Genomic DNA, 125,820 nt, shown 5'->3' on the forward strand with positions numbered 1-125,820 from the left:
AATATTACAATTAAATTGTTGTTCAGACATCAGGAAATGCCTCAGTTTTAGGTTTATTGTGAAAATACCGACCGGTGTTGCTACGTGCTTGGTTTCGACAAAGTTCGCCTGTTTCTACGATGTGCGCTCAATATAATACATCCATGTGTGCTGTGTGCGCTCATGTTTCTAATCCGTGGATATTGGATTTATAATAGATCCATGTTCTAATCTCATCCATTTAAAAGTATTGAGCGGGAAATGCAAGTATTATTTCGGGGCTGATCGTTTGTGATTATATTTGACGCGTGAATTAATATGAGAAAATGGGAAAGTCAAAGTGGCAATAAATATTATAATAACTAATGACGCAACTTATAAACAAGGCGGCTTTTAATCATTCTTAAAGTTGATGATTATTGTAATAAATGCGCAACGACACTCTATGCACATCAACATTAATAGTCAATTTACTGAACTCAAGGAGTTTACACTGTACAATGTGCTATGACAGTTTTATTGTCCTTAAATGTGGCCACCAGGGGGCAGCATGTTAAGGCAGATAGACCTTTAGTCGGATTTTTTATTTTATTTCCTGTGAATTCCTTCAAAATAAAAGCTCTAGATAAAATAACTAGTATAGTTATAGAAATATACTTTTCTGCTTGGTATAGTGTCACAATAAAAGAAAAAATAAGAAGTTTTGCAATAAATCTCTCTCTTCTTTTTTTTTCTTCCAACTATAGGCCTACTTCCTACTGGTGACTCCAGCCACCTAAAACGGGGGTTGATTAAAAGTTTATCATATAATTAGCCTAAGTAATTGTGTTATATCTTCCACACAGACAAAAGGCCCTTTACAGCAAGACATTTGGTCAGGAGCAAATTGAATAGATTTGTGTGAGTATAAACACATTTTAGTGCCCATAGTCAGATCTTAAATGATCAGATTTTATTATGACAACAAAAAAAAACATCATGAATGCTCTTTATTCTATTTGTCTGCCATAGCATGATTGTTTCTGTATCTTCTAAGGTCAAGAATATATAGATATTTTAGTCAAAATAGCTGCAGCGTGAGTCCTACTGACCCTGCTCTCACACGAAAGAACTATGGGCAGACCTTAGCAAATTTATTATTGACTCTTTTACTATAGATTTTATTTTACTTTGGGAAAATGTTGTTTTTGGTTTCCATAAGTATCCCAAGAAAGAAGGAAAATGTTACTTTTTAATAAATCTGTTTTTATTTTTTGCAAAATTTCATATTCATAAAAGTAAATTCTCAAAGAAAACCCCTTGCTTTTATGTTTTTCAAAAAGAAATGGAACTTTATTTTAAGCTAATCACCAAATCAGCAAATGAAAAGGCTGTTAAAACCATAGACCTTTGTAATATGTATAACCTTGTTGTATAATGAACATCACCCCTGGCACATGTTCTTTGTATTTTCATTGTATACTGTTCCCTGTATACTATTTGTACCTGTCAACTTCTTTTAAATAAAGCTGTTGATTTAAAAAAAAAAAAAAAAAAAAGAAGAGTCCTACTGACCCATGAACGCAACATGGATTGTGCTTTGGCTTTTTCCACCTAAACATCCATGTGGACCGCCCTCTTTGCGTGCCTGAGGGGCGTGTGTGTGTGTGTGTGTGTGTGTGTGTGTGTGTGTGTGTGTGTGTGTGTGTGTGTGTGTGTGGGCGGGGTTGATGATGCATTCAGCAAAAACTTGGATCTTTTCGCCAGGCTGGTTTCTTCCTGAGCTCTGGGAGTGTCCTCCTCCTCCTCCTCCTGCCTGAACCTCTCTGTTTCTCTCTCTCTCAGTCCCTCGCTGCCTCAGTGTGTGTCGGTCTCTCTCCAGTCGCTGTCGGTGTCTCTTCTCTTCTTCAAAGCAGCGCAAGTCCCAGTAAGTAACATTAAAACATTCTCCTACTGGTGTTTTCACTGCCTGTTCAAAGTCTTCCTGCAGCTCTGAGGTATAATGACCTGTTGATCATTATCGTTGCTACGCAGTGAGCTTGCTTGTAATGTGTTGAAACTTGACACTGTGAAGATGAAGAGGTTTGCATAGCTATATTGTTCAGCCAAAAGTGTCCAAAAGTACAAATAACAAGTTCATAAAGTGGGCAATAGCTTTTTGGGCCTGTGATATGTTTCTTAAAAAGTAAAACGGAACATCTCAGAAGAACACACAGGTAGCCTACACTTCAATTATTCATGTGTTGAGGTGCTTCAGGTGACAGCTGTTATAGATCCATATACTGTTGAACGTTTAGATCCTTACACAACACAGTCAAGATAAGCAATGACTCAAAGTAAAAGCTCAATTTGTGAAATGGTTCCTGGTTGAAATGGATTAGACACTTAACTACATTTTGGATAAATGGATCAGCAGGCTGATGTTGCAATTACTCACCCTTCAAAATAAAAAATGTCTTTAAATCTTCAATTAAATTTATATTAATCAAGTAATTATTTGAGCTGTATATGTTTGCCAAACATTTATAAGTAGTAGAGATTTAACATTTTCATATTGTCTTGTTTCATCAAAAGCCTGAAACTCAAGTATAGTTCATATTACTATGATATAAAACAGAGGGAAGCAGTGATTCCTCACATTTCATAACATGGCAGAATGAAATGCTCAGTGTTTTTGCTCCAGTCACAATTTTTGTAATGAATTGATAATCAGAATAGTTGCTCTTTACTCTCTATTGGTCGACAAATTGTTTGCTCTGTGATATGATGACTAATCCTCATCACTTGTCCCAACAGCCCGTATGTATTTTATTTAAACTGCAGGCAGGCAGCCTGTCAGGAGCAGCCTGCCCTGCCCAAGAACAAAAAACAAACTCTGATACAGTATATGGAGTTGTTTCTCCCTTGGTTTTTTACTTTTTAGTACATTTAACATTTCTCTCTTTTTTTTCTGTATCACACAGGACAAAATGTTTCTGGCAAAGAATTTAATCGGTGGGATCATTAATATTGTGAGGTGAGTGCACACGGAGCTGATCTTTTTCTCTCTACTCATCACTGCTGCACTGGGTGATGATGTCTGACCTGTTTTGTTTGTTTTACCTCAGCAACATCGACCCTGCTCAGTTCGTTCCCTCAGACCCTGTAAGTACCACACTCTGCTCATGAAGCCTTATTTAGCATTTCTTAGGTCTTTTCAGACAGATATATTTCATATAACATGCCACAGATCATCCACTTTCCTCACAATCATTAAATTCACTTATTACAGTAAACCCCAACATTGATCGCTCTTAGTCGATACATACATAAATATACTGAATTTTCCCATAATCAAATCAAATTATCAATAGATTGTTCATAATTTGATGCTTTAACGCAGTGTTTTTCAACCTTGGGGTCGAGACCCCACGTGGGGTCGCCGGGAATTCAAATAAGGGTCGCCTGAAAAAAAAATTACTGATAAAGATGTTTTTTTTTTAAACTAATTATTATTATTTTTAAAGTTATGATTAAAAGCACCACACAATCTTAAACAACTGTATTCTATACTTTCACTTTCTCGAATAAATGCAGCATATAGAAGAAGTATCTGAGCTGGTGCATCTTGATTGACGGGTCGCCAGAAAGTTGTGATGTCTAAATTATATCAATAATATTTAGATAATTCCACAATATTTAACTAGTAGAGCTATAGAGGGGATTATGAAACTTACTGTCATTATCAGCTGTTACTAACCTCATGATAAAAAACCTGGTCTGACACAAGTAAATGTCAGACACACATTAACACTGAGTTCAGACTAACAACTTGCACTGTAAGTAATGAGTTTTTAAACATATTATTTACTATGTGCACCACAGAAAATGTAGGTTTTTAATAAATCATTGCCATTGTTTTTGCCCATTCATAGTGTAAGATGAGACAAAGTGTCAGTGCCATATGGGGGAAATCATTCCAGCACAGCATCCTATTTAGATAGATAGATAGATAGATAGATAGATAGATAGATAGATAGATAGATAGATAGATAGATAGATAGATAGATAGATAGATAGATAGATAGATAGATAGATAGATACTTTATTAATCCCGAAGGAAATTCATTATATCTGTATGGAGCCTGGGATGTGGCCTTGCTCTCATGTCTTTAACTGTGACAAAAACAAATAGATTGATCAGAGCAGATGATAATGAATTGAATTGATTGAATGAAACAGTTTAAGAAGAATATTTTAATCCTGAATGAACAATGGGGAAGATCTGAGTAGAGATATGATTTAGAGCCGTACTAGGTCATGATCATGAGAAATAATCATGATTGAATCAACACTATTTCTCCCAGTGGAAGATTTCATACACAAACGAACACAGTGTGCGTCTCAGTGCAGGCAGGCTGATGAATACATGCGAGTGTGAGGCCTCACAGTAACTCTCTGTCTGTCTATGTGTGTGTGTGTGTGTGTGTGTGTGTGTGTGTGTGTGTGTGTGTGCAGCCTCCCCCTCGCAGACCTCTGCACTTCGCTGAGTCTCATGAGAATGAAGAGGAGAAACAGTTTCGGAGAGTTTTCAAGCAGCTGGCCGGTGATGTAAGTTGATAATAATCATGTTGAATCCACTTTAATGCTCCTATCTGTGTTCACACTGACCCCCCCATATCTTTCTATATTATTCACAAATTATTAGCTTGCTCTGTGTAATGGACTGGCCATCTATATCCAATAATCAATGAGGTTTTGTTTGGTAGCATGTCAGGGAATGATGGCTTGAACTGTGTCAGTCAGTGTGAGGCTTTGAACCTGGACATCCAGTCTGTGTTTTAACCACCGACGCATCTGCTGCTGGTTTAAAGTCTGACGGTCACGTGACCACGGGGGCCTCACGGCAAACCTATTCTTGTCTGTAGTTACGTATAATTACAGTATAATGACTTGTTTACATCAGTCTCTACAGTACGACCCAGCATCTGCTCCAAGAACAGAGCTCTAATTAATGTGAGGTATTTCATATGTCATGATGGCATAGAATAAAACAAAGTAAAATAATGTTACAAGAATGAATTTAACAACCACAAACTCTTCACAAAGAGTTTTCTATTGTCCTTTTTCATCTTAATGATGATTTTAACTGAGAAATATTCTCTTAAACAAATGTCTTATGTTGCTGCTCAGATTAAATAATAAGAGTAGGAGGCTATATGGTACATACCTTGCAGTCAGTGGATTAAACATGCAGTGGGGAGCCTGACAGGTGTGCTGCAAGACATTCCTGTGTGACTGAATCATGACCATTCCTCTTCTTTAATGTTTGCATACATACCTCTCATGTCAGCTGTCAGATCAGACTGTCCACCCTAGCGAAAGAGTTTCCTGTTTTTCCACTATGGAAACGGGGGAGAGCGAAGATGAGATGAAGATGCGATTGCTTTGATAATTCAGCTTCAACAACAGAGCCTCATCAGGGGCAATTTTGCACCTACTATGTATTCTCTCCGTCGGTTTGCTATTTCACCTGATCCTTCATCGAGCGACCACACCTGTCTGCTGCATTCCAGTCCCAAAGCACCGACCCCTCCCTCCCTCTGTTGTCTCTCTCTTTGTCTGGTTCATCATCACACCGGTCAGGTTCTGTGGCTTCTACCGGTCTGATTGCCACCTGATCCCCATGCAGGATCAACCCTGAGGACGTTTAACATTGTCCTATAGTCCTGCAGCAGCCAGTCTCTTCTTATTAGGCACCGGTTTAAAGGTTAAAGCTACAACTTTTTCATCAAAATGATAAATTTTTCAAAAATCCACATAACGTCTAGAGCAGGGGTTCTCAACTAGTCTCACTCTGGGCTCCACATTTTCCCATGGTCATTCAGTCGCGACCCACTTTTATAGAATTCAAACCAAGATTTTTTTTTTAAGCCTTTAAAAACTCATTTTCCTTTTTATTGAGCAAAGTGCATTTCAGAGCACATGAATGAAACTGAGGAGGAGCATGACAACTATATGTACGGCCAACAAAATGATATATTTGACTTCTAATGCATCTCTGCATTCAGAGCATATTCACAAAAGTGAATAAATATCAAATTGCACAAAATAAAGACCCACAAAACAAAACAAGATTCACTGCATTCAGGCCACATTGATAAGAAACTGATATCTTTGCATTCAGAGCAAATAATCAGAAACTGAGGAGGAGCATTACAACTGCATGTGTTCACTTTCAAAATAAGTTATTTTTCAAAATAAAAGACATGTCCAACATCAGATGTGCATTAAATATTTACTTTTTTGACCAGTTGTTCGCGACCCATCCAGAACGGGTCCGCGACCGACTTTTGGGTCCCGACCCACCAGTTGAGAACCACTGGTCTAGAGGGGTGCAGAAGAATATTATAATATATAGATAATTGTTTTATACATTTTGACGGGTCCAAAATATATAAATATTCACATCTGGTTACGTTGGAAACGTCGGCATGAAATGATCTCTGCACCAACAGCGTTAGTATGTTTATGTCATGTGAGGTGGAGGCAGAGCTTGGGGGGGGGGGGCAGATCCTGATAGCTCTGTGGAGAAATGGCATTGTGCTAATGCTAATGCTAACTAACGGTCAACACCGGAGCTGCTGCTCGTTAAAGACGGTTTTAGCTTTAGCTACTAGCCACTCCCTATAGGCGTTACCTGGCAACCAGTACAATTGAAGGTTGGAGCGAGAACGGGCGAGTGTGAGTGTGACACCTACTGGCCGGGAGGAATTAAACTCATAGCTAACACCTTTAACTTTTACATCAGTAGCCTATATTTACATTGAACCCAGTCATGTTCAGAAAGCTGTCAAATGTCCACTGTTGAGGTTGTTTCTTGTGGTCAATATGGAGAGAAATTGTGCTTGTAGCAGCACTAGTGTGTGTCCAGTCTACAAACACACACAGAGAGAGAGAGAGGGAAACTGAATTGACATTACCTTATATCAACAGGAAGTTTTATAAATCCATCTTAGGCAGTAATGTGATTTCCAGGCCTGTAAGATCTAATCAGAGAGAAGCAGGGAAACCTCCTGAGTGGAAGCAGAGATCTGTCGTTACTTTATTCAAAATATTACCAATGCTAAAGAGGTGTTTATTGAGGCTCTAGATGTTTTTTTTTTAATAAATATTCAGTCATTTATATTCCTCATCCCACAAGTGTGGTTTTACAGGATAATACAGACATTGAGGGTGGAGCGGAGGAGAGTAAAACTCCCCAAACAGGCTCATTTGTATCTATCAGCTGCCTGCACGTCTTGTCCTTCCACAGATAAACATTGAATCAGTTTATTATGGAGTTGGCCTCAGGGTGTGTTTCACAGTGAGCCTGCTCTCTCTGTCTCTCTGCATTCCTGCCATTGTCTACAAGGGCGGCACTCAGGACTTACTGTATGGGCGTTGGAGTATATGTGTGTGTGTGTGTGTGAGTGAGGTTTTCTCTGACTCATCAAAGGGGTGTGTGCACCAGTTAGACCAGAACTCACCCGGTTGGTGGATTCTTCTTTTTAATTTTTTTCTTTAACTAACAGCAGTAATAAAGGCGACGATGAGGATGATGAAGAAGGTTACATACCTGCTCCTTGTGGGTGTGGTCATGTGACCATGTGTAAACTTACGGTTCCTTCCTACTTTTTTAAAGGTGCAGGCCGTGTATCTGTCAAGACAACACAGGGAGTTGCTGTAGTAGCCATTTGGTTAAACAGAATTCGTAGTTGCTGCACATAGATCAGTTATGGTTACATGTGTTGACTTGGAAATTTATTTTTGAGTTATGAAACATTAGCTGCAATTTATAATTCTTATGTGTAGCATCACACGATTTGGTCGCACCTCACTGGGAGGGGGGTGGTCATGTCTGAATGATGTCGGACATATGGAGGCTGTGGTGGGGAAAAAGTTTTTGACCATCACTATTGTTTAAAGGGGTCAGTTACAAGTCTAATTCCTCCCGGCCAGTAGGTGTTGCACTCACTCCCGCTCTCGCTCCAATTAACCTACAATTGTACAGGTTGCCAGGTAACGCCAAATACCGGCTAAAGCTAAGCTAACGCTAACCGTATTTACCGAGCAGCAGCTCCGGTGTTGACAGCGGACTGGAAACACATCTGAATCATTTCCACTAACTCACCTGCAGACAAACCCGACAAACCTGCAGCAGCATCACGCCTTCACCGGAAACGTTACAGTACCGGCTGACCGTTAGTTAGCATTAGCATTAGCACAATGCCATTTCTCCACAGAGCTATCAGGATCTGGCCCCCCCCTGAGCTCCGCCTCATGTGACATCAACGTATTAACGCTGTTGGCGGAGAGATCATTTCATGCCCACGTTGCCAATGTAACCAGATGTAAATATTTATATATTTTGGACCCATCAAAATTTATAAAACAATTATTTATATATTATAATATTCTGCACCCCTCTAGACGTTCTGTGGATTTTTGAAAATGTATTGTTTTGATGAAAAAGTTGTAGCTGTAACCTGTAAACTTTTATTCTGCACCCCTTTAGACGTTCTGTGGATCTATTATTTTTTGAAAAATTAATTGTTTAGATGAAAAAGCTGTAGCTATGACCACTAAGGACTTTGAGTTACTCATTTCGTAAATTTATTGGTTTTCGTTATTTTTGGAATTTATTGTTACGTAATATTGAACCAAGTTTTGACATCGTTTTTTTGACTGCTTTTGGAAATGAAACCTTTTTTAAAAGAAGTAGCTACACGGTTGCCCTTTTTGTCTTGGAGGTGCGTTCAAACGCCACCGGCTGCTCATTGTCCATGGAAATATTTAAAGACAAGACTTTATGATTCTTACAGCTTTACCGTTTCATCAAATAGAGACATACATGTACTGTGCAGCCTTTAAGAGTTGGGAGAAAAACTAGTGATGTTTTCATTTCGGGCAATCTAATGAGAACAAAGTTTGTTGTAGGCTACACATTGACCTTCTCCTGGTCATGTGGAAACAGATGATCATCTCTGGCCTTTTGATTTCACATGACTTCATCTTTGCTCACACAAGCGCAAAAGTTTCACCACAAAACTATTTCTGTTAAAATGTGTAATTCCTGAAGGGATTGCAACAAGTGAAGCCAGGGTCCAGAGATAGCACAGCGTTACGTCACAGTGTTATAGCAACATGGCGTTGTTTTGAGTCTGGACCACATTCACAATGTTTTTTTCAGCCGTGAGTCAGAAACTGGAAAAATATCAAAAGGAGTAAAAGGAAACAGCTGTAGTCCGGTTTGAGTCACACTCGGATCATGACTCACTTTGTTTGTGGGGCTTCCTCTGTGGAAAGAAACACCCATGTGTCTAATGTGTGTGTGTGTGTGTGTGTCTTCTTCAAACAGGACATGGAGGTGAGCCCCACTGAGCTGAAGAACATCCTCAACAAAATCATTTCCAAACGTAAGTCCAGTTTTGATTTTCAGAGCTCATCACAGTGACACTTTAACATGATCAGTTGCCTGTAAAAATGTCCACAGATTCTTGCTGATTATTAATGTTTCTGTATAATAATAAACTAATAGTTCTTATTCTCTTGTTTCAGATGGAAACCTGCAGACTGATGGTTTCAGCATCGAGTCCTGCAGGAGCATGGTGGCTGTCATGGACGTATCCTTTCACAAAATGATGCAATGCAGTGATGGACAGTGCTGCTGTGTATAATATAATAGTTTATCAGCATCAAGGGCAGTAGCAGTGGAAGGGCAGATGGAGAACCATCAGCAGGGGCAGTAGATGATCAGATAGAAGCTGCATTAGTCAAAGTATCAAACGTAGTAGCTGTATTTGTATGTACACTTATGTAAGTAACATTGCTCCTCTGTAAGAGTAATCCACAAGGCAGGTAATAGAGATCCCTCAAATAGATTTTTTATTTCTGCAGGTTTGTTGAAAATGGCTGATATAATAGAATTACAGACCCTAAAAATAATGTTTAAAGCAAAGAACAGATCATTACCAGAACATTTACAAAGCTTGTTTAAATTGGAGGAACGGGACAACAGACTGAAGCTTGATTTTAAACCTACATTTGCAAGGTTAAGCTCTGTTGCATGTGTAAAAGTTTGGCATTCACAAAGCAAGGAATTGAAAAGTGTGTCTCAGTTTAAGAAAATGTTTAAAAAGGAAAAGATAAGTATCTACAAAAAAGAAGAAGGAGAAAGAGAAAAAGAAGGGAAAAAAGAAAAAGATAGATAGACGAGTGGTGTCTACCGTTATTTTTTTATTTTTGTCATTACTATGTTTCATCATCTTCAATATTTTGAAACAGAGAATAATATTGGTGTTGAAGCCAATGTAATTGTAACAACAGAGAGGGGCAGGTACTATAAGTTTTCTTCATCCTGCTCCTTTTCATTCATGGTGAAAATGTGTACATTACGTATATGTGCAACAACTATGTGAGAGTGTACATACCATGAATTAAATAAATCGAAAATGAAATGGTAGAGAACAGTGGCAGTGATAACAGTGGTTCATTGGTTTTCAAGTTTGACCTTTGACCCTGCTCCCTTCAGAGTGACAGCACAGGGAAACTGGGCTTCCATGAGTTCAAATATCTGTGGAACAACATCAAGAGATGGCAGGTCAGTTCTTCTTTTTTAATTTTTTTTATTCTTCCACTCTTTAGTCTGTAGCCTTCATAAGATAAAATAAGGTAATCCTTTATTCGTCTCACAGTGGGGAAATTTACAAATGATTTGTAAAAGCGGAGACCAACAGTTATAAAGCCTGAGTCACTGTGATAAAACATTCAAATTCTGTTTCAAAGATTATTGGTAATCAAATCAAAATCAAATCAAATAAACTTTATTTGTCCCACAAGGGGAAATTTGTCTTGGGCAAGGGCTGCCATGTACATGTAAAACATCCATACACATTAAAACAGTAACAAAAAGTAGGCAAACATATCCAAGAGAAGAGAAAGAAAGAAAGTGCGGGGTGCAATAAATAGAATAAAATACTTATAATACAAGTTCAAATAAAAACATACTAAAAATTAAACAAATAAAATTTAAAAAATAACTGCAGTTGTGTCGTTTGCCTGTTGATCGTGTGTTTATTAGTTTGTGTGTTTGTGTGTTGGTTGTCTCCAGGGTATCTATCAGTCCCATGACAGGGATCGCTCCGGTGTGATTGGCTCTGACGAGCTGCCGGCCGCCTTCAAGGCTGCAGGTGAGACGCTGCTCAGCCTCAGTGACCTGTGCAGTCTCAACACGGCATGACGCTGCACACTCATTCTCTGTGTGTGTGTGTGTGTGTGTGTGTGTGTGTGTGTGTGTGTGTGTGTGTGTGTGTGTGTGTTTGCAGGTTTCCCTCTGAATGATGACCTCTTCAAGCTGATTATCCGCCGCTATAGTGATGAGCACGGTGACATGGACTTTGACAATTTCATTGGTTGCCTGGTGCGACTGGACGCCATGTGCAGTGAGTCTCTCCCTCTCTAGCCTCATCTTCCTCACCCAGCTCACAGAGCCTCACATGAACACCTCATTTTAAAGCGTCCCTATTAACTCTTTAAAGGGCACTCATTTAAATACTTTGAAATTCAAATTTTCAACACTGGACCCATTATTTTAGGACATTGAAAGAGTTGGGGGTTTTTTTTGGTCATTTTTAATTTTTGCAAAGCAAGGTCAATGAAGTGACCCAGTGGTTCTTCACCCTTTGAAAATAACATATTTTCCAAAATGTGTATATAAGGAAAATACTTAAAGGGACAATGAGGAGTTTTGGAAAAGCAAAGTGTTTTCACACTACATTTATGAGCCTCCGCACCGTGAAATTCTTCGACCGGCGCAAGACAGACTCATGTTTTCATTCATCAAGAATTAAAGTCAGAGGTTGGAAGACGATCACATACCGTCGTAGTTCCCACCATAAACGGAGATTCGGCGGCGTTATTCTCATGACTCGCCACGAAACCGAAAGTAAAGAAACGCTGGTCGGCTCGCCCAGCATTTCCACCACCACTAATAATAACAAAATAACCATAGAGACAAAACCATAGATTTATCGAAAATGGACCATTAACAAGTGGTAACGTAGATTCATCCACATTAATATGAGACTTTTTATAACCAAATAGAAACTCCTCGTTGTCCCTTTAAAAACAGGTTAAGTTAAGGGAAAGGAAAGGAATTTATTCATACATAGAAATGTAAACGTAAACGTATTCTACACTTATTTTATTTGTCGAAAATAACTTCACTTGCACTTAAATTGTTAATTAAATCCTCACATTAGACCATGATGTCATAAGGTTTCCTGTTCCTGCTGATTAGTGAGTTTATAGGTGCATCACTGCATTAAATGATGTTTTAGATGTGCCATGCATCATTTTCTGGACATTTTATACAAACTCCAGTCTGACATGTTGTACCTTAACCCTAACAATATGATTATGGAGTGTCGGTGTTGATGCTTTTGTGTAGATGAGATGAGACAGTGTTGGTCAGCTCTCTGTAGATCATCAGAGGTGTAATAAATGTCACAGCTCCTTCCCAGGCTCGAATATTCTGCAGAGAGAGAGTTAGTGTTTGCTTTGAGTCACTAAATGTGTGTGTGTGTGTGTGTGTGTGTGTGTGTTGTGCAGGAGCCTTCAAGACGCTGGACAAGGACAACAGCGGCTCCATCGACCTGGACGTCAAGGAGGTAAAACACACTTCACTCAGATGTTACACACTGAGGTTTCAGAGGTAGAGGAGGCACAAAAAAAATAAATGCACATTGCACATTATGCTTAATATCAATCTCCTTTATTAATACCTGACAAAGTTTGCAACAGACTTAACTACAAAGAGTACTGTGTTCAGCTAAAGTAGTTGAATGAGCAAATTAATTTATTTTGAATGTGTCAAAAATATATTTTAAAAAAACGAATAAAATAAAAAATGAAAAGTATCATTAAATCATAGTATGCACACAAGTTAGAAAATGGAGTAGGAAGAAGTACATATTTGAAAAATTTTCCTACCCCTTTTTAACTCATCACGGTTCATTCATTTTTATATTATTGCTAATAATATGTATGCACAAATATACATATAATATACTTTACATAAACATCCTTATAAATATATAGTAGCCTATACATAAATACTGCATACACATTAAGGGTTGTCATGATACCAGAATGTCAGTAGTCGATACCAATACCTGTGAATTTCCACGATTCTCGATACTAATTCGATACCACGATAAAAAAAATAAAAAAAACAGAACCCATGTACTTAAAATTCACTACTTAATTGAAAACTGTTTATAACTGTCAAGTATTTAACATAACCAGGCTTCAACATCTTTTTTTGCACAGAATTTAATAGGGCTGCCCCCAAATAGTCGACTAAGCAAAAAACATTTGGAGCCGTGTCTTGTCAAAATTAAGTCAAAATCAATATGACTGAACTGTATATGAATCCATAGAAATTAAGCAATATATCACAACAGGCCGTGATATAATGAGCATATACCACGGACTGGAGTGATATATTGCTTTTATAAAACGGTTACCAATAATGACAATATGAAAGAGGAATACGCATCAATTTCATGTAGTTTTATTCAACCAGAAATACATATTATCCAATAAAATAGCCTCACTGTGGAAAAAACTAGTCCCACCTCTCCGGACGTTAACTCCAAGTAGCTCTGCATCTGGTCTTCTCCTCTGTCACTGCTCAGTCCCCTCTACCATTGTTAACCCTCTGGAGGTGAAAGTTCACCTTCAACATGTCAATTCAACTACTTTAGTCCATTTTTTAACATCGTAAAAACATCAACTATCTGTTGCTACGGACTGCAACAGTCCATTGTCATGGATACATGACAACAACTTCCACTCATACCAGTCATACGTGCCTGAGGTGGAGTGATAGCCTACGCTGTGATAAGGCTTTAGAATAGTAGCCGTGGTATATGCTCATTATACCACGGTTAACAACCAATCAGATCGCCGGATTTCACCTTTCCGTTTTATAAATATAAAATATTAAAGATCTTGAATTCTAGCAGATTATTGGACAATATGAACTGTTAATGAAAACAAAGTTTAAATGACAAGGAGTCATTCTCTCAGTGTGAGAGGAACAAAAGCAGATCTGTTTCAGGTGTTTGACGCTGTGTTTCTGTCCTTCTGTCTGTTTCCCAGTGGCTGCAGCTGACCATGTACTCCTGAAGAGATGGAGGGAAGCTGCTGCTCCTCAACATCAACTCTCTTTCTCTTCTATCTCCCCTCCTCGCTTCCTATTCATTCCACTTCATTACATCTGTGCTGTGCGTGCCCGTGGATGTGTCTCACACCCCTCTGTCTCCGTGGCGATGGGACCAAAATGCCAAGGGAAAAATCCAACACGGACCAAAGTTAAGCTGCTGCTGTTGCTGTTGCACTACCCTACTGCTGCCAGGCAGAGGCGCTACAACTTCCCCATCTCATAGATTTCTAGATTTCAAGTCAAATTTTAAAAATGTTTTTTATTATTATTATTATTTGGCTGAAACTGTTTGTGGAATTGACTCTGAATGTTTAACAGAATAAAGTGACACAACTGACACAACCTGCATTCAGGTGTTGTTGTGGCTAGTTGTGGCTGTGGCACCTTTGTTGACTGGATTTTGTGCAAATTGTGTTTCTGTGCATGGGTTGTTTTTTTTTTCTTCCCCAAAGCAGTTGAGCAACGGTGGCTGTAAAAAGGGAAGGACACGTGATGGAGCCGGTTACTGACTGTCATGACAACAGAAAGTAGCTCCCAGACAGTGTAGTGAGGGGACGGAGCAAAGCTGTGAGAAACATCTGTATATGACACTGAGTGGTTTGTGGGGATATTCATACAGTGGTTTCTTTTTTATAGCATTGCAATACATCATCATGGACTTTCACTCCAAAGCTAACAGAACATTTGGTAAAGCGTTGATTCAAGTCATGAGAAAATGCCTCGGTTCGGTTAACATGATGACTATTCTTTTCAACAATAATAACCCTAACCCATTTTAGAATTAGGTAGGTGGTATATTATACCCCTGACCGAAACGTTGCTTAAAATAATAAAATAATTGAGAGTGAGACAGTGTGCGGGAGCTTCTTCAAAAAAAACTTTGCATTTTGGGTTATGCCCTCCTCCTACACACCTGCTTCTTCAGGTGTGCTGAGACCCTTTTCTCTTAGAATTATAGGTAACGTGAATTTCAGGTTGGATAAAATCTGTTTTCTGTCTTTTATATCTTCATCAACATTGGATTGCCACAAAGAGGATGTAAAATGTGCATCCAAATACTTGAGTAGGTATCTTACCAGAAAACAACTTAGGGAGAAGTTTAATCACCTTTTAGAATATTATATTAAGTGTCTGATATTTACTGTACATTGAAAGTAAATTTCCAACCTTAAATGTTTATAAGTAGCCTATTGGAAGAAAAATAAAAGGCAACAACCGGAATTGAATATCAACTTTATTGTACCTCCTTATAGCAAAGCATAACATTCCCTTCCAACACCTTCTTCAACATCACATTAATGGTGTTGGTGGTCAGATGTTAGCAGCAGAGTCTGCAGCTTTCACATACCATCTAGTTTAGTTCAGTTTATTTCAGTCTTTGGTTTGACACAGCAGCTCACTGTGCAATAGAAATTACAACTGGACATAAATACAGCAGCTAGACAGGGTCCAAGCACAGATGACAAAAGAGAAATAAGCAAATCAAAGTAAGTAAGTTTTGCCTACCCTAATATAAGGTTATGTTACACTATGGAATCTACTGTTTCAAGTCAATAAAGCTCTTCAGCATAGAAGCCACTACAATTCATAGTTCTAAATTATATAAGTTGATCGTCCTACTTTTAAATGTTTTTTTTAATGTAGTTATAACTACATGTTTTTAGGTAATTTTCCATAAATTAACAGTGGTTACAGCTGTACAACTTTGTTTTGTGTTAGTTCTGATTTGTGAATAGGCTATAGGCTACATAATAGCCTACATACCCCTCTGAAGTTGTAATGAATGTCTTTTTTTTTTTTTTTTTTTTTTTCATTTTCTTAATAGCAGACAGTTAAGGCACCATGTTGCTGCTAATTTTGATTCATAAATAATATGGGTCTGCTGTCTGCAGCAGGTGCTTCCGTGATACCTTCTCCAAACTTTAGGCCATAGTCGCCTATCGAGTAACCTATTTTCACATTTTATTTATAGATAGATAGATAGATAGATAGATAGATAGATAGATAGATAGATAGATAGATAATTTGTTAGTACAGACTCTGGGTCCAGTTAAAAATACAAGACAGGACAGGAGAAAAAAAAGAAAAACAATATAAAGTAACAACAATAATACAACAACAGACAAGTATAAAGTATAAAATGTAAAAAAAAAGTCAAGATAAGTCAACAAAGAAAAGAAGGGATTTGTCCCTCTAAGCCTTTGTGCTTGGTTACATTAGAGCACTGGAAAAGAGAGTAAGGACACCACCATTGACTCCCGTGGTAAGGGTTTAAGGGTTTAAGGGTTTTTCGCCCCTAGTGGCAGGATATGGGTATTGCAAAAGCGCCCAGAAAACCCATTCACTCCAATGTATGTGTGTTGCCCACTTGCTGGTAAATTGATGAAAACGGCTGTGTTTTTGTTTTTAGGTGTCTTGGTCATATCAAATTAAACTTATAATTGGTTTATTACAAAATGTAGATTGAAACATTAATGTAGACAACTATTTTGTTTTTTGTTTTTTTTTACTCACCTATGTGTTAATGTTTATCTGTAAAGGATCCTCAATGATGCTATTAACGTGGATGATCTATAAATGTCCTTTAATTAATGAAAATACCACACTTGCTCAGATTTGTCCCTCTAAGCCTTTGTTCTTAGTTACATTAAATAGCAGGTAGCAAACTGGGTGTGCTGTGTGTGTTTGGTGAAGGGGCGGGGCGGGGCCGCTGTAGGAGAGGGAGGGGCGGGGCAGAGGTGCTGAGGAGAGGAGAGGACTGGAGAGGAGGAGGGGTGAGAGGGAGGAGGAGAGGAGAGGAGGAGGAGGGGGAGGGGTGAGGGACGGTGGAGGCAACAGGTTGCTGCTGCCGCTGCCGCTGCTGCTGCTCCACACCGCTGATGCTCCACCGCTTCAAATCTGGACTATTACACAGCGACAAGCTGAAGAGGAACTGATGAAAGGTAGGAGAAGTCATTTCTGTTTGGTTTATCGATCATATGATAAGATTCATTCCTAAAAAAAAAAAAAAGAAGAAAATAAATTAAAAAACAAAGAAACAAAAGCGCTAAACCTTGAAGAAACCGTCGCGTTTCAGTTGACTTCAACTCAACAGAAGTTGATGACAACACCGAGCCTGCAGCTCAGATACAAGATACTTCAATGATTTAACACGAAGAGCAAACATTTTAACTAAGTAAAAGTTTATGTAGCAGTTGCATAGTTGGGGAGAAGATAGGAGTCTAATTAGCAAACGTGATAAAAATTAGCCTTTAAAATATGGTCTGAAAGCTGCGCGTGAGAGTGTGTTTCTCCTCAGTCTGGCCCTGATGATGACGACAGTGTAAAGATCAGTATCACCTGATCCCTCATCAAGTGGCATGTTATCTTTATTCAGCCTGCCAATGAATCCCCTCTGCATATGAATAGAAAATTATATAAAATGATGTAGCCTAGTTTAGTTTAGTTTATTTCATTCATTTATCAAGCATAAAAACAAAAAAATAAAACTTGTTTAAAAAATGACAATCCTGTAACTCTTGAATGAAAGGGAGCAGAAAGAAGCAAAGTCTACCCCTTGTTACAAAGAATTAATTCACAAATGAAATAATAGCCTATACATCCAAGCAAAGAAGAAAGGGAAGTAGAAGAAAAACATCAACAAACAACAACATCTAGAAGTGGCATAAAATAAGTTTAAAGCAGAAGTAAGCGATCCGGTCGTTTTGGCTAATGCTGCGTTCCAGGCAGGCTTTTGAAACCGTAAATTACAGCTTCAAGTCACGACTTACGACTTTGTAGCGTTCCAGGCAACCCACTCGTGTTTTTCCGACCTGTTTTACCTGTGAAAGTCACTATAACGGCCACTCGTAACTTCCGACCCGTGAACTCGTACCAGATCAAACTGGTACGACTTCACAGGTCGGAAAAACACGAGTTACGAGTTGCCTTGAACGCACCATAACGTCTCGTCAGCCGATGGAGTTAGCAGCCCCCGCCCTCGTCATGGATCTATTGGTCCTCGTCCCTACGTCACCACATTCAGGCGCATCCCGTGGCTGCACACACAGAGAGGACCGCCCCTTTATGCCGTTCTCTCTCCTCATTGGATAAAGGTTGTAGGATACGAGAAAAGTTTTCTCCTGGGCTCAGAGCAGAGCAGAGTGACTGACAGACCCGTGTTTCAGACCAAACACTCTATATAAGTGATTGCTGTCGGAAGATACAACTATTTAAGACTTATATTAACACAAAAATATTGCTTACTTCTGCTTTAAGTAACAGCTGCAGCCCAGCCATCTACTCATCGTCTTAGTAACGTTGTATTTGAACGTCTGCAGCACTTGTGATCATGTTGAAGCTTTGCACTTGACGTTGAGCAGCAGTAGTGCAGGTTTATGTCACCGTGTGCACCAGGTGGCAGGAAGCCTTCTCTGTTTACTATCTGCTTATTCACCAGACCTGAAGCCCGGTCTCACTGTTGTCTCTGCTGGACTGACTTTGTCATGTTTGGGAGCAAGATGAACTTTTGTATTTAAAGGGATAGTAGCATTTTTTTTAAAGTGGGGTTGTATGAGTGTTGTGAACAGACCCAAAGAAACGGCCTATTTTCGTGGCCTAAAAGAGGTTTTACCTGAAAAAAAAATACACAGTTCCATAGTTCGCTATAATAAAATTTTTTTCAGCCATTCAAAGTGCAGAAAAAACACAGTTTTTATTTGGACCTAACCAACTCACGTATCCCCCTGGAACTGTGTTTTTTTTTTTTCAGGTAAAACCTCTTTTAGGCCGTGAAAATAGGCCGTTTCTTTGGGTCTGTTCACAACACTGTATGTTGTAAATCTCTGGGCAGGGCTATTATGGGCTGGCGTTGCTAACGGGAGGAGTGCAGAGAGTCTTCTACTGCAATTAAAGTACTTAGGGGCTATTTGTAGATCATACAACCCCACTTTAAAAAAAATGCTACTATCCCTTTAAGTTTTTTTCTCACACAGTAGGCTACCTTTAATATGACATTTGTTACAAGACACTAGAACTTCAGTAGTTAATCACTTTGTCTTTGAGTGTGGGTTGACCAGTGTATTGTTTCATAACAGAAGGTGTGGAGTGGTGCTTTGAGATAGACTGAAGCCTGGCGGGACAAACGGCTCTCTCTTTTCTGATTGGCTGACAAGTCTTACATTCACTTCACAGGTGTTTTCACACATGTTTAGTGCAGCACCAAATGTTAAAATGATACATTGTTTCATTTTTCAGTTATTAGTGCGGTTGCTTTCACACCTGCTTTTTGTCACTTGGGACCAAACTTGGAGAGCGTCGTGTCTCCATGACTACCGGCTGAAATCTGGAAGCGCTGATTGATAAAACGTTCATGATGGAGACTCCAGTAGGGCCGGTTGTTAGTAGCTCTGGTCATTTATTTCTATATTGTTTGCATGTATAACTCTGTTTGCCGGTGCATATTCTCATTTGTCCAGGTCATAGTATTTCAAAGGAGGTTAAATCGAAAGCAACTGGACTTAGTTATTTGTCTAGGAAGACGTTTCACCTCTCATCCAAGAGGCTTCATCAGTTCATGTAGCATCTGACCAGGCTGGGACTGGTCCAACTATCTGGTGTGGAGACTCACTATTTAACCTCTTGTGTGGGCGTTCACAAGGGTGATGATGTCACTGGTTCCCTTTTGTGCTCCAAGTGCCAACGACAGTCGTTTAAGTGACTGTCGTTGGTGGGAAGTTGGTTTCGACTTCGTTAGTGCCCTATGTTGTTATAACGACAGTCGTTGGAGTCACTTGCCACTTGTGAACAGTGGTTGTTCTTTGAGGCTAGATGGTTGAGTCTCCTGGGAAGGGATGAAAGGGCAGCATTGTAAATAGGAGATAGGTGGTGTCTCAGACCTCCTCCCCTGTTGAGGGATGGTTTCTCTACTTTCACATAGATTCTTCTTTAACTCCTCTTTCAAACCATCTGTCCTCTCTGTCTAGCTGTCTACCAAACTCTGTTTGGTACTTCTGGCTGGTTTCCGGTTGCGTTCACCCAGCTCGGTCCCGTTAGTTCCCGGTTAAACATTAAACACGGCGGACCTCTGCTGCTCGGTAACCAGCTGCTCCGCGGACCCGAGGGACGGACGCCGACCTGTCCGGTGTCTAAGCGACTCAGCGGACACGCACCGACCGGCTGCTGCTGCTGCTTCGTCTGTAGGACCGGAGCACCGGGCGTCCCCCCGCTGCGTTAACCCATTGTCAGCGACTACGGGAGCCCTTTTAGCTCAAACCTGTTGAGTTTGCCTGGCAGTTGGGTCGCACCAGAGTTCAGCTGGAGCCGAACCGGGACGAGACCACCTCCTCAGGCCGCACTAGTTTTGGTGCATTAGAGTGCGATGTGCTTTCACACTGACCCAAACGGGACCAAATTTAGTGTGATCTAAATTTAGTGCGCACTACTGCAGGTGTGAAAACACCCATCGTTTCTGTAAGTTCAACTTTAAGGTGAAAGCCTCAGTCATTTTTTTGGTAAGACTTTAATTTACAGGCCGTTAATAGAAATAACGAAAGAAATAAGTCATTTCGTCATAATGTGTAGAAATAGATAGTTCAACATTTTGCCAAATTGGCCCATTGCCATAATCCCTATGTCCCTAGGTTCGTTACCTTTAATTGTCGGTGCAAGCTATTTTTAGAGCGGCGAGCTGCTTAGAGCTACGCTACGGAGGCTCATGGGATTTCTTGGTTTCCCTCATCAAACTAATCAAATACACAATACAACAACTCCAACACACTATGAGATAATAACAGAACGTTACGAGACAGAGTTGTTTTCGAGGTAAATACAGAGACTGCTTGCTGAAAAACTACTACTATTTATATATTATTTATGTGTCTAATTTGGTTTAGAAGATGCTATTTCACAGATTTGCATCCTCATACATTTTTGACTTTTTCTATCTGATAATTGAAATGCACTGAACAGTTCTATGGTATGAATAATTCATCATGTTATGGCAGATGACATGTATACCTGATAAAACCAAACCACTATCTGTATCTGTAGGTTGTATCTGTTAATGCCTGAAAGAACCTGTAGAACCTGGAGTCAGACCCTCCTGTTTAATTCTGGTTTGTTCTCTTTTCTTTTCTTCCGTCTCGCCCCTCATCTTCTTTCTTCTAGCAGGTGGTGATTAGTGGTATAAGGCCTAATTATGATGATCCAGCCTGATATAGCACTGTGTCTGAAAAGAAAAGCCAATGTGTAGGAGCGACAGTTGAGAGGAGAAGAAGTGTTTTTATGATGCTGTGAGGACCCAGCACCTGGTTGTCTGATCGTCTAATTAGAGAGGAGAGTGTCATTATAAAGAAGAGGAGAGATTGATCTTCTAAACAGTGTTGGTTGTGTAGTTTTGACAGCAGCCAACCGTGTCTCTATCATGCTGATGTTAATACGTCTTTGTTACAAAAAATGTTTAACAGATGTGGCCATGTCTGAATTACAACAGCTTTTTTTCCCTGCCCTGTCTAGGCAGCGCTGCTCTTCTGTCCAATATACACAGGAAGCTTCACTTTTCATTCAAACAAACTAATGCTACTGCCACAATTGTTAGATTTCATCAATGAGACCAACATTTATCTCCTAAAAATAATTTAACCAGCCGGTGGTAAACCTCTAAAAACCTGCGGGTAAGTTAATTAGCGATCGTTTTCTCCCCCGGGATGACGACGGAGGTTGGCCGGCCGAGCAGCTCTGCAGAGCTTCACTTCTCCGAAAAACATCGGAGCAGACTTCTAAACAGCCGTCATCTGGATAAACTGGCCGTATATTTGGGATCTTAACAGTTACTTTTTCACATGAAAAAATATCAGGGTTTCCCGCAGCGCTTTCCTGTTAACAAAGAGCTGCCGCCTAAACTAACGTCTTAAAAAAAAAAAAAAAAGTAGCGTTACTAAAAACTAAAGCGTAAAACTAAAAATACGGGGGTCTGATTCTCTCACAATCAGCGCTCCGAGTTGTTGTTTTTTACATTAGTGCATGTGCAATATTCACACACCTAGCCTAACTCTCCGCATCAAATACACACCACAAAATTAAATGTGAGCAACAGGCCAGTTTAGAGGAATATAATGTGATTCCTACAGAGCCATCCCATAATGATTGAGCAGTGATTTTATTTAATTTTAATCCCATGAACTCTAAGAATTGTCACAGTCAGTAATTCTCTGTAGCACTTTCTGCTCTTTGCTGTAGCGACTGTGTTTCTTTCATCTCTTCATGTTGCTGCAGAATTACTGTCTGCTCCTCGTTAGTGAAACTCTCCGCTCTGCTGCTGCTGCAGCTGCTGTCAGACCTGTCCATGTCTGTGATTGGTCAGATGCCGCTAACTCCGCCCGCTTCATGTGAACGCGCTCTGGGAAACCCTGGGTTGACTTACCGAGTTGATAACCACCGTCGTGTGACCGCTTAGCGCGATCGCGATTGTCCAGTTAAGTGAAGCCAGATAACTGAAAGATACCCTCAGTATGTTGAACCTGCTTCATAGTATAGGCCCCTGGTCACTTAAAGGACAATTCCAGGCGAATTCAACTCGGGGGTGTATGTTCCTATCATTTTAGGTCTAAAAGAATGAATCTGAAGATTTTCAGTTTAATTGCTCCTGTTTTGTGCTAGTTGTGTCTGTCCCCGCATCGCCACGGCAGCAATGAATGGGAGCGGATGTAAGTTCTGCTGCTTAGGCTGTTTACATCCCTCAAAGCCACAATTTTTTTCCACAGACAGCGTCAGATGGAGACTCAAACATGCACCCAGAAGTTTATTTACTTCAAGCAAGCCGACATGTTTGTAAAACTAGATCTAATTCAAAGTCTCCAGGAGTCTCGCGCGAGACCCAGTTGCCGTGCGCGGTGCATTCGGGCACAGTGGGAAAAGCTACCGTTTGTGTCATAAACACAGGAATATCAACTCTTGACTTGCTTCAAGTAAAAAAAACTTCTCGGCGCATGTTTGAGTCGCCACCTGATGCTGTCTGTGGAAAAAAATAAACACTTCAAGCAAGTCAAGAGTTGATATTCCTGTGTTTATGACACAAACGGTAGCTCCCACTGCACCTGAATGCACCGCGCACTGCAACTTCGGGCTCGCGCGAGACTCCGCGAGACTTTGAATTAAATCTAGTTTTACAAACATGTCGGCTTGCTTGAAGTAAATAAACTTCTGGGTGCATGTTTGAGTCGCCATCTGACGCTGTCTGTGGCTTTGAGGGATGTAAACAGCCTAAACAGCAGAACTTGCATCCACTCCCATTCATTGCTGCCGTGGCGATGCGGGGACAGACACAACTACCGCAAAACAGGAGCAATTAAACTGAAAATCTTCAGATTCCTTCTTTTAGACCTAAAATGATAGGAAAATACACCCCCGAGTTGAATTCGCCTGGAATTGTCCAGTTAAGTGAAGCCAGATAACTGAAAGATACCCTCAGTATGTTGAACCTGCTTCATAGCCCCTGGTCACTTAATGGTTACAACCATGAACTAACATGTGTCTGTCTGTCTCTGTGGTCAATCCTGTTGTCAGTCATCATATATAATCACGGTGTCCCTCTGCTCTCCACATGACAGAACCACCTGATGCTGTGAGCGTCACCTGGGACTGAACACACACACACAACTACACACACACACATACACACACACACACACACCGACTGTATACACACACAACATACAACATGGCATCAGACCCGCCCATCTTGACGGAGCAGGAGGAGCTGCAGCGGAGAGCCAATCAGGTCACTGATGAGGTAAGAGGGTTTTTCGAAACAGCTTCTTTTACAGTAGATCAATGTAGTAATTGTTGTGTTTATTGTTGTGATCATTGTAGTAGTGTTGTGTAAATAATCACTAGAGTAAAGTTACCACATGAGTTTAGTTTGGAAAATATTCTGAGGATGAGGCCATCTTGAATCAACTCTTAACCAATCAGAACACTCAAATCAAATCCACTTCTAAGTACAGTATTGGTGATTGTCCTCATCTGCCGCTAGTTTTCTGATTAGTTGTCTTCCTGTTGCCAGATGTTTCAGACCTCACTGAGCTGAGTCTGCTGCTGTGATTCTGGCTCAGTGTTACCAGATGACTGAGAGCGATGCCTTGTCTTTGCTCCCAGACAACCTCCTTATGTTTGACCAGTTGTTTAAATTCAGTTAACAAAGATTTAGAGTAAAACTGAAAAGTCTGATTTGCATTTTAACTCATTGAGTGCCAACCACGTAATTTCTCGTTATTCGTTCCCATGCGTTGAGTGCCAAAAACGAGATTTTTCGTTTTTTGCTTTTTTTTTAAATTATGAAAATAGACACTTTAATGCACATTATATGTAAATTTGGGGACTCTACGACGAGGAGAACTGAAATAGATGACGATCAAAGTCACATGACAGCTCATGATCTGGAAGTTTTTATCATAACTCGGCTTCTGCAAACGAGTTCTGCATGCAGATGCAGCAGCTGCTCTGCTCTCACCCGCGAGGCTGCAGCAGCTCGGAGCAGAAACAGGAAGCTCTCAGCCGACTGTCCCGCCCGGTCTTCACCTCGAGCAACACCGTGTCCTCCCCAACGTCCTCCCGCGGTAAAATCTGATGGTCTCTGGGCCAAAGCAGACCGGCATCACCGACCCGAACCACAGAAGGACCGCGACCACCGGCGGGACCGGTCTTCCCGAGCCGCGGTGGCCGACTGACCCTCACGCTCCGCGGGGAGAAGCTGTGACACGGCACGGTGCGTCTGTGTTATTGTTGTTTAGTGGCGCCCCCCCCGCCCCCGCTGGTGGTTTTGTGAATAGAACAACCAGTGTTGTATATATTTATCTTATACGAGCCCTTTGATCCAGAAATGCGAGTGTCAGAAGAGCGACAGACACAAACAGCGCACCTTTCATAAAAGACGCTCTATCTCCTTTTCTAGAAAAAAAGGAGGGATTTTGGTGAAACCCAGCCATGTTTAGCTTGACTTTTCTCAGGAACAGAGGCACGTAGAAACAAACGGTTTGTGGTCATTTGAAGCATAAAGTTAAACCTTTCAATTGAGCTACAGTATGTGTTGGTGGCAATAATATAGAATACACTATGGCTCTACATAAAAAGTCAAAAATGGTCTAAATTGCCGGTACACTTGACTAAAACTTTGGAAAGGAGCGCGGCACTCAATGAGTTAAATGGCTGAAATTCATATTAATCAAAACTGTGATTAATTCATTATCTGGGAATTTGATGGATGACTTTAGTATTAGTCTGGGTTGTATGTGTGGATTACAAAAAAAAAGAAGACAAACTTTTACGAAATCTTGTTAAGTGTTTACATTTCGGGCAAAGTACTTCCAATTCAGTTAGGCCCATTGGAATATAGCTATTTTTAGAGTGGCGGAGCAGAGCCGTGAGCTGCTCAGAGCTACACTACGGAGGCTAATGGGATTTCTTAGTTTCCCTCATCAAACTCATCGAATACACAATCCAACAACTCCACAACGCTCTGGTGGACAAGTTGTGACCTGCACATTCACCACGCTATGAGATAATAACACAATGTTACCAGACAGAGTTGTTTTAGAGGGAAATTCATACAACCGCCTTCAGGGACAGTTTTTCATCAAGCCGTCTCTTTATTTCCCTCTAAAACAACTCTGTCTGGTAACGTTGTGTTATTATCTCATAGTGTGGTGAATGTGCAGGTCACAACTTGTCCACCAGAGCGTTGTGGAGTTGTTGGATTGTGTATTTGAATGAGTTTGATGAGGGAAACCAAGAAATCCCATAATGAGCCTCCGTAGCGTAGCTCTGAGCAGCTCGCGGCTCTGCTCCACCGTTCTAAAAATAGCTTGCACCGACAATTAAAGGTAACGAACCTACTGCTATGACTATAGGGATTATTATGGCAATGGGCCAATTTGCCAAAATGTTGAACTATCCCTTTAACATGGTTCTTACTGCAGTGTGTCTGATTTCTGGTTGCTGGTGCTCACTGCCGCCGTTCACATATTTTTCAGACCTGCTGGGTTCTTAGCAGTTTCCATTGACCTCTCTCTCCTGCTCTTTGTACTCGGTGTGTTGGTGTGTGTTTTCCTCTTTCTCTCCCTGCCAACACAGCGCACACTACATTCTAACGTGTGGACCCTCTTCCAGCAGCACGCCTCTAGCCTCTAGCCTAACAACAAGACAAGACCATCACTACAATACAGTAGCTGCATGTCTCCTCAGGGAGGTTTACGGAGCACACACCATGTTTCCATCTCCACTTCCCCTGGAAACAGTGAAAGTGTGTGTGTGTGTGTGTGTGTGTGTGTGTGTGTGTGTGTGTGTGTGTGTGTGTGTGTGTGTGTGTGTGTGTGTGTGTGTGTGTGTGTGTGTGTGTGTGTGCAGCACAGAAAAACCTCAGGCAGAGCAGTGAGTGACAAATGTTTTGACCAAAAGAAAAGATTCCAGATAACCAAGCTGACACACACAGAGGCAGGATCAGTGTTACTGCGGTGCCACAGACAGCATCTGCCCCCAAGGGAGTGAGTGTCCCTTTAAGGGCACCTGTTCACCTGGTTGCCATAGGGACAACTGGTCTCCCAGGTGCAGTTGTCTGCAAGAGGAACATAAGGCATGGATGTGCCAGACACACACACACACACACACACACACACACTCCCAAGTGTTTAAAGGTTACTACAGGTCAAAGCAATTTGTGACCTCATCATCCTCAGTGGGGAAGTCCCTAGGAACTGATATGACATTTACATGGCACACACACACACACACACACACACACACACACACACACACACACACACACACACACACAAAGGTCATCATACCCGACTTTACGTTCAGGAAACGATTGGTTAAAGGCGCAATCTACATATTGACTATAAACTACCTTTTTGCACCGTTCACCTCCCTATGTCGGCCTAATTTGACCTCCACATTGACCTAAATGCATTTTCTTGAATTCTATTGGTCTCACAGGTATCACCAACAGAATGGGCACCCAAAAGTTAGTGGGAAATGACACCTTAAGTGTTTTTCTAAAGTGTTTGGTTCCAGCGATAGGCATTTTTGAATATTATTTGCGGCCATCTTGGATTTGACCTCTCCCGGGCCCCAGAGGTCAAATCTGACTTCCCTCCAGATCTGAAAATAAACCTCATGGTATAAACTAACTATGGTAGAAGTTTCATGTTTCTTTCAAAAAGTGCACAATTCCCCTTTTTTGAGGGCTTAACCGCTGTACTAATAAAGCTGTATATAATAACCAAGAGTTGTATGTCAAAACTGCATTAATATTTATGAACATGAATGATGTAAAAAAAAGTTTGTGAACAGTGTTTAATTTTTTGTCTATTTTGTATATTTCTGTCTATTCAATCATTTATTCATCATTACTTCAGTTCATCTGAAACAGTATTGTATTTTGCTCTTTGTGTTTTTCAGTCTCTGGATAGCACGAGGCGGATGATGCAGCTTGTTGAGGAGGTAGCTACTCACACACACACACATACACACACACCTGAAATGACCAAATAAAAACATGAACATTGTGAGAGTCAGAGAGAGCACAAAGTGAATCATGAAGTTGATTATCATGTTAGTGTCATCAGCTCTACATTATCCTCCTCCACTGATGTTCCCACCAGAGGAAATACCCAAACAGTCTCATTTAATGTGAATGTTAATGTGATTATGGCTGATGCTGGGATGTGATGAACTTAAAGTGAATTTGGGCTTGGACATGATGAGAACAATGTGTGTGAGAGCAGAGACAGAAGCAGCAGGAGGGGATGCACACCGTAAATCAACTTGCAAAGCAAATATTCACGTTTCCTTTTCATTCATGATCCTCACACACACTCTCACTTTTAATGACAGATTCTAGATTATTTGAGTCGCCCCTTACATGTTTGACCAGATAGTTCAACATTTTGGCAAATTGGCCCATTGCCATAGTCCCTATAGCTTTAGGAGTAGGTCTGTTACCTTTAATTGTGGGTGCAAGCTATTTTTAGAATGGCGGAGCAGAGCCGTGAGCTGCTCAGAGGCTCATGGGATTTCTTGGTTTCCCTCATCAAACTCATCAAATACACAATCCAACAACTCCAAAACGCTCTGGTGGACAAGTTGTGACCTGCACATTCACCACGCTATGAGATCATAATGGAAAGTTACGAGACAGAGTTGTTTTTGAGGGAAATACAGAGACTGCTTGCTGAAAAACTGCCCCCAACAGCAGTTTTGTATGAATTTCCCTCTAAAACAACTCTGTGTGGTAATGTTGTGTTATTATCTCATAGCGTGGTGAATGTGCAGGTCACAACTTGTCCACCAGAGCATTTTGGAGTTGTTGGATTGTGTATTTGATGAGTTTGATGAGGGAAACCAAGAACTCCCATTAGCCTCTGTAGCGTAGCTCTGAGCAGCTCACGGCTCTGCTCCACCGTTCTAAAAACAGCTTGCACCGACAATTAAAGATAACAAACCTACTGCTATGACTATGGATTATGGCAATTTGCCAAAATGTTGAACTATCCCTTTAAAAATAAAACAGCAAATTTACTGGTTGCACATGTGCAAGTAGATGAACATTTTACTTGCACTGTCTCAAATTCTGCAGGCATGAGCAGGAAGAGTTGTGTGGTGTTTTACTACATATGTATACGTGTGTTATCGACACTATCTGCAGCTTCTGTCTTCAAGATGCTTTGAAATGATGCATCATCATCATGGTCATAATGTGTTTCTGTATGCTCCATCCTCCAGAGTAAAGAGGCTGGGATCATATCTTTGGTTATGCTGGATGAACAAGGAGGTAATTAGTTCTACTCTATTTATCTTCTCATTTCTGTTCCTGTCCTCCAACAGTCAGGAGGTCAGACCAATACAAGCACCAATACAAAAAGACAACAAGTGTGGATTACAACATTAGGCTATATCATTATATTTTAGTTTGAAGTAAAATGTCTTTGCTTGGAGCAACATTATGTTACCTACAGGATTTTACATTACTACCTGACGGACTAGAGACACTGTCCCACTGGTCACAGAACAGCTAAGATCCACTAACAGGTATCAGGTTTTTTTGTTAGCTACCTAATTTGAGAATTTGTCAGTCAGTACGTTTACATGACACTTGAAAAAACGGATTATGGCCTTAAAAGACAATCCCGGGCAAAGTCAACTCAGGGCTGTATTTTCCTAACATTTCAGGAGCCATCTGACGCTATCTGTGGAAAAAAATTGCGGCTTTGAGGGATGGAAACAGCCTAAGCAGCGGAACTTGCATCCGCTCCCATTCATTGCTGCCGTGGCGATGCGGGGACAGACACAACTACCGCAAAACAGGAGCAATTAAACTGAAAATCTTCAGATTCCTTCTTTTAGACCTAAAATGTTAGGAAAATACAGCCCCAACAGTTGAATTTGCCCAGAATTGTCCTTTAATCCAACTATAACTGGACAACTGAAGTGCATGTAAACGCATTAGTCCGACTAATATCAGAATTCTCCAACTCCGATTAAGACACCCAGATAATGCGATTGGAAACCGGTTTTCCTCAGCATGTATTCGCCTTAATCTGACTGAAACTGGACAATGCATGTGTGCATGCTCCACAGCAGTACCTAAAGATGACACAAAGTGGAGCAGAGAAGCAGCCCGAACTAGGCCAAGGATGTGTTATATCTAAAAGAAAAAGAGAGAGAGAAGGAGAAGGGAAGCCCGTTGACCATCATTCAGAGATCAGTCAGAAAGGGAAGTGGGAGAGTGGAGAAGGGGCCAACTGCCTTTTATTATTGGGCATTTAAAAAACCTGCGTTTACTATTTTTCCAGTGGGCGGATTGTGTTCACAGCCCTGATGACTGATATGATGGGAGCCATTGTTTTAAACTATGAAGATGTGTTTGGACTCTCAGATTTAAAGGGATAGTAGCATTTTTTTTTAAAGTGGGGTTGTATGATCTACAAATAGCCCCTAAGTACTTTAGCCTATTTTCGCGGCCTAAAAGAGGTTTTACCTGAAAAAAAATACACAGTTCTATTGTTCGCTATAATATAATTTTTTCCAGCCCCTCAAAGTGCAGGAAAAACACAGTTTTTATTTGGACCTAACCAACTCACGTATCCCTCCGCCCAGGGTTAGCGCCCGCCGATCAGCAGTTGGTTAGGTCCAAATAAAAACTGTGTTTTTCCTGCTAAGGGGCTGGAAAAAATTATATTATAGCGAACAATGGAACTGTGTATTTTTTTTCAGGTAAAACCTCTTTTAGGCCGTGAAAATAGGCCGTTTCTTTGGGTCCATTCACAACACTGTATGTTGTAAATCTCTGGGCAGGGCTATTATGGGCTGGCGTTGCTAACGGGAGGAGTGCAGAGAGTCTTCTACTGCAATTAAAGTACTTAGGGGCTATTTGTAGATCAACCCAACTTTTAAAAAAATGCTACTATCCCTTTAAGCTTAGAGTTGGGTTGAGGTGTCATGGTAGTCAGGTGGCTCAGCTTAAACCACCTGTCTGTACACTGTTTCTTCTCTGCTACTGTTACACCATAAAACTCCTGTTCCTAACAGAGCAGTTGGAGCGTATTGAGGAAGGCATGGACATTATCAACAGGGACATGAGAGAGGCAGAGAAGAACCTGACCGACATGGCCCAGTGCTGTGGTCTGTGTGCCTGGCCTATCAGGAAGTAGGTCTGGTTCCCAGGGTCTCTGCACCGTCACCAAACTCACCTTGTGCCCACTTCCATTAAATTAGCCTAAAGTCTAAAGGCTTTTTACATGCAACAACACCAGCACACCTCCTCCTGCATCCCTTCATCCAACCATCAGTTGTCCATGCTAGCTTATCAACATGGAAGAGACTTGGAATTTCCACAAGACACGTTAAAGGGATAGTTCACCCAAAATTCAAATTTCACTCATTATCTACTCACCCTCATGTCGACTAAGAGCTGTGAGAATTTTCAGAGTCCTCCGTGGCTTCTCTGAGTTACGGGGGGGGGGGGGGGGGGGGGGGTCCGCGCAGCAGCATTTGTCCATATAATTGATTGAAATTATTTATTCAGTCGCATCACACAATAACCTTATCGACACAAAACATTATCGACAAAATAGTGACTGAAAAGGCACAGGCAGAAGCATGATGCTTATATTAATGCCTGTCCTACATACCAAATTAAGCTACCCAGCATTTTTACCATATAAAACATAAAACACAAACATAAAACAACAACTAACAAACAAACAAGCTAATGAACAAACTAAACTAAACCAGAGGAAAAAAACAAACAAACAAAAAAACCGAACCAATAAGGTTACCAGTATTTAAATATATTGTAGTAGATACATTTTTAAATAGCAGAGAAAAAAACAAACAAAAAACAAACAAACAAAACAAAACAAAACAAAATAAAGCTACCCAACATTGTTACAATATGAAAAACAAACAAACAAGCAAGAAAACAAACAAACATAAAAGCAAAACTAAACCAGAAAAGGTTACCAGTATTTAAATATACAGTGGTAAATCCATTTTTAAATATCAGAAAAAAAACAAAAAAAAAACAACAAAAACAAATAAACATTAACATTTGTAGCCTTCAAAAATTGCCCTGCATACCCTTTTTTTGTAAACCAAAAATGAACTGCACATTCGTAAGTCCAGGTTAGCATCATTCCATAATTTAACTTCCACAACAGATATACATCTCCTTTTAGTCTCCTTTCTAGCTTTTTGTACAACAAATTTACAAACATCACGCAAATTATATTTTGACTCATGTATTGAGAAAAACCTTTGTACAGACAGGGAGTAACTTTAATTTAGCTTTATACATTATTTGCATTATTTTATAATAAACCAAATCATTAAATTTCATAACATGGGATTTTATAAACAATGGATTTGTATGTTCATAGTAACCAACCTTATTTATAATACGTATGGCTCGTTTTTGTAGGAGGACTATAGCATTTACTGTTGTCTTATACGTCGAGCCCCACACTCCCACACAATATGATATATAAGGAAGTATAAGTGAACAATAAATTAAACGTAGTGCCTTATGATTTAATATATTTCTGGATTTATACAGGATTGCTATTGACTTTGCAATCTTTCCTTTTATATATCTAGTATGTTGTTTCCATGTTAATTTATGATCAATAACAACCCCTAAGAATTTTATATCAGATACTCTTTCAATTTCAGCATCACATATTTTTAATGTAATATCCCCATAAATTTCTTTTCGGTTTCCAAAAACCATAAATTTTGTTTTTTTAATGTTAAGTGACAATCTATTGACGTCAAACCAAGTTTTAAGAATTTTTAATTCCCTTTCAATAGAGGACAGAAGTTCCTTTAAATTTTTTCCAGAACAATACATATTTGTATCATCTGCAAAAATGACAAATTTTAACAGTTCAGTAACATTACAAATATCATTAATATAGAGTAAAAAAAGTTTTGGACCAATCACAGATCCCTGAGGTATGCCACAGGTGACCTTCCTGAATTGTGACGTAGTATTATTGATTTGTACACATTGCTGTCTATTTTCCAAGTAGCTCTTAAGCCAAGAATAAGCCACACCTCTAATCCCATACTTCTCCAGTTTTCTTAATAATATGCTATAATCTATAGTGTCAAATGCCTTCTGTAAATCAATATAAATACCAACTGAATATTCGTCATTTTCAATTGCCTTTGCTATTTCTTCTACCATCTCCACTACTGCATATTCTGTAGTTCTATTCTGCCTGAAACCATATTGATGTTCACTCAATATTTTATATTTGTCAATAAAAAAATCCATTTGTTTAGCAAATAATTTCTCTAATATTTTTGAAAATTGGGGAAGAAGGGACACTGGTCTATAGTTATCAATGCAATGCTTATCTCCATGTTTGAATACTGGTATAACCTTCGCTGTTTTCATATTATTTGGAAAAACACCCTTTTGGAAGGACAGATTGCATATATAGGTCAGAGGGCTTACAATTTGGCCAATGACTTCTTTAACAATTACCATGTCAATGGAATTTATATCAGTTGATGATTTATTTTTTAATTTTCTTACAATCTCAATTACATCAGTTTCATCGATTCCATGAAGGAACATAGTATTGTTGTTACCCTTAATGAGATTATCAAACATATTTTGTTTATCCTTAGACACAGTAATTTTACTGGCCAAGTTACAACCAACACCCACAAAGTAATTATTGAACTCTTCAGCAATGTTATTCGAACTATCCATTATATCACCTGAGCCATTCAGATAATAACTTGGGTATTCTGATTTGTTATGTCTATTTCGAATAATATGGTTAATTACTTTCCAAGTCTTTTGAATGTTGTTTTTACTGTCCTCTAATAATTTGTTGTAATATTCCATCTTCTGTCTTCTCATGACAGTAGTCAGTGTATTCTTATATAACTTGTACTTTTTCTCACTTTCAGTGGTTTTTAATTGTAAAAATTTCTTATATAAAGCATTTTTCTTTTTACACGCTTTTTGTAGGCTCTTAGTCATCCAGGGTTTCTCTTTATATTTTCCCTTCACCCAGCACTTTCTAATAGGACAATGTTTGTTGTATAACTCTGAGAATATAAACAAAAATGAATCATAGGCCTGAGTAGGATCCTCAACATACACCTCATTCCAATTGCAGTGTGTTAAGTCCATCTTTAAAGCCTCAATTCTTTCTCGGGTCCTTATTCTTACCAATTTACAAGTATGTTCACTCACACCAACAGAAGATCTAACCTTTAAACTGTGCAGAACCACAAATATGGGAAAATGATCACTAATATCACTTAAAATTATACCACTTTTTACTGGGCCATGCACATTTGTAAAAATATTATCAATGAGTGTAGCACTTTCTTTGGTTATCCGAGAAGGTTTGTTAATGAGTGGCCTTAAATCAAAACTAAACATTGTGTTACAAAAATCATTTGTTGGTTTATGTTCATTCCATTTCAAAAGATCAATATTAAAGTCTCCACAAACAAAAAAAGATTTTTTGTCACAAAATTTTCCAAAAATATCAACTATGGTATTCATAAACTGATCCATACAAGAACCAGGCGTTCTATATACACAACTCAAAAAAATACTCTTGAATTTAGCACTCTGTATTTCAATTGTCAAACTTTCCATGACTTCGTCAATAATTGTGGTATCAATTACCTTACATTGGAAATCTTTCTGTACAAAAAAAGCAACTCCACCACCGGTTTTATTTATCCGGTTTACACAGAAAATATCATAACCTTCTAACACAAAGTCAGCACCTTTTTCCTCTGTTATCCAAGTCTCGCTTATAGCAATCACATGAAATTTATGTTTAAGTGTTTCCAAATACTCTTTAATTTCTTCAAAATGTGCATACAGACTTCTGCTGTTAAAATGTATTACTGAGAAACCCTCCAAATTAACATTTTCAAACGGATTCTCTGAGTAATATTCAGAAGTTAAATTATAATCATCATAGAGATTTTCCTCAGGATCAATATTGTTCTCAAAACTAAATGGTTTATGTTCAGTTAGACTGAAAAAACTTAGCTCCTCATTTACATTTTTAACTTGGGAGTTTTCATTCCCAAGGAGAGCGCTACCCTCATCTTCCTCAACAGAAAAATGAGAATCTTCAGTTGTCATTCAACAAAAAAGTAATTGCAAATTAAAGCAAAGCCATGCTCCTCAAACAGCTTCCAAACATTTTGACAAACATGATCAACTATAATCATCAAGCTCTCTCAGATTTCGTATCACATGCACCTTGGCTTGTTCAGGTGGACCATTTAGCCTTACAAACACTTTTCCATTCCTTGACCATGTGGATTGGATTTTGTTCTGCTTCCTAAGGAGACGGCAATTTCTGCCAATAATGGTTGTCAATGGATACCAACTGTCTTCGTAACAAAAAGACACACCAAAAAACATCCAAATACCTCCATAGTGCTCGTCTATAATGTCCCTCTTGTATTGAAGCCCCGACATGAGAAATTGTTCCGCTGGTCAGTGCAAGACACAGGAAGAGCAGTGAACTGAGACACTGGGAGCTTCCGCTACAAACAAGCTTAAAATATAGATTTATTTAATTTTTTTTCGTTAGAATTTCTCATGTCGGGGCTTCAATACAAGAGGGACATTACAGACGAGCAGTATGGAGGTATTTGGATGTTTTTTGGTGTGTCTTTTTGGACGAAGGAAGTTGGTATCCATTGACAACCATTATATGGACAAATACTGCTACGCGGAGCCCCCCCCCGTAACTCAGAGAAGCCACGGAGGACTCTGAAACTTCTCACAGCTCTTAGTCGACATGAGGGTGTGTAGATAATGAGTGAAATTTGAATTTTGGGTGAACTATCCCTTTAACAAGGACAAAATTAGTCATTGTGGGTGGCAAACAGCTTAAAAAATGCTTCTTTCCTGCACAGTGTTTATTGGCGTCCCTGTCCTCCACACTGATCACTCCAAATCACATGTACATACAGTGCATACAGAAAGTATTCTGAGACTTCTGGAGCTTCCTCCCATCTCTGGAGCTCAGTCAGAGTGGCTCTCTCTGACGGCTGCAGCTCTAACAAGAGTCCTGGTTGACCCCAAGGCTTTTTACTAGTTTTGTCCAGATCTGTGCTTTGCTACAGTTCAGTTTGACCTCATGGATCTCATTTAGCATTTAGCATTTAGCTGAGATATGCAAATGAATTAACTTTATTGATCCCGAAGGAAATTCTCGGTGCCAGCAGCTCATGCATACATACTGTACATTCTAAACGACATAACAATAGATAGATAGAATACCAATAAATACACACAATAAATAAAAGTACATGCTAAGGCTGTGACACACCTGCCTAAGTAAGAGCAGTAAGGTCTTATTTAGACACGTCCAAACTATTTCATTCAACACAGCTGGACTCAAATGAAGGTGTAGAACCATCTCAAAGATGAGTAAAAGGAACTGACGGCGCCTGAACGACCTACATGAGTGTAACAGCAAAGGGTGTGAAACTATATTCACAAGATATTTCAGTTTTTCTTTTTTAATTAAAGCAGAAGTAAGCGATCCGGTGGTTTTGTCTAACTTCCTGTCAGCAGATGGAGTTAGCAGTCCCCGCCCTCGTCCCTACGTCACCACATTCAGGCGCATCCCTTGGCTGCACACACAGAGAGGACCGCCCCTTTATGCCGTTCTCTCTCCTCATTGGATAAAGGTTGTAGGATACAAGGAAAGTTTTCTCCTGGGCTCAGAGCAGAGCAGAGTGACTGACAGACCCGTGTTTCAGACCAAACACTCTATAGAAGTGATTGCTGTCGGAAGATACAACTATTTAAGACTTATATTAAAGCAGATATCAGTGGAATGTTTTTGTTAATATAAGTCCTAAATAGTCCTATTTTCCGTCAGCAATCACTTACATGAGGTATTTCAGCCTAAACACGAGTCTCTCCGTCACTCTGCTCTGCTGTAACCCGAGGAGAAAATTTTCCTTGTGGGATACAAGTGTTATCCAATGAGGAGAGAGAACGGCATGAAGGGCTGTGTGTGCAGCCAAGGGATGCGCGTGAATGTGGTGACGTAGCACGAGGACCAATTGATGCCTGACAAGGGCGGGGGCTGCTAACTCATGGTGCGTTCAAAGAAACTCGTACTTTGTGTTTTTCCTTCCTGTGAAGTCATACCAGTTCGATCTGGTACGAGTTCACGGGTCGGAAGTTACGAGTGGCCGTTATAGGGAACTTTCACAGACAACAGGATGGTAAAAACACGAGCTACGGGTTACCTGGAACGCTACCAAGTCGTAGTTGTGACTTGAAGCTGTAACTTACGGTTTCAAAAGCCTGCCTTGAACGCAGCATTAGCCGAAACGGCCGTGAAGCTGATATCTGCTTTAACACAAATATTCCGCTTACTTCTGCTTTAATTGACAAAAAAAATCTAAAATCTGGGTTTGTGCTGTCATTATGGGGTGGTGAGAGTAGATTGAAAATTAATTTAATTGATTTTAACATAAAGCTGCAACATAAAAAATGTTGAAAAATTAAAGGAGGGTCTGAATACTTTCCGTACACACTGTATGTAGGAAGTAAAACCAGCAATAAAGTGAGTGGAAAGTGATATTTATTGCTCAAGTGAAGTTACACATGAATACAATGAAGGATAAGAAGACATTTGAAGCCCATACATTGTTCTTCCTCAGGTCCAGAGTGGTTTCATACATTATAACCCTTACTCCAATTCACCCACAGACATAATGGAAGTGGGCATCAAGGCCAAAGCGCACATAGCCAGCACCGCACAGCACACCGCTTGGCACAAAGTAGCTCAGCTGGGATCAGTTTGCACCGGTTGATCACAGTTTGTTTAAAGTGAGGTCATTTCTAGTGTTTTGGTGGATCTCAGTTGCTGGTGGCTGGTTTTTCAGTTCAGCTCCAGTGGCTTGTAGGAGATAGTGATTTCATTTTTTGGTAACACTTTACAATAAGGGTCCCTTAATTAACATTAGTTAATACATTATTAAGCATTAATTAAGTGTTAACAAATATATTAACAATCATTATTATGTATTACTTAGGATTAGGAAACACATTAATTAATGTAGCCTATTAGTAAGCAGTTAATTAATGTTTACTACTCAAAGTTAGTTAATACATTTAAAAGTTGAATAATGTAATTAGTTATCATTATGTATGCATTACTCAGCATTAATTAACACATTAGTTTATATATGTATGCTTAATAATGTACTAACTAATGTTAATTAAGGGACCCTTATTGTAAAGTGTTACCCTTTTTTTTGTGATTTTGTTTTGACCTCCTCATCGACTTCCATTTGCCATCCTCTCTCTCCATTCTTTACCTCCTTTCCTTATGCATCCATCATTCCTTTATATCCTTCTTTCCCACCTCTTCTCTGCTTCCTGTCTTTCCCTTCATCTTTCTCCGTGTCAACCTTTGTACCCGTCTTCCTGCCTACTTCTCCATCCTCCTCCTCCTCCTCCTCCTCCTCCTCCTCCTCCTCCTCCTCCTCCCATAGAGCAGTTGGAGCGTATAGAGGAAGGCTTGGATCAGATCAACTCTGATATGAAGGAGGCTGAGAAAAACCTCACTGACCTGGGCAAGTGCTGTGGCCTCTGCTCCTGTGATAAGTAGGTGGTGGTTGTGTGTGTGTGTGCGTGTGTGTGTGTCTGTGTGTGTGTGAGGTAAGTACATGTATGAGCAGCTTGTTTTCTGTTGAAATAGGCACTTACAAGTATGAAAACGTACATCTAGCTAGAACTAATGCAGTCTAATGTGCCGGTCCTGCTATATTATATGCCTGTTATCTGGACTTATCTGGCTTCTGTTATTTTCATCTTCATCATCAACCTTTCTTATTTTCTTGGAGATACACTGAAGGTTGAGGTTAATTTAGAAAATAATGCAGAGATCACAATAGCAGACAGAAAACAAAGCAGTAAATCAGTTCGACTCATGGTTTCCCAGCAGCGGATAAAAAAAAATTAATAAATAAAACGACAAAGCACAAACCTATACTCATTAAAATTGGCATTCATCAGCCTAATAACTGCAAGGGATAAAATAATTTGAGTATTTTTATCATATTTATTTCCTGAATGAGGAAATGTATTTAAAAGGGTGCACACGTATACAGTAGTTACTGTATAGCTACTTGTTGTGAGAGCCAGTTTATACCAGTGTTTTTCAACCTTGGGGTCGGGACCCCACGTGGGGTCGCCTGGAATTTAAATGGGGTCGCCTGAAATGTCTCGTAATTGATAAAAAAAATTACTGATGAAAATATTTGTATTATTTTTATTAACTAATTAATCAACTTAACTATTTTTTTTTAATTATGATTAAAAACACCACACACAATCTTAAACAACTGTATCATATACTGTACTTTCACTTTCTTGAATATAAATCGAGTTCAAATAAAATGGCAAAGGCAATTTTCCACCATGGTGGACAATAATGATTTATTGTATTGTATTGTAAAATGCAGCATATTATTATTATTATTATTATTATTATTATTATTATTCATTCAATTTATATAGCGCTTTTCAATGACCCAAAGACGCTTTCATTCATACCACATTCACACCGGTATGAATATAAAAATATCTGAGCAAACTACATCCTCCAAAATGATCCTTCATTACTGTTCAGTTTGAAAACAAAGCCTGATGATAACCTTCATGAAGGAGGATTTGTTGCACAACTGTTGGATCGGGCTGCATTAGTTTTAAGCTGGTGCACGTTAACAAGTCCATTTCCACTATGACATTTGTTTGATTTGATTTTGTGGATCATGCACAATGAGAAAGACTTGATTACATTTGCTTCATCCATCCATCACCACAGCTTTCCTTTGTTGCTTGCTTGCTTTACTGTCATGATGTTTATTAGCTGCTTTGACATGGTTCTCCATCCGTACTCTAGAAACGGACAGCAGCTGTACCCATACTGAAAACATACCATAAACACATGACCTTACCGTTGACTTAAAGGGATAGTATCATTTTTTTTAAAGTGGGGTTGTATGATCTACAAATAGCCCCTAAGTACTTTAATTGCAGTAGAAGACTCTCTGCACTCCTCCCGTTAGCAACGCCAGCCCATAATAGCCCTGCCCAGAGATTTACAACATACAGACCCAAAGAAACGGCCTATTTTCACGGCCTAAAAGAGGTTTTACCTGAAAAAAAAATACACAGTTCCATTGTTCACTATAATATAATTTTTTCCAGCCCTTCAAAGTTCAGGAAAAACACAGTTTTTATTTGGACCTAACCAACTCACGTATCCCTCCCGCCCAGGGTTAGCGCCCGTCGATCAGCAGTTGGTTAGGTCCAAATAAAAACTGTGTTTTTCCTGCACTTTGAAGGGCTGGAAAAAAATATATTATAGCGAACAATGGAACTGTGTATTTTTTTTCAGGTAAAACCTCTTCTAGGCCGTGAAAATAGGCCGTTTCTTTGGGTCTGTTCACAACACTGTATGTTGTAAATCTCTGGGCAGGGCTATTATGGGCTGGCGTTGCTAACGGGAGGAGTGCAGAGAGTCTTCTACTGAATTAAAGTACTTAGGGGCTATTTGTAGATCATACAACCCCACTTTTAAAAAAAGGCTACTATCCCTTTAAGCTGTAAAAGTCCATGTGCTATAATGAAGCCTGCATTAGCAGCAGGACCAGTGTGGCTACAGCGAAGGTTCTTGTCCGTCACATTAAAAAAAGCTGAGGTGAATATGACAAGACGTTCATGAAGTGTTTCTCTCTGTCAGACTCAAGGCCTTTGAGGAGAGCGGGGCGTACAAGGCGGTTTGGGGCGGATCCTCGGGTCAGGACGGCGTCGTGTCCGACCAGCCGCCGCTGTCACGAGTCGTGGATGAGAGGGAGCAGATGATCATGAGTGGAGGATACATAAAGAGGTAATGAGCTGTGTTGTTGGAGGCAGCTGGGCGTTGTGTGAAGAGAGGCGTCGGCACGGCGAATGTGTGTTTGCTGACATCCAATACGGCCACTCATCAGTTCCATAGGCAGCTGCTCAAACACGGGACAACATCATAAAGAACAACCATAAAGACTGTGGATTTTTTCATTTATTATTTTTTATTAAAAACTTTGTTTCACATTACAAAAACAGTTTTTCATAGTAAAATGCAATTTATAAAGCACATCTATATTATAATACGCCAGAGGGAATTTATAAGTTTACAAAAAAATGTTCAAGTTTTCACATATATTGATAGTCTTAATCGCTTTCTGGTTGCTTGAAAATTTGATGGAGGTTATGTTTATTTGTTTATTATACAGATCCCCATTAGCTGCAGCAAAGCCACAGCTATTCTTCCTGGGGTCCAACAGTATCAAATATACAGTTGAAAACACAAAACATAAACATTATAAAAATTAAAAACAAAAAAACAAGTGAGCGATATGCTTCACCTAACAAAACAAAAACAGAGTAAGTGTTTACATTTCTTAACTGTGCTTCATTCCTTCTTTGTTATATTAATTGTTCACATTACCCACATTGCTTGAGCTCACCGCTAAGAGCAGTAAAGGATGGTTTTTTTTTAATGAACTTACATTTGTGAATATTTCCATTTATTTATTTATTTATTTAAAAGGGACAGTACACATTAATGAACATTCGTAGGCTACGTGTGCACAAATGTAAATGCGTCAGAGTTAGCAACTTGCTAATTTGCATCCGTAGTCCCTTGGCAGGTAACACACAAACAGACAGAAATGCACAAGAATTATACAGTGGTTCTGGTTCACAATCATATACACATTCATACCTATACATAAAGTGCATGTGATCTGTAAAGTGCCTGGTATAAAGTGCCAGTTTCTAAACTGCAAGTGCAAGTTTAAATAGGTAAAGTGCATGTCTTTATGTCTATGAAATTATGCCATTAAAATAATAAGGTTGATAATAAAAGTTATGTTGGCTTTTTCCTTGTTTTTTTTTTCAGGTCAGGGAGCCCAAACAGTAGTACATTCATCCAAAACAAAATAAAATCACCATCAACATTGATAGCAACAAAATTACAAATATCACTCCATAGTTTTTGCACAATAGGGCAGAGCCAAAACAAATGGGTCACAGTTTCAGCATGTACAGAACAGAAAGTACAATTCACATCAATGTCTTTTTAAAATCTTTTTTACAATGTGGTCATTGGATGGATAAAATCTATGAATAATCTTAAATGACATTTCTCTCACTTTATTAGTTAACAGGTATCGGTTGGGTAAAGAGCCAAATCTTCTTCCCTGACTGTGGATTCATGTGTTGCTGCTCTGTCTCAGGGTGACCAACGACGCCCGCGAAGACGAGATGGAGGAGAACCTGGCTCACGTGGGCAGCATCATGGGGAACCTGAGGAGCATGGCCCTGGACATGGGCAACGAGATCGACATGCACAACTCCGCCATCCAACGCATAGGGGGCAAGGTATTGATCTGCAACTACTGTACTGTCAGGTCTCAGGTGACTTTATTAAAGAGATAGTTCAACATTTTGGCAATCCCTATAGTCATAGCAGTAGGTTCGTTACCTTTAATTGTCGGTGCAAGCTATTTTTAGAACGGCGGAGCAGAGCCGTGAGCTGCTCAGAGCTACACTACGGAGGCTCATTATGGGATTTCTTGGTTTCCCTCATCAAACTCATCAAATACACAATCCAACAACTCCACAACGCTCTGGTGGACAAGTTGTGACCTGCACATTCACCACGCTATGAGATAATAACACGTTACCACACAGAGTTGTTTTAGAGGGAAATGCAGAGACTGCTTGATGAAAAACTGTCCCTGACGGGAACACACATCAGGAGTTTTGCATGAATTTACCTTGAAAAAAACTCTGTCTCATAACGTGGTGAATGTGCAGGTCACAACTTGTCCATCAGAGCGTTTTGGAGTTGTTGGATTGTGTATTCTTTGACCGGCGCAAGACAGACTCATGTTTTCATTCATCAAGAATTAAAGTCAGAGGTTGGAAGACGATCACATACCGTCTTAGTTCCCACCATAAACGGAGATTCGGCGGCGTTATTCTCATGACTCGTCGCAAAACCTAAAGTAAAGAAACGCTGGTCGGCTCGCCCAGCATTTCCACCACCACTAATAATAACAAAATAACCATAGAGACAAAACCATAGATTTATCTAAAATGGAGCCATTAACAAGTGGTAACGTAGATTCATCCACATTAACGTGAGACTTTTTTATAACCAAATAGAAACTCCTCGTTGTCCTCGTTGTTAAATAAATAAAATAAGTTAAAATACATAAATAATGAGCTAAGCCTCAGTAAAAGGAGTAAAAAAAAGTTCACTACAACTTATTTAAAAGACAAACAGCAGGAACAAAACTGTTTCTGTAGCATCTGGTCTTTGACCTGGGGACTCAGGAGTCTTTGCCTGATGGGGATGGGAGGCATCACTGGAGATAGAGCAGCTGAGTCGCTGCGTAGGCCCTCGCAGGCCTATGAACTGATGAAGCCTCTTGGATGAGAGGTGAAACGTCTTCCCAGACAAATAACCAAGTCCAGTTGCTTTCAACCTCCTTTGAGATACTATGACCTGGACAAATGAGAATATGCACAGGCTTATTGCGTAGGCCTAGTATACAATGACTGTCCACAAGTCACTTCATGCAAAGAAACAAATCCCACTGTACCTGCGTAGGGTCACAGGTGTGCCACAGGAACAATTATGTCACATTTAACAGTCACTCAAATCTACATTTCTACCGGCAAATCACTGGCTCTGTTCAGACTTTTACCATGGGTCTGATCACCAGTGGTGGTCAGCTTTAAGTCCAGGTAGAAACACACCTGAGATGTAATTGTAGTCACATCTGAGATCTGAAGAGTCAGAGTCACATTTAGTGATTAGTGGTGTGAGACACTTTGCTTTAGTATTGTCCTGCTACAAGAATCTGTCCATGTCCACCCCAAAACACTAACTTGAAATGAATGAATAAAGCTGTTTAGCACGATGATTCGCTCAGCTCCTCCACACCCTGTTCTCTCTCCCTGTTTCACACCCGAGAGCGCTGACAATGGACCCGTCTGTCAGACCGGCTCCACACAACAGGACTGTTTATTTGCGTAGGGAGTGGGGGAGTGCGATCCGGTCACAGGTGGTCAATGGAGATGCTACGGTACTTTGAAGCAGATGTGAACTGCTCTGAGCTGAACCACAACTTAGAGCAGAACACATGTTATCAGATCGCTGTCTAACTATAAAGACACATCTTTATGCCAGATCTGTTCAAAACTGTTCCTGGTTCAGTTAACTGTCGGATGAAAGCAGAGCTGTAGGTAGGTGGGCCATCATGACACATCCATTCGTAGACACAACACTGATAAACATGCAAACAAAAAACAACTGTTGAACCATTCACACCATTTTTTTGTTTCTTTTTTTTAAAAACATTTTACTTGATGCATGTGTTTGCCATCTGGGTGTGTAGTGATCAGAAGTGAGCAGCAGGGGCATCAGGTGTAGAAAACACTGTGTCAGGTCTCAGCTCTCATTCAGGAAGAATGAAGAGACTGAACAGCACTTAGTTGATCTGTTTTAGTGGTTTTGTATTGAGGGGGAGGATTTTTATATGAACCATTTGGGCCTCTTTTCCTCTCCCGACTGCACAATTACTTGCCTTTGTATTATTAAATATAATTCTTGTTTTTATCATTGTGCATATGAATAAAATAAAAATAAATAATAGAGAGAAAGAGGATGACAGGACAAGCTGTGACAGGGAATGACTGGAAGAAGCAAACTGATGGATGGAGTTCAGCACAGCAGCGGTCCATGGATTGAACTTCCTCTTGTGCTGACAAAGAAAAAGAACCACAGATCAGAGCAGTTCACACTTTTTATAAGAGCATGTGGTAGATTAATAGAAGATGCATAAAAACAGTGCAGCTAGATCCTCAAAACAACTAAAAGCAAGTTTTTATTTCCTTTTTTTTAACACTATCTCCTCCACTTCCACTTCCACATTTGCTCAGTCACTGCATTCAAGCAAAGTTGATGTTGATACAGCTCCGTTGGTTTTCGGTTTCTTCTCATTAACATCTGTTTCTTTTGTGTCGTCCCTCTGTCTGCAGGCCATTCTCAACGTGTCCCGCATCGACGCTGCCAACCAGAAAGCCAACAGTCTCATGAAACGATAGAAGAACTGAACTTCCTCCATTTTTTTTTTGTTCCTTCTTCAAACTTTCAATCACAACATATTTGCATGCTTCTGTCTCTTTTCTTTTTTTTTTTTTTTAAAGTTGTGTTTTCAGGATGACAACATCATCATATTACTATAACGCGCTGATATTCCTGTGTCCATTATTCCCAATCGTGAGGTCATAGTTTTGCTGTGATACTGGTATCATTCTGAAATATGTCATGAGATTGTTTTAACTTTTTTTTTTTTTTTTTTTTTGAGGATTTCACGACAAAGCCTTTGTGATTTAGATTTAGATCTGTTAGATCTCAAGAAGTGTAGTGAGTAGTGATGATCCCAGTGGAGAAACGGGGTCACTGCAGCAGCGTCTCCACCGACAGCAGCAGCAGCAGCAGAGAGCGACAACCAGACAAACACAAATATGCCAGTCATGAAATGATGGCAGAAGGTTGAACATGTTTGGGGGGGGACAGCGGCGAAGAAGAGCCACTCCGATCATGACCAAGGGAGGCGTAGTAGTAGTAGTACATCTGAAGCCAACCAAATTGCCCTTTTTTCTACTTCTGGTCAATTAAAAAATAAAAAAACTGTGTGAATAATAAATGTCCAAATTTCTGTGGTAGAAAAAATAACTCATACATCCACAGCTATCACTGGTCAAATTCCCAATGTAAATCTAGATCTCTGTGCAAAACCCCTCCCCCCTCTTCCCTGTAGTGGGAAACGTACCACAGTGGTAGAAACACGTGTATGACTGCGCCCTCTGCAGGCCGTGACGGGTATTGAAGGGGAAGAATTTAATACGCACTTCTGTCCAGAGGCGGAGCTGTGGCGCCACCAAGCGAACAAACAGAGGAACTGCTGCTCCACCGGCCTCTCCATCTTCTCTCTCTCTGTGTTGACATAAGATGGTGGTGAGGTGACGACCAATGTCTCATTTCTCCTCCTTTTGTCGCTTGAATCACTCTAACGAATATCTGACTGCATCATCTGCTTTTTTTTTTTTTTTGCTTTAGTTTGTTTGATATTGTCAATAGACACATGAATCAATATGTTTTGACATGAAACACAATCATTTTGTGCTCTTTTCTCTCTGTAGTTTATCATGGTAGCCAATTACATAATTTTTTTTTATAGTTTATGTTTCATACACTAGTACTGACTGTTGTTGGCATCTTGGTGTCATTGCTGTTCACAGTCAGTCATGTCCTTAATTAATTATGATCTTGAGTGATGCTGTAATCCAGACCCTTAATGTTTTTGTGTATTGTTATAAATTGCATAATGTGTTAGTACAAATTAACTGATGACCTTTGTTGACCTAATCAGGCCTGCGCTTCTCTGACAGCAGCTTTCAGACAACTACTATAGGACCGAGTGGCACAAATTAGGCTACTGAGTTAAATGTGATAAAAATGTCAAAATATCAACATTTATTAAAAAGAGAAAAAAAATGCGCATAAAATGTATTGCGTGCACGGCTTGGGACTAATTAACCACGCGGTGAGGTGGTGAAGCGGTTGACTGAGTGATTAAGGGAGGTGCATTCATCGGTTTTTGGCTCTGAGTTCACAACAACGTGAACTACTAATTGTGCAGAATTCGTGAGGTTTTTTTGTGTGTGTGTGTGTGTGTGTACTGTATGTGTGTGTTTTTCTTGATAATGGGAGTGAGTGGTGCACGCTGTATCTGGGGCAGCTGGGGGGCGCGCAGCACCATGAAAATGTTGCGCGTTCAAGGGAGAGAAAAAAAAAATGTGTCGCGCTGCAGAGCCTGCGCACTTCAGTTGTTCTCGTCACTCCGAAGTTTCGGGAGAACCACAGAGGAAGGAGGAGGGGAGAGAGAGAGGGCGAGAGCAACGCCATTTTCACTGGTAACTATTTATTATATATTCTTGCTTTATTTTGTTACATTATAACCTACACCACCACTCACTCCTAATGACAAGCCGCGAGCGCGTCGTGTGTGCATAAAAATGCACGTATAGCTATAATGCGTTATATAAAATAAAAGAGCGTAACGCAGAAGAGAAGAAAGCTAGCAGCCATTGCGTCCTTCTCCCCGTCGGCCGCTGCTGCTGCTGCTACGACGCGTAACCTTACAGCTCTGATATCTGGCAAACAAAGCCAAGCTGCGTCGTTTTTTTTTTACGTCCGCAATAAAGCCCGAGCTACACGTTGACGTCGAAATTTCACAAGCGAGCAAAGTTTAGCCGTTCGCATGCAGCTACGTTAGCAGCGCCTGAGCCTCATGCAGCTAACAGAGATGGCGGAGAGTGTGTGAGCTGCTCCCTCCTCCCTGTGTGAGGACGAGGAGGAGACGAAGCAGCAGCAGCGGCTCAACAAAGGCACCGGGAAGGCGGAAGCTGATTGGCTCATACGGGGCCACGTGCTCAGAACGAACGCACGCAAAGGAAAATTCTAAATCATTTGGGGGGAAGTTGTTTGTTCTCAACTGTTTAGTTAGTTACTCTGATTACAAATACTTTACACGACCTGTAGCTACTTTACACGTGGAAACACTGTAGCTACCCTCTAATAAAAATGAAGAAGAAAGAAAAAAAAAAAAGTTCAAAACCCATGGCTTACATTTTTTTTCGTGTAAAACAGCTGTTAATCCTGTGGGTTATTTTGGCTGCTTTATGGCTTGAAAATGTACGTTATTTGTAATTCGCCCTGTTATATTTGTCTGACTAATTGATCCTTTGCCTCTCCTGTGTCTTACATTGCTTTTTGCTGTTTTTGTGTATTACTCCACTGTGTAACTCTGTTTTGAAAAATGATATATAAACTTTATTTCAGACACAGGTCCATATCACAATCAAACAATATAAATAGTACAAAAATAAAAAGAAAGTACAAAAAAACATTTCATAAAATATACAGACTATTGCACCAATGCCACCTTAGCCTAGAAGTGAATCGGTAGCAGCTTTTCAATGGGCTTACTAGAGCCTCAATTATGTGATTCTCTGATTTGTGAAATGGAAATGTATGGAATGGAGATGATGCTGATAGCATAATAATAATGATACTAATAATACATATTATTATTATTATTATTATTATATGAAATTAGTCCACCATGCCTAAGTGTATGTGATAGCAACAAAAGTAATTATGTTTATTAAGTAAAATCCTAACTGGACAAAAGTAAATGAGTAACAAAGATTACAACAGAACATTATTCATCCCTGTGTAATTCTTCACCTGTGCAGTTTATTATCATGGCAGAAGTGTAGTAGGGACACTAAGTTTAAAATTAATTATTAGTAGGCAAATTTTTCTCAGATATGTATTATTATAACAAGTTCTTGTATATATTTCCCTCTCTCTATATTATTATATTAAAAAAACAAAACAAACTTTTTCTCTCTCTCTTTGTCGATGTAGTTGTGGTAGTCAAGAGCTTTATCAAAATAAAAATCAATTCTTATCAAAGGAGCTGTGGTGTCAGTGGTGGGTACAGACTGTCTCTGCTTCCTGTGGAGTATGAGTGGACAACTATGACTCAGCTGAAAACATAGACAGCAAAAACTGCATATAGGGTATCCGCGGGGTCTTGAAAAGTATTAAATGGTGATAAATCAATTTTGGGAAAATTAAGACCCTTAAAAAGTATTAAAAAGTCTTTTCACGACTTTATAAAGTCTTAAATTTTGAAGGTATTTTTTCAGAATTAGCTGACCAAGAGTTTGCGTCCTAAAAAACATTGTGAAAGTGTGTGAATTTATTCGTTTTTTTTTTTTTTTTTTAAACAAAGATGAACCAGTAAATAAAAAAGAAAAGGAGATAGTTTTTTTGTTTTTTGAGAGTGGAGCAATGTTTTTTTTGTTTTGTTTTTTGGATAAACTTTGCCTGATCCCAGCCTATTTTGAATTCTGTTGTATCATAGTGGTCTATAGTCTTTATCACAAACTAAAACTGTGACGTTAAAAGTGTCACTGATGTAAATGGTTACAGCTTGAAGTGGCGGTGAGGTGTTGAAAAATATTGAGAAGGTCTTGAAAAAGTCTTAAAAGGGTATTAGAATGAACTTCAAGATTCCTGTATACACCCTGATATAACGCATCTGTCAATTTTAACCTCGTTTTCGTTGTTTTAGTTTACTAGCTAATTGCATCTTTTCACTTTGTTTTTTTTTCTCCTCCTGGTCTCATTCATTCTCATTCTCCTGTATCCCTCTTGTGTTGCAGGCTCCCACTCTATCATCTTTCTCTACTGCTCTTTCTCTCTGTCAGACTCAGACATGTGTCTCTAGTCCAGATCAGGTGGATCAAGTGGATCAGGACCAGGCTCTCCTTGTGGGCGGATAATCTGTTTAGACTCTGACTCGGCACCACACCGAGTCGTTGTGAGCTTATTATCGTAAGAGAAGCAAGAGGGGGGAAGGGAAGGGAAGGCCGGCACGATGTCGACTTCCTGGCGTGATGACGATGAAGACTTCAAGGTGGGAGGAGTCAAAGGAGGTCTGAGGTCCAAACCCAGGTTCTCCCTCACCGAGGTGAAGATGCTGCTGGACGCGGTCAAGAGGAACAGATACATCATCCTCAGTGAGTGTGTGGGCTTTGATAAGGTCCAAGTCCAGAGCTCTCAATGCAGTAGAATTGCATTGATAAGTTATTAACAGTGGTGGACAGTAACAGAGTAAATTTACCTGAGTACTGTACTTAAAGGGATAGTTCAACATTTTGGCAAATTGGCCCATTGCCATAATCGCTATAGTCATAGCAGTAGGTTCGTTACCTTTAATTGTCGGTGCAAGCTATTTTTAGAATGGCGAAGTGGAGCGGCAGCCTGCTCAGAGCTACGCTATGGAGGCTAAAGGAATTTCTTGGTTTCCTTCATCAAACTCATCAAATACAAAAACTCCAAAACGCTTTCGTGGACAAGTTGTGACCTGCACATTCACCACGCTATGAGATAATAATGGAACGTTACCAGACAGAGTTGTTTTCGAGGTAAATACAGAGTCTGCTTGCTGAAAAACTGTCCCTGAATGCAACACGCATCAGCGGTTTTGCATGAATTTACCTCTAAAACAACTCCGTCTCGTAACGTTGTGTTATATCTCATAGCGTGGTGATTGTGCAGCTCACAACTTGTCCACCAGAGCGTTGTGGACTTGTTGGATTGTGTATTTGATGAGTTTGATGAGGGAAACCAAGAAATTCCTTTAGCCTCCGTAGCGTAGCTCTGAGCAGCTCACGGCTCTGCTCTGCCGTTCTAAAAACAGCTTGCACCGACAATTAAAGGTAACGAACCTACTGCTATGACTATAGGGATTATGGCAATGGGCCAATTTGCCAAAATGTTGAACTATCCCTTTAAGTACATATCCAGAGTATGTGTACTTTACTCGAGTATTAGATTTCTTTGGTACTTATTACTCTTAATTGAATACATTTCCAAGACAAATATTTTTACTTTTACTCGAGTTAATTTGTAGGAAGGCTGAAAAGTACTCGTTACTTTCAGGTCTTTTTCTAAAATCCTATTGGACACAAGCTGTGTTTGTCAGAGAAGGAAACCCTAACCCCTAAACGCAGCACATCAGTGCAGCTGCTTTCAAAGAGTTCATTCTCACTAACAAGAGTTAAAAGCTCCTTACATTCATTTAGAAATAAATATAGTAATTCATTGATGTGAAAAATAATAAAGTGTGTTGTTACTCTTACTTTTACTTAAAGCAGAAGTGAGTGATCCGGTCGTTTTCGCTAATGCTGCGTTCCAGGCAGGCTTTTGAAATCGTAAATTACAGCTTCAAGTCACAACTTACGACTTTGTAGCGTTCCAGGCAACCCACTCGTGTTTTTCCGACCTGTTTTACCGGTGAAAGTCACTATAACGGCCACTCGTAACTTCCGACCGGTGAACTCGTACCAGATCGAACTGGTACCACTTCACGGTCGGAAAAATACGAGTTGCCTTGAACGCACCATAACAGTCCTCGTCGCTACGTCACCACATTCACGGCGTTCCTTGGCTGCACACACAGCCCTGCATGCCGTTCTCTCTCCTCATTGGATAAAAACTGTAGGATACGATAAAAGTTTTCTCCTCGGCTCAGAGCAGAGCAGAGTGACTGACAGACCCGTGTTTCAGTCCAAACACTCTATGTAAGTGATTGCTGTCGGAAGATATAACTATTTAAGACTTATATTAACACAAATATATCACTCACTTCTGCTTTAAAGTAAATTTAAAAGCAAGTACCTTTTTTACTCTTACTGGAGTAACATGTCGACTGAGCTACTTTTACTTGTAACGGAGTAATTTTTGACCAGTAGTATTTGTACTCTTACTCAAGTACTGGGGTGGAGTACTCTGTCCATCTCTGGTTATTAAAGTATTATTATCATTGTGTATCTCAACTTTCACTCTGAGGCGTCTTGTCTCATCTGTCAGTTGAGCATTTCTAAATACACATGATCCATCGGCTGCTGGTGCCACACAGGAGAACTCAGTAAGAAGCAGAAATCACAGTGGAGGTAAATGACGGTGGTTTGTCGGTGCACCAAAATCTAAGCTCAGAAATGAGATGGTTCCTGCTGGAATGAACCTTGGAACAACTTGTTCAACAACATTTTTCATGTACACAAACTTTCACTTTAGATTGCTCATCACAGAACCTGATAATTCCTATACTAGCTTAGTCCTCATTGAATATTACTGGTATCTGCAGAGTGAAATACCATAACCCAATTCTCCAGATGTTTGTAATGATTGATAGATAGATAGATAGATAGATAGATAGATAGATAGATAGATAGATAGATAGATAGATAGATAGATAGATAGATAGATAGGTAGGTCTGAACAGGTCTGAAAATGGCCACCACCACTGTTTAGAAATGTTACACATGAGCAGACCCGATGCCCCCCCCCCCCCCCCCCCCCCCCATGTCTGACATCACGGTGCTTTCTCTCCCTCCCTGTAGGGAAGTTCAACCAGGGTGTGTCGGCCGAGGCCAAGAAACAGACCTGGACTGAAATCACAAACCAGATCAACGGCCTGGGAGAGAATCACAGAGAGGTTTGTGATCGTCGTCGTCGTCATCTTATAATCAGTGGTGTAGTCGAGGGGGTACGCCGGTATACGTCGTATACCTACTTATTTTTCAGTCAGAATTGACCCTTTGTCAAGGCCCCGCCCCCCACGGTTACTGTTGCTAGGTTGGACAAACAATGGTCACGGAAGGGTTAACTCCCATTGGAAACCATTGAAAATTAGGAAGATTTAAATTGCTAGTAAGGGAAATTTGAATTAACTTACATATCAGAAAAATGGTGTCCGTGATAGAAGACAGACGTGGCTAAAGAGCGATTGAACGGGCTTTACCCGACTTTTCCGAAAAATGGGGAAAAATCATTGTTTTGGTCACTAGCTAGTAGCTAACGGCGCTAGCTAACGTTAGCTACAAGCTAATCTCCGCCGATCTCCCGTTTCTCCTCGTAAAACTTCACAAAGTTCAAAAGACATTAGTAGCGGTAATGTTACGTTTGCTAGATAACTTTGAAGGTACTAGATCTTCTCTGTCTATGAACACGACCAGAGAGTGGACTGGAGGATGAATGAGCTTAGCACTTCAGTACAGCCAGGGAAAAACCATAGACTGTAAAAAGAATGGACGTAGCACCGTGACGTCACCCATTGGTTTGGAGGAGTCTGTTTTGTGCCGCTACTACGGGGGTTTGAGCCGCGCCATGTTGGATTCTACTTGCCATATTTGGAGCGGTGCGGCCGTTGGCCGGCCGAGGGCCCGCCCACTGGCCTCGTAGCAGCGGTCTCCGGACCTGTCACTCAACGGTTCTGCGCCCTAATTGGCCAGAACTTTAAACCTAATAATAGTAAAACGATAGAGTTTAAAAAAAATTCACCCCCCTCAGAGTGTGTGCGGGGGTAGAAACTATCGGTTGAGACCAAAAAAATAAAATGTACCAGGCTGTAAATGTTGTTTTAAGCTGTAAAATCGGCTATTTTAACGTGGGGCTCAATTGGAGTTGCTCCCTTCTGGAGCCAGCCCCCAGCGACAGCCGGGGGGATTGCAGCTTTTTGAACGCGGAAGTGAGCTTCACTTCTCAGACCGACAACTGCCCCCTTGGGAAAAACGGGCTCACTTCTCATGAGGACTGCAGGACAACAACAACAACAAACAAAACTTTGCAGTTAACCCCTGACCTATGCCTACAGCTCCCCCTAGTGGACCATTTCTGTTTCTTTGTACTTTAAGAACAGTTTGTAAATGAGATGTGAGCTTTTTTTTTTTTTTTTTTTTATGTTTTGTGTTGCTGTTGTCCACTGTATGAATGATGATGATCTATGTTGAATGTTCTGTGTTAAATTCTGAAACAGAAATGTTTGTAAGATGTTTTGACCCCAGGAAGAATAGCTGCTGTCTTGTACAGCAGCTAATGGGGATCTAATAAAACAAACAAACAAACAAACCCCCAAACCCTATTATTAAGCTCAACTAAATACATAACAGAAAGTTAAAGTAATATTATATACAGTACATAGGCTAAGTACCGTATGTGATGTCTTGTGTTTAGGGAATGGGATAAAAATGACTCCAATACGTTCCAGATATTGTGAGTTGCTATTGCAGGAACCCCAGGCACATTTTAACCATATTGAAAAATTATAAAGTAGTTTTTGCCCAAAAGTTGCTGTCTGCCTATCTGGTTTCATAGGGTTTCATGCCAGAGTTGTCCAACCTTAGAATGTTGCGCAACACGTGACATGGGGAGAAGCGCTCTGATTGGTGGAACAGCAGACCAATCAGAAGGCCAACAAAGGGTCAATTGCGTATAGCCACTTCTAAATCCCCCCTGATGCGCACAAAGGGTTAACAGCCGGTCTCTGCTAGAAGTCCCGCCTCTAACCTGAATATCGATCTCCGATTGGCTCGGCCGTTTCTCGCTAACGATTGGCTGTCCCCGCTGTCACTCCGTCTGCTTGTAAAAGTTACCTGCTCCTTGGTCGGACGGACAGGAGGTCACGGTGCTTGAATCTGCGACCGCGAATGCAAGTTGTCAACATGTTCGGCTTTAGTTCTGCCTGGGTCACGTTAGCTAGACGGATTTAACATCAGTGGTGTCATTTACATGTGTTTGTGTCTGTCTGTCTGTTTGCATGCGTGCGTGCGTGCGTGCGTGTGTGTGCGCTCTGCCTGTGGGTCTGTGCTTGGTAGGCTAATAAGGAAGGGAGCTGTTTAAAAAACAAAAATAAAGAACATTGGTCGGGAAAAGGCCTAGAAAAAAACCTCAGATTCCAGATGCTCATGTAGGCTAATTTTATACATTTTGGGGGAATAAATTACACATAAGTGTGTGAAAGTAAAAGCCTTTTTTGCTCAGGCAATAACTGTAGGCCTACCACCAAGCTCGATTGTATCCCTAATGTATCTGTTCATATGTCATGCATCAACATATTTTTGTCAGGTGACAGGCAGTAGAGAGGCTGGAGGAGATGGAGAAGGAGAGACCAGAGGAGGTAGAGGAGGAGAGGCTAGAACAGAAGGAGGAGAGGCAGGAAGAGGTAGAGAAGGAGAAGCTGGATGAGGTAGAGGAAGGAGGAGATGGAGGAGAGGCTGGAAATCCACAGGTGAGGTTAAATAATGATGGATGTGTTAGTCATGATGATGCACAGTTCACTTCAGCCAGAGCAACTGAGAACTCTTCTAAGTTGCCTTCTTGTCTTTCATTAGTTGCTCATTAGTTACCTAACATAAAACTATGATTGCAAATGCAAAAAACATCAACTTTCAGGAGCGGTGCCTCAGAGTACCTACTTTTGTGTCCCCACCAATGTTGCCCTTGGCAAAGAGAATGATTTGTGTGTTTTATTTAAGATGAAATATGAACAAGGATGCATTGTCAACTTCAGATTTTAAGTAACTATAAACTATGAATAACTGAAACACCATGTTTGCCTCATGATAAATACATTCATCCAGGCTGCTTGTGTGACCAGTAGTAACTACAAACTGCTCCTAATCAAGTCATGATCATTTTATAATAGTGAGCAAGTAGAAATGACGGATTTTTTGGGTAAACTAAATAGAGTAGTCTTACATGTCACTGTTTCTAAAACAGGGCTTTTTTTCTGGACTACTTAAAAAAAAGGTGAAAATTTAGAGTATACCCACTTCTCCAGGGACCACTACACCACTGCTTATAATACTGATCACGGTCTGCTGATCTTTTTTTTGGTTTTACACTGAGGCTGAGGGTGACGTATAAATCTGCATTTAATGCATTTCTCATCCAAGTGTAATTGTAAATATCATCTGTTTGTATAGATCACACAAGTGATTCCCAAACGTTTAAACTGCAGCTGCATAAAGCCTTGTAAAATGATACAAGGTAGTATTTCTTATAAGATGATGGGATTATGGGCAAGGACCTGATCCAGATACACTGTGTATGTACTAGTGAAATACTCCAACCCTATAGTTGAGTATCAAGAAAACATCTAATACACCTGTAATAGTGTTTGCATGCTTGCTTGCAAGAAAATGTAAAATGTTATGATATTATGGAAATGATATGGTTCAGTATGATCCAATCAACTTTTATTTTTATGGCACTTTTCATACATTGAGTAACACAAAGTGCCTCACAGAGGCTAAAAACAACAAAGAAAACCAAGAAAACCCGACCCTCCCACCCCCACATCAAATCAAAATAAACTTTATTAGTCCCGGAAGGGAAATTTGTCTTGGGCAAGTGGCGTCGTAACAGCTGCTTTGTACTTGCAATACATACATACACAATACATACACTACAGTAGTAACAATAGCACACATATCCAAGAAAGAAAAGAGAAAAAAACAAAGTGCAGAGAATGCAATGAATAGTTTAAAACACTTATAATACAAGTTCAAATAAAAACATACTAAAATACTAAAAAAGAACAAGGAATGTTGATTAACATACAGTATATACACACAGAGATGCACGAATACATACACACTCACACACATTTTACATTTTCATTTGACCTTTATTTGTTAGAGAGGGACATTGTACATTAAAGCAGAAGTAAGGTGAATGTTTGTGTTAATATAAGTCTTAAATAGTTGTATCTTCCGACAGCAATCACTTCTATAGAGTGTTTGGTCTGAAACACGGGTCTGTCAGTCACTCTGCTCTGCTCTGAGCCGAGGAGAAAACTTTCCTTGTATCCTACAACCTTTATCCAATGAGGAGAGAGAACGGCATAAAGGGGCAGTCCTCTCTGTGTGTGCAGCCAAGGGATGCGCGTGAATGTGGTGACGTAGGGACGAGGGCGGGGACTGCTAACTCCATCTGCTGACAGGAAGTTAGCCAAAACCACCGGATCGCTGACTTCTGCTTTAAATGAACATAAAAAAAGTTTTGAAAAAGTGAATGCACCCAATTATAGGCAAAAGGCTCATTTTCATTGGCGGTCCGCCTGCCACTCTCCAGTGTTTCCTGGGGTAAAATCAATGATCTGGGTGTGTCGACATTTAAAATCTGTTGAGATTTTAGGAGTAAATGTATTGATTATTGGTTAATCATTTAGTTTGAAGTGATTAACCAAACAAACAAACATTGGCACCACTGATTCAATTCACTGTGATATGGATTTGTTGTCTGTGCTTGACAAATGACCAGTTTCCAATGCACTGACTGTAATCCACTGGTTGTTTCTCTGGTGGTGTGTAGCGGCTGAGCTCTGACCGGCGGTTGTATCTTCTCACAGGTGCGTCAGATCATGAAGAAGTGGGCTGACCTCAAATGCGACGGAAAGCGACGCATCGTGGCGCTGCGGGGCCCCAACGGCAACACGCTGAGGAAGAAGAACCTGGGCCCCGTGGAGAGGATGGTCCACAAGATACTGATGATGAGTCCCAGAGGAGGTGAGCAGGCATCAGCTTTTTAAAAGGGGGTGAAGGTGAAGGCTTTCTTTGAGATGTGATCAGTTCTTGGTTGAGTAGTGTTGCTGTAACATCCATGCCAAGAGGAAATCTTTAATTTTTTAATCTTTTAATCTAACCAATATTATTATTTTTTTGTATATTAATAATTTGGACTGTCTTTTAGGTCATAAAGATCACAAAGAAAGCAGAGCATATGGAAAAGGAAATCAAAAAAATAAATAATAATAAACTTTATTTATAGGGCACTTTTAATTAAATTGCTTTACTTTTGATTTTAAAAAAATTAAATTAAAAACAGAAACCAGAAAGAACTGGGAATATGCCAATTAAAATTTAGAAATAAATAGGTTTTCAGCTGTTTTTTTGTTTTTTTAAATCGTTCTTTTATCATCTCTTACAGCCCTAAAGGGATAGTTTAACATTTTGGCAAACTGACCCATTGCCATAATCCCTATACTTTAATTGTCAGTGCAAGCTATTTTTAGAACGGCGGAGCAGAGCCGCGAGCTGCTCAGAGCTACGCTACGGAGGCTAATGGGATTTCTTGGTTTCCCGCATCAAACTCAACTCAAAAATACACAATCCAACAACTCCAAAACGCTCTGGTGGACAAGTTGTGATTTGATGAGGGAAACCAAGAAATCCCATGAGCCTCCGTAGCGTAGCTCTGAGCAGCTGCCGCTCCGCTCCGCCGTTCTAAAAACAGCTTGCACCGACAATTAAAGGTAAAACCTACTCCTAAAACTATAAGGATTATGGCAATGGCCAATTTGCCAAAATGTTTAACTATTCCTTTAACAGTTTATTTCAAGGAGCATAAAGAAGCTTGTGTAAAAGTGTGTGATGTGTCATTGTTTTCACTTGTTGCTCTCTCAGATGGAGAAAGTGATCCGGACATTGACGAGGACGACTTCCCCAAGCCTTACTCCAAGCCCTACTCCTACCTCAGCCTGACAGACGGCCCCCACACGTTACCGGGAGGAGCCTCCTTCGAACTCTCTCCTCTCTCTTCACCAGAGAAAGAAATTGGTGAGTGGAGCGGCTGCTGCACCAGGAACAGGGCAGGCGGTACACACGTGGTCTTCTACACCCATATGAAAAAATGATACATCCAGTTTCTCTGTATACCCACGTGGCTATCTACCCTACACATGTATGGAAGTAACACAATAATACACTCATTTAACTATGGTGGCATCATTGATGACAGCACTACTCAGGGTTCGTACGTTTTGAAAAAACCTGGAAAAGTCATGGAGTTTGAAAATGTCATTTTCCAGGCCTGGAAAAGTCTTGGAAACATAAATTCACCCCAAAAGTTTTGGAAAAGTCATGGAATTTTATTTTACTATAATGATAACATTTAGTAATAACAGTCTAAAAAGTTGATTTTAAAACTGATCAATACATATTTCGTATCGAAAAGTGTCGCGCATTGATCAGCCTCATTCTCGTCAGGTCACGCGTGACGTGCGTAGCAAGGTGCAGATCGGATCGAGTGGCAACATGCTCCAACAGTTTAGCTCGCAAAGATGCCAGGAAGGTGCTCATTCAACAATATTTGGCTGCACACAGAGAAGTATTTATGGCTGGAGAAGACGGAGGACAAAGGCAAAGCTAAATGTGTCGTATGCAGTAAGACAACCCTGGCCTGCCTGCGCGTATGAGCCCGGTGACGTGACTCAATCACTCGCTTCTTTTTACAGTCTATGGTGACTCGCTGGAGGCAGATACGCCAAGTCGCGCTGGGTCTCCTGCCGCTGTTGATTCGGCATGAGCGGACCTGTTCGTCCAAGTGGCCGCGGTCCGAGCGGACGTGGCGGCGTGCATTCGGTTTCGTTTCTCCCCCCACCACCCCGTGCGTGTCCGCGGCGCACCGCTGCACACCGCTGCACGGACATGCCCCCCCCCCCCATAGCAGAGGAAACGGGCTCTTGAATGGCTGGTCCAGACCCTTGATTTAAACTATGAGATTTGTTTTTGCTCCCAGTCCCCACTAGACCAGTTTTGAGTTCAGTTTAAGTTTCACACTCATTCTTGCCTTGTTGCCTTACAATGATAGGGACCTCAGTCAACTCAATGTGCTTTTTTTTTTTTTTTTTTTTTAAATCTGGAACAAATGTTCCCTTTCATGTTCTTCTCAGAGTACACCAGAATGCTTCATTTATGTGTTAAAATCAAAAAAAATTTCTGGGGGGGGAATGCCCCCAGACCCCCCTACAGGGGTTTGGTGACTCACCTTTTTCACCACTTCTGAGTTTGCAGGCATACAGCCTATGCATCTTCAGGAATATGCAAGGCAAGTAGAGCTGTGCATAAAGCCCATTGTCATTAGATCTATTCTTTGACAATTCCACTGTTTTTTTGTTTGTTTGTTTGTTTGTTTTACATAGTTTGCATATATTTAATGCGTACATTGATGTTTTAGAGGTCTTGTAATGTCATGGAAACTTGTTGCCAAGTCATGGGAAAGTCATGGAAATTTGTTGGTTAAAATGTGTATGAACCCTGACTACTTCATGTCCGAGGCAGTCATAGACACTTTAACATTGCTGTGACATCATTACTACGTCTTGTCTCCTAGGAGATCCCCTCCATTCCTCCTCTGAATTCGACTTGGAAATGGGTGACGATGGAGGTAAGAAAGCACTTCTGTACAGCTGCTGTTTACAGATAAGCCGTTTGACTGTTGTGGCTTCAGGGAAAGTTCAAGGTCAAAGTCCATTTAGCTCACAGCATGTGTGTGTTGGTGCCAGGACTGCAGATTGTGTGAAAGTGTGAAAGAGTTTACTGACAAATTTGAAGTACCTGCAAACTGGTTATTCTATGACTATTATATATTATATATATATTAAAGGAATATTTAAGCATTTTGGCAAATTCACCTATTGCCATAATCCCTATAGTCTTAGGAGAAGGTTCATTGCCTTTAATTGTCAGTGCAAGCTGTTTTTAGAACGGAGGCTCATGGTTTTTCCTCATTTCCCTCATCAAACTGAATTCACAATCCAACAACTCCAAAACGCTCTGGTGGACAAGTTGTGACCTGCACATTCACCACACTATGAAATAATAATGTATAATTATGTAACATTACAACACATGATGTGAATACTCACAACTATTTTCTTTTTTGAAATCACTCCACCCAGTAGCCGTGTCTGGAATGTAGTTCCGGCAACGCATGCCTCTAAAACAACTCTGTGTGGTAACATTGTGTTATTATCTCATAGCGTGGTGAATGTGCAGCTCACAACTTGTCCACCAGAGCGTTTTGGAGTTGTTGGATTGTGTATTTGATGAGGGAAAGGCAAAAATACCAGGTGCCGTGCAGAGCTCACGTCTCTGCCCCACCGATCTAAAAACATCTTGCACTGACAAATTAAGGTAATGAACCTACTCCTAAAATTATAGGGATTATGGCAATAGGCAAATTTGCCAAAATGTTGAAATATCTCTTTAAAAGAAATAGTCACGTCAAAATATTTTGAGAATAAAGCATTTTCTCAATATTATAACTTTAACCTTGAACTTTTTTTGAGCTGTGCCACAAGTTTATGCATCAGAATTAGTATTTGAGGAAAAGAACGGGATCGGTGCCTCCCAACAAGAATGTGAACTCCATGGGCCTGATCTACTAAAGGTTTGCTTGTATAAAAATGAGTGCAAACTTGATATCGCCAGCAAAGAAATGTGCAAGCTGATCTACTAACACTGATCACGAACGACTGCGTCTTTCAACTGAGCAAAACACATGCTGCCTATTTAGCACCTGGCCCTAATGAATATGCAACATGGTGTTTCTGCCCAGGTGAGCAAAATACTGGGAGGAGAAAATGCAGATAGTTTGATTTAGCTTTTAGCACATGCAGTGTTATTTACTAAAGCTGGAAGTGAATTGCAGAGACTGTGACTGAATTTAAAGCGTTTGAAAAGGAGGGGCCGGTCAGCTCAGCATTACACAGCATTAGTGGCTGCTGTTACTGCAGTGAGGAGGAAACACGGGCACAATGAAGAGAACAAGTTTCTCCCTCGTGTTTATGTTTTTGGAACAACAGAAGAAAAAATAATTCAGACCTGCCACCTATCAGCCGTGTCATGTTGGAGCTGTTGGATGAATTTAAAGAGGAACTGTGCAGGATTTGTAGCTTAACCAAGCTACATATTTACCTTAAAGCAGAAGTAAGCGATCCGGTCGTTTTGGCTAATGCTGCGTTCCAGGCAGGCTTTTGAAACCGTAAGTTACAGCTTCAAGTCACGACTTACGACATTGTAGCGTTCCAGACAACCCACTGGTGTTTCTCCGACCTGTTTTACCTGTGAAAGTCACTATAACGGCCACTCGTAACTTCTGACCCGTGAACTCGTACCAGATCGAACTGGTACGACTTCACAGGTCGGAAAAACACGAGTTACGGGTTGCCTTGAACGCACCATAACTTCTTGTCAGCCGATGGAGTTAGCAGCCCCCGCCCTCGTCATGGATCTATTGGTCCTCGTCCCTACGTCACCACATTCAGGCGCATAGATATAAGTATTTAAGACTTATATTAACACAAAAATATCGCTTACTTCTGCTTTAATTAAACAGCTTTGTAGTAATTGTGATGGTAAAATAAATGACTTGTAACTTGTTCCAGGGAGAATGGAGGCTCTCTGTCTTCCACCTTGTTAGATCAAAGCCTCCGACCCAGCTCTCGTCTGTGCGGCACCGCGTCACAAACACGCCCCCTAAACCTGTAATCTCTTGTTTCTGACAGATAAGACTACACAGATATACACATCGTAACATCGTATATGATAAATAACGTTAACCACCGCTCCATGGATTGATTTCTCGCCGGCTTCGTTGTAAACAAATGCACATGGCCAGGAGGAGGGTTAGCGACACAGAGGAGAAGAGACCGGACTTGGAGCCACACGCATGAATGAGTTATTTAAAGGGATAGTTAAACATTTTGGCAAATTGGCCCATTGCCATAACCCCTATAGTCATAGCAGTAGGTTTGTTACATTTAATTGTCGGTGTAAGCTATTTTTAGAACAGCGGAGCAGAGCCGTGAGCTGCTCAGAGCTACGCTATGGAGGTTAATGGGATTTCTTGGTTTCCCTCATCAAACTCATCAAATACACAATCCAACAACTCCACAACGCTCTGGTGGACAAGTTGTGACCTGCACATTCACCACGCTATGAGATAATAACACAACGTTACCAGGCAGAGTTGTTATCCACCGCTTCGTTGTAAACAAATGCACATGGGCGAGAGGAGCGTCACCAAAACAGCGGAAAAGCGACCGGACTTGTGTAGTTCCCCTTTCATTCTGCATTTGTGGCCTTCCAGCTCTCTGTCCACACTCTCCATGGCAGAAACAATTACATTACAATGTGCAAAACTCTCATTTCAATTGTGCGTGTTGTCATTTAAGGCTGTTACTAAACATACGCCAACCAAACACGCAAAATGTTACCATGAGCAGGCGATTTAGCCATAGCTCTTTACCTGGGATCTTAGTAGATCAGGCCCCAGTTTCAGTGCTGATGTAAAAAGGAGGATGTTTTATTAAGACAAACTAAATGAATGTCTCGTTATCTGTCGTCTACCAGAACGCACCGTGGACTTTGATGAAAATGATGACTCCTCCTTGTTCTCCTCCCATCCTTCCTCCTCTCTTCCCCCGCCCTCCTCCCTGGACCCCCTGCCTGATAACGTCCTGCCGAGGGTCAAGCCAGTCTACACCTATTCCCGAAACAGCAGCAGCAGCCAGAACCACCACAACCACATCCAGAACCACAACTACTCCCGCTCCGTGGCCTCCACCTCCTCCGCTTTCCCGCCGCTGTCTGATTCTGACGCGCTGCCGCCGCCTTTGTCTCAGTCCGCGGCAAACTCCGGCCGGCCCGTTGCCCCCGCCCCCTCCTCCTCCGTTGCCCCCGGCGACTCTACCGCTACCTCTGTCCCCGCTCCTCCTCCTCCTCCTCCTGCTACCTCTGCTGCCGTAACCGCTGCTCCCTCTTCTTTTGTCTCTTCAGCAGCCGGTCTTCCTCAACAACCACCACCTCCCTCCTTCTCCTCCTCCTCCTCCTCAGTCCTCCCACCCACTCAACCCCCCGGCCCCTCCTCCTCCTCCTCCTCCGACCCCCTCCCGGCCGGGGCCTCCTCCTCCTCCTCCTCCTCGGGCCGGCCCCTGGACAACGTGGTCCAGATGGCGTCTCAGAGCCTGCAGCAGCAGCGGGCCAGCCGGATGCTGCTGACCTCGGTGTCCCAGTCCATGGAGGTGCTGGCTCAGTCCGTGCAGCTGCTGGTGGAGAGCCAGCAGGAGTTTGTGCAGGAGTCTCTGCTGCTGCAGAGGGAGACCGTGGACATCCTGAGGGACTTCTCCAACACGGCGCTGACCATGCTGAGGGACAAGTCCAACAGCGGACACCTGGGGACGCATCATCTTCCCTCCTCGCACTCCTGAAAAACAAACACACGTAACAAACTAGTAGGTTCTGACAGAACAAGACAAAGCGAGGAGGAACTAACCGACTCCTTTGGGGTTTGAACGTGTCTTGGTGGTTAAAATTATGAAAGAGATGCTGATATTTGACTTTGACTTTAAGCTGCAAATGGGACAACATATTTGTCCAGAGGGACAGTGGAGACACAAACACATTTTTCCACGTTTTTCCAAGTTTTTCCAATGCTCTTGCCTTTTTTTCTTTTGTACCTGCTGTTGTTTTGTTTTGTGGCAGGGATCAGGGCTCTCCAACTGGGGTCTCATTCATGAAACGTGAGCAGCACGGATTTGTGTGTAGTGCTTGTGTAAATGTAGAAATGCACAGAGATATTGCTTGTCACTGCTCCTTTACAGCTGAGGCTGTGAAGAGCCTCTTCCTCCCGTGGCTGCTGTAGCTCTGTAGTTGTGTGTATTTTTTTAATTTTTTTTAATTTCATGTTTCATATGGAACTGTTCTGGATTTACTAAGATATGCTACTTAATTCACTACATCTGTTTCTTCCCTCCAGCCTTTGATTACCTGACCACTACTAACAGAGGAGAATTAAATGTTTTTTCTGGACTCCACTTCACCCAAAATGACTTTGATCGGTGATCTCTCTTTTTTTTCTCTCTCTCTCTCCCTCTTTCCTTGTTTGTGTCATGGCTGTAGGTGAACAGGATGCACCTATACCTCCTTATATGGTGGTCAGGATCTCCTTATATGGCTATTCATGGGCGGAGAGCTATGCTAATTGCTGATCACCTGGGGCGTGTTGTTAATTTACGATGGGTTGGCATTCATCATCTTACACACGTGTTTACGATCAAATCTGAGTTTCCCGCAGCGTTCATGAATCCGGAGTAGAGTTTTAGTAGCGTGAGCTTTTATGTGCAAATCTACACACAGATTTACTCACGTTTCATGAATGAGACCCACTAACTACCTGCTAACAAACAGAGTGCTACTGAAACAAGCACCGTCACACATTTGATCTAACATTTGGCTCAGCGATTAAACAAAGGAACTGTAACCGTCAGTAGGATTTAGATTTAGTTACTAACTCTAGATACTGAATCTGAAGGCCCAGCTCTGCCACAGAGAAGCAGAGCGTCCCCCCCCCCCCCTGACTGAGTAACTTGATCTACACTGGCTCAGCTCAAAACTGGCTCCACAGTCTTTTAGAGTGAAGAAAATATATCATAATGTCCAACTCACTGCTGCTGCTCAGCTTTTTAACTTCTGTCATTTCTGTTTGACTGAAAGAGAGATGTTTAATCTGTGGGATCATATTATAACCCACAATACAAAGCAAAGATAAGCCAACAACAAGTAACGATGAGACTGAGAGTGAAGGATGAAGAGGCAGTAGTAATGCTGAACACTGAGATGTTTCCACTGGAGTCACTACAGCCTTTCTCTGCGTCACTACAACACGACACAACACAAAACTACACTACAGCCTGGATTTACTGTATGTTGGGACTGTGCCACAGGATCCACATGGATACATGATGTTACCAGGCCTTGTCATTTTAAACTGTCATCAAAATCAGTTCATAAACGGTTGGATAATGCACTACATCCCAGATCTTTCCTTTCCAGTCCTTTTTTAAAATGTTGTGATAATAAAAACCCAGGGATGAGGAGAGAACTGTTCTAAAATATCTGTAAAACGTGTCTCGTTACAGGCTCTTAAAGGAAATTCAAGTTAGATGCTTGTGCTGCTGTTTAGTCGGTTGAACCCTGCTGCAGGCCCGAGCGCCCCCACCCGGCTCTGAATGTGTCTGTCAAACGGTGAACGCAGCTGGTCCAGTTTGTATCATAGATTTACTGTAGAATAAGCCTGGTCCCAAACCTGAAACCTGAAACCTTAGCAAGCATCATAAAAAAATAAAAATGGAAAAAAAAACAAAAAAAATACACAGAGGACTTCAGTCAATCTGATTGAAATATGTATAACCGCAGTTTGTAATGTCACGTTCCCACGAGCGGCTGTGAGAAGCAGTCACATGTTAGTGCTGAAGATGCAATAGACACAAAGACGAGCTGGTGAAAGTCTTGTTATGGCTCCTCCTCCTCCTCCTCCTCCTCCTCCTCCTCCTTTCCCACGTAGAGCTGGCTCTGTCTGACCAAACGACTGTCTGCTGTAACACCAGGCTATGTGATGTTTCCTACAACCACACCCTGAAAAATAAAGTTTTTATTAATAAAACAAGATGCATCTGTTGTTGCAGTGATTTCTGACAATGTTTCCATCTGTACATGCAAACACCTCAATGTCTGTGTCTTGAGGCATTTTCTTACCCTACTGCTAAGACTTGACTTGGGAGTAAAATAAAAGTCTTTGCTGAAAGCTGCGTTTAAAAGTCAGTTATCAATGTTTTAGTGAAGTGTAGGACTGAATCTGAAGTGTCGAGAGTACTACTATGTGCCTTAAATGGAATTTTAGATGGCATCACTTCCATAAATCCATAAAGAGAATCCTTTATCTTAGAATATAGAAATATGTTAGAAATATCTCTATCTATAAATGGCCAATGGGAGTGTATATTCAACTGTTTTTTGATAATAATCTACAAAATAATACAAAATACTATATAAATTGGGAATTGATCAAAAATAAATGTTTCCTATTTTTTTCTATTTATAAATTCAGTGTAACATTGTTGGTGAGATGAAGTCCCTTGTTAAATATGTGACAGGGATGGTACCTGCTCTGTCCAAACGATATTGTTTGATCAGATGTTCGTCATCAAACAAAGCCACAACATCCCAGAATGTTCCCTCATGTCTCTCCCCTGCAGCTCCTAACCACTTGGGACACCTCTGGAGGTCTCTTAATCCCTGGGAGAGTAGGGGTGATTCTTAGATTTGAGAAAGTTGATAAATAGCTTTTAATTCTTAAGTCTGAGAATAGGATTAATTCTCAGTTCAAACTAGACATGGTGAAGCAGCATTTAGCTGTTATGCTGCTCACAACTGGAACAAACTACCAGCAGAACTGAGATCAGCCCCAACTGTGAACACTTTTAAATCCAGGTTAAAAACATTTCTCTTTTCATGTGCTTATAGCAGAGCTCTTTTGAAGAACTTTTATTCAAATTTTTTCTTCTTCTTGGCTCCTGCTTTTAACTCTATGTTTACATTTTTTTCATTAAAAAAATGTTTTGTTTTTATTAGGGGTGTGCCAAAAAATCGATTCACATGAGAATTGCAGTTCTCATTTAATACGATTCAGAATCGATATATGTCCAAAAAATGTCGATTTTAAAAAATAAAACAATGAAACAAATTCTAAGGAAAATCCATTTCCTTAGAATTTAAAAGGCAGCATGTTTAATTGCACTACTCTTTAAAAATAAAGAGGAACTTTTAATTTTGTTACTTTTTATGCTGTTTTATGATATTTTGTCTTTATGTAAAGCACATTGAGATAGCCCCTGGACTCCTGGGACACTCTGACCTCACAAAACCTGTTTTTGGCCACAACTCACTGACTATTACAGAATTTACCTACAATTAAAAGGTGGCATTGTATGTCTTAAAATGTCAAAGGTCAATTTCACAGTGCCCAAACACTCCAGGGGCCTCATTTATCAAAGAGGGTGTAAAACTGCTACTAAATATTTGCGTACGGCGAAAAGACGAAAATGGCGTACACCCTAAATATTTACACCTTTTTCAGATCAATCAAACTGTGCGTACGCACAACTCTCCGCAATAGATCACACAGGACTCAAGAATGGTGCACACGTGAACACACCTCTTACTCCGCCCCCGGAACGCCTATATACAACTATATATGATCAGCACGTGCATATTTAATTAGCCATGTGCTCTCTGTGGCGCAGCAACTTTTGTGACAACAAAGTGACAACGGAGACGGGCAATACATCAGTCAGAAAATGATCTTGCATTTTAATAAGCTACAATAAAAACAAAAACCTCCCAAATCTCAACAAAAGGGAGCAGAAAGAAGAAGAATCTTATGTAATCTGCCCGTTTATCCCAGAAAATCTTTTCTTTTTTTTTACCTAGATGTTAAAACAATGTAGGAAGCAGGACGATAGTTACCATTACTTTGAACGCATTTCCACTACACAGTTACAGCTCTAACTGGACTCGGTTTAGGTCATTTTCTTCACAGTTCCTCCTCAGGGCCGCGTTGTCTCGCTCTTTATTCTCTCCTCTCGTCAGCTCCAAACACACGTGCACCTCGTTAACTCAGGTGACAGAATAATAACAGTCTCAGTAGCTGTAGATCAGTGTGCGCTGCTGCCGATGTGTTTTTAATCTTGGATGTTTTGATCCTTGTCGGACGTCACACAGCCTAATCAAAAAAGCAAAATCCACAATCCGCTCTGTTTATCAATTAACATAAAGCCTAGTGTTATTATAGAGCGGGTTGGATTGCCAGCATCAACGGTCCACCACTACCACAATTACTTCAAAAAATCCTACTGTGCTCTTCTAAATGTACTCCGCTCCACTCTCCCTCTCACACTGCAGTTCTCTGACTCAGCAACGGTGTCGCCAATTCCTCCTGTTCCTCAAAAAAGGTGTAAATCACGGTACGCCAGGGTCAAAATGGGTGTAAATGTCCGCACTTTTCCCCGTCAGGTTTTGGTTTGATAGATCCCAAATTTGGCGGAGAAAAGTGCGTACGCACAAAACGAGGGGAAAATGGCGTAAAAAAAGGTGTATCCACAATGATAAATGAGGCCCCTGGTGCGGTGGCTGGCATCTTAGCTTCCAGAAGGTCCTGGGTTCAATTTCCCTGTGTCTGCATGGCTTCTCTCCAGGTTCTTCATCCCACTGTCCAACAGTGTGTAAGTGTTGTTCATACAGATTCAAATAGTGGCCCAAAAGCAACCTCCAAGTGGCTGGACCAGGCTCCTATAAGGACTGCAGCAAAACCTGAATGAGCCTTCAGAAATTCCTACATTTTACTGTGTATACTGTTTTTCTTTTTTATGCACTCTGAAGCGTGCCTAGGTGACCAAAATATTTTAATTCATAAGGAAAGCAAATTATTGCTAATACTGGGCACTTTTTAGTTTTTTTATGCACTTAGATTTGTGCCTGTGTTTAGATGAGTGGAGTGAAGTGTTGCCACTACCTCGGTTTCTGCTTAGTTAAAGCAGATATCAGTGGAATGTTTTTGTTAATATAAGTCCTAAATAGTCCTATTTTCCGTCAGCAATCACTTACATGAAGTATTTCAGCCTAAACACGAGTCTCTCCGTCACTCTGCTCTGCTGTAACCCGAGGAGAAAATTTTCCTTGTGGGATACAAGTGTTATCCAATGAGGAGAGAGAACGGCATGAAGGGCTGTGTGTGCAGCCAAGGGATGCGCGTGAATGTGGTGACGTAGCACGAGGACCAATTGATGCCTGACAAGGGCGGGGGCTGCTAACTCATGGTGCGTTCAAAGAAACTCGTACTTTGTGTTTTTCCTTCCTGTGAAGTCATACCAGTTCGATCTGGTACGAGTTCACGGGTCGGAAGTTACGAGTGGCCGTTATAGGGAACTTTCACAGACAACAGGATGGTAAAAACACGAGCTACGGGTTACCTGGAACGCTACCAAGTCGTAGTTGTGACTTGAAGCTGTAACTTACGGTTTCAAAAGCCTGCCTTGAACGCAGCATTAGCCGAAACGGCCGTGAAGCTGATATCTGCTTTAAAGCTTTTTTTCATTTTTGATATGCCTGCATCAAATGTGACCAATTTGACCAAATTTTGACCAAAGGGAAACAATGACTAAACATGTCTTGTTTTTCGATATATACATTAATTTGTGTTAGTTTAAAACCACTAGCTGCTGAAAATGTGTGGCCCAGATACATTTATTGGTTTGAACATCTGGCTCAACTGAGTTTGTAATTGATTATCCCTGATATAGACCTTCTGTATGTGGCCCTGTAATTCACTGTTGCCCATGAAGTTGGAATAATTTTATTTTCAGAGACCACTATTATAAGGGTTAATCGTGGTTTAATTTTCACAGTCATATGTTAGGAAGAAATTGATTAATAAAGTTTTTAAGATAGATACATTTATCTATCTATGAGAAAAGGTAAAAAAAAAAAATACATACTCTTTTTTTTTATTCCAACTTTAAGGGCAACAGTGTAGATTGTCAAGGGGGTGTAGCTACTATGTCCTAATCCCATGTCAGATGGGATTGGCTCCAAGGCTACGCAGATAAACGGGGGCACTGGATTGATGGAAACATTTCTCTGCATTAATCAACAGTGTAAGGAACATAAAGAACCATGAGGAGGATCAAATCACACTGGAATCAACAAGAACTTAAGGTCAAAACCTGATAGCTTGATATGAGTTTCCAGAGTTTGCAAACACGCTTTAAAACACCCGTGAGAAAGTATTTGACTGGGTAGCATAAAGCAGCACACACACATCCTGCTGACCCAAATCCTCAGAAGATAAGAGCATCAAATGTGGAGTAATCCTGTCCTGAATAGAGTCGGTTTAAAAACTACAGACTGCCAGACTGTGTTTTTAGGAAGATGTGCTTGAATTTCTGTATTTGGGAGTTTGTTTCCAAAGCAAGATTACTACCTCAGAGGTGCAGACAGTAGGGAGGTCTGGGAGCTTTGAGGGGTGGCTCAACACATTGTTCATTCTGGTTTTTTCTTGGGTTTTTGATAATTAAAGATATAAAATGAGGTCGGACTGGTTCTTACTGTAAAAGCACAGCACCACGTGAGCACCTGTATACATGTCCTCACACGTAAAACCCACATTAGTCCTCACTGTATGTACAACAACAACATGCACACACACACTGAACATGTTTTTAATGTGTGATTTTTTCCCCCTTATCAAATCATCGTCCTGTTGACGTCAGTGATCAGTTTAGCATTATCGTCATCTTCATCAATATCTGTGTCCATCACTATCATAACCAATCCCAGGAACTCAATCATCCTCATCATCATCAGCAGCAGCAGCAGCAGCAGCAGCAGCAGCAGTTTTATCTGGCAGTGTTACACTTGCGGTATAACCCCTTGATAATGTGACTCAGAGATAACAGTGTGGATGTAGAGAGAGAAAAAAAAGCACGAAAAACATCTTAGTGTTTTGATTTGACTTTTTCGTCCATGGTCAGATGAGCTTTACTCCCCCGCAGCCAAAATGGACAGTTTTAAAAACTTACAGGAGGTGCAATACCTGGCCCATGGCCTTCTGTTTGGGTTGCATTGCTTCTAATGAACGCTGGGCCTGCTGGGGCCCTCTACATGTTTTTAAAAAGAGGTTTAGGAGGCAACTGCTGTTGGAATATGCTCAAATATGAATTAATGCTGTAATCATTCTCTCTGCCTATATGTAATGTTGATTTTGTGCTGTTGTTTGGTTTGACTGGACCACTTGGACCTTGTCGGGAGTTGGGCTTATTTTTTCGGGTTGGAGAATTGTCATTATTATTGTTAGCGTTATTTTTATGTTTCTAGTTCTTTTTCTTTCTCTTTTTTTAAAAGTTATTTTAGAGTGTGTGTGAGTGAGACTGTGGACTAACGTGCTGGTCTGGTAAACCCCTACTGTGTGAGTGTGTGGGTGCTTCATGGGCCCTGCTCAAAAGCTCTTTAGCTTCAGGGGAGACACCCCAGGTGAATAGGGTAAAACATTTTAAATAACAGATATCACCATGAAACTTCCCAAGTTTATCACTTACATTAAGACAGATATTTTTTGTATTACAAGTTTTGTCAAATTTTATGTTTAAATATGTAAATGAGGCAATAAGCCTCTTTCGAAATTCTTGTTTCATTTTGTTGTCATATTAGAGTCAGAAGTTTTTACAGAGGGGATTTTGGATATCTCTTTTTCTTACTTTGTAAATGAGAAAATACTGTCACCAGCCCTAAAAAATCAAATTTTGCAATGTTTTTAGGAATAAAATGTTGTATAAATCAGGCTCTGAATGATATATCAACAATCCCCTCTGTAAAAACCTTCAGAATATAGACAGGAATAAAACTGGAAGGTTTGGTGTCTGTAAGTGCTGCTGAAGTTGAGATTTCGGGTTCAGAGTCTGAGGAAAAACTCATTTTGAGAAAACGGCCTTTAAAGACTTGTACTGTAACATTCCATAGATTGTTAATGTAAATCGTACTTTTACGATTGGTTGCGGATACGGAGGAGATGGCAATTTTTGAAGCCTACAACATTGTTCAGGAGAGAGAGAGCTTTACAATGATACCTGACAATATGGGTCAGGCAACAAGCACAGCACAGGATGTCACAGTAGCATGATCACTTTTGGAGAAATCTACCAACAAAAGAGACAAAATGATGTAAAATAACCACCTTAATGTGGATTTTCTACCATTTCGTTTGACTTTTATGAAAGAATACATGTCAAGGAAGAAAAATAGCCAAAAATCTCAAAATTGATCAGTGCATGAAAAAACAGTGTTTTTGCCTATGGGGTGTCTTGCCTTCATAGGGTGTCCCGTTTCACATGTAAAATGTAATGTTTTCATATTTGCTTCTTCTTTTATGTGAATTAAGATATGTGGATAAATTAATTGAAATTAAAATGTGCCAGTAAGTGTGAGGGGGTTTTAACTGATGAGATGATAAAAGGATTGAGAGGAAGCAGGTCATCTGACCAGGGGAGCAGGGCTGATAAAGTCTTAGCTCACCAGTGGTTGTCGTGTCCTCAGGATGCGGTTTGTATCACTCTTGTAGCTGTGGTCAGAGTGCAATTTTAAAAGATAAACTAATTATTTCACAATGTCTGATGTGCAGCCTTGTGACAGAGCAAAAACAGGCTTTAAAAAAAAAAAAAAAATCACTTGACACGAGCATTCAGCCGCTTGATTACCGCTTTCCAGTCCAGATAAGAAATCCTGAGAATCACTCTACACCACAGATCACTTAAGGACGTTGTTCCAAAAAACATCCCACTGCACAAAACTACAAGTGCATAATGTTTACAAAAGTAATTAAACGACTAATTATTGATTCATCTTTTTAAAAGTTATCACATAACTGTTCTGATTTCTTTATTTCAAAAGTAAAAAAGTTACATTAGCCTACTAGTTACTCCATTACCTCAAAAAACATAAAACAACCTCCAGCAGGACAGTGGAGTGGGCCGACAGTGTGTATCCCAGGATGGTGCTTAAAGGGATAGTTCAACATTTTGGCAAATTGGCCCATTGCCATAATCCCTATAGTCATAGCAGTAGGTTCGTTAACTTTAATTGTCGGTGCAAGCTATTTTTAGAACGGCGGAGCAGAGCCGCGAGCTGCTCAGAGCTACACTACGGAGGCTCATTATGGGATTTCTTTGTTTCCCTCATCAAACTCATCAAATTCACAATCCAACAACTCCACAACGCTCTGGTGGACAAGTTGTGAGCTGCACATTCACCACGCTATGAGATAATATAACGAAACGTTACGAGACAGAGTTGTTTTAGAGGTAAATGCGAGACTGCTTCCTGAAAAACTGCTCCCGACGGGAACGCGCATCAGCAGTTTTGCTTGAATTTGCCTCGAAAGCAACTCTGTCTCATAAAGTTCAGTTATTATCTCATAGCGTGGTGAATGTGCAGGTCACAACTTGTCCACCAGAGCGTTGTGGAGTTGTTGGATTGTGTATTTGATGAGTTTGATGAGGGAAACCAAGAAATCCCATTAGCCTCTGTAGCTCTGAGCAGCTCGCGGCTCTGCTCCGCCGTTCTAAAAACAAACCTTTATTGTACTTGACATTTTCCCTGAGACAACCCAAGGTATCGCTCAGGGCTTGTTTTTGTAAACTAATTTATTTGATTAGCTATTAAAATGAATGAGTTGAATAAGGACATTTAAATGGGTCATACACAGGAAACAAATAGGATATAATGCAAAAGCGCTTGAACACACAGTAACAAAGACAATCTGGCAAAAACACAGGGAAAGGAGACACAGGTGAAAGACATTAGGGTGGAGACAGCAATCAAAAAAGGAGGGAAAAACCAGGAAGTAAAACTAACAATAACACAACAGAACCTAGACTACAAAATAAATACAGATCCTGACAGAATGGGAATCAGTATATAATTGAACATATTTTTTAAGGTCCCCTACTACTGAAATATTGATTTAATGTCTAATTCTCAACTTCAACCACACACCAACGTTTTTTCATCATAATCCAATGTTCAGTTCAATGAAAACTACTGCAATCTGGACAGCTACTGTAATTTTTTTGTAAATTTTTTCTTGGTTGTGTGTGTGACTGTCAGTGTAAGTTACTGTACATAAATGTATGTGATACATACTGTAGATAAACAGCCAGGAAGCGTTATTTTCAAGATACAGATCCCACTCATTTATCAAGCATCAACTCAGCATGAAGAATCTTATTTGGGCTTCCGTCTGAGTGAACTTCCTGTCGAATGTCACATTAAAACATTAAATAAAGCTGAAATTAAATACATTTGTATTTATGAAGTTATGTTTGACTTGATAGATATTTCATGTCCTGAGAATAAAGAGCCCACACTCTGACTTCACCTTAAAGAAATAACAGTTTAAAAAAAGAGAAGCAGTAGGCTCTATCTCCTGAGGGCCGGACCTGACTCTGAGCCTGATAAAGACGAGAGCAGAGACAGGAAGAGGAAGACAGGGCGGCACACTGCTTCGGATGGCGTTCTGGGTGGACATGGACCACAGAGTGCTGCTCGTGTTGCTGTCTCTCTGGAGCTCAGGTACAGTAGGACTCTGGTGTAATGATGCATGTTTCAAACTCTGTTGTAGCTATATTCAAAGACCATCCATCCATCCATCCATCATGGCATTACACAGGAAAATACTACTGCTGGTGGTATAACCATATTGAGTAGCTACTTCCATAACAGAATGTATTGCATGTTACATAGATACAATAAGTATGGCAGAAACATCACAAACAAAAATGAATAATCAGAAAACATTATATCAGTGATGCAAAAACTGCAGAAGGACACAGCCGGCTGTTCTGTCCTGACCTTTCACCCCACAGCGGGTAGGAGCTACATGTGTCCCTCTGGTCGCCGTTAGCTACAGGGACTAAAAGACTGAATGTGTCTTTCATCATTTGATGCTCAATCGTGATCAGGACTGAGTGTCGTTGCACTTTTCCTGGCCTATTTGCTCTTATTTGTACTTGTGCACATTGCATTTGGTTTATATTATTGTACTTGGTTTGAAATTACATTCTCTGGCATTGACTTGTTTTTTGTTAACCCTGCTGCAAAACTAATTTCCCTTTGGAGACAATAAACCCAAGCTAAGCTAATAATAATGATTATGATAATGATGACGATAATGATATTAATAATAAACTTTATTTATAGAGCATTTATCAAATGCGAGTGCAAAGTGCTTAATGGAGAAAATAACGATAACTAAAATAAAACAAAAAATAGAAAATAAAATCCAGTAGAAAAATGGTAAAACACAGGGGATAAAATGAAATGAAATTAATATATTAAAATGATAATTAATAATAATAAATAATTAATTAAACTGGCAGGGCTGTATAGAACCAAACAGCTAAATGACAGTGGGAAACAGAGAAAGCCTGCAACTCAGGTAAAATCAGAAAATGCTATATGAAAGAAATATGTTTCAAGAGACTTAAAAGAAGACACGTCGCTAAGCTAAGCTTGTCACGCAACGCTTTTACCTTCAAAGTCACAATAAGACTATACCAGCTACAGTCACTCCTCACCTGACATCTTGGATTTTTTTTTGTGATATATTATGTTAAAAAATGATGCCAGTGTCAACACGACTAAAACTAATCAAATTGATAACAGGTTTGCTAGATACAGTATGTGCCTCTTAATAAATGAGAATATGATGGAAAAGTTTATTTATTTCAGTAGTTTGATTCAAACAGTGAATATATTGATATATCATATAGACTCATTACACACAGACTGAAATATTTAATGTCTTTATTTCTTTTAATTCTAATGATTATGGCTTATATTTAATGAAAACACAGAATTTTAAAAATCTAGTGAATCTAGTTGCTATTGTAACCTAATGGTGTCTCACTCTGATCAGCTGATGAACTCCAGACACCTACAAATGTTTCCTGAGCCTTTAAGCTCTGAGTCTGGTTCAGTAGCTCCACTATGGAGGAGACTGCTGATCTCCATCATGTTCTCACTTATTGAGATGCACCTGTATGTGTGTGTGTTTGTGTGTGTGCTACAGTGTATAATATATAGCTATTATAAGGCTGTTCTGTCTGCTTGCCACATAACATGTATCTTTGCAGTCACTTAAAAACACTGGCAGGCAAATCACAGCACCAAGACCAAAGACAATAAGATTTAAGCACTACTGATAAAAACTAAGCTGAATGTGATGTGGATGTGCCCATATTCACAGAGCTGCTGTCTATTTATACATTAGTTATCACAGTTTTATGATCTGATCCCTATTCCACAATAGAAACATGAAATCAAGCCTCTGTGGTTCTCTGTGGTGCATCCTGGTGGTGACATTTATGGTTTTGATCTCTTGTCAAATCAAAGTATAGATGAACTTTTCTGTCTCTTGTCAGTAATGCCAGAGGATTTCAGGTTGGTTGGAGGGGCCAGCAGGTGTGCTGGTATACTAGAGACGGCCAAGCAGGAAAAGTGGGAGCCGTTCCTAGACCAGGACAGTGACCTGGCTACAGCAGCTGAAATGTGTGGACAGCTCGACTGTGGCTCTATTGTTTCAGCACGAGGAATACAAGTATCTAATTCTTTCTCCCTTTATACTGGCGACAAGCTTGACATCACATGTTCAGGTGAGTGTCATCAACTCCTAAGTAGTTAAACTGTAAAGCTGCCACCACACTTCAGTTTCCCTCCTTCAATCTGCCATTGCAGAGGAGGAAGGGACATGAGTCAGGGTCCCTTCACTGAGTGAGGCTAAGCTTGTAGTACTTAGTTACCAGTGATGGGAATATAATGGCATTATAAAATAACAGCATTAAAGCAACACTTAAAGGGATAGTAGCAGTTTTTTTAAAGTGGGGTTGTATGATCTACAAATAGCCCCTAAGTACTTTAATTGCAGTAGAAGACTCTCTGCACTCCTCCCGTTAGCAACGCCAGCCCATAATAGCCCTGCCCAGAGATTTACAACATACAGTGTTGTGAATGGACCCAAAGAAACGGCCTATTTTCACGGCCTAAAAGAGGTTTTACCTGAAAAATAATACACAGTTCCATTGTTCGCTATAATTTAATTTTTTCCAGCCCCTCAAAGTGCAGGAAAAACACAGTTTTTCACGTATCCCTCCGCCCAGGGTTAGCGCCCGTCGATCAGCAGTTGGTTAGGTCCAAATAAAAACTGTGTTTTTCCTGCACTTTGAAGGGCTGGAAAAAATTATATTATAGTGAACAATGGAACTGTGTATTTTTTTTTCAGGTAAAACCTCTTTTAGGCCGTGAAAATAGGCCGTTTCTTTGAGTCCATTCACAACACTGTATGTTGTAAATCTCTGGGCAGGGCTATTATGGGCTGGCGTTGCTAACGGGAGGAGTGCAGAGAGTCTTCGACTGCAATTAAAGTACTTAGGGGCTATTTGGAGATCATACAACCCCACTTTAAAAAAATGCTACTATCCCTTTAAGAACTTTCATTTTTGGTTGAGTTTGGTGGCGCCAGTGGACCAAAGCGGTAGTGTCTGCCTGAAGGAAGACCCCATTTCCCATGCACACCGGCGCATAGTGTCGTAAACATCCTCATCTCCCGGTCCCGTGCAACAACTCGGTTCTGACCTTTTGATCTGCCTATTCTGTGATTTTACGATCAGTATCCCCTCGTTCATGGTGTCAACGGCGAGTGGTGTCCTGTGTGAAAACCTCTGACCTGTTGACTTCAGGCAGCCCATTACAACGTTTTAGAGGTGTAGTGGGGGAAATATGCTCCGCCGTAAACACGGTGTATTTTATTTTGAAAATGCACGAGCTGCAGGGCCCATTCACATGGAGCGCCTAAAAATTCAATTCAATTCAATTCAATTCAAAAAACTTTATTGTCTGTCACAGGGACAGAAAATTGTCATCAGTTTGGGCTCAGTTAAACATAAACATACAGACACCAACATAAAAACTCAAACGCCAGCTGGAGCGTTTTGCGCGCATTTTTCAAAGCGCTTGGGAGCTCGCGTCCATGGTCTTGTCTGCCGTTACTAAGCAACCAAAAGTGCCTGTCAGGTTTCGGGTTTTTCGCACACAAGGCGCGCGGCTACATTGAAAACAATGGAAACGCGCGCAAAAAGACTCTCCATGTGAATGGGCCCTTACGCCGGGTTCACACCGGACGCCGAAGCGCCGCGAATAGCCGCGGAGCGGAGTCCGCTTCCATTCGGCGCCCTCGTTAACTGGTGTTGTAGTTCAGACTAGACGCGGAGCGTCGCGGTCCTCCGCGGTCGGCTCGCGCCGTGGAGCGCCAGTTTCGGCGTCTGTTCTATTTTGTGCGCGAGCCGCGAGCAATCGCGTCAATCTTGGCAGGAAGTCACACATGAAACAACGAGAGAATCCGGTCAATTTTCAAAATAAAACACTTTTCAAAATAAAATACAGCGATTGACAAATGCGACCGTATTTATATTTGTCAGACTCTCAACAGAGAGCAAGAGAGATGAAAACACACACACAGGATAGGGAGACACGGAGTGGGCTGGCTGCAGGGAGGAGGAGGGGGGGTCAAAACACACAAACAAACAGGGAAAGAGAGAGAGAGAGAGAGAGAGAGAGAGAGAGAGAGAGAGAGAGAGAGAGAGAGGCAGAGACGAGTTGTTGTAAAGTGGAAAAAAAAAGGAGGACGTGAAATTAATCTTGGAAGTGAAGTACAGGGAGTTGTGTGACCCACAGCACATGGTGTTATAATTATATGAGGTTATTTACTTATCCATGATGTAAAAAAACACAGCTCTGAATGTGAGTGAACAACAGCTGAGGAGCAGAGGCGCTCGCGACCGCCGCGGAGAAATCAGCGTCTGGTGTGAACTGGAGGGACGCGGCTCGCGCGCGATTTCCGCGGCCGCTCCGCTTCGCGGCGCTTCGGCGTCCGGTGTGAACCCGGCGTTATGCATCGTGCTCTGGCAAAAAGACTCGACTCACCTCGACTTCCGTGTTTTTTTTAAGTATATTTTTTGGCTTTTATGCCTTTATTTGACAGCCATAGTAGAGATAGACAGGAAAGGGGGAGGCAGAGAGAGGGGGAATGACATGCAGGAAAGGTCTGCCCGATGTGGGATTCGAACCGGAGACGCCTGCGTTGAGAACTGTAGCCTCTACATGGAACGGCCGCCTTAACCACTGCGCCACACACCGCCCCGACTTCCGTGTTTTTAACGAATGGGGAAAGGGGGAAGTGACGTATGCCGTAAAGCAGTCATCACATTTGTAGTTTTTTGTGTGGAGGGGTTCCTACCATCCACCTGGAAGCTGCTTAGTGCCAGTGAAGGTGACATTTCATTGACAATAAAATGTGCCGTTACTTGACTTAACTTGACAAAATAATACACCTGGTAAAGTCTACGTTATAAACACATTTTTTTCAGTCCATCAACTAGTCGGGAAAAAACCTAGCACCCACTATTCCTACACTGGTTAGTCACAGATAAACGGGAGGTTAGGGGGTTAGGCCAAGTAATTTGACATATTTGAACATTTTATTAAAAAAGTAACACAATACGTTTTCTGGTAATTAGTTACTTTTATAATGTAGTAATTCAGTTGCTAATACAGTCACTATTTGGGGAAAGAAACTAGTTACTATAACTATTTACTTTTTAAAACTAATGTGCCCAACACTGTTAGTTATTTTTAGGTTGGGTTTTGGGCAGTTTAGAATTTCATTGTAATATTACATAATATGTAGAATTTACATGTTAACAAAGACCTACAGTGTGCAGGTGCAGCTCACTCTCTCCCTCTCCCTCTCCAGACTCCTTCAGGCTGGTTAATGGGACCGACCTGTGCTCTGGCAGACTGGAGATAAAGTCTAACAAGTCGTGGTCACCAGTGTGTAAAAAAGGCTTCGACCGGCCGGATGCAGAGATGGTCTGTAGGCAGCTGGGCTGCGGGGCTCCCTCGGCCTTTCAGGGGGAGCTCCATGGAGGGCTCCAGTGTGAAGGCACTGCAGTCGGACTCACCTGCTCAGGTAGAGCCACTCACTCACTTCCATTTGAATTGAAACAGTTTGCAGTCATTATGGGCCAGTGTGACAAATAAGGAATAAATGCCCCTGAAAATGTCAAATGGTTTACCCACGAAAGAAAGATAGATATTTGATCCACCTACATTAAAAAAAAATCACTACAACATCAATCAACTAGAAAATTTCCTCTGGGAAATTTTGATAGGGCCACGGGAGCTACAACTGGGTTTGCCATCTGTCAACATAGGAATCAGCCTGGGGGGGGGGGGTTTATAAACAGGTTAACGAGCACCAGTTGGATTGTTTATAAACCTTAACAAACTCTGGCCTGAGGCTCAGAGGTTACCACGGCAACTTGAGGTGCTTGCCAGTGACGATAGGCAGACAGACAGACAGACAGAAACGTGGAGAAAAAGACAGATTTTCTGCCTCTGCACTGGTCTCACATTTAGATTTAGGTTTATTCTGACAAAATGGTAGCTCCTATCAGAAAAATACACAGACCATCAGTGCTGTAAGGACTTCCTGAACGATTTGGTACAATTTTGTGTTTCTCCAGTAAATATTTTGGAGACACTTGCGAGTTTAAAACAAGGGTCTGTTCTGCTTCTCTCAGAAAATCTTTGTATTGGAGTCAATGAGCAGCAGAGACAGACATGGCCGCACTTAGAGGTTGCCAATTCAAATTCTGGAAGTCTCTCTGATTTTCTGAGCACATTGTGAGAGACAGAACAAGTTTGTCTACAAATTTGGAAAAAATCATGTGTGTAGAGTGTAAATTGTGGCTGGGAGGAGTGTGGAAAGAGAAAAAATCTGGAGTTTTTCTGGCATCTCTCCCACTCTAACCAATGATGTCACCCACTCTGACACGAACATTCCGTGCAATACACACCCATTATAATCTCAAAATTTCTCAAAAAATGATCATGTTCATTGAACAGTGATTGATCAAAAACTATATGACCTATCAAAACGTGGAATAATACACCAATACACAAGACTTGTGTCTACAGTTTAAAGTTGAAATGGAGTCTCTAGGTGAAAGTATGCCAGAGCAGTAGACAGCAGTAGGCACAAAAAGTCCAATGATTTGTTCGTTTTTTGGACCTCCTCCCATTCATTCTCTATGAGAAATTTTTTGGAGTTCGTATTCTGTGAAGAAAAGTAATAGCACACTGATCCCGATCAAGACACACATTTTGGACAGCTATTTCATAGCTGTAGGGGCCAGTGCTCGGTGCGATTGCCCCGTGGCCCTAAGTATGAACTGTGGGGCTGAAGAGCTTATCTATGTTTGTTGATAAAAATGAAACAGTAGCTTGCATAGTGTAACAGAACCTGTTTTTGTATTAGGCTAGACGAAATAAGCTATGCTTCAGTCTACACCTTTTCGGTCTAAATGTCAATTGACACCTTCTTTATTTATTTATTTATTTATTCACTGTGATTAGCTTATTTTTTGTTTTGTCATCTTTTCTTTTCTTGGACCTTGTCTAGCTGCTGTATTTATGTTGAGTTGTTATTTATATTGCACAATGAGGTGCTGTGTCTCAAACCTTTATTCTCGAAAGACCATTGAGGAGGAGTCCTCATTTACAATGGGGTCAAGCAAATTCACAACACCATAAAATATAAAACAATATCGGCTAAAAACAAGAAATAGCTACAAGAAAATATTAGGGGAAAAAACCCAAAAACTGAAATAAACTGAACTAAACTAAACAGTGGATTGAAGTGTAGCCTACTCACAATAACATACTTTCTTCTGAAAACATTGAATTGAAATAAAAACGTTTTGCTGTGTTTCTGTATTACATTTTAATGCATTTTGGCAACACTGAGCATGATTTAAAAACATCACTTTTCTTCTATGTGACAAATGATGTAACATTTGAGAGAAACAGTGTTGCATATTTGCAAAAGTTAATTAGTATATTCCACATTTAAATCCAGATTTATTTTCCTGTATATAGTGAGATTTTTATGAAAAAATACCAGTTACACCACTTGACATTGCGTTTATCCTTAATCCAGACCCTGATGAGTTCAGGCTGGTGGACAGAGCTAACCGCTGCGCTGGTAAACTCGAGCTGAAACACAACGGAGAGTGGAGAACGGTAATTAACCAAAAAGATGCCTGGGGCCTAAAGATGTCAACTAAAATCTGTGAATGGCTGGACTGTGGCTCCGTTGTTTCCACACAAGAGACGAAGGGTCATTCAGAGAAACATGTGCACCTTCTCAACTCTTCCTGTTTACGGCCTAAACACTCACTGAGGGAGTGTGTGCTGATCAAGGATACAAAGACTAAGTCCAGACTGGAAATCACCTGCTCAGGTAATAACATTAACCCTTTGATGCACAACATGGGTCTAAAGTGACTCGACTGAGTTTTTTTGTGCTATATCTTTGCGGGAAAAAAAGTATTCCAGGTATTCCTCAATTAACTTGTTTTTGATCATAATACATCCTCATTTTATTTTTTACTTTTTGAATAAAAACACATTTTGTATCACTCCCCCTCTAATGCACAACATGGGTCTAAAATGACCCACATTCATTTTCAATGTGATTTCATGCTGAGTGAGTGTTTCTTTGCTGTAACTTTTGTTCTGAGTGAGTTAAAGATAACTGTGCATAATTCACCTTGAATAAGTAGCTAGGCCTACTTGTCATAAAGGGAAATATCTTGGTATTAACAAGCTAGCTAACTGTTAACATGATGACATGTTCTAGCTGGTGACTACAATAGAATATTATTCTATTTTAGAAAAAAAAAAAATCAACAGCTACCTAGCTAGCTAGCTGTTGACATGTTCTAACTAACACAGTAGAATGTAGAAACGTCAACAGCTAGCTAGCTAACTGGTCCACTCTCTGAGACGTTTTGTTTGTTGTTTCATAAAATAAGAAAGTAAAAATGGAAATAATACCCTGTACTAATTAAAAACAAGATATTCAAATAATACTTGGAAGATTCAACCATAAAACTACATTGATTTTAAAAGATTCAGCAAATAAACACACCCAGCATGAAATCAAATGGAAAATGAATGTGGGTCATTTTGGACCCAAGTTGTAACACCTTTACTAACAGTAATGCTGATGTTTAGTATTTCATCGTAATACTATGTAGAATCTACATGTTAACAAAGACCTACATAATGTTTCTCATTGGATTTAATGTTACTCTCCAGACTCCTTCAGGCTGGTTAATGGGACCGACCTGTGCTCTGGCAGACTGGAGATCAAGTCTAACAAGTCGTGGTCACCAGTGTGTAAAAAAGGCTTCGACCGGCCGGATGCAGAGATGGTCTGTAGGGAGCTGGGCTGCGGGGCTCCCTCGGCCTTTCAGGGGGAGCTCCATGGAGGGCTCCAGTGTGAAGGCACTGCAGTCGGACTCACCTGCTCAGGTAGAGCCACTCACTCACTTCCATTTGAATGAACAGTTTGCAGTCATTGTCAGTGACAAATAAGGAATAAATGCCCCTGAAAATGTCAAATGGTGTACCCACGAAAGAATGATAGACATTAAATATTTGATCCACCTACATTTAAAAAAACACTTCAGCATAGATCAACTATGAAGTGGTGCCTTCTATGCTGAAGAGCTTTTCTACGTTTCTTTGTTGATAAAAATGAAAACGAAATAAGCTATGCTTCAGCCTACACCTTCTCGTCTATTGAACGCCTTCTTTATTTATTTATTTACTGTAATTTGCTTATTTTTTGTTTTGTCATCTTTTCTTGGACCTTGTCCCTTTATCCGATCATTCGTCTTTCTTAATCCAGACCCTGATGAGTTCAGGCTGGTGGACGGAGCTAACCGTTGCGCAGGTATACTCGAGCTGAAACACAACGGAGAGTGGAGAACGGTAATTAACCAAATAGATGCCTGGGGCCTAAAGATGTCAACTGAAATCTGTGGATGGCTGGACTGTGGCTCCGTTGTTTCCATACAAGAGACGAAGGGTCATTCAGAGAAACATGTGCATCTTCTCAACTCTTCCTGTTTCCGGTCTAAATACTCACTGAGGGAGTGTGTGCTGATCAAGGATACAAAGACTAATTCCAGACTGGAAATCACCTGCTCAGGTAATAACATTAACAACATTTTGGCAAATTGGCCCATTGCCATAATCCCTATATAGTCATAGGAGTAGGTTCATTACCTTTAATTATCAGTGCTTGTTGTTTTGAGATCCGCGGGGCAGAGATGCAAGCTGCTCAGGTAACACAATTGAGGTAAAGGTACAAGGTCCCCCTGTCCCTCAAAACTCATCAAATACACAATCCAACAACTCCAAAACACTCTGGTGGACAAGTTGTGACCTGCACATTCACCACGCTATGAGATAATAATGTAACATTATGAGACTGAGTTTTTTCCAAGGCAAATGCGTAGCTGGAACTACATTCCAGACATGGCTGCTGGGTGGAGTGATTTCAAAAGCGCAAGTAGTTCCGTGTCATTGTTTCATACTGTGGTGAATGTGCAGATCACAGCTTGTCCACAACAGTGTTTTGGAGTTGTTGGATTGTGTATTTGATAAGTTGGATGAGGGGCAGGGCACCTGTACCATTCACCTCCATTGTGTTCACTAAGCAGCTCACGTCTCTGCCCCGCAGATCTCAAGACAACATGCACCGATAATCAAAGGTAATGAACCTGCTGCTATGACTATAGGAATTATGGCAATAGCTGAATTTTCCAAAAAATGATTAACTATCCCTTTAACATTATCTCAGTTCCTCCATCTCTCTGTGTGTACCCACAGTCCCATTAACCAGGCTTGTTAATGGGACTGACCTGTGCTCAGGCAATCTGGAGGTGAAGCCTAACCAATCGTGGTCACCAGTGTGCGGAGATGGTTTTGACCAGCAGGATGCGGAGGTGGCCTGTAGGGAGCTGGGCTGTGGGGCTCCCTCAGCCTTTCACATGGGGCTCCGTGGGGAAAAGGCCCCAGCAGTGTTGATGGAAGAGTTCCAGTGTGAAGGCAATGAGTCTGCTCTGCTGGACTGCAGGAGGTCTGCTTCTGCTGCAAAAAACTGCTCAGCCGTTGGACTCAACTGTTCAGGTAGGAGGTGACGTGTATGTGTGCTGTACAAAGGAAAACCCTGTCAATAATTAGAGATGAGACTCACCCCCTACACAGTGAATTTGAACAACTTCCCTCAGGGCGGCGCTATAGAGTTCCTCCAATGCCATCTACATAATAAACAAGACACAGTAAAGGGGATTTTATTTTATTTTTATTTTTATTTTTACTATCTGTATGTGATGTGACCGCTGTTGACTTTGTTTTGTCTCATGTAAGCCTTGCTGGCAAGCGTTTGTGTTGTGTCTGTTTTGTCTATAAGTGAGACCAAAGATGAATTTCCTGCCTTGGCGGGACAATAAAGTTTTTCTAGTTCTAATTCTAATTCTTCTAATTCTAATGTCGATGCATCGTACTGGATTCGCCTACATGTTATCCTCCTGTCTTGGCACAGATCCGCTCGACGTCAGGTTGGTGGGAGAGGCACATCGCTGCGCTGGAGAACTAGAGATGAAACACCAGGGAGAGTGGAGACCAGTGGTGGACTTCATCACTAGATGGAACCAGGAGTCTGCAGCTGCGGTGTGCAGACAGCTGGGCTGCGGTTCTGTCGTCTCTACACATGAAACAGATGCTGACCAGGAGAGACCTGTGTGGTGGATCCACAGTGATTGTGTCAGGCTGACATCTGCATTGACAGACTGTGTGATGTTACTTGGTTCTCCTGAATTCTATTCTGGCCATCAAGTCATCTGCTCAGGTATTATTGGACAGTCATTATCTAAAGTGAACGCAGGGTGATAACAGAAGGCAATCTATAGTGGAGAAAGGGACAAAAGTAAAAATATATCAAAGCCTCAGTGCAGCAGTTTTTAGATTGTGCCTGTTCTTAGCATTTATATTTGTTTACTTTTTATCTGGGACCTGGGTACAAATTTCGTTCTGTCGTGTCTAACATGAAGTGGAATGACAATAAATGACTTTGAACTTTGAACTTGAGCAGGAAGGACAGTATCTGTTAAATAAGTGAAGGAACTCGGGTAAATAAAAGATGATCCTACTTCCTTAGCCAATCATCTCCCCCCGTCTGTTAACAGATCTGCTGGCTCAGCCAATCATCTCCCTGTCTGCTTCTACCGACGGACCCTCCGAGGCCGAGCGGGGGCCGGTGCAGGTGCCCATGGGCTCCGACTTCACCATCACATGTTCTACTGAACCACGGCACCAAGGAGGAACCTTCCAGCTGGTCTCTACCGCCTCCCACAGCGCTCCGAACCACACCCTGCCAGCTGTCAATCACTCCGCCCGTTTCCTGTTCTCCGCTGCAAACCACACCCACCAGGGGGACTACAGATGTGTCTATCACGTCCACCTGTTCTCCCATAACTTCTTCTCTGGGAGCCAACCGCTCTCTGTCGCTGTCCTAGGTAACTTCACGGCGGGTTTGTGGCATTTACAGTAGTTATGTGTGACACACTCATTTCAGATGTAAGGTCCTCTTACTACTTTAAAAAAAAATTCAAATTCAAGATCAAAATCAAGATACTTTATTGTCATTATACACGTGTGTACAATGAAATTAAGGTGCACAGACAAGATAGGGACTCATAAAAATCAGTTTAATTCAGGGAGTCCCAAACCGTGGTGCACACGGTGCTGCTGCTTGGGAGTGCGTGACATGAAAAGGGTAATGGCGTGTTATATTTTACTAATGTATATAAAAAAATGACTCCTACATTATTTTCAAATGGGCTTTTCCCTGTATAAATTGAAAAATCATGTATTAACTCTCCTCCTTGAACCACCACCTTACCGTGGTGGAGGGGTTTGAGCACCCAAATGATCCTAGGAGCTATGTTGTCCGGGGCTTAATGACCCTGGTAGGGTCTCCCAAGGCAAACAGGTCCTAGGTGACGGGTCAGACAAAGAGCGGTTCAAAGCCCCTTATGAAGAAGAAAACAGCAAGGAAGTGTACGTCGCCCGGACTGGCGTTACCGGGGCCCCATCCTGGAGCCAGGCCTGGGGTCGGGGCTTGCAGGCAAGCGTCTGGTGGCCGGGTCTTGGCCTACGGGACCCGGCCGGGCGCAGCCCAAACGAGCGACGTGGGCCCGCCTTTCCATAGGCTCACCACCCGCGGGAGGGTTCAGAAGGGGCCGGTGCCGTGTGATTTGGGTGGCAGCCGTGGGCGGGGGCCCCGGCGACCCAATCCTCGGACAACGACTCTGGCTTTAGGGACATGGAATGTCACCTCGCTGGGGGGGAAAGAGCCTGAGCTTGTGCGGGAGGTTGAGAGGTATCGGCTAGAGCAGGGCTATTCAATTGGCGGCCCGCGGGCCACATCCGGCCCTGAACCAATGTCCGAGTGGCCCGGCTCGCGGTTTACCCAAAAAAATAAAACAAAACAAAACAAAAACAGAGGGAAACACGTTTTGCGAGAACTCCAAATCCCTACTGTAGTTCAGACAGTGAATGCACCACTCAACGCAGCCTAGCAACACACAACCCACCCACCCGGTCAGTGCGTTGTTTTGAAAGTTACCGGTAGAACCGAGGCTTGGTCGGTCAGCTGCTCTCCAGAAACGCCGTGTAGGGCCACAGCCGCTCGTCACGGAGCGGGAGGCTTCGCCGTGGCTGCCCTCCGTGGTCCTGTGGTGCGCAGTGCTACAGGTCAGCGAGACACAAGTCCCCGTCCGTCCGGGACCGACGGACCTCACACTCCAGCGGGCCGCTGTGGCACGACACGGTGTTTCTGGAGAGCACGCTGACCGATCCTCAGCCCTCCCATCAGCCAACAATAAACCGTGGCGGCTGGTTAATACTCCACCAGTCTCGCCACTCCTTTCAGTCACACATGAGCACTGTCCACGCAGTGACAGCACGCCATGCTCCGCTGTCCTTTTTTCTTTTGAGGGAGTGAAGTAACCAATAATTTAATTTCAACTCAACTAGCCTGCTTGCAATGGAATAATCAGAACTGGGATAGCTAAGGAATGATTTGTAATCAAATACTTTCCCAGAGTAATTGTCCCCAAAACAGCTTTTTGCTCCTTATTTTTTCACCAATCAAAATATGTTAGAGAAGAAATCTGTGTTCAGTTTTAGGCCTAATTTTAAGACTATGGGCTACATTTAGTGACTTACACAATAACCCCCTGCTGTAAACCTCAGTGGAAACTCAGAGGACGGTAGCAGGCCCCAGGAAACTTTTAGTTCCTAAAAAAACCTCCAACTCAAAGCATTAACAACTACATCTTTACTACTACTATCACTACTACTTTTATTGACTTATTCTCTTTTGTTTAGTTGTTTAGTAGCTAATGCTGGGTTTTAAAAATGCCCCTCATTTGTAATAACCTCCTCCTTATTGACCGCTGAAAATGTCCGGCCCAACTTAAGGTCTCGGTTTTAAAATCTGGCCCCACTGAATTTGTAATTGAATAGCCCTGGGCTAGAGATAGTCGGGCTCATCTCCACGCACAGCCTGGGCTCTGGAACCCAACTCCTTGAGAGAGGCTGGACTCTCTTCCACTCTGGAGTTGCCCACGGTGAGGCGGCGAGCTGGTGTGGGCTTGCTCATAGCTCCCCAGCTCAGCTGCCATGTGTTGGAGTTCTCCCCGCATAACAAGAGGGTCGTTTCCCTGCGCCTTTGGGTCGGGGATAGGTCTCTCACTGTCGTTTCGGCCTACGGGCCGAACGGCAGTGCAGAGTACCCGGCCTTCCTGGAGGCCCTGGGAGGGGTGCTGGAAAGTGCCCCAACTGGGGACTCCATCGTTCTGTTGGGGGACTTCAACGCTCACGTGGGCAGCGACAGTGTTACCTGGAGAGGTGTGATTGGGAGGAACGGCCTCCCCGATCTGAACCCGAGTGGTGTTCTGTTATTGGACTTCTGTGCTAGCCACAGTCTGTCCATAACGAACACCATGTTCGAGCATAAGGGTGTCCATCAGTGCACGTGGTACCAGGACACCCTAGGCCGGAGGTCAATGATCGACTTTGTAGTCGTGTCATCTGACCTCCGGCCGTATCAGTGTTTCCCATTAATTAAAGACCCCAAGGCCCTAACAAGGCCCTAACGAGACTGTAGTGGCCCGCCACAGTCTCGTTAGGGCCCGCCACAGTCTCCCACAGGAAAAAAAAAAAAAAATTATTATTATTATTTTTTTTTTCAAAAAAATGTTTTTTCTCACGTGTGTCTACATGCGGTGTGCCCGCACGCGAGCGAGGCGGCAGTTTGCGAGGCTGACTGGCAGAGATGAGAGCGGGTGAACGCTAGCATGGTTATTTAAAACACCATCTCTGATCTCTGCCTGCACATAGATACACAGACAGGGGCACACGCTAAATGCGCTATATCGTGCTAATTGCTCAGATACGGCGCTATATCGCCTCGCCCCCCCCGGACCAACGACCCATCATCCCCCCCCCCCCCCCCCCCCCCCTCCCGTCGCGCCATGGTCTCCTGAAATCCTGTGGGAAACACTGCGTATGTCTTGGACACTCGGGTGAAGAGAGGGGCTGAGCTGTCAACTGATCACCACCTGGTGGTGAGTTGGATCCGCTGGCAGGGGAGGAAGCTGGTCAGACCTGGAAGACCCAAGCATATCGTGAGGGTCTGCTGGGAACGTCTGGCAGAATCCCCTGTCAGGGAAGTCTTCAACTCCCACCTCCGGGAGAGCTTTGACCGGATTCCGAGGGAGGCCGGAGACATTGAGTCCGAATGGACCATGTTCTCCGCTTCCATTGTTGACGCGGCTGTCCGGAACTGTGGCCGCAAGGTCTCCGGCGCTTGTCGCGGTGGCAATCCCCGAACCCGGTGGTGGACACCGGAAGTAAGGGATGCCGTCAAGCTGAAGAAGGAGTCCTACCGAGCCTGGCTAGCTCGGAGGAATCCCGAGGCAGCTGACGGGTACCGGCAGGCCAAGTGGACGGCAGCCCGGGCGGTCGCGGAAGCAAAAAATCGGGTCTGGGAAAAGTTCGGGGAGGCCATGGAGGAGGACTACCGGTCAGCCTCGAGGAAATTCTGGCAAACCATCCGGCGCCTCAGGAGGGGGAAGCAGTGCTCCGCCAACACTGTTTACAGTGGAGGAGGGGAGCTGTTGACCTCGACTGGGGATATCATCGGGCGGTGGAAGGAATACTTCGAGGATCTCCTCAATCCCACTGACACGCCTTCCATCGAGGAAGCAGAGGCTGAGGATTCAGAGGTTGATTCATTCATCACCCAAGCTGAAGTCACTGAGGTAGTCCGGAAGCTCCTCAGTGGCAAGGCACCGGGGGTGGATGAGATCCGCCCTGAGTACCTCAAGTCTCTGGATGTTGCGGGGCTGTCGTGGCTGACACGCCTCTGCAGCATCGCGTGGCAGTCGGGGACAGTGCCCCTGGACTGGGTGGTGGTCCCTCTCTTCAAAAAGGGGGACCGGAGGGTGTGTTCCAACTATCGGGGGATCACACTCCTCAGCCTCCCGGGGAAAGTCTATTCCAGGGTGCTGGAGAGGAGAATTCGGCCGATAGTCGAACCTCGGAACTCGGAGGAACAATGCGGTTTTCGTCCTGGCCGTGGAACACTGGACCAGCTCTACACCCTCCGCAGGGTGCTCGAGGGCGCATGGGAGTTTGCCCAACCAGTCCACATGTGTTTTGTGGACTTGGAGAAGGCTTTCGACCGTGTCCCACGTGGCATCCTGTGGGGGGTGCTCCGGGAGTATGGGGTCGGAGGCCCTCTGCTGAGGGCTGTACGGTCCCTGTATGACCGGAGCAGGAGCTTGGTTCGCATTGCCGGCAGTAAGTCAGACCTGTTCCCGGTGCGTGTTGGACTCCGGCAGGGCTGCCCTTTGTCACCGGTTCTGTTCATTATTTTTATGGACAGAATTTCTAGGTGCAGCCAAGGGCCGGAGGGGGTACGGTTCGGGAGCCAATTTCATCTCTGCTTTTTGCAGATGATGTGGTCTTGTTGGCTCCCTCGAGCCAGGACCTTCAGCATGCACTGGGCGGTTTGCAGCCGAGTATGAAGCAGCTGGGATGAGAATCAGCACCTCTAAGTCCGAGGCCATGGTTCTCGACCGGAAAAAGGTGGCTTGCACCCTCCAGGCCGGGGGAGAGTTCCTGCCTCAGGTGGAGGAGTTTAAGTATCTTGGGGTCTTGTTCACGAGTGAGGGGAGAACGGAGCGCGAGATCGACAGGCGGATCGGTGCGGCGGCCGCAGTAATGCGGTCCTTGTATCGGTCCGTCGTGGTGAAGAAGGAGCTGAGCCGAAAGGCAAAGCTCTCGATTTACCAGTCGATCTACGTTCCCACCCTCACCTATGGTCATGAACTCTGGGTCATGACCGAAAGAACGGGATCCCGGATACAAGCGGCCGAAATGAGTTTCCTCCGCAGGGTGGCGGGGCACTCCCTTAGAGATAGGGTGAGGAGCTCTGTCACCCGGGAGGAGCTCGGAGTAGAGCCGCTGCTCCTCCACATCGAGAGGAGCCAGCTGAGGTGGCTCGGGCACCTGTATAGAATGCCCCCTGGACGCCTCCCTTGTGAGGTGTTCCGGGCATGTCCCACCGGGAGGAGGCCCCGAGGAAGACCCAGGACACGCTGGAGTGACTACGTCACTCGGCTGGCCTGGGAACGCCTTGGGGTCCCCCCGGAAGAGCTGGAGGAAGTGTCCGGGGAGAGGGAAGTCTGGTAAATAAAAGATGACCCTACTTCCTTACCCAATCATCTCCCCCCGTCTGTTAACAGTTCTGCTGGCTCAGCCAAACATCTCCCTGTCTGCTTCTACCGATGGACCCTCCGAGGCCGAGCAGGGGCCGGTGCAGGTGCCCATGGGCTCCGACTTCACCATCACATGTTCTACTGAACCACGGCACCAAGGAGGAACCTTCCAGCTGGTCTCTACCGCCTCCCACAGCGCTCCGAACCACACCCTGCCAGCTGTCAATCACTCCACCCGTTTCCTGTTCTCCGCTGCAAACCACACCCACCAGGGGGACTACAGATGTGTCTATCACGTCCACCTGTTCTCCCATAACTTCTCCTCTGGGAGCCGACCGCTCTCTGTCGCTGTCCTAGGTAACTTCACGGAGGGTTTGTGGCATTTATAGTAGTTATGTGTGACACACTCATTTCAGATGTAAGGTCCTCTTACTACTTTAAAAAAAAATTCAAATTCAAGATCAAAATCAAGATACTTTATTGTCATTATACATGTGTGTACAATGAAATTAAGGTGCACAGTCAAGGTATAGGGACTCATAAAAATCAGTTTAATTCAGGGAGTCCCAAACCGTGGTGCACACGGTGCTGCTGCTTGGGAGTGCGTGACATGAAAAGGGTAATGGCGTGTTATATTTTACTAATATATATTAAAAAAAAGACTCCTACATTATTTTCAAATGGGCTTTTCCCTGTGTAAATTGAAAAAAAACAAGAAAATCATGTATTAACTAAATTCAAAACATTTTAATAAATCATTTTCATATAAAATAATATTTTTTTCAAAAGTACAGAGAATGCAGTTGATAAATAGACAATGCCTTTTTTTTAATGTGTCGGGCATTTGGGGTGCGTCAGCTAGATTGAAAAGTAGAAGGGGGTGCAGGGCTGCATTTTTTGAACTTTAAATGAGACATATTCTGCCCCCTTTCCACAAATTAAAATAGTTCCCAGGTGTCTTAAAGACATGTCTGTGTCATGCTTTGGTCAAAATCCCCCAAGGATCAAACATCACAGCTCTTTTCATCCTCTCAAAACAGCCCTGTTCAGAACGGCTGGTTTCAGTGCCTGTCCCTTTAAATGCAAATTAACCACAACTTTATGTTATACAAATTCGAATCCTAGTTACATCACTGGAAGACAACTGAGGGAACAGCTCATAAACCATGTGGATTTCAACCTAGGGAGCCTGAACATTACGGATTTTTTTGGGTCAATTCTCACATTTTGGGGCCGGAAGGCAAGACAAACACCCAGATATATGTTAAAGAGCCTTCAAAAAATGATATTTCCATAATATGTCCCCTTAAATTAAATGATGTAATGGACTGATTGGATGACTTTAAATGTGTTTCAGCTCCTCTGACAGAACTGATGATCAGATTTGCTGTCCTCCTGCTGAGTGTGACGCTGCTCATCACTGCCGCCTGCCTCACCTCGAAGGTACTGCACACATCCAACATGATGTATTAGAGCATGTCATCAGTCAGTAAGTTTACATGCAGAGCTTAATCCAGCTATGCTCAACATTCGATTTTGGTGTCTAATCTGACTTCTGTCCTTGTCTCAATATACATGCAATTGAGAAAATCGAATAACTGACGGGTCCGCCCCCTCATGCGGCATCACCTGTTGTTTCAGTGGGTTAATACGCCGCCTGTCCTGTTGACTTTTCTGTCACCTCGTAAAAAACTGAATATAAACAACTTATAAGCTTAATAATAAATTCTCAACTGCAGTTCCCTCTTTTTTTTAATAAAACACTCTTGCTGGTCACGCTGTGTGAAATGCATTGAATCGGCGCTGATGTTGGGTTTTTTTCTTTACTTTGCCGGGTTCAGGCGGCTTCTCTGCTCCACTTGGTGCCGTCTCTACGGTTGTGGGGCATGCGCACATGAATTGTCCAGTTATACTCTGATTAAGGTGTATACATGACGGAGAAAATCGAATTCCAATCGCATTATCTGGGTGTCTTAATCGGAGTTCTCCAACTCCGATTTCAGTCGGACTAAGGTGTTTACATGCACTTCAGTTGTCCAGTTATAGTCGGATTAAGGCAATAATTCGATTTTTTCAAGTGTCATGTAAACGTACTGAGTGACAGGACCTCTGCTGTGATGTCTGCAGGTCAGCAGCAGAAGTATGAGCACGGCTCTAGGGAAGAACTCAGGCCCCAGTGGTTCTGGTCTTGGCGGTTCCGGCAACGACTACGAGAACAAGTTTGAATCCAGAGGAGACAGAGAGATCTCACAACCGCAGCCTCTGCTGGACGAGGAGAAACAGGCCTGAAAGCGTCTGTGTGTTAATGAAGCTGGGAAGTAAATGTAAATGAATTGTTTTTACAGTGCAGTCAACATGTAGCATGTTATGCTACATCTATAGCACCTTAAAACTATTGATCTGTCTCACCTGTTTGTGGATCAACTTCATGTTTAAAGGTAGAGTCTGTCGGTTTACCAGCCGGAAGGTCGTGGTTTGATTCCCAGCTCCTCCAGTCCGCATGTCGAAGTGAACCCACACCTTTCCCCCGCTGTGTCATCGGATGTGTGATAGATTAGCTTCCAAAAAAGCCTGTCTGCAATTTTGTTTTCATTGGGCCTAGACCTCTGATTTCCTGTTTGTCATAGCATTCAAGATATTTTCACCAAGATTTTTTTAACGACATCATACTCCACCCCTGCTTTTAAAAGGCTTTTACATTTTCAACATGACAGAAAAAGAAAAGAGCCCACAGCAAAGGCTTGCCCCCCCCTCCTGCATAGTTAGTAGCTAGTAGCATCACTTTCCCTGTCACACAAACCAAAGCAACAGGAGAGTGACTCTTTATGTAACAAGCTGTAGTCTAAAGACATCATGGACACTGTACACTGCACACACAATAACGTTAGTGAGGTATACATTTATTTCTGGTGTTGGTCTTTGGATGAGATTCATGAGATAAATTAAAGCAGAAGTAAGCGATCCGGTCGTTTTGGCTAATGCTGCGTTCCAGGCAGGCTTTTGAAACCGTAAATTACAGCTTCAAGTCACAACTTACGACTTTTTAGCGTTCCAGGCAACCCACTCGTTTCATATGAATGGAGTTGTTAGGGTTAAAACTGTCTTAACACTGAATATTTACCTTTACTAACTGAAGTTAATATTTTGTCTTACTGATCAACAAATAAAACAGAACACCATTGTTTTACTGACTGATGAAATAAAGCTGAACCTGTGTCTCTACATTGGAGATTTCCAAGCTGCACACAGTTACCTCATCACCAGAACTAACACTGAACACATATTCTCCACTTTGACATTACTGATCAACACTGATTATCTCACTAATGATTGTTTTAGTAGACTGAGCACTTGCACATTTTACCCATTTAAACAAGTTAATCCTGCGTGGTGTGAAACTTTTGTCTTTATGTAAGTTGTTCTGAACTGTATTTGAGCTGTTGTGTCCTGTTGAAGAATGTGAGGGAGTCGAGCATTAGCCCCGTGATACGAAGGGTTAACACGTGGAGAGAGAGGAGCCAGGACATAATGTACATATTTATGCTTTCACTTTAAGTAGTAGTAAAGTTTAGTCTTATGTTTTCACTAACCTATTGTGTCTTTTATTTTTGACTAACCCATTGAGTTTAAAGAAAACTGAAACTTGTAAGCAAACCATATAGATTTGTGTTGAGCTTAATTCATTATTCAGTAAATACCAGTTACCTGTTTGATCATTCAGAGGCAAAGTTGAGAGCACACAGAGCCACAGTGAAAGCAAAACATCTCCAAGGCCGAAGGGAGGAGAGGATGAGAGGCCTGTGAGGCCTGCTGAGTAGAAACATTGTGCAGAAGAGTTTTGAGTATCTGTATTACGGCCTTGGACTCTCAGAGACCTCTGGGCTGCGTTTCAAAAGCAGGTTGAGTTTCCCTCGCTCACTTGCCCTCAGCCCTTGCTAATACGTCACACGGAGGCTACTTGGAGAGCGGAGGGAAAGTGGGCAGGGGAGGAGTGGAAGAGGTAAATGGAACGGACTTGCCCTCATTCACTAACAGCCCGGACAATCACAGGTCGACCACATGTCGAACATGTGACCGCGTTGATGCGGCCGCAAAAAAAGAAAAAAGAAAGAAAGGAAAAAGAAAAAAAAAACAAGCGAGGGACGGGACTGGCCGGTTTACGGTGAAAATTAAATACTCTATACCCTTTCTCTTTGTCTCTTTCACTGATGATGAGCTCTGCCTCCTCATCATACCAATCCTGATTAAAATGCCTTATTAAACTACACATTAACACAGGCACAGCAACTATATGAATATGAAATATCTAATTAAAAAGGCTCTTTCGACAGTTTAGTTTTTTTTTGTGCGACGAATAAGTTCTTATATATTTCTCCTACCACTTGTAAAATGTTTGCTCTGACATGTTGTCACTGCTAAACTAGTCTAATTGAATATTTACTGACCCCTTTCATTTATTTTCTTATATTCTTTGGTGGTAAAAACACAACTGGTTCATTATTGCCACCGCATGGATGTTTTTTTTCGTGCACCACTGCAATGCATTGTGGGTGATACACAGCTCTGGAGTGACCATCGACTCGATCACTCAGCCCTCAAGGGGCGATCTTAACCTCTTTTTGGAACGCAGCTCTGGGACAGAAAAGTTGTGTCAGTGTAGGGAGGGTTTGTTGTGTTTCAGATCCAGAGGTTCATGTGCTGGGAAGATGGGACCAGCCTGTGCCAGCCAGAGGGCACCAACGAAGGGAGGGCTAAGTCTAAACCACAGCCACTCCCCACCTGTTTCTGACCAATAAGAATTAATTACACACACACATACATGTAGTGCGAAGTATTAAATATCAATGTAACACTTTTGTCTAAAGGCAGATGACAGAGAATTCTCTCTCTCTCTTGAGATGGTGGTTGCAGCTAACTGCTTGCAGACTGCAATTTCTTGAACAGGAGAGTTTTTGTATCTGAATCGTTTGATGATCCAATTAAAAAAAAAAAAAGTTAACCAGCACGTCGTTGTTTGTCCTCTCTTGGAATAAACGGACAACATGCATGTCAGTTTTCCTGTTTTCAACCTGACAGAGTGAACCTGTCATTATGGAAACAGCCTGTTCTCTGTGTAATCATCTTGTCTAAATCACTGCTTTATTTTATTGACTGGTGAGTATGACTTGTTACTTTTGATATTTATGTTTTTTGTTTAATACTCACCTGCACTGACCTGTAAAATAAACATTTACTAAAGTGAAGTGGTTTCGATTTATTTTATTGCGATTGTTTTTCCTTTGGTGTTTGAATTTCATTGAGGGAGGCTGGATGCCAGTTCACACAAGAAACACACACACATAAATAACAGTTTGACAGTGGCCCCTGGTGGCATCAGTAAGAACTACAATCAATTGTCAGTTGATGCCCTCTTTAAAAATTTCTTAATTGCTTTAATGCAGTTCTCACTTCAGAAGCATCACTCTCACAACTCTTAATGCAGTCCTTAACAGAGTTTATTATTGCCCCACACTTATTAACATTTCCTATTGTACACCATTATATTCATACATTTCACTAAGTTAGACATTTTCTCCTGGTATTGATGCATTACACATCGAACTCTGACAACAGTTTGAATTTTTAACAGATGGACTTTAACTTTGATACAGTTCTTCATGATGTCGGTGTTTTCAAATCACATCTCTTCAACCATATTCAAGCAAGGCCTGTCACTCCCACACAGCAAACATACAGTTATTGAAGCTTTCACAGCCTTATAAACAATTTCTCTCGCTTTCTCGGTTGAAAATGAACTCTAAGAACACACAAAACACAGGGGAGAATGGGTCTGAGACAGGGGATAATGTTGAGAAGGAGCCTGATGATGAAGCATCCTCTTCCGATGAGAGTGAGGCCTTACTGCTGATCCCCAATCCAACAGTGGAAAGTTACAGTGGCTCTGCTTCCTGAATGACTCATGATGTCGTCACAATGGTTACAGGCACAACCAGATGACCTGTGAGTCCAAAACATACATTCAGCATTTGAAAGGGATATCACTTGAGGTGGAAAAAATAGATGGGAAGATTATCCTCTCTTTCCAAAGTTTGGTCAATTGGTAAGATCTTATTTCCCTATGTGTTTTGTTTTTCTAGTTATTCTGGATGTAGGCAAAAGGGCTGGGTGGGGGATTATGTTTTATTTTAAGGTAGTTGGGTAGTCCAAAAAACAACAACAACCCAAAAGCCCAAAAACCAAACATGAAATACCGGGAACACTGACTGAATAATTATTTTTAATCATTTTTCTGCTGGGATGAAATTGACCTCAAGGATAAATAATCTTAGTAGTAGCCTATTATAGTTATTATATATATTGTATTATATATTTTAGTATTGTTTTTATTCCTAAGGATCTTCATTTTAGTTTTAATTTCTGATATAAGCAACATTCATTCATAGATTCAGTAACATGCATACTCAGGTCAGTGCCCTCCATGTATCACAGTAAGAGAAGTCTGCAGTGAGTGCGGTGTCTGGGTGATTTTCCTGTCAGTAGTGTCTGTCAACAGTAGCTTCACTGAGCCTTTGTTTACTGAGTGGTGAGTTGGTTCGCTCCGTCTCTGTGTTTCAAACACACTGACTCTTTTCCCCACAGTCGTTGTTAAAACAGTGCACTCCGCTGACAAGTGAAACGCACTGAGCTGTTGACAGAACATTACAGATGGGAACAGCAGTTAACGAGGAGGAAAGCGGCATCAAAGCAGCGATCAAACTCCAGCTCCAGACTCAAACTCACAGACTGCTGCATCAAAAAAGGAACAACGCAGAGTTATGGTACGCGTTCATACAGATTCTCTGCCATTTCACAGCAGCAGAACAACCTGGAAACACATCAGACATCACACAGAACTTTTTTGAAAGCACAAGTGTGAGAAAAGTACAATTACTCAAAAACAGCTAGCAGAAACAAAGCAACATCACTCATATGGATTTGTTTTGAAGTCATTTACTTTCTCTCTGTGTTGAGCTCTGGGCTACTTTGTTGTTGCTTTGCTGTTTGGTGCTGGACAGGGAGTCAGAACATTTTGCTCTTTACCGTCCGAGCCCCAGACATGACATGGGGGGGAAAAAATTAAATTGTCGCCAGAATATATAACCAGGGTTCTAAATTAACACCCGGCAACCCACCAAATGTGGGTTAATAATAATTTTGCCGGACTGGGATACGGCAACATTTTTTTTTCGCGTCTTGCCTCACTCCTGAGGCATGACAAGCGGATAGACACCATCCTTTCGACTGTGCGTGCAGTAACAAGGGAGATCCAGGCAGAGCTGGCGCACCGCTAATTAGCTTAGCTCAAACACTGGAAGTGTATAGGTAGTGTTAGCCTGCCTCCACCTAAAGTCGCTAATTAGCTTAGCTCAAACACTGGAAGTGTATGGGTAGTGTTAGCCTGCCTCCACCTAAAGTCATCAGAGAAACTCTTCAGCAACTCTAAACGGAAACCGGCGGGCCGATCTTCGTCTCAGAGCTGACAAAACTCTCCGGTAAGGCATCTTGAGCGGTCAAATGCCGCTAATGGGACGAGATCGGTCAAAACGGAGGGTTCAAGTGTGACAAGGTGAAGAGGGCGCGGGCGGGCTTCGAACCTCAGACTCCCGGGTAACAGTCATGCGTGATAACCACTCGGCCACGTAGCCAGGGTGCGTGATCAATAGTGAGGACCCTCAACTGTCACATCTTTCGCCCTCTTTTCACAAGCACATCCTCGTGCTAAGCTAATTAGCGGTACGCCAGCTCTGCCCGTATCTCCCATCCTTTCAACACACAGTGGAAAGGATGGTGTCTATCTGCTGGTCATGGACTCGGGAGTGAGGCAAGACTATAAAAAAAATAATGTTGGCGTATCCCTTTAATATAAACTTACTAGCCAGTTTGGCCGGTGATGCATGAGGCAATCATGTCAATCAGAGCCGCCCTACTGTTCTCAGTCATTTGTCCCCCTGGCAGTACGGACTACATTTCCCATGAACTGTAATGCTACGTGATGACGTATCAAACTGGCTGCACGCAGGCTGGTATTTGATGCTACAGCAGAGACGGTTTTAGAGTAGGGGCAAAGAAGATACTGCTGCTAACGTGTGTGTGGATATATAAAATGTGTAGGTAGATGAAAGTGAGATATTTATATTTTCTTATGATAATATTAGGCTAAATATTTATGCAGCTAACAGTCATATTTAGCATTATTAAAATAATTTTTGCGGGCGTTGGTTTGGCGTTGCCTAGGAGATCTGTGCCAAATCTTGAACAAAGTTCATTTTCCTGAAAATATAATAAGGGCTGTCAAGCGATTAAATTTTTTAATTACGATTAATCTCAAAATTTCCTAAGTTAATCGCGATTAATCACATCTTTTTTGCTTGAAAGAACAGCAATATGAATGGAAAGCATAAGAAACATCCAGATCTGAATGTTTCTTATGCTTTCCATTCATGGTATTTAAAATCAGCTGTCAGAGAGAGAGCAGCCTCATTTGGTGAAATACTGAACATGCTCGGGCTGCTAGATCACGGACTCAGCCGTACAGTGACGGCACGGTGGTGTCGTAAATCTGCGCGCATGCGCAGTTGTGTACTCCCTGTGGAAAAATAGCGATTTAAACGTACTTACGTCTGTTTTTTTGGTTTTGGTTTGTATTTAATTTAACCGGTGATCATACTGTATGTTTTTTCTGTCCTGCTATCACGTTAAACCGTGGATTTGACCATGCCCCCATTCATTTAGATAGGAGTCTGGTCTCTTTGGGCTTTTCGAGGAATCGCCAAGATGGCAGCTGAGTGGCATGACTTTACTAGAATTTCTTTGGTTATGTGTACATATAGTTCTTCTAGTCTAGATCACATGTTTACATTAGTTATTAATAAGGATCATTACTCTGTGAAGTCTGTTGTCCTTCAGGGTCAAACTGATCCAATTTGTTTTGTCTGGTCCTTCTTTCTTTCTTCCCTTCCTTCCCCCATCCTTCTTCCTCCATCCCTACTTTCTTTCTTTCTGTCCCCCCCATCCCTCCTTCCTTCCTCTCTTATTTCTTTGTTCCTCCCTTCCTCCATCCTTCCGTCACCCAATCCCTCCTTCCTATCTCCTCCTCCCTCTCTCTCTAGCACTGAGACCCAGGAAATAATCAGGACTGTGGTTGTGAGTTTAATTGCTGTTTGCTAACACTGTGCTTGACCTTTTTTGTCCTTTTTACAGATCATGGATTTCTAAGTCTTTAAAGTATCAGTTGCCTTTTTTTGTTTCTTTTTAATTTCTGAACTTGCACATGCACCACTTACGCAATAGCATCACGCTGGACAAAGAGGCGTAAACTTAGATCAATGCTTAAAGCCGAAGTAAGTGGTCCGGTCGTTTTGGCTAATGCTGCGTTCCAGGCAGGCTTTTGAAATCGTAAATTACAGCTTCAAGTCACAACTTACGACTTTGTAGCGTTCCAGGCAACCCACTCGTGTTTTTCCGACCTGTTTTACCTGTGAAAGTCACTATAACGGCCACTCGTAACTTCTGACCCGTGAACTCGTACCAGATCGAACTGGTACGACTTCATGGTCGGAAAAATACGAGTTTCCTTGAACGCACCATAACAGTCCTCGTCCCTACGTCACCACATTCACGGCGTTCCTTGGCTGCACACACAGCCCTGCATGCCGTTCTCTCTCCTCATTGGATAAAAACTGTAGGATACGATAAATGTTTTCTCCTCGGCTCAGAGCAGAGCAGAGTGACTGACAGACCCGTGTTTCAGACCAAACACTGTAAGTGATTGCTGTCGGAAGATATAACTATTTAAGACTTATATTAACACAAATATATCACTTACTTCTGCTTTAAGGCCACAGAGTCAGAGATACTGCAGCAGTTTGATGAGGTCATTACCTATCCAAACACTGCCACAGCATTGGAACATGAGTGCCCAAGTGTCGTAGTGGAGTCAGCCTCTAACGACTCAGCTGTAGAGGAGGTACAAGTTATGGAGGACTTTCAGCCAAGTTCAGCAGAGACACATGTGCCAATGGACACTGGTCATGGCTGTACGTCAGCTATTGATTCAGATGATGCTGACACTGAACCTCTTACTACTGAATTTTTGATGACGAGTTTGAGATTTTGCGCCTCTACATTTTCCATCTCTCAAGTGGAACTTAGTGCACTTTTGGCCATTTTACATGTGTTTAACCCAGAATTTCCCAAAGATGCTCGGACAATTCTTAGGTAGCAAGGTCAAATACCAACAACCAAGATGGAGGTTGGGGAATACCATCACTTTAGCCTAGCCAAGGGACTGTTGTCAAGGCTAAAATCCTTGACACGGCCTGCTAACTTGAAGACCACTATTCAAGAGCAGTAGACTCCGGTTCTGGCCAATTTTTGCAACTGTAAATGTTGATTACACCAGATTGCCATTCCTTGTAGGCCTTTTCTGTGGCCTAGCAAGCCACAAAAGTGTGTCTGAGTTCTTGGGGCCATTCATTAAGGACCCTAAATGGAATTTTAGAGAATGGAATCCTCTACAATGGGCAGCAGATAATGACTAAAGTATGTTCATTCTTGTGTGATGCACCTGCACGAGCTTTTATTAAAAACATAAAGGGCCATAATGGTTACTCTGGCTGTGATAAATGCGTTCAAGTTGGTCATTCACATACTTAAAATAGTTAATACTTTTTTATTGATACAGGTGGCCCGCCTGACTGTTGTTGGTGGGACCACCCTGGAGGTGAGGGTTCGGCGAATGCTGTCCCATAGCCTGAGCAATGAACTGGCCTCTGGCCTAAACTGGGCCGGAAAGAAAAATAAGGAAGGTGGTTGGGCAGTTATGTGCCACTGTGCTGTGGTGTACTCAATCAAATTTAACTTGAGAGCAGAGAGCCCAAGAGACTACGTTAACTTCCCGAACTTTGCATTTCATGATTTTGCGAGAGGTTTGGCAACACAAACTTTAGGGAGCTTGGAAGTTTGCCCTTCAGTCCACATGAGGGCCGGCTGGCTGAGGCATCCTGAAGTAGTGATGGGATCGACAGTTCTTTTGACTGTACTGAATCACTATAATCAGTTCCTTAAAATGAGTCGTTCAAAAAATTCGTTCACCGAATCACTCGCCCACATTGCAGCACTACAACACCAAATGCAATAATAAAACTGAAGCCGGTATCACGCAGCAGAGCGCAGACAGGGACTATTCTGCCTGTCTAGCCTCTACCTGCTCTTTTTTACTAAACTTAACCAACTCCTTTCTTTATTGCCTAAACCCAATGGTCGGAACGGTATCTTTTTCTTTTTTTATTTCCTTTAATAGCGTATTTTTCCCCCCCAAAAGATTTTGCACTGGTTGGGTTTAGGCAATGAAGAAAGGAGTTGGTTAAGTTTAGTGAAAAGACCAGGTAGAGGCTAGACAGGCAGACTAGTCCCTGTCTGCGCTCTGCTGTGGAAACACGCACAACCATGTGGGTATTCATCAGTTTCACATGACGTCACTGTGTTTCTGCGCCGCCATATTTGTGTCTGAATCAGGGCGATCTGGGCACAGATCACAGCGTCACGTTACCAGAACAAGTGGAGTAGTAGGAGGAAATCAGCAAGAGACCCAAAATTGACGTTATTTGAAAGATGCCAGGATTATATTGTGCTGTTGACTGTGATAGCAGTCGCCAAAGAAACCCGGACTGCAGTTTTATTCCATCCCAAACGACGTAAAGTTATAGGCGGAATAAATAGTTGACTGCAGGCAGTCTATCAGTGGCAGCATGGGCTGTGACAAGTCTCACTAAAAGAGGGGATTAACTTTTTTTTTTTTAATAACACGGCTCTATAAAATTCAGCATTTTGATTATATTCTTATTAATTACTCACTGATTCTGCATTTCAGGGTCTTTTATTTCTGTATAACAGACCGTTGCTAGGGACGCCGCTCTGATCAGAGGAGCAGAGCAAAAGAACTATGCAGGATATTTACCTTGTGTTTCAGTTTTACCGTCATTAAAGGGCAACTTCGTTTTTTTTCAACCTGGGCCCTGTTTTCATATGTTCTTCTGTGTATGTGAGTGATGGATAATACCTTTATTGAGGTGGCTGCAGTATTGAGCCGGGCAGGCAGCCTGCAGCCCAGCTAACGCTCTACCACGGGGCAAGTGGCTCCCGTCAAAGTTCGCCCTGTAAACGGGCATTTTTTTCAAACTGACACTCAGATAGTTACACTAGTGTCCGACAACATACTAGAAAGGAGAAATGAACGTAATAGTCTCTACCTTTAGCTGGAGGTCGCTGTTTGCTGTGATCTGTGTCCAAATCTCACCACGCCAGAAATCTAGTTCTGAAATCTCACGATAACTCGCAGCAAAACACCGGTGGGGAAACTGTTACCTGACTGAGGTGAAGAGAGACGACCGGAGAATTTACAAATTGTAACAACAAAATGTTGGGCTGCTCTTCGCGCAGCTTTCACAAGTTAGGGCTAACAGTTAGCTGTGCTACAAATGGATGCTAACACTCCTGTCGATGCACTGCGCCGTCGCCGTGCCGACCACAGGGTCTGCTGTGACCACTTTGACCGGGGATACTGCCAGTCAGAAGAAGAAGAGACGTGCTAAAGGTAGAGACATACGTTCATTTCTCCTTTCTAGTTTGTTGTCAGACACTCATTGTAACTATCTGAGCCTGTCAGTTTGAAAACAATGCCCGTTTATAGGGCGACTTTGACGGGAGCCACTTGCCCCGTGGAAGAGCGTTAGCTGGGCTGCAGGCTGCATTATCCATCACTCACAGAAAAACATATGAAAACAGGGCCCAGGTTGAAAAAAACCGAAGTTGCCCTTTAACTCTAAATCACATCTCTGTTAATTCTTTGTGAAGTTTATCTGTGTGGTCAAAGTAGTGATTACAGTAATAATATGGTGTATTCCCTGGGTGACATTCCCAGGGTGGAGTTGTTGGGTTTTTAACTTAATCTAACTAGAGTTTTAACCGAGACCTTATCAGGTTACATAAGGATTTATGGAGGTTATTGAATTTGTTTTCCTGGTAGTTTGTTTCTCAAGGGGGGAGGGGCTTATAGAGGCACTGTGAGGGCGGCTGTGAACCAGACAGATGACATTAGAAATAATGTTTTTTCTTTCCCTCATTATCTTTGGAAATGAAAGCACCTCAATCACTCAAGCACCTTTTTGATTCAAACCATCTTTTTTTTTTTTACCTTTCTCAGACGGCTGACCCACAGCTTTCATGGCAGAATCTACAGAAAACGAGTTGAACTTGGTGGTGGTAAACACAACAACAGACACTAAGACACACACACAGAGTGAGTGTTGTGTGCCTTGTTGTCACTGTGCTGAGTTGAGATCCCGATGGAAGTGCTGTCAGGGCTCCGTTGGAACGTTACATGTAAACAGAGCTGTCAGGTAAAAGTGCCAACTATTTAAAGCTTCACTGACGGTCGATATTGTTTCCCAGGAACAAAGTCCAATATTATCCAGAGAGCACGGCGAACACTGAAAATCCTTTGTAAGACATTAAAAATGCATGTCTCAAAGTGGAAGACGAGCTTCTTTTTTATTCCTGACAGGCTGACAGTTTCAGAGATGCTTGCGAGGAGGGGAGACAATGATATGCAGCGCTGCCTGTCATCATTAAAAGTTCTCTTCTTGGGGAAAATTGAAGCAGCGATTCGGGCTTGAGGAAAACACTTATCAGCATGTAACTGCAACAAGACAAATCAGCCTCTGTGTTTAAAAGTGACAGGATTACAACTGTCGTCAATGTGCTAATTGACAAAGCCACTCAGCGCTGAAAAGTAGCTGCTAAAGTCTGAGGGAAGTTAGAAGTAGTGGAGAGGAACTCCTATCTCATTAAGACCAGATCACAGCGAGTCGTTAGAGGGCTGCCGTCATCTCACATCACCACGTGTGGAAACCTGAAGCCACTTAAAGGATGTGAGGGAATAATGATCACCGTGGAGTCTGTGATGGATCATGGATGCGTTAACATGTACCTACCGACCCAAACACACCCACTCAGAGTGGAAATGTTTGGCAGTGTTGCTGTACTTTGCAACAAATAAAATACCACTTTGCAATTGTATGCCGTCTCCTTTTACAGTAGATGCTCAACAACCACAGAGAAAAAGAGCAGCTCCATGGCAGCGATCCAGCTGCTGTGATCGGCGCCACATCTGGAACTAGTGTTGTGACGTTCACGAACGAACCGATTCTATTGAACGGCTCGTTAACATGAACGATGGGAACCGAGTCACAGCTGGGAACCGTTCTTTTTTTTTTTTAAACATCTCTGTGTGTTCATAACAATCAATTGAAGCTGCTCCATTGGCTACATAAGTGGCGTGCAAACTCAGATATTAGTGGGATATCAAATTTTTTATTATTTTGTTCCAAATCTCACCCCATTATTTCCAAGATAAAATGAGTTACCACCAGGCTGGCTTCTTAAAACTTAATAAATATAAAAAAATATCAGTCAAATGAGCCAGTTTTTTGAACGGCTCTTTGAAAGGAACGGCTCACCAAGATCCGGCTCCCCTCAAAGAGCCATAAATCCCATCTCTATCTGGAACACAGGTAAAAAGGTTTGCACCATAGACCAGAGCGGCATCTTTATGCATAATGAGAGTGACTGATGCATCCTGGGTAATTTAGAGGCAGCGCCCGGCATCCCTCCATTGAAAAGTTCAGCCTAACTGGCTTGACAAACTAAACAAACAAACAAACAACAAAAAGTTGTCTATTAACAGGCTGTTTACAGACAACACTGAGCCAAAACCTCCCGGTGATTCCACCAAATACGTGTAGATGTCTGGGTCAGACATTTCTGGCCACTGTGTGGAGTCATTGATCATTGTGGGAGGCTAAAGGAGCATACCGCTAGATTCATTAATTGTAATTTTTCACGATAGCGTGAACGGTGGGTTTCAAGGAGGGTGTCAAAATAATTATGAGACATAGTGCTACAAAAGAAACAAAAAAATAAAACATTCAAATTGATTGTTAGTTAAACACAAAAAGCCACTGAGTGCAATTTAAAAATGCCGGGCGCTGCCCCTAAATTACCCAGGATGCCTCAGTCATTCTCATTTGCATAGAGATGCTGATGGTCTATAACAAGATGAGGAGGGTTGGTCTTTGAACAGGAAACAACACATCATCAGCACACAGGTTGTGTCAATCAATGCTTGAGTTGTATGATACATGATACATTTTCACTGTAAAACATCATTTTTGGCATTACATTTTTGGAAACACCACCTCATTTACTTTGCCTGCGTTCAGTTCTCAGGGTTTTATTATTATTATTACAGCAGGATGTTGCACATGTGTTTTCACAGTCACTGACTATAACTGGACAACTGAAGTGCATGTAAATGTGTTAGTCCAACTAATACCAGACTCATCCAAATCCAACTAAAACACCCAGATAATGCGATTGGAAACCGGTTTTCTTCTGCGTGTGTAGGCTACACCTTAATCTGACTGAGACTGGACAATGCATGTGCACATGCTGTAGCCAAAAAAATAAAATGAAACAAAAGCACTGATGTGTCAGTGCATTTCACATAGTGCAACCAGTGAGAAGATGTGTCTTATAAAAAAAGAAAAAAAGAAAGAAAGCCAGAGTCATTTGTATTTATTTCCAGCCCAGACCGACGTGTCCGGTTGGGAACTGTAGTTGAGAACTCTGTTATTTACATCCAGTTATAGGTGACAGAAGTCAACTGGACAAGGGTCCATGTTAACCTGCGGAAAGGGAACACTGTAAACTGGGACAAGGACAGAACTCTGATGAGACGCTCCACTCGAGCTGTGAGCAGAGCTCGACTTTACTGTTCATGTAAACACACTGACTGTGGTTCCTGCAGGTGAGCTGTCAGCCTTGGCTCAGGAGTTCTTACTTTTCCTCAGTAACAGTCGGCCTCAGGGACACGCAGTGGAGTCAGACCCGTTTCAAGTCTTTTGTCTCCTCAAGTTTGGATTATTGTAACTCACCTTTTCACCTGTCTCAGCAAATCATCTCTGGATCATTTACAAGTCGTCCAAAATGCAGCTGCTAGACTGTTGGCCAAGTCCCACAAAAGGTCACAGGTTTTGACTGCTCTCTATTGACTCCCATTAAATTCAGAATTCAGTCCAAAGTTCTTGTGATTACATATAGAGTCCTGGACGGTCAGACACAAGGCTAAATAAATGATCTTCTGCAGCCCTTTGTCCCCAGCAGGTCTCTAAGTCCTCAGATCAGGGCCCGCTGTTAGTCCCCCACTCCAGCATGAAAACTAAAGGAGACTGTGCATCTGGAACTCTCTCCCATCACTTCAGATCTGCAGACACTGTGGACACATTTAAAAAGCAGCAAAAACCTCATCTGTTTAGACTTTAGCCTTTTTATGATGTTTCTTTTGTAGGGTTTGTTTACTTCTGTTTTCACTGTGTTTTATGTCCCTGTCTGCTTTTATGGATTTATATTTCCTTCCTTTTTCTTCGGTCTGGAAAACAATTTGTGGCTTTGATGATCTTGAAAAGTGCTATATAAATAAAGTCACTTACTGAATGAAAAAAACATTGGTTTAGAGGTTAAAATAACACAATTATGTTGACATATATACTGTAAATAACAACACATCGGTGTTTCCAAGAAAAATACGTTTTTATTTCATTATAAATCCACATAATTGTATCTATGAAAGCATAAAATCCCCGTTTCACTTGTTGTTGTGTTTTCTCCATATTGTGGTCATTAGTTTCATTATATTCAAAGTAAATCATTGGTATCAAACCATTGAAGACTGTAAGGTGTATGTCACATACAAACACAGACACTGTCAAACGGCCGAGGGGGAGCGAGGGGGGGGGGGGGGGGGGGGAGTGAGGAGACGGGACAGCGCAAGTTCTGCTGGCCATCTTTTACAACCGCTTTAATACATTTAACAATCTCGAGTGCCAGCGTTTTTAGTAGTAGGAACACTTATGGTCGAGCTTTCCAGTGTCAAACAGAACATCATGAATTCACCGTTTTCCACCACCAAACGTAGAGTCAGACGCTTTGAGTTTGGCTTTGAATAAATCCTCGCTGGTGCTCCTCAAGGCTCCGTTCTCGGGACACCAAGGTTTCTTCTTTTTCTTTTTTTTTTTTCTTCTTTTTTTTTTTTAATACTCCGACAAAGAGAGAACCAAATCCACCAATGGAACGCAAACACACTGATTATTTCAACATTATCTAAGTCATCCGCAGCCAGAGAGTTTAGACTGGTAATACTGGAGAGTATACTATTCAGTTGCTCATGGAAATGAGAGAAAGAGAAGGACAGACAGAGAAAGAGAAAGAGAGATTGATTGAGAGAGAGAGAGGAAGAGGAAGAGAGATGAAATGAAAACATACGATTAAAGTGCCAGAGAAGTTCACTGTTTGTTATTATTGATGCTTCCAGACAAGACGCTGACAATGTGCTTGTATTTTCAACCCAAGGCCCAACATGTACTTTTCTCTTTGAATGCTAAGAGATAATAGAGAGGTGTGTGCTTTTGGAAGTCTGCATATTCTCCCGATATTGTAATATAATGCTGTCATAATACTGCAGTAATCCTTTGGCATATGACTGTATGCTGGGGAAAGAGAAGAAGTGGTACCACCAACCAACCAACCAACCATACACAAACCACAGCTGAGAACATCCTGGGAAAGAAAAAAAAAAGAAGAAAAAGAAGTCATGATTCACTGTAATCCAGTAATCCGGTATATTCCCAGAGCAGCATTTAGTGTCCGCGTAGATCCCAGCTGTCAAATGAGTTGAGACCGAATCCACCCGACATCCTTCGGAGCCCCAGCAGCAGCAGCAGCAGATGACTGACTGGATTCCACACTGTGTTCGGGTATGATTCCTCACATCCAAGGTTTCAAGCCCCAGATAAGCACCGAACACGAGCTGGGTTCAAAGCCCGGGGGGGGCGGGGGGAGGGAGGGGCTGACCTGTATCCGACGGGTCTGATCCGAGCCGCGTGGAGACTTGTGCATATCAGCAGGTGGGAGGCTTTTTTTTTTTTATATCCTCTTGTTTGCCCACAGCAACGAACGTTCAGCTCACATCCCATCTGGCTGTGGCGTGAGGTGAGGTGGCATCAGAGGGTCGGGGGGGGGGGGTGTCTCGGGGGGGGTTGAACACCTGGTCGCTGCAGCACGGTGGAGAGACGTGACCATGTAACCCACAGGGGCACCTAGAGGAGACAAGAGATACAGGCTGACTGAGTCACTGTGGTGTATAGTATGTTCTGCATTCACCTGTGGATTATTAGACACAAAGGAACAAAAGGAGAAAAAAGCAACTTCATGGTATTAACAGTAGATACCCCTCCCAGCCCCCTCCAAAAAAAAAGAATATATATTATATACATCCTAAAGTTTCACTCAGTCTCTTCTCTCCTTTTCATTTTGATTCCTTCCCTTAAAGGGATAGTTCAACATTTTGGCAAATTGGCCCATTGCCATAATCCCTATAGTCATAGCAGTAGGTTCGTTACCTTTATTTGTCGGTGCAAGCTGTTTTTAGAACGGCAGAGCTGCTCAGAGCTACGCTACGGAGGCTCATGGGATTTCTTTGGTTTCCCTCATCAAACTCATCAAATACACAATCCAACAACTCCACAACGCTCTGGTGGACAAGTTCAAGTTCACCACGCTATGAGATAATAACACAACGTTACCAGACAGAGTTGTTTTAGAGGGAAATACAGAGACTGCTTGATGAAAAACTGTCCCTGAAGGCAACGCGCATCAACTGTTTTGCATGAATTTCCCTCTAAAACAACTCTGTGTGGTAACGTTCTGTTATTATCTCATAGCGTGGTGAATCTGCAGGTCACAACTTGTCCACCAGAGCGTTGTGGAGTTGTTGGATTGTGTATTTGATGAGTTTGATGAGGGAAACCAAGAAATCCCATTAGCCTCCGTAGCGTAGCTCTGAGCAGCTCACGGCTCTGCTCCACCATTCTAAAAATAGCTTGCACCGACAATTAAAGGTAACGAACCTACTGCTATGACTATAGGGATTATGGCAATGGGCCAATTTGCCAAAATGTTGAACTATCCCTTAAATATTAAAACTGATATTATTTTGGATAAAATGTTTTCTGGATACCGTGTCAAAGGGTTTATCCAGATTCCTAATCCTGGGATTTATCGTATCTGCTTTATTTGCATTAATCATGTATTTCAAATTGCTTAATTTTGGCATCTCTGGTTTCAGCCAGTAATTTGTTATCGTATTAAGCACAGCTACTGTTGCTTTTTCTTAATGGCAGCAGTGGAAGTTGAATTAACCACTTAAAAAGACCCAATTAGAAGAGGAACGTATGGAAGTTGATCTGTTTCATCATCACACAGTATATTCCTTAATTTCATCACTGTAACTGGACCTTTAATGTGTCGACTGAATTTTAATGTAGATGCTGTTTGAGAAGAATCTCTGATAATGTTCCATAGTGTTTGTTTGGTATATTTAGATACTGGTTATCTTAAATCTTAAAGCAGATATAGTAATCACTTCTATACAGTGCAATGAAAAGTGCAATATTTTTTTAGAATAAGTGTATGTGTGTTTGTCCCAGTTCTGTTGCATTAAGAGAACAATGAATGGTGTCTAAACTGTAAATAAAATAAATTCTGCTCTTCTCTCCTATTTGGTCTCCAAAACATGTGTTTATCAGCTGGTCTATTGTGGAGTCTTTAGAAACCGCAGCTTCCTTCAGTTCTTTAGTGTTTCTGAACCTACACACATGAGACATCCCATTTTTTTTGGACAAAGGAAAAACAAACACATACTCTGTAGAAAATCCACACAAACCCCCACAGCATCTGCAGAGGCTCTATAATGTTTCTGTTCAGTGCTGATGACTCAGTGACTGCTCGGCCAACTGCTTTAGGAGATTTTAGGCCTTTTAGATGCATTTCACTGCCTATATGTTGTGTTTTGGAGACTGCCCCCCCCCCTCACACCCACAAACCCTTGCTTGTACTTGAAACACAGACTGAAGCCAAACAAATGGTATTACAGCTCTCCTGATAAGTGAAGCAGATGGCGAATTAAAACTATATGCCAGCAGGGGGTGCTTGGAGTGTGCTAAATGAAAAGTCCACTGAACTATTCCAGTTATCCTTACTGTAAAATGGAATATAACAGACTGCTACATAGATAGACTCCCTCGCCCTCCCCCTCTGTCAGCTGGGATTGGCTCCAGCACTCTGCTACTCCGGATGGATGGATGGATGGATGGACACAAATAATATTTTAAAGGAGACATATTATATCACTTCTCCACAAATTAAAATAGTTCCCAGGTGTCTTAAAGACATGTCTGTGACATACTTTGGTCAAAATCCCCCAAGGATCAAACATCACAGCTCTTTTCATCCTCTCTAAACAGCCCTGTTCAGAACGGCTGCTTTCAGAGCCTGTCCCTTTAAATGCAAATGAACCACTGCTACCGGTCCCAGGTAGGGGTGGGGTTATGCACATTCAAAAGGTAGTTACAACTGGGGGAACGTAATGTAAAAAAGAAAAAACAAACGAAAATATTATGATATGATCTGCATACTACCTATTGCTGTAACATGTTATGTCAAATGTCATAAGTAAAAGAATGTTATATCAAAATGTAAAAAAGCAAAAACAAAAGAAAAAGATTATGATATGATCTGATTATGAAAAAGATTTTATTCTGTGGGTAATGGGGGCGGGACTAGATAAGCTTTTGCTTCTCCCACTTTCCCTTTCGGCCATGTGTATTGTATTATTTGAACTAAGATGAAGTGTGATGATGATTATTTAAATTGACATGCCCGAAATAAACAAATTGATTGATTGATTGATTGATTGATTGATTGATTGAACAGCTCATAAAACCATATGGATTTCAACCTAGGGAGCCTGAAAATTACTGATTTTTTCATCAATTCTCGCGTTTTTGGGGACGAAAGGCAAGACAAACAGAGCCTTCAAAAAGTGTCATTTCCATAATATGTCCCCTTTAAAGCCCAAATATGGAATTCCAATGATAACCTATATTAATATTATTATGATTGTTGTTATTGCAGACTGAAGGCACCGTCTATTTGCTTTTCAAATGCAATCACTCAACTCATTAAAAGCAAATACTTGTAAAAGTATATAATTACTAAAATTCCACACTCCGTAGTAGTATGCACAGTAGTATTTCATGAATGAATACTTTCCAAAACCACGTAAATATTGTAGCTGAATGTTTTTATCCAGTCGTGGGCTGTGGGTGGTGGACGGGGGACAAGGACCTTTAACAGGCCCAACACTGTGGCTGGAGAACAGACACCTGTGCAGCCATGGTAAATATCTCAAGACTCGCTCCTTTATATGTACAGTTTTAACAAATGTACGGTGTCCTTGAGTGTTTAGAAAGGCGCCTACAAATAAAATGTATTATTATTATTATATGTACAATGTCTATCATCTAAGTGAGAATGAGGATGAGGAGGCAGAGGACAAGAGAGAGGACGAGAAGGAGGTGGACAGGTGTGTACGGATTGTGTCATCAACCACAGGTTAATTATGTGAGAGACAGTAGTAGGTAAAATCAAACTACAAAAAATGTGAGCAAATAAATACGTATTTTCATATTTATTAAGTTTCATTTGTAGCAGATACTGTATGTGGCACTCTGTCGAAACCAGGTCTAATTCTTTCACATAAAATACAATGTGTGAGAGCGGTTTCTGAAAACTGTGACGCAAAGTGAGTCAAAACGCCCGTGAAAAAAAGTGAAATCAGACAAATTAATGCTTAATAGCTTTTTGCCATGAGCGACGAGGCAGTAAAAAATACGTCTGTGCTGTTTAGAAGAAGCACGATTTCAAAAGGAGCATAATGTATTCAAACATTAATAAAAAAAAGTTACGGTCTCTACGCTTCAGCTGTAATTTGCTTGTGGTTTATTGTGTTTTGTTCAGTTTGTCGCGGCCTGTCGAGCTGCTGGAATGAAACCGTCTGAAATCAGCATCACTGACACTTCCAAGACGACAGTGAGAGAGGAGGAGGGGGGGGAGCGGGGGAGCGGGGGAGAAGTGAAGAGGTGTGGGAGGAGAAGAGTGCAGGGGAGAAGATGAGAAAGAAAAATTAGAACAAGAGGAGGAAGACAAGAGCAGGGGAGGAGATAAAAGAGGAGAGGAGAACAGATGATATATGGGAGAAAAGAAGAGAGTGAGAAAACAGAAAGGTGTTATAGGAAGATGAAAGCATAAAAGGCCAGAGGAGAAATGAAAAGGAGAGGATAGAAAAAAGAGAGCGAAGGAGATCAAAGATGAGATCACAAAACATGACAGGAGGGGAGGAAAGGGGGGAAAAGGTGGAAACGGAGAGGATAGGAGAGAAAATATGAAGGGTAGAAGGTAAGGTAAGAGGAAAAGAGAGAAAATGAGGTGGAAAGAAGAGTTATGTTGGAGTCATAAAAGAAGAAGAGGAGAGGGAAAAAAGAAAAGAAGAGAGCTGAGACAAAAAGAGAAAAGGAAAAGTGAGTCAAGGATAAGCGGAAGACATGAAAGGGGAAGTATAGACTTTAAAAGAAGAAGAGAAGAAAGAGAGATGAGCATGGGAAGCGTGATTAAAAAAAAAATAAGGAAGAGGAAAAAAATAAGTCTTATAATAAAAAAGATAAGGAGAGAGAAAAGAGAGGAGGAGGACGGAGGGATGATGCTTAGATCAGGCGTCACAGTCAGCACACTGTGGGGGATTGGGCCTTTATATAATGACCCAATAAGGAGGAGTAATGTTGTTTACCAAGGCAAAGCGATATTCACAGAGCACTTAGAGGTGAACTGACTCCAGGCCTGCTAATGGCTGCTCATTGCTGCACTTCCTCTCTCTTTCTCTCCCTCTCTCCTTCTCTCTCTCCTTCTCTCTCATTCACTCCCTCCTCCTCCTTTCTTCTCTCTGCTGGTAGCTCAAGGATGCTTGGCATGTTTCCCTGCCTGTCTCCCTCAAGATGTTCTGCTGCAGCTTCTCTGATGGAACAATGAGTGGTTATACCCTCTCACCTGAGTATGTGTGTGTGTGTGTGTGTGTGTGTGTGTGTGTGTGTGTGTGCGTGTGTGTGTGTGTGTGTGTGTGTGTGTTTGATCTCTCACCTCCTCCGCCTCTTCTCCCTGCAGCGCTGTGAAGCTGAATGTAAGTAAATCTGAAACACACAGAACCCACAAAACAAAACGAAACAAAATCAACAAATGAGAATTAGAGCTCAGATAGATAGATAGTTTGAATAGATAGATAGATAGATAGATAGATAGATAGATAGATAGATAGATAGATAGATAGATAGATAGATAGATAGATAGATAGATAGATAGATAGATAGATACATTTCTACTTTAGATTTCTACTGCAGATATTATACTTAATGGCCATTTGAACCTCATACAACCCCACTTCAACAAAGCTGAACTATCCCTTTAAGGCTCATTTTCTGAATACAGTGCATTTCTCCGTGGCCTGAGGCTGAAATATTTTCACTGTATTAATATAGAACCCTAGAGCCGCTTTATGATATGTACATTTAAAAAAAAACCCATCTACCTCCTACTATCTGGACCTTTAAAGATTTGTTTCTGTTTTGTGAACCTGTCATCCAAGGACGTTCGCTGCAATCATCATCATTAAATCTCAGGTTTGGAAAGTCCAAGGTAACATTATCAGATGTTTCATTCTGCTCAAAACCTTGCAACAATAATCTAAAAGCGATAAAATTCACAGTCCACACACACAATAGTCTGTATGTAAGCAACCAACAAACAATCGATAACGAAAACAATTCAGCAAAAAACAGATAAAGATTCGTATTGATTTTGGAGACAGATGGTGAGATCATTGTGTCGGTGAGCTGTAAATCTTGGGCTTCAGTTCTCTCCTCACCTCCTTCATGTCCAGTCTCTTCCCACTTCTCGTCTCTATCCCTCCTCCACTAACCCTTCATCCCTCAGTTTTCATTTTCTCTCCATCTCTTTATCCCTCCATCTCTTCTCACTGTGTCTCAGGGCTCAGTGACTCATCTGCACTTCTCTTTTTCTCTGTTTGGTTGGTTGTTTCTCTGTTTCTCTCTGTTGTTTTCATTTCCCTCGTCTCACTAACTAAATATAAGACCATAATCCCCCCTTCTGTCTGTCTGTCTCTCTTTCTCCTGTCTCTCTCTTTATGTCTTTCTTGGATGTTTCTTTCTTTTACCAGCTACAAGCTCACAATCCACCCGTCTGTCGCCCGCTCTCCCTCATCTGTCTCCCTGCTTCCTTTGCACACACACCCAGGTCTTTTTCAGATGGAGATTAAAATGACTTTGACTCTGCTTTATTTTAGTCAAAGGGTTTATGAAGCCACTGGCAATGTTACACTGCAAATTATATTCAAAGGCCTCCCTGTAAAAATAGATATCAGGAAACAGCAGAGTTGGGATTTCGCAGCTTTTCTGTTAATGCACATTCACGAGATTTATTTAAAGAACACAGCTACTTTTACTACTTTAAACATAAACAGAGGCAGTTTTATTGTGTTATTTAAACGACCTTTGAAAGTGAAAACTAGGAACAGTTTTAAAAAGTTGCCTCTACGGAGCTCTCACCTTAAATTAACTGGTTAAAGGGTAAGACAAAATAAAAGACGACATATAATAAGTGATGCTAATGAGAAATCTGCAGAGCCTGCGGGGATTCACACAGGGAGGGGGCACATTTGACCTTGGCTCTGCAGGTTTCATGCATGGGGTCGTCCCTATATTCCCTGGGTCCTATGTTCCCTGATTTGTATGAGTCTTTTTCTAAAAAGAAAAACCACATGAACTTCACATGTGAAAAATTTTGCACATGGGAATCATGTTATTTGCACATGGAAAACGTAGTTTTGGCTCAATTTTATGAGAATCACATGTGCATTCCCATGTGAAGCCATTTTCCACATGTGCTGTACATGGTAACACATGTGGACCCATGCTGTTTTTTTTTTTTTTACTGTAATGTGATCACATCATGTATAACAATGTACAGCACATGTATAAAACATGTTACCATGTCATGTGGAAAATGGTTTTCCATGGGAATGCACATGTGATTCACATAAAATTGGGCCAAAACCACATGATTCCCATGTGCAAAAATGTTCACATGTAAAAAATCACATGTAAAGTTCATGTGGTTTTTCTTTAACGCTTTTCCCCAAAAGGGTTGTGTTCCCTGCTGTGTATGTGACCGGGGAACATAGAAACCTTTTTGAGAAAATGTTCCCCACTTTTCCCCAAAAGGACCCGGGGAACATGCAATTTTTGGTCCCATACCTGGAAGTGGAGTTGTGACTTTGCAGATTGTTGCCTATTTCTGAGTGAGAAGTTGAGTTGTGACGTTGAATGACAAGTGGAATTGTCCCATTGGTTGGGTTTAGGCCATGAATGAAGGAGTTGGTTAAGTTTAGTAAAAAGACCAGGTAGAGGCTAGAGTCCATCGACCAGCAACAGCGGGGAACATAGGACCCTTTTTGGGAAAAACAGGGAACATAGGACCCGGGGAACATAGGTCTGCTCCCTCATGCATCAGTACAGATCACCATTCTGAACACCGGGTTAACTCTCATCTAACTGTGGTATGATTATAAATCCTTCTTAGATGCATAGCCGTAAACATGCAGTCGCTGCCCTGTATATGGACACTGAGGGAATAATAAGTTTTGTTACTGTTTGTTCTGCAGGCTATAGCTGGGTGCCGGGCCTTGGAGTTACATGATTTGAAGATGAGTAAGACTCCCTGTTCTCAGAGCTCAGTGTGTCTATGTGGCTTTGATGCAATAAAAAAGACTGTTGTGTTGTTTGAAATGTTGCATAAATGCAGTGATTTTCTCCTCTGACAGCACAGCACACATTTTTTTTCTTCCTTTTCTTCAGCTGAAGGAACTTCCTCTCTCCCTGAACTCCCACTTTTTGTTGGGCTTGTTATCTCTTCCCAGCGTGCTCCAGTAGCAGACTGTGGTTTTGCTGGGTGGTTACCCCCCCCCCCCCCCCCCCGGTATGAATGCATAAGTGCGAATTCATGAATGTGAAAGACAGCGGCCTTCCACTTCCCCCGGATACATGGAGGTAAAAAAAATACCAGCGTGTGAATCCCTGTCACTGTGCAGCGTGACCAGCAGGTGTCAGTGTGGCTCCATGCGGGTGCTGGGGGTGGGCCGGTGGGCTGGTGGGCCAGTGGGCCGGCCTCAGTGGGGGCTCTGTGGCTCTGTGGCAGTCGCTAACAGTTTAGTCACTGTGCCATCCTGCTGCTCGGTGCCAGACTGGGATAATAAAAGCACACTGAATGAGGCCCCGATGCCTCGTGGCTTTACAGAGCACACAGTGATGCTATCTGCCCCTATGCGCCTAAATCTCCCTGCCCTCTCTCTCTCTCTCTCTCCATGGTAACCAGCGAGGTGGGAAGGTGGGATTGCATTGGAGGGAGAACAGCCTGTGTTGAATTCATGTGTGTACTTGTGTGTAGCCCCCTTCTGCACGTGTATGTTGGTTGCTTGGTGTGGAGATACTAAATATTCACCGCACACATGCCCACTGGAAATGACGGCGACAGCGCATTTTTCACAATTTATACATATGTAATATATGCATATGCACACTAACCAGTATTTACAATGATGCTTTTCTCACGTTAACTTTTAATTTGCGTAGGTTTGTATTGGGGTATTGTTGTCTTACCTCCACATTTATCCCTTCGCTATCTTTTGCTATACTTTTATGGTGTCATTTGAAATATTTAAGGTACTACATTGCCAAAACCTGGAATGCATTCAGTGCCAGTGTTTTAAAAAAGGCTTTCTGTGTAGCTACAGCAGCAGCTATGTGTGGTTGATGTCAGGGGAAGGCTGTCATTACAAGTGGTTTAAAAGCACTAATAATAATTATAAAAAACAAAACAAGTGGTTTAAAAGTGAATGTTAATTGCAGCTTCCTCTCTTGGAAACTTGCAATACCATCTGTGACTGTGTCTTCTTGTATCTGTTTGTCTGGTCTTATTGATTATGGAATGATGGAGTAGTGATAAAGCTCGGCTTCCTCCTGCTCCTTTTTCTTTAGTTTACTGTATTGACTTAAATATGGGACTTGTTTTTTTAGGACACTATAATGTGTTACTTATTTTATATGACTTTTTTTTCCCTCATTCTTTATCTTTTTTAATATGTTCGAAATAAAGACTAATCAATCAAAAAGAAAAATACATATATGTATACATGCATGTATGCATTTACAATGAATGACATAAACCATCAAGTGCATAATCACTAAATATGAACATAGGGATGATTTAGGTTTAGGCTACTGCAGTACAGTTAGATAGATAGATAGATAGATAGATAGATAGATAGATAGATAGATAGATAGATAGATAGATAGATAGATAGATAGATAGATAGATAGATAGATAGATAGATAGATAGATAGATGAATTATCTAACTAACTGTTAGTTAGTACAGTTAGCTAAACATAGTTATATAGGCCGGTGCATATTCTCATTTGTCCAGGTCATAGTATTTCCAAAGGAGGTTAAATCGAAAGCAACTGGACTTAGTTATTTGTCTAGGAAGACGTTTCACCTCTCATCCAAGAGGCTTCATCAGTTCATATATAGTTATATATATATATATATATAGTTATATAGTTAACTATTAACTATAAAAGCTCCATTTCTCTTCTCCTTCCTATTTTAACCATTTTACTGAGGTGAGAATCTGTCTCCAAGCTTCATATGAAGGTGGAGAAAAACAACCCATTTCGTCTTCCTACGGCTCAATGTGAATGTGTGTGCCTTCGTGTGAGTATGTGTGTGTGTGTGTGTCTGTGCGTGTCTAGCGGGAGAAGGTACTGATGGCAACGTGGGGAGCAATGAATCAGGGTGACCAACAAACACCAGCTCAGTTCATTTGGACTGCAGAGGAAGCAGGTGCATCGGAATTGCTGCTGTGTGTATGTGTGTGTTTTCTCTACTCAGTGTGTGTGCGTATAGATATTAAACCCACAATAAATGGCCTAAGGGCCAGCAGGGGCCTTTAAGATTCCCTTCCATGAATCCCTTCCTGTGTGTGTTTGGATAGTGTGCGTATATATATATGTGTGTGTGCATACATGCGTGACAAAATCTGTGTGTTTAGATGGGAGGTGTATTATTACTGGGGGGAGAAAAAAGGGCCATGATACGATGGGGGGTAGAAGTATTATTATAGAGGAGTAGCTGCAAAGGGAGATGTTGATGGATGGAAGGTTGAAAAACAAAGACGGAGATGGGAAGAAAAAATAAATAGAGGTATAGGGAGGAAGATAGTGAAAGAGAGATCACAGTGGGTGGGTGGGTGGAAGAAGGGGGAGAGAACAATGCGCCAGTGGAAGAAGGAAAAAAAAAAAGAAGGAAAAGCAGGAGAGGAGGACAGAGAAATATAGAGCAGAGAGCTGAGGAGGGATGGGTGGTGGTGAGGAGGAGGAGAGGAGCCTGAGAATAAGAACAGAAGAATGAATGAAAGAGAGGAGGAGTTAATGATGGAAGAGGAGAGAGAAGAATCTAGGTTTGACTGTCAGAGAGTTCAGAGAGGGTGGAGGGGATCACACATCAGCTCCACCACACCGGTCCTAAAGACGGTCTCATTCTCTGCACCACATGTTTATCATCAGGTTGAGGTTATATAATATTTCAAGACGGGTAATTTACATACTCAAAAAGAGCACATGTCTTTTCAATGGAGCACTCAGTCCCTGCTTTAAGTGTAGTGTTGCATTATGGGTTGGTGACCTCGATGTTGCCAAGTCTGTTTACAGTGATTTTGCCCTAAATGTGTTTAAGAAGTGCAGCATCGCCCACTGTTAAGTAGGACTGTGCCAGCGCTGAACTCCACCATGTTTGTATCCAGAGCACTGTAAAGAGTGTAATGTGGATAAAGACACTGGAGTGCAAACTAAACCCACTGACCTGAAACGTTGACCGTGTGGCATTTGGAAGACTGTGTAATGTGCACTGCAGTGGTCTCAGTAGAACTGCTGCTGTTTCAGCCGTAGAGGACCGAGTCACAGAGACATGTCACACTGGAGGGGGAGGGGGGGGGGGGGGTTATCTTGTGAGATTTCTTCAACAGTGTTGCAGTGGTTAATGCCTACAGTGTTCTAGGTTCAAGCCTTAAAGTGAAAGTACACCCAAAATTCAAATTTCACTCATTATCTACTCACCCTCATGTCGACTAAGAGCTGTGAGAAGTTTCAGAGTCCTCCGTTCCTTTCACTGAGTTACAGGGGGGGTCCGCGCAGCAGTATTTGTCCATATAATGGTTGTGAATGGATACCAACTTTCTTCGTCCAAAAAGACACACCAAAAAACATCCAAATACCTCCATACTGCTCGTCTGTAATGTTCCTCGTGTATTGAAGCCCCGACATGAGAAATTGCTCCGAAAAAAATTCAATGAGTCTATATTTTAAGCTTGTTTGTAGCAGAAGCTCCCAGTGTCTCAGTTCACTGCTCTTCCTGTGTCAGTGCAAATCTCGCGTGATTTGCACTGACCGGCGGAACAATTTCTCATGTTGGGGCTTCAATACAAGAGGGACATTACAGACGAGCAGCATGGAGGTATTTGGATGTTTTTTGGTGTGTCTTTTTGGACGAAGAAAGTTGGTATCCATTCACAACCATTATATGGACAAATACAGCTACGCGGACCCCCCCCCCCCCATAACTCAGAGAAGGAACGGAGGACTCTGAAACTTCTCACAGCTCTTAGTCGACATGAGGGCGAGTAGATAATGAGTGAAATTTGAATTTTGGGTGAACTATCCCTTTAAGTCTTTCTGTGTCCTACTCTTGAAGCTATTTGGCTCCTTAACAGTCGTCCTCCTATTTGTTAGTTAGGGAGCTGTTTTCTACGATGGAGTATTAACACAGACAAAACACAGACTTTGAGAATAAAGTCATAAATTAATATGATTAATATAATATAATTAATAAATTTACGAGAACAAGGTCTTAAATTTACGACTTTATTCTCAAAGTTTGTGATTTTTTTATTTGTCAATGTGGCCCTAATACTCCGTCGTAGTTTTCTATATTTCTATAATTATATATTCGGGTAGTTTATGTTGAGTGAGACTGTCCTCTAGGTGGTTTGCTGTCACGTGCACTACAAAAACTCAAATATCTAACCAAGAATATTTGTCTTATTTCTAGTCAAAATGTGATTTCTAGTCAAAACAAATCTCATTATACTTAAAATAAGACTGATCACCTAAAAATGAACTTGTTTTTAGACACTTTTTACTTCTTTCAAGCATATTTTCAATTGAAATAAGTAGAAAAATCTGACAGTGGAGCAAGTTTTTCTTTCTTATTACAAGCACAAAAAACTTGCTTTCACTGGCAGATTTTCTACTTATTTCAAGTGAAAATTTGTTGAAAGAAGTAAAAAGTGTCTAAAAACAAGTTCCTTTTTAGGTGATGAGTCTTATTTTAAGTGGAAAGAGATTAGTTTTGACCAGAAATGAGACATTTTGACAAGAAATAAGACAAATATTCTTGGAAAGATTTTGAGTTTTTGCAGTGAGACCAGTATTCACACAAGTCGGGCAGCGATGCAAATTGGGCAGTGACAGTGCATGGCCGCTAGTTAGCGAGTTAGCACAATGGACTGCTTTACTTTTGTTATTCCAAAAAAAAAAAACAGTGAGAGTGGAGGATGGCGGTGGAGATTCACAGATGCCTTCTCTCCAGGATAGAGTGATGGTATGGAGAATGAGGACAAAGGGGAGGGTGAAGAGCAGGAAGAGGCGCTAACAGGGGCAGCGGCGGTGGCTACGGTATCTGTGGAGGGTTTGTTTTCAACTGAAGCTGAAGCTTTGATGGTGTACACAAAAACTTTATCCACTCTGGGACCCATTTCCAAAAGGTACCATATTAGGGCTCCCACAACGCAGTTTCCACGTGGAAGAAACGCACAAACAATAAAAAAAAAAAAAAACATTTGTGGATGGGCCCTGTGATTTCAGTGTATTCTATGTGACCTTCCACTCGCATGTGTGATTTTCTCGACTCGTGTGACATGTCCAGACACTGTGAGGGAAATGGGGTCAAAGAAGTAAAATGTCAAAGGAACAGTGTGAGTACATCACTCTGAAAGGAAGTCATCTTCAATTACTGACACAGAAAATGTGAACAAGGCCAATGCGGAGCCCGATGGCAGAGAAAAGATCATCCTCTGTCATGTTCCTGTCGTATTGCCTGTAAAATCTTTTCACTGTGAGGGAGGATAAGGTCATGCACAGCCTGTGTGTGTCTGTGTCTGGTTGCATAGACATGCGTATTGTACCCTACTGCAGACACATAGGCTCTGCTTGTTTAGTTAAACAGTGAATGAAGCTGCTCACCCGCAAAGCATCAGTGATACACTCCACATCCATTCAACGATTCAGGGCCAATGATTCAATTCACACAAAGATAAAAGAAGAGAAACAGTTCATAAATTGTATGGGGGGGGGGGAGACGGGGTGGGGGGGTCCTCCAGAGCTTTGATAGCTACCTCACATTAGGGTATACATCTCAATTTTAGACTGAAACGGGTTGAAGAAAGCTCACAAGATAAAGAGAAAAAGCTACAGTGTCAGATAACAGACAAACAAAACGACCTTGAACTCAGAAATGAAAGGAGTGGAGAAGAGAAAGGAAGCATCAAAACAAAACAACTCATTAAAATCAAACAAATGACTACAGGGAGGGGTGTGTGTGTGTGTGTGTGTGTGTGTGTGTGTGTGTGTGTTCATTTTCATTGTCATTGGCGGAGCCACACTGAGAATACCTCTCTGTATTAAAAAAAATGTGAAAATGTAAATAAATCACCACACAATCACATCAACAAGAGGTGATCTGTGCACATTTTGTTCCAAGTATTAAACATCTATATCATCTATTATGAAGGGATTATGATGATTTTTTATGAATTTTATATCTGCTACTCATGCAGGTGGAAAGAAAGCCGGTTCAGACTGCACCATTTTTTCGTCTTTCATGATGGTCACCAATTAAATTAAATGATCACAGTGGCATAAATTCTTGCCGTGTCTTGGTCAGGAGACTGGCAACGCTACAAGTATCACCCCGACCAATCATCAATCACCACGCTGCACGAGTTCAGGCCATCAGGGAGGCGTGACGACAAACATTCAATCAAGGCTACTGATTGACAGACACGGAAAAGAAAAGGATGAAGAAACGATGGTGGAGCTGTTCCTAGGTCTGGTGAAGAGGACAGTATGACTGTTCTTCACAGCATAGACGGATTATCATGACCACGGGCCCTGGACACAAACTCGCCACGGGCCCCTGCCTACGCATGCAAACAGTGCGCGCGCAAAGGCGCTCTTCCCATTACGCACATAACACCGGGCAACACACAACCACCAACTGAATTCAACCAAATTACTGTCATTTTAGGTCTGTTTTGTTTGGTACCTGCCATGTACAGGACAATATATATATATATATATATTATAGGAGAGACAGCAAGCTCAAAAATAGCCAGTCCTTGCAGTATTATAGAGTAAAACATGCCTTAAAAGGATAGTTCACCCAAAATTCAAATTTCACTCATTATCTACTCCCCCTCATGTGGACTAAGGGCTGGGAGAAGTTTCAGAGTCCTCCGTGGCTTCTCTGAGTTACAGGGGGTCTCGGCGTAGCAGTGCATGTCCGTATTACGGTTGCAAATGGATACCAACTGTCTTCGTAACAAAAAGACACACCAAAAAACATCCAAATACCTCCATGCTGCTCGTATGTAATGTCTGTCTTGTATTGAAGCCCCGACATGCGAAATTGTTCCGAAAAAAATTAATAAGTCTATATTTCAAGCTTGTTTTGTAGCGGAATCTAATCTCGTGTGATTTGGACGGACCGGGAAGAGGAGGCTACAAAACAAGCTTGAAATATAGACTTATTTAATTTTTTTCGGAACAATTTCGCATTTCGGGGCTTCAATACAAGACGGACATTACATACGAGCAGCATGGAGGTATTTGGATGTTTTTTGGTGTGTCTTTTTGTTACGAAGACAGTTGGTATCCATTTGCAACCGTTATATGGACATGCACTGCTACGCCGAGACCCCCTGTAACTCAGAGAAGCCACGGAGGACTCTGAAGCTTCTCCCAGCCCTTAGTCCGCATGAGGGGGAGTAGATAATGAGTGCAATTTGAATTTTGGGTGAACTTAACTATCCCTTTAATTAAAACTATAGGTAACCACCTATAGCCTATTTAAAAACAAAACTATCAACCAGCGCATCCGGTGTTTCCCATTAATAAACGACTCTGGGCCGGATCTACTAAGATAAGGGGCGCTACATTGCGTGCTCTTCCTCTGCTGCATGTCATTCCCCCTCTCTCTACCACTACACTATTGAATAAAGGCAAAAAGCCCCAAAAAATATACTTACAAACAAGAATATTGCTGACTGACTGATAATATTTCTATCCCTGGTCGGCTGCAATCTACCGAGCCGCTCTGGTTTGTCAGGCTGCTCGGCAACTGCAGGGAAGTGGAGGAGCACTTCCAATACACTGAGCCACACCTCCATTACAATACACTGCTTTCATTACAGCTGTGTTAAAGGAGGGAGACGAAGAACTGACACAAGACACACTGAGCAGAGAGAGCCGGAGAGAGAGATGCGTCAGTAACGAGGCTTCGTACTAATGACTATGACCGACGAACGCTACATATCAAACAGAGACTGGGACATAAAGACCTGTCTCTAATAAAAGTCTGTTCCCCTCTGGAGTTGAAGTAAATAAAATCTAAGTGCTATGTGCTCCGTGTGAGAGATTAAATGAAAAAGATCGTCTGTCTCAGGCCATTTGGGTTTCAGTCCTTGCTGTGGCAGTCTGGGTTACTGTCTGGCCTGTGGCCCTCTGCTGTGTGTGCAATTCCCCCATCTTTCTGTCATTATGATCGTAATAAAGGGAAAAGCCTGAAAAAGTCCATCTGTCCCTTCTAAGTTTCTCTGTGAGTGATCACCGTACGGTAAATCCAGATGAAATTGCAGCTCAGTTTTTGTCTCAGTGACATCGCAGTTATACAGCCAGGATTTGATCTACAGGCCTGGAACTAATTGTGTTGTTATTGTCAGGTGGCATGGCATGCATATTCATAATGTGGCATGTGTAGAAGCATGTGTGTGTGCGGTGTGTGTGTGTGTGTGTTTGTCTGCCCACCATGTGCAAATCTGTGTCTGTTTAGTGTGATTGAAATAAATCAAATTACATTCTCATTGTGTTTGGGGTTGTGCAGCTGTTTGTTCTCAACTGCGGCAATGAGGCCTTTGAAATTTGTTTGTAAAAAATATAATTACCCTAAAAGGTAAAAAAAAAAAAAAGGCTGAGTGGTTAGTTTGCATGTTCTCCCCATGCATGCGTGGGTTCTCTCTGGGTACTATGGCTTCCTCCCACAAAACCAAAGACATGCAGGTTAG

The 125,820-nt window shown here is 41.7% G+C and overlaps 3 protein-coding genes across 6 annotated transcripts; all 3 read left to right on the plus strand.

Moving 5' to 3' along the window:
- Positions 1 to 1,666: 1,666 nt before the first annotated feature.
- On the plus strand, positions 1,667 to 14,594 carry LOC310995445 (calpain small subunit 1-like). The gene is made up of 12 exons (XM_083984511.1): positions 1,667 to 1,885; positions 2,922 to 2,974; positions 3,066 to 3,102; positions 4,456 to 4,548; positions 9,338 to 9,395; positions 9,538 to 9,602; positions 10,511 to 10,579; positions 11,090 to 11,168; positions 11,304 to 11,420; positions 12,589 to 12,647; positions 14,143 to 14,270; positions 14,306 to 14,594. Exons 2-11 carry the CDS (start codon positions 2,928 to 2,930, stop codon positions 14,167 to 14,169), a joined length of 651 nt encoding a protein of 216 aa, XP_083840637.1. The 5' UTR covers positions 1,667 to 1,885; positions 2,922 to 2,927; the 3' UTR covers positions 14,170 to 14,270; positions 14,306 to 14,594.
- A 9,309-nt stretch (positions 14,595 to 23,903) lies between these two features.
- LOC310995935 (synaptosomal-associated protein 25) lies at positions 23,904 to 44,981 on the plus strand (the record flags this gene model as incomplete). Its single annotated transcript, XM_083985150.1, has 7 exons — positions 23,904 to 23,975; positions 27,644 to 27,685; positions 28,967 to 29,015; positions 30,773 to 30,890; positions 40,516 to 40,662; positions 42,053 to 42,197; positions 44,868 to 44,981. The coding sequence occupies 7 exons, from the start codon at positions 23,904 to 23,906 to the stop codon at positions 44,931 to 44,933; spliced, it is 639 nt and encodes a 212-aa protein (XP_083841276.1). The 3' UTR covers positions 44,934 to 44,981.
- A 1,698-nt stretch (positions 44,982 to 46,679) lies between these two features.
- Positions 46,680 to 63,858, plus strand: LOC310995928 (uncharacterized protein). Of its 4 annotated transcripts, none has more exons than XM_083985140.1 (7): positions 46,680 to 46,808; positions 49,131 to 49,487; positions 51,876 to 51,970; positions 56,666 to 56,822; positions 57,720 to 57,872; positions 59,428 to 59,481; positions 62,451 to 63,858. In XM_083985140.1, exons 2-7 carry the CDS (start codon positions 49,346 to 49,348, stop codon positions 63,305 to 63,307), a joined length of 1,458 nt encoding a protein of 485 aa, XP_083841266.1. In that variant the 5' UTR covers positions 46,680 to 46,808; positions 49,131 to 49,345; the 3' UTR covers positions 63,308 to 63,858. The 4 variants fall into 4 exon arrangements, with proteins under 4 accessions (XP_083841266.1, XP_083841267.1, XP_083841268.1 ...); XM_083985141.1 differs by having other exon boundaries at positions 62,577 to 63,858; XM_083985142.1 differs by having other exon boundaries at positions 62,877 to 63,858.
- The last annotated feature ends 61,962 nt before the right edge of the window (positions 63,859 to 125,820 follow it).

The sequence above is a fragment of the Trachurus trachurus genome (assembly GCF_905171665.1).
Source record: "Trachurus trachurus genome assembly, chromosome: 13".
NCBI lineage: Eukaryota > Metazoa > Chordata > Actinopteri > Carangiformes > Carangidae > Trachurus > Trachurus trachurus.

Excerpts from the sequence above, each read along its gene's own strand:
- LOC310995928 (XM_083985140.1), top strand. The coding sequence starts at position 49,346 with ATGTCGACTTCCTGGCGTGATGACGATGAAGACTTCAAGGTGGGAGGA. Across the intron at positions 49,488-51,875 it reads GAACAGATACATCATCCTCA|GGAAGTTCAACCAGGGTGTG; the intron begins GTGAGTGTGTGG and ends CCCTCCCTGTAG. Across the intron at positions 59,482-62,450 it reads GGAAATGGGTGACGATGGAG|AACGCACCGTGGACTTTGAT; the intron begins GTAAGAAAGCAC and ends GTCGTCTACCAG.
- LOC310995445 (XM_083984511.1), top strand. The coding sequence starts at position 2,928 with ATGTTTCTGGCAAAGAATTTAATCGGTGGGATCATTAATATTGTGAG. Across the intron at positions 11,421-12,588 it reads GCGACTGGACGCCATGTGCA|GAGCCTTCAAGACGCTGGAC; the intron begins GTGAGTCTCTCC and ends TGTGTTGTGCAG. Across the intron at positions 12,648-14,142 it reads TCGACCTGGACGTCAAGGAG|TGGCTGCAGCTGACCATGTA; the intron begins GTAAAACACACT and ends TCTGTTTCCCAG.